General features: G+C 38.7%; 1 protein-coding gene, 1 long non-coding RNA gene and 1 pseudogene across 2 annotated transcripts; 2 read left to right on the forward strand and 1 right to left on the reverse strand.

Moving 5' to 3' along the window:
• The first annotated feature begins 1,324 nt into the window (after positions 1–1,324).
• Positions 1,325–1,703, forward strand: LOC150064172 (ragulator complex protein LAMTOR3-like; annotated as a pseudogene).
• Positions 1,704–7,165: 5,462 nt separating this feature from the next.
• On the reverse strand, positions 7,166–34,097 carry Rgmb (repulsive guidance molecule BMP co-receptor b). The gene is made up of 4 exons (XM_090331586.1): positions 34,040–34,097; positions 30,678–30,946; positions 24,603–25,111; positions 7,166–10,389 (listed from the first exon to the last, which is right to left on the reverse strand). The coding sequence occupies exons 1-4, from the start codon at positions 34,042–34,044 to the stop codon at positions 9,721–9,723; spliced, it is 1,452 nt and encodes a 483-aa protein (XP_090187712.1). The 5' UTR covers positions 34,045–34,097; the 3' UTR covers positions 7,166–9,720.
• LOC150064174 (uncharacterized) lies at positions 33,758–92,004 on the forward strand. Its single transcript, XR_016535245.1, has 3 exons — positions 33,758–33,969; positions 90,692–90,812; positions 91,916–92,004. It is a non-coding gene; the product is annotated as an uncharacterized LOC150064174 (long non-coding RNA).
• Positions 92,005–144,179: the final 52,175 nt, after the last annotated feature.

Consider the following 144,179-nt stretch of genomic DNA (forward strand, 5'->3'; position numbering starts at 1 on the left):
GTGTGTTACTTTTCTTTATTCTTGGTGAGGGGATTCCTCAAATTGGGCCATGTTTGTGTTGCCTATTGGCTTGTTAGACTTTAAGGTCCTGCAAAAATGGCATGATCTCTGTGATAAATAAATTGCTTAGTTGAGGTCAGAAACAGCCCAGGGGATGACCTTGTTCAGACACAGCCCAGGGAATGATCTTGTTCACTGAGCCACCTGAGTCCACCCTGGAACTCACTTACCCACACACCCGACGCATGAACACAGTCCATTCATGCTGTCTCCAGTGAACCAGCCTCCTGCTATTTTCTTTGTAATCTCATCATCCAGGGATCTGGAGAGCCATTGGCCGCATCCATGCTGATAAATGGCAGCAGGCCTGACAAGGGGACAAGAGGAAGAAAAGGGGAAAGCAACTTCGCTTACAGAAAACATCAGATCTGGATGCCTGAACAGTAAGGGTAATAGATGTGGGCTGCCAGCACTCAGCTTGCATGCTATTTTATATCCAAAAATACTTAATGGGTATCATATAAATGGATATGATAGATTTTGGTAGATTACTGGCTTTTTTTTTTTTTGTCAGTCATGGGGCTTGAACTTTGGGTCTGGGCGCTGTCCCTGAGCTCTCCAGCTCAAGGCTACCACCCTACCCCTGGGCCTAGGCGTTGCCCCTGAGTTTTTCAGCTCAAGGCTACCACTCTACCATATTGATCCACAGCATCACTGGTGGTTAATTGGAGATAAGAGTTTCATGGACTTTCGTGCCCTGGCTGGCTTTGAACCTTGATCCTCAGATCTCAGCCTCCTGAGTAGTTAGGATTATAGGTGTGAGCCACTGGCACCTGACTGGCTTTTTATTTTACAGAAAGGATGTAACTTCCTAGGGTCAGCATTAGACTTATGATCACTTGGGTTTATTAACTTGATAATGTTTAAGCTTATTAACTTGTCTTGCATATCACTATCTAATTAATATCTTGAATATTAATATATTTCCTTTGTGCTATGAGATGAGTTGGGATATATGTTGTGTACAAGTTGGATCTGAACTAGTACTTGTCTTGCCATTCAGGGAGAGTTCCTTTCTAAGTGACGTATTTCCTTTTCTACCTTAGGAATGTGTCTTCTCGAGGACCCCTTTGCTAGAGACAAGATGATTCGTTGCACCAAAGGTTTTAGTATTAGGCGATACTAATGTGAAAGGAAACCTTGTTTGAAATGATGACTTTTCAGTTTGCCAGAGACTTGTTAGTTGCTCAAGTGCGGTGGGGATATTCTGGTGGCCGGGAAACCCAGGCATGCAAGATTGAGCATCGAGGGAAAGGGATTCGTCATGGCAGATGACCTAAAGCAATTCCTGCATAAGAAGTTACCAAGTGTTGAAGGACTCCATGCTATTGTTGTGTTGGATAGAGATGGAGTACCTGTTATCAAAAAAAAAAAAAAGTGGCCAACTATAATGCTCCTGAGCATGTTTTTTGACCTGGTTTCTTATCTACTTTTGCCCTTGCTAACAGGCCAAGGGAGCTAACTTGGACTTTACAAGAATAAAAGCATCATCTGCATAACACCTACCAGGTGGTTCAATTCAGTCATCTCCCTCTCCTCGGCAGTTTCATAGCCAGTAACAATGCCAACACAGGACTGTCAGCCTAGAAAAGGAACTTGCTCCATTGTTTGAAGAATTGATCAAAGCTGTGGAAATTTCTTAATCTGATGGTGGTTTTGATGTATACCTTACTTTGTTACACAAGTCAAGCTAGCAATCTTTAGACCACAGTAATACTTTTCTGTATATGTATGTAAGACAGGGCTCCCTTTTCCACCTTATACTATGAGTGTAATTTATAGACAGAGCAGGTATGACATTTACTTTGTAAGTCTTTTCTTGACATTTGAGGGTAACGGGGATAATCTGAAATGGTTTCGTCTGTCACAGCTCCCGTGGAGTTAGTGCAGTCACCACATATGGATGGGATCCTATCCAGTGGATCAGAATCAAAATAGTGCATTGATCCACTAAAGCCCTTGAGTGCTCCCTATCATAAAGGACTCCCAGGGGCTTGGTGTTTGGCCTAATACTTGCCTAGCATGCATGAAGACCCGGGTTCAATTCCTCAGTACCACATATATAGAAAAAAGCCAGAAGTGGTGCTAAGGCTCAAATGGTAGAGCTCTAGCCTTGAGAAAGTCCAAGGACAGGGCTCAAGCCCTGAGTTCAAGCTCAGGACTGGCAAAAACAAAACAAAACAACCCCCCCCCCAAAACATTATGGAATCACTCTAGTTCCTGGCCCTCGCCACTCTCCCAGTGATAGTCAACACTGGATTATCATTTGAGTTTGTCGTTTTGCAGGTCAAACGGAATGGAGTCTTCAGATGGCTGCCACCAGAGGAGGTCTCTGTATGAAAGATGCCAAGGAATTGTGTCCAGTGAATCATGAACAATGAGAGAAAGAACTCTAACTCTATTGAAATAGAGATGACTTACACTTGATCTATGAAAACCTACAGCCTATTTGAAAACTTCAAAGTTGAATACAGAAAGTTAACGATAAAATTGCTTTTTTAAATTGACTCTAAAGTTTGTATACGTAAGGAAATATGGCTATTCAACATTGGACACTCAGTTGAAAATGGTGTTTAGACTCACAAGATATGGTAGCTAATGAATGTTTGTTTGATTAATGGTTCTTTCCTTTCCATATTAACCTCAGTCCAGTTTTCCGACTGAATGAAATGTCTATGCAGTTGTATGAGTTATTTTGTACATTGAATTTGTAATCCTAGTTTATGATTGCCAAAGAATGTGTTTCTGGGGAGTGGACAAGTTTCAGCACATACTTATGAAGTGATTAGTAATGCTGAGCCTTATATAAGGCTTTATCAACAGTGCCGGTGCATGTAGGCACACTACAGACATTGACACACAAAACAGACTCACTTTTCCTTAGCTATTAACCTACTGATTCAGAAAAAAAGATGAAAATGTTCATTTTGTAAATAACCAAACTTATTCTTCAAGCTTCTAAAATATTTCCCAAGACACAAAGCAAGTGTCTACTGTCCTTTTGCTGTAATGTCATCTGTGACTAAACAGAGCTACAGAGATTCTCCCTGGGGATGGAGAGTGCTGTAGTTCGTGGAAGCGTTTTTGCTGAGGGGATGGCGTTCCATGCTGAGACCTCAGGCGGCAGAGAAATCAGCCTGAAGTGAGATTGAAGAAAGAACGTGCACAGTGGGCAAGAGAGGTGAGACCAAACGGCTTGCCAGCTTGCTTTCCAGCTTTGTGTACTGTCGGTGTTCTTGTGCTTGGGTTCCATAAGGCACAGCTGCCATCTTACAGTAAGTGTCTCCTTCCAATCTTTCATGCCAGAGACACTTTATACTGGATTTGCTGACAAAACAAGAAATCTTTGCTAACTAACCTCCAGTCCAATGCCTGAGGAGTATATAATAAACTTTAAGAGAAGTATACAGAAGACACCTGCTTCTTCCATGTCACTGCCTTTTTCTGTGAATACCTCAAACCTTGCTGGCAGCATTGCATCTCTAAGTCGGTGTCTCCATTAATTGTGTCCAACTTTTAGGAATCACCTCTGCTTACTCTCTTGTAAATGTTGCCACTTTGAGGCTCCCATTTCTATTTTTTATATTTCCTTCCTTCCTTCCTTCCTTCCTTCTTCTCTCTCTCCCTCCCTCCCTCCCTCCCTCCCTCCCTCTCTCTCTCTCTTTCTTTCTTTCTTCCTTCCTTTCTTTTTCTTTATTGTGTTGGTCATGGGGTTTGAACTCTGGATCAGGACTCTGTCCCTGAGCCCTTCAGCCCAAGGCTAGTGCTCTATCACATTAAGCCACAGCACAACTTCCGGTTTTCTGGTGGTTAATTGGAGATAAAAGTCTCATGGACTTTTCTGCCCAGACTGTCTTTGAACTGTGACCTATGATCCTCAGATCTCAGTCTTCTGATTAGCTAGGTTTACAGGCATGAGCCGCCGGTGCCTGGCTATTTTTTAAAATATTTTTTCAACAACTTTTCATGAACATTTCTCTTCTTTGTTTTCTTATTGTGCACGTGTGTGTGTGTGTGTGTGTGTGTGTGTGTGTGTGTGTGTGTGTGTGTGATTTCTCATAGCTCCTCCTCCTCTTCTTTCTTCTGCCAGTTCTGGGGCTTGAACTTGGGCCTGGGCACTGTCCTTGGGCTTTCTCAAGACTAGCACTCTATCACTTGAGCCACAGCACCACTTCTGGCTTTTTCCTGAGTGTGATACCGAGGAATCAAACCCAGGGCTTTATGCATGTTAGGCAAGTACTCTACCTCTAGGCCATGCTCCTGGTTAGGACATCTTCTTACATCTGAAAAATACCTTAAGATCTGAAAGGAAGAGCTTTGCTCACATTCAAGTACTTAGACTATTTCTCTGTTTTCTATGTCAAGCAGTTCTGAGACACGGAGGACTTTATGTGTACTCTTTGATAAAGTGATGGTTCTGCTGCTGTGTTTTGACACCTTGTATGTGTCACTCCATCTATGAAAAAAAGGGTTTTAGCCAACCAAGACATGGACTTATTAAGTGTACAGACAGGGCCAGCAAACTCAAGCAATTTAACTAGAAGCAGCTTTCTTTGTATTCAATCGTCAGTTTGCTCTTACTCCCTAAAGTTTTATTATCCATGGCCAATGTGTGCTTACACATTGGGCTACTACCTTAGCAAGGGACTGAGATTTGTGGAGTCAGAAGAACCTGTACTGCTTTTGATTTGGTCTGAGGTGCTTTTCTGGTAGAGTTTGTATCCTTCTTGGAGATGTCTTTACTCACTGCAAAACTCATACCTACAAAGGCATAAATGTAAATCTAAATTTAGGAACAGCTCAGAGGGTTGCCAGTTCTTCGAAGTAAACATAACAACTTTCCATTTTAGGTACATTTTTTTTAAAGTAGTATATAGGTCTGTATTTGACATTATGCCAAGAAAGCTAAAGTAACAATTTCTCCTCACAGTGAATATGAATGTGAGTGCTTGACATGTAATGTTCTTGTAGGATTCTCGCCGTGATGATGAGGAAAACTGAAGTCTGAGCATGCCCTGGCATGTCTAAGGATGCAGATAAATAAAGTAGATGGATTAAAACGCAAAGCTGCAGTTCCATAACCTGTAATCTTGACCATGATGGCATGCTACCTTCTCTAATGTAGAATACATAAAAGAAATTCTCGGCCTAGTGGTAGAGTGCTTGCTGAGTATGCATGAAGCCCTGGGTTATATTCCTCAGTACCACATACACAGAGGAAGCAGGAAGTGATACTTTCTCCTTGAGAAAGCTCAAAGACAGGGCCTATGCTTGAATTCAAGCTCCAGGACTTGTTTAAAACAAAAAAGAAGATAATTAATATAAACAAGAAAACCCTTAATAAGGGCCTTGTGGCTCAGAATAAAATGCATTCCATATTTTTCATTTTGATTTGTAAGCTCTTATCTGATGCCACCCTGCCTCCCAGCTTCCCAGATAAATTTTCACATCTTTTCTAAACCCCAAATATCACCCAGATTGCCAATTTCATAGGCTAAGGAGATCATATTTTGTGCCGTCTTATTTCAGTATTCTTTCCTTTTTATCCCCAAGAAGGATAGCGTTTATGAGAATTTTGACTGGAATGCTCTTAGAGCAAGCCAGCCCTCAACGCAGAACACCCTAGCAGGAGCCCCAAGCCATGTGATGAAGACGATGTTATTTATCACTGCAAGACAGGGTATCTAGAAAGTAAATTGTCCCTTTCTCTCCACCATTGCTTTCTATTTGAAGGCTGCAGAGGCCCGCTGTGCTCTTCAGTGGCATCATGTTCCCTTCTTGGTGTTACATTAATGGATAGAATCCTAGTTTTTGAAAAAAACAAGGTTACTACACTTGTACTTGTTAAATTGATCTGTTATGTACTCTTGCATATCCATTCCTGTACCATAAAGCCAACCTTTAAATGTACTTTGGAGTTGGGCCTGGTGCTGATTGATGGTGGCTCATGCCTGTAATCTTACTCAGGAGGCTGAGATCTGAGGATTGCAGTTCAAATTTATTCCAGGTAGGAGAGTCTATGACTCATTTGCAATGAACTACCCAAAAGTGGAAGTGGAGCTGTGGCATATGTGGTAGAGCCTTGAGCAAAAGAGTTCAGGGACAGTGTCTGGGCCAAGTTCAACCCGTAGGTGAACACACACACACACACACAACCCAACCCCGGCCCCAACTTCAAATTAGAATCCTTAGTGAAATTAAAAGTAGATCATAGAAATATCATCCAGGCAGGACACCAATGGCTCTCATGCCTGTGATCGTGGATACTCAGGAGGCTGTAATCTGAGGATCACAGTTCAAAGCCAGTTGGGGCATGGAAGTCCATGAGACTCATCTCCAATTAACCACTAGAAAACTGGAAGTAGAGCTGTGGCTCAAGGGTTAGAGTGGTAGCCTTGAGCTAAAGAGCTCAGGGACAGGACCCAGAGTTCAAGTTCCACCACTGATAAAGACAGACCATGTAGAAAAATGATTAGAAAAGCCTCTTCTGGTATTTTCTTTTCTTTTTTTTGCCAGTTCTGGGCTTGAGCTCAGGGTCTGAGCACTGTCCTTGGACTTTCTCAAGGCTAGAGCTCTACCACTTGAGCTTCAGCACCATTTCTGGCTTTTTTCTATGTATGTGGTACCGATGAATCAAAATCCAGGACTTTATGCATGCTAGGCAAGCACTCTACCACTAGGCCAAACTCCCAGGCTTCTTCTGGTATTTTCATTATGTAGAGGTTTGATTGGGACCTACTTTGGGTCATTCAGCTGACAAGCTTTGTTTAATTAACTGATTTACACAGTATTCTATTCTAATGAGTATGGGCAAAGATTCCAGCTCTGCATAGTGTGTCCTTTTGGCACTGGATGCCCTTTCTGGAAATCGACACACCACTCAGAAGACAAATCTTTGGGACTGTATTCATAGACAAATCTCATATGCTGGTTTATTTGCAACAGCTTGAGGCTTATAAGAAAATGAAACTACAGCAGTAGTAATGAGTTAGTGGGCACATAGTACAAAATGTCAGTGAAGATTGGGATTTTGTCATGTCCCTCTCCCTTCCACATCTGTTTCTCTGCTTCACCAGCAGGTGTCATTATAACCACAGAACAAACATTCCACAGCATGGTAGGTAACTTTATTTTTCTAGTGTAATAATTTAAAGTATGTATACACTGCACACTGTCTTACAGATACTTATTCATATTTCTATGAACCACAGCTAAAGGTTTCTCTGCAAAGACTCAACACACTGGGGGGAAAAGGGTTTCCAAGCACAACAGAGAGGATGAAAATGTAAGTCTTTTAAAGATATCCATGTGGAGCATCTGCAATACCCAGTGTTTCCCCGTGCTTTAAGCTCTCATGGGAGACTGTGAACAGCTACAGCCTATCCATGTGTTGGCATTACCTCAAATTCTGCTGGCAAAGAAGGGCATCGTGGAACAACACATGCATGCAATGTTTTCTCTAGGACCCTACAAAAACCAAACCCTTATCTTGAGCAAAGTTTGTATTTCTAGGACTGAAACGCTTTTACAGAGACACTGGTGGTTAAAAGGGAGACTAAGTCAGCCGATTGCCACTAATACAAGCAACACATGCTCTTTAAGCACTTTCCAGTTAAAGGGTATGGTGATACAACCCAATTTTCTTTTCACAACCATGAGAGGTGGTAGTTTGCTTCATTCTGAAAAGGACAAAAATGTATCTCAGTCATATATACCACAAGAAAGTCTACCACTATTGCTTTAACTTCTACAATGTACACACACAGTGGCTAAAGTTAATTCTCTATATTTTCCCTCCTATTTCACTCTATTATGAGACAAAGTCGCTGGCTCTCAACAGCTTCTGAATTTGGCATGTGGCTCCACAGGTGAACAAAGGCAGCCACGGTTCAGAGCTCATGGTAGGTCAGTCCTAGTCTAGCTTCCATAACAGGTTTTTAAAACTGAATCTTTTAAGATAAGAATCAGAGTGACTTCATCATTTCTCAGCTGCCTGAGATTATTCTAGTATCATCAGAGGCAGAGGTTTGGACCTAGAGATGAACTCACAATTCCACCAGCAAATAGTGTACTGGTGTATGAAAAAGTAGAATGCCAAAAATGACATTTTGCTGCCCACCTGAGCCTCTGTCAGTGCCACTGGTCAACAGGTAAGGCAAAGGGCATGGCTGAACCAAAATGAAAGCATTATATTGGTGCACATTAAGCTAAAACTACGAAAAGCACAAACTGTATCACCTTTCAGGAACTGAACATTTTACATTTAGATGTACCCATATAAACCTATCTATTCTGAGTTAACTGTTGTTCTTGCTTTCTTTTAGTATTTCCCTTTTGCAAAGGGATGTCAGCAATGATTGTGAAAAATCAAGATTATTTTATTTCATAGGGATTTCACTACACAGCATAAGTAACCAATATCCAATTACAGTTAAGAGGGAGAGCTAAGGAGGAAAAACAACTTGGGGTACACAATATTCAGTGAGAACCTCAGGACTAACGCACAGCTAAGTGCTCACTAAGTCAGGCCAAGGAAGATTTTTCTGTCCTAAGTGCTCTACTATGTCATGATGCATAGACACATGCCAAGGGCTGTAGGAAGATTAAGAAGGGACGTGCAAGGAAGAATGCAGGATTCTGTGGTAAGATCTGGGCCTCCATATCAGAGAAAGACTAACACAGTCCAGTCCTCAGTTGAGAAGGGCTCGCTGGGGTGGAGACAGGGAGTGGTGCTTAAGGCCCAAATAGCCAAGAAAAAAACTAAGAACACATGGGCCTCCACAAATTATGGTGACAAAAAACAAGGCATGGTTATTACCAAACATATGATTTCATGTTTTAATGAAGAATATTTAAAAGGGAAAAAAGTTACAATTTAATCAAGGGCACAGAACGAGGAAACAGCTAAGAAGCCTGGTGTTTACCTATGACGCCGCCATCACTAGACCCTCTTATTCCTACAGAAGCAGCAGTTTCAGATGCGTCAACCTGAAATACCACATATGTTCACACAGACAACTAGAATCAAGAGAGGCAAGGATTGCAGTAATATCCTCCTTGCATTCAGAAAAAGGACTCGTTGTGGGGCTTGTATGTGAGAGTCAAAAGCACTTGCAGTGGAGGAGATAACTGTCCTCTGAACCTGAGAGGACACGGGGGTGAGAACACCCTTCAGAGGGAGGGAGGCCGCTCCACTGGGACGCGGCTGGTGACACATCAGTAGCAATGGGAAGAGCAACAGGGAACAGCCAGGACAGCTACAACTGGTCACCTGACAAGGGAATAACGCTGTGTATGGTGTCTTTGTATATGTAGTATATACATAGGAACCAGGTACACACATAAATATTTAATATATAAAAAATAAAGTGCTTTCTAACAGGTCCCTAAGGCAGGGACATTATAAAACATTTCACAAAACTGCAAAACAAAATTGATACAATCAAAGAACACTACATCCAACGTATGTGAAAACAGCCAAACACAGTATGTACAGTCTGGTGGCATCCAGGACAAACAGCCTGTCATATACATGGTATATACATATAAACTCTTTCACTCAATATATTATGACAATATATATTTTAAAACTTTGTTATAGACAAAAACAACAACCACAACAATAAAACCAAAAACGAAATGAAAGACCAGAGACAGACCCTACAAAAACACCAGAAGGACGAAGCACACGAGTCCCAGGCTGACAGGTGGGCTGCTGGCACTGAGAGGGGTCCCGCTGCCACTGCTGGGGAAGATGTGCCAGCGCTCCTTTCTGGGGTGCAGCGCCTCCACGTCCCCCAAGGCACTGTGGGCTGCGGCGGTGAAGTTGGCATCACCAGTGGTGAGCAGGTCGAAGACACAGGACTGGAAATAGATGTCCTTCACAGGCATCTTCTCATGACACTGAGCGCTGGCAGTCTCCAGTGTGTAGCCCGGCCAGGTCTGCGCCAAAGAGGTGTGAGGCAGACTGTGCCCTACGATAGCAGACACCTGGCCCTGCCCATCATCGATGCGCTCGCTCAGGGGGCAACCGTTCACACATAACTGCAGGTCCTGGCTTTCCTCATAGGACATGGCCAGCTCCTCCGGCATTCGGATGGCGAGGGTCAGGTAACGACCCAGCTGTCGGACAAACACTGTGGTGCCTATGTAGCGGGCATGCATCTCCACATACCGCCCGCTCTCCCGCTCTACGATGTGGAGGCTCTTGGCCTCGCCGTCCCCACCGCTGGTGGTGCCATCCACAAAGGCGGCTGGCAGGTCGTCTGTCACAGCTTGGTATACTTTCTGGTCCGTACACTCATGGTGGGCTTTGAAGATGATGGTGATCTGTGGGAGAAATGCGTACAAGTTTAACAGATGGGAAGGAGTTGAAGGCAGCATCTCCAACCTCAATTCAGAAATGCTTGCTTCATAAATGAGTGATAAAAAAAAATGTATCCAGGGAATGCGAGTCAGTAAAAACAAAAACAAAAACAAACCCCCTTTCCTTAGAGAACAGTGCAGTTACTGGTTAAACTGTTCTTTTTCTTTATTTTGAGAATTTCTATGTTGACTTCCCCAAACAGACAAGGCATGGCTTGGCTCTGCCTTTCCTTTCTGAGTTATCAGAAACCTGAAAGGGAACTTGAAGGGCTTAGGGAACAATGTTCTTGCTAGAACGTGGCTTTCTGTAAAGACTCCTCACTGGACTAGCCCTGGATCTAGTGCTGGTGAGTCACCACTATAAGCAGTACCAATATTGAGCAATGAAGGAGACTTGGGAGGAGGGAACAGTCAGCAACAGCTACCAGTCATGTGACTCAGGAAAGATTTCTCTTAAGTCCTTAATCAAACGTTTCACATTACCAGCTAATCCCTGTGACAGGGAAATCATTTGGCAAATACAGCTCCCAAGCACTGGCAGAGACCAAAGACTCCAAACCTAGTTACAGCAAATGTTTTCTCAAACAGCAATCCTTAAACTCCTCTAGCAGTTTCCCCAGCAGCTCTCAATACGTCACAATCCAGGGAGGGAATGAAGAAGTCTTCCTGGTAACCTAAAATCTTCACTCCAGCAAACTCCTTTTGCCCCCTACACAATTCTTTAGCTGGAACCACTATTTGACAAACAAACAAAAACTTCTCCCCCAAACAAACAAACAAACAAACCCAGAACCTTCAGACACCTTTGCATTGAATGTGGTGGAAGGCAGATAATGATGAGGATGGGGCTTTGTGGGAACATGGAGAGGGAAAGTGCCCCAGAGAACAGGGAGACTGCACTTAGTAACTGAGGAAAACAGTTTCTTTTTTCCTTTTTCTACAAAGGGATAAGGTGACTTCAGTAGAGAAGGAAGACAAGACAGATACTGAGAACACCCTTCCAGCTCTGGCTAGAAAACTGATCACAACAAAAGACCCTTGTTAAAATAGGCCAGAAAATGTCCCCACACTCCCAAGTCCTTTCCACCACAGTCAACTTTGTGTCTGAAAGCTTTCCTCAGCTCAGCCAGCACTTGCTCACACTATTTAATTCCACATGTTCCCACTGGTGTTACTTGACTGGAATTTTCCAGCCATTTCATTTTACTTCAGCCAGTTATAGAGCCAGATCTGAACCAGCTGCACTGTAACAACTGGTTAAACTCATATCCGTTGTTTGCAGCTGTAACTAAAAGCCAGACAATGTGCTATGAGAATGCTGGGCTCTCTCTCCTAATTACTCTTAGTCACAACTAGATTTCACTACCAACCTTCTCACATTTCAACCCTGTCTTAACAACGAAATAGAGATTTCAGGAAATTTGTTGTGCATCCAACCATAGGACCTTCCAGAGTGAATGAGGTTTGGGGCTAGATATCTAATGGGACTATAAAATAGATTTATTTGGTGGTTCTAAAATTAGTTCGACAAAATCAGTTTGACAAGTAGTGTGGTTTGCTTTGTTTCCTTCCTTCCTTCCTTCCCTCCCTTCTTTACTTCCTAAGGCACACTGGGACCTGTTGAAGGTGAAAAGATTAAATCAAGTAAGTTCTGACCCTTGAAATATTGAAGGTTAGCAATATAGATGGTAAAAATAGTCATGGACTTTTTATACAGTTATTATCCTCAACCATAATACACTAAAAGGTTGAATAAATTCTTCTATAACAACTAATGGACTTTAACCAACTTTGTATTATTCGCATGAACTAACACTTACTATTCATGTTAGGAAAAGCAAAGACAATTTGCTTTTGTTGGGACAAAGCAGGGATATCCAATTTCAAACAAGTGTCCAAGAAGATAAGCTAGATCAATATTAATATTAACATATTAATATTAAGATCAATATTAAGTTCCATATGTCAAACCAAGCCTGTGTTGTTTTCATTAAGTACACCCACTCCAACACAGAATCAGGAATTTTTTTAAGCATCTCACATTTCTGTTCTCTGCTATGCCTGTGACACCACCTAAAATGCCACACTACTGAGAATAGCACATAAAGATAGTCTTGACTGCTTCTTTAGCATCTGTACTGGTAAAATAATCTACTTCAGACTTTGGTGCCTTTCCAATTTGTTAGGAGCTATTTTTCTCAATGAGAGCATTAAGGCAATACTTTTCTTGGTGCTCCTTTTCTTTTGTCCTGGTGGGTGAGAGAATTCTCACACAAAGCATCTGTATAGATTCATCTGCGGAATCAACAAGCAGAGGTATTGAATTGATCCTAAAGCATGAGCAAGTTTTCCTGAGATCACCTCTGTAGTTTAAATTAAGTATGTATTGAACAAGTATCTGGATATATCATCAATGTAAATGTAAAAAGTCTGGGTAATAGTTTCACATGACTTGAGTTTGGTAATACAATTTCATTCCTCAGAAAAATTACAATACAAGCTCATAAAAGCAACTACTCGTCTGTGAAGAGCAAAAAATTCATTTTCAGACCAGCTTCCTCTTAGAAAGTTAAGATTCATTCACTCTTAAAAATTCTTACTTCAAAAACATTTATAATTTAATCGTATGTTTGGAGGGTTTAGAAATTCCACGCACTTTCTATTTCCAAATGGCAGCACAATATTAAAAAAACAAAAAGCATTCAAAATTGTATTCTAAACCTTTCTTACAACATTTAAAAATTTAAAAACATCAGTTCTGTGGCTTACCCACCCTCCATGAGCTAATCCATATGCTCTAATAACTCAATTTGGCACATCTGTTCTATGCCACACCATTTATTATTGATAGATGGCATTTCTGTGCATTTAAAACATCAATGCCTTTTGTTAAGCCTCCTCCTTCAATCCTTCATCCACTTTTCAGAAACTACTCTAGTTCTTCTCATTCATTTTTAATGGTTCATTCCCTGAGATCTTTGCCACCCACAAGACTATTAGGAGAAAAAAGACAGCAGCTACAAATCAACCTTTCCACACAAGAGAGGCAAAATACCTTAAGAAGGTTTGTCGTGGAATATCAACACGAAGAGCCCCTTGTTTCTCCTTTTCACAAGCAAAAAACAAAAGTACATTATGTGAAAATGAAGAACAACTCCACATCGAGGAAAACCTGAGCACTACATTGCCAAGAAATACAGAGGTCTTGTCCCTCCTCCCAACACTCTTGCAAAATGCTACAAAAGGGTTATTTTGGAGGGGGGGCGCTGAATCCAGGGCCTTGCATTTGAGGCATGTTTACTACTTGAACTACAACTCCAGCCATGTTTTTCTTTAGGTTATTGTCAGATAAGCTCTTGTGTTTTTTGTCCAGTATGGTGGAACACTATTCTCCTCTTTATGCTTCTGAATAGCTAAGCTCACAGATGTGCCACTGCAGATGGCCTATTTGTTGAGATAGAGGTTTCATTAACATTTTCCTCTAAGTTAGCCTTAAGCCATGATCCTCACAGCCTTGGCCTCTCAAGCTCACATTCAAAGTATGAGCCATTGAACCCAGCCTCACAATGTTTGAAAGTACAGAATTCTCTAAATGATTTATACTCAATTAGCATGTATTCTGGATGAAATATTTATGAGTGTTTAATTAGACCAGGTGGCATTGAAAGTACAGGGACATTGGTGTAATCTTCAAATACCGAACTGTGCTTTAGACTAAGGAACTGAAGATCTCTTGGGTTAGGGTTAGGATGGGACTGAAAACTACAGTAGAAACAAATTAGACTGAAATATAGACACAATTCTGATATGCATCTAGTTAAAATTTTGCCTATGTGAAGTTAAACTTTATTTTATATACTTGGGTTATATGTCTATGTCTATTTTGTCATTTCTGAGTGTACTTATACATTAAAAAAACAATAGTAGATTCAGTTGGTGGCTCACACATGTAATCCTAGCTGCTTAGGATGCTGACATCTGACGACTGTGGTTGGAACAGCCCAGGCAAGAATGTGTATGAGACTTTTATCTCAAATAAACCACCAAAAAACTGGACGCAAACTTGTTGTTCAAAATGGTAGAGTGTCCTGGGCAAAACAGTTCAGGACAAAGCTCAGGCCCTGACTTGAAGCCCCAGGAAGATAGACAAACAAAAACCCCAACCAACCCAGCAGATTCTAACTTGTAGTTCGAATAAAAACTGTTCTTGGCCTTTATGTTCATAAGTGTAAGGACAGTCAATTCTCTAAAGAGAATAAAACCATTCTAACAAAAGTACAAATCTCCAAGAAGAAAAGATATGCAAACCTTATCTCCATCCCTAACACAATTTAGTGCCTGGAAAGCTGTAAAGCCCCCAAAGAAGTAGAAGCCCTAGAAAAAACTTTTCTTCCTACTCCCCCGAGGGGACATGTCATGGTGTGGGGTTCCCACCTCCAGGCAGGGAGGCAACTCTCCTTTGGTTATATAAAAAATAGGGAGGAGATGTCTGTCTCTCTTCCTTTTGTGGGGCAGGAAGAAACAAACCAACCACACACATTTATTTAGAATAACTTTCTGTCTGAATAATTCCATGCAAAACCTAGTTGTTGTTGTTTTTTTTTTTTTTAACATGAAGGACATTTAACAAAACAGCAACAAAAAAATTGAGCTGGAAGTATATGTGGTAACTGACAATTTTTTTTTTGAGCAATTAAGGAAGACAATCTGTTAGGAAGCTGTGAATTTGATACATTAGAATATAATTTTACTATTAGCATTCAGCATATATATCAAATATGTGACATATAGAAAGCTTAAAGATTCATAAAGAGTACAAGGTATTAAGTAATTTTACTGGAGAAGATACTAAGAGTACATGTGTTTATCCTAAACTCCTTTTAGGAGACACCAACTAGGTGGGTTTCTCTACCCTAAGTCCCTTTCCAGAGTGATTTCTTCTCAGAGCTTGTAGAGGATCCAGAGAAATGGAATAGATCATACTTAATTCTTTGGTGTTGCCTTAGGTAATAAATACATGCAAGAACAGGGGCTGCCTTGGCTGCTGGAGGGGCACTTGGCAGCAAATGGAGAAAGAAGCCACCAAACCAAAGGGGAAGGACACCCACAGCTAAAGGCTGCTAGGGTGGTCTAATGAAGCATGGAGCTCACTGACTGGAAAGAACACTGATTGAAGAAGAAGGGATGACAGTGAAAGGGACAGACACTTAAAAACAAGAGACAGTTTTGGTAGAGTGCTTGCCTAGTATGCATGAAGACCTGGATTTGATTCCTTGGTACCACATACATAGAAAAAAAGCTGGCTCAAGTGGTAGAGCCCTAGCCTTGAGAAAGTCCAAGGACAGTGCTCAGGCCCTGAGTTCAAGCCCCACCACTGGCAAAAAAACAAAAACAAAAACAAAGAGGCAGGGAAAGGGGCTAGAGTCCTGAACATCAAAGTAACACTGTGTTAGGCATGAGGAGAAGAGGTCTTCAAGTTTCTAAGACTTGGCTACAATAACAACTCCAAACGAATTCTTCCTCAGCTTGTCTGATAAGTTTAGACACTGCACTGTGAGGAGGTGGGAACATGTACAAGCTCATGATGCTTCTACAGGTGAAGGTAAGCACAAGTGAACACTAGTGTAAGCCAAGACTGCCACAGCCTTTCAGACTCCAGGCGAAAAGTATTTCTCAATGGTGAGAGTGTGAGCTGTAGGCAAGAGCTCTCAGCATGTTGGAATCTGCCCCAGCAGGTCCTCGTCTTCAGGTCTCCCTCCTGATGGAAGTAGGGGGCAGGGGCACAGATCTGGAGTTGTGTTGGGACCTTAAGCTAGTGCTCAGCATTGTTATTCTCCAAAGGACTGGAGACTAGGACACCATTACCCTTTACTACTCAGCACAGGAAGTACTTAAGAAAGTAAAAGGGCTGGGCAGCCTCTCAATACACACAGACCACCACCACTACCACCACCACCACCACCACAACAAAGTGTTACAGAAAAGTGGAAGGAACAACAACAAACCCAAGCAACTGCCCAACTACCCACTAGTCACTACCACCACGCAAAACAAAACCGGCTCTTTGAGAACTCAGGAATGAGGTTAAAAGCAGTGACCATGTGTTCAAAAAGCCAGCTCACTGGATTGTTACTCAGTAATATCATTATGTTTCCTTTTCTCTGGGCAGGGAGAAAAGAAGACATCTGTGGCTCATGTGGTATCTGCATGGGCACACTCCTTGAGTGGAAAGATGAAACTATCCTTCCTACTCTCCACAACCACATACACAGGAGATAAAAAGTACTGAACGATGTCTTATCAACTCAATCTACAGTGGACAGACATACTATGTTCCAATATGAAAAAACTCTACCAGAATTAGACAAATGTTCTTTTGGCTCAAAACTCTTGTAATAACCTGTGAAGTAGAGCATAAAGAACTAACTCCCTTCTCTGAGCTGAGGTGATCAAGTGGGAAGTCCTGAGTTCTAGCTCTAGTATCACACACGCACGCACACACACACACCTCCTCCATTATCCACAGAAATAGTTTCATTTGAGTTCTGTCTGGCTTGATCCAGCTGTCTCATTCTTAGCTTGTATTTTAGATGTGTGTTAGCTATTCGTATAACTTATCACTTACAATTTGAACAGTTCCAAAGTCCTTAGGTGACCCTGTGCATGAGAACACAAAATTTAAAACAGTGGAAGAGCAAGTTCTACTACAGTTAAAACAAATAAAGACAAAATGGGTAAGGTAGCAGTTTTCATTGTTCAACACTGCAGGTAACTCCTTTTACATGCCACATTCCACAGAGGCAGAAATTGTTTGGTTAGCATTCACTGAAGCCAACAAAAAGCCCACACCATCCCGTGTTTCCGTCTTACTCCTTTCCCTCAAAATGTTGACTCAAAGAAAACCTAACCGGGCAGAGAGACACATTTGGGCATGTGACAGAAAAACAAGTTCTGACTTTCAGCTGTGTATCAGACTTGGCCTCCTGCCTCTGGTTAAAGCACGGAGGAGTATGGATTTGTTTTAAAGTGGCAAAGGCCCATAGCACCCTTATGGAATCTTATCTGGCCTGGACAGAACATGGGTTAATTTCACTTACAAATGGGGGATTTTGAAGGACTCTTCCTCCTTCCAAACCACATCTGAGAAGAAGCAATGACACAGTCAGGGAGATTATAAAGATGGTAAATGACTTTTTACCTAAAGTATTATTATGTTTTTGATAAGCTGTGGGGATTGAACTCAGGGCCTGGGCGCTGTTCCTGAGCTCTTTTGCTCACGTCTAGTGTTCTATCATTCTGAGGCACAGCACCACTTGTGGTTTTCTGCCAGTTAACTGGAGGTAAGAGTTTCACAGACTTTCTTGCCCTTGAACTTTGATCTTCAGATCTCAGCTTACGAGTAGTAGGATTACAGGTGAGCCACCCATGCCTGGTTTACCTAAAGCATTTTAAGACATGGAAAATGGAAGGGAATGCCTTGGGTGAACAGTGTAGCATGAAGAATAACGAAGGTGGACCAATACATCCTATAAAATGATCTTTCACACTTACAGGTTTACATAGAGCTAATACGTTCTCCTTTCCGTGATTTTTTTTTTCACCACAGTACTTGGAAATCCTTTTACCTCCAGGCACTTTATTGAAACTATATGAAGCAAAGTGGTGTAGTTCCTGACACTAAGATTTTATAATCCAGTACAAACAAAAGCTGTACAGGAAACAGGAAAGGACAAATGAGAACACTGCCTCCGGAAATTATAGCCTAGTTCTATGCTTCTAAAATCTATTCTTTAATATTTCAGAATTGTTTCTATGATACATAAGTTTGAAAAATGCAATAATGTGAATTATGGTTCGATGAGAATTTAAACAATGATGGGACCCTGAAAAATGAATTTAATTAAGAGAGATGATTATTAACATACAGGTAGATGAAGGTGAAGGGCCATCTTGACCATGTGAACTGGGAAAATGACTATGCCAAGTCCCAGGAGTAAACTGTGACTTGGAAAAGAAACTAACATTGGAAGGTGTATGCCCTGGGAAATCATGTGGGTTAACCTATTGCAGCTGATCTCTCTGGACTACTTTCCTTCCTGTTTGTGACACTCATATCAACTTGCTAAATAATCTCCTGGAATCAGCCTGTCACAAAGGCACTCAGTAAACATCTGGGTTATCTATCATACAGATCCACACTTTTCTACTGATTATTACAAATTTACATGCTTAGCCTGAAGCAGAGGATACAGGCACTCCATGTCTCCCTCATAGTGGTTCCTTTAATACGTAGTGCTGTAAATCACGAAATTAATCACACATTTATCAGACATCTGATTACACGGAGGGGAGGGGGCTTCTCACTGGTTCCCAATGTGTCTCAAACAACTATATTAGTATCACTATAAAGTCATGAAGATTATAAGGAGCACCTCTCAAAGAGCAACAATTAACTGCCTAACATACATTTTCTTAAACATAAAAAAGAAATTTGACATTGTTTACAAATGCATTTTTAGGGCTAGGAGTTTGGCCTAGTGGCAGAGTGCTTGTTCAGCATGCACGAAAACCCAGGTTCGATTCCTTGGTACCACATACACAGAAAAAGCTGGAAGTGGTGCTGTGGCTCAAGTGGTAGAGCTCTGGCCTTGAGAAAACCCAAGGACAGTGCTCAGGCCCCTGGGTTCAAGCCCAGGACTGGCAAAACAACAACAACAAAAAACAAGTGTATTTATAAGACAATGTGTTAGGAAGAAAAGTGCTTTCTCTCTCCAAATTTTCAAGGAAATTGTCATTCCTCCCTCACTTCCAAAGTACCATCACATGCAAGAACAGTAATGTCCCTACCTTGCAAACACAATTCTCCCTATGGGAGTAAAGAGCATCTTAGTCCATAAAACTAATAAGAATCACTATTCTGTAACTCACATGGTCTCTGCAGATACTAAAACCTTAATGGGCATTAAAAACTTGGCTCCAAAATCTGTTCTAGGCCCGAGGTCAACAGAGGACAGATTTCCAAACCTTGATCCAGAGATATGCTTAAATGACAGTTGAAAGCCTTTGCAATGCAGGCATGTCTGGCTCTGATTTTGTAACCAACAGAAAATGATCCAGAACACTGATTAACAGGCCCATGTGCTGTTGGAGAAAAATTATCTACATGCTAAGGGTCAATCAGAACAGAAAAGTAGACACACCCCAAGATCTAGGAGCCTATAAAAGGGCCGATGTTTCATTTCAATGGCACACTGTTATACAGACCTTGTGGAAAGCATTAAACTAAAAACAACACTAAATTTCTCTACAGCTCTAGTGAAAGTGGCAGGAACTTCTAAGAAAGTACCTGTACAATTGGAAGTTTAGAGATTATTACAGAAATACACACACACACACACACACACACACACACACACACACACACACACACACTGGTGATGTGTCCATTGGGGCCTCCTCTATCTAGTACTTCTAACTGGCACTGGGTGTTGCTTGCTGCCTCTGGGATTATCAGGAGCTGGTGGATGGTGGCAGGGGCAAGAGCATTCAAAACACCCCAGAGTGTCTACTTACTAGGACAACAGTCATCTGGTTTGATCAAGCACAAAGAGTACACTCACTCTCCAAATGTAAGTTGCCTTAAAGGAAACTCTCCTTTTCTTCTTCTAGGAAAAAGTATAGTAAAATACATTGAAAATCTGGAATAAAGCCATTCATTCCCTCTATTTCTTAACTTTATTTTGATGAAATGGAAATATAGTGGAAAGGATATGACTACATAAAAACTAGAGCAACTAGATGATGTGCATTTTTTTTTTTTTTTTTGGCCAGTCCTGGGCTTGAGCTCAGGGCCTGAGCACTGTCTTTGGACTTTCTCAAGGCTAGAGCTCTACCACTTGAGCCTCAGCACCACTTCCAGCTTTTTTCTGTGTATGTGGTACCGAGGAACTGAACTCGGGTCTTCGTGCATGCAAGGCAAGCACTCTACCACTAGGCCAAACTCCCGGCCTGATGTGCATTTTTAAGCTTTACTTTCTGGTGTTTTATTCATGCTATGCAGATGTTGTACAACTGAGATAAATCCTGGCACTGGTTACTTTAATATATGCTACGAAGAATTCATTTATAAACTACAAAATCCTTCCACAGAGTAAAGAATTTGCTTCCCAACTGCTTTCTGTGATTGTGGCTGATCCTCACTGAGCACCATGTTTATGTAGAGATTCACAGAGATACACAGAATAACGTAGATCTGAGTCTGGAAAGGTAGCAAAGACACCGTGGAAGAGAATGAGAGAAGCCAACCGTCTTCACAGATGATGTAGTTCCTGTGGCATATGCTGAGACACAGGAGATTTGGTCACAGGTGTTTCTGGAGCTGACAGAGTATGGGATACCTTCTCCCGCCAAACAAAAATTACTCTTCCTCCCACTGTAGATAACTAACTCTGCCAGAGCTCAGCTTGTCCCTCTCACTTCAACTCTCCCTCAGTTACCTGCATGCCCGCAGCTGCCTCTCTCAGCCATGGTGGGGCAGATGGCCCAGAGCTGATGTGGATCTCTGCCAATGTGTGTAGGTGTGCCAGAAACCCTAGCAGCCTTGGGGTGGAGAGATGAAAAACCTGCCCTGGCTTCCCCTTCACGAACACATCTACTCAACTGACTAACTGGTGCAGATTCTCCAGAAAGCACGAGAAAAAGCAGGGTAGTGGACGGCATAAACAGAAACAGTGGCCCTGAAAAAGCATACCTGAATATACAAGGACTGCTAGGAAGAGGAGGCCTACCTTCCTAGGGAAGTGGGCAGAGAGCCCAAGGGGACCGATCAAAACCACTGTTTATCACGTGGAAAAGAAGGCTTAGTTTGAAATATAACTTCTTTTCTTTCATTCTGTTGCTTAGATGTGTGTGTCTGTCCGTCTGTCTGTTTCTGATGAAAGAAAGGGTAGTACTTTCAGGGCAGGGAGCCCTCAATAAGTGAAGTTTAAGAAATCAGGCTTCCAGGACTAAGATTTGTTTGTGACTAAACTCAGCAAAATATCTTGGGTCCTGTGCTTCAGTATATAGCTGAAAGCAGTGAAATGAATGGGTATTTAAATAAAATACTTTCACTACTACAGCTGGCCAGCCACCGAGGTGGTCAGATAAAATGCTTGGCCATACAAGGATGCTTCATTATCTACAATGTACCACTTTGGTTATCCAATGCCTCTTTATGCGCTTGTTTCCAGTAAGGCTGTGTCATGCTTAGGGGAATTGTCTTGTCTCATCCCTACAAGCCCACCCCCCACCTCCTAAGAAAACTTAGTTGTTGAAAGGTTACTTCCTGATAATGGATAGAATCACTGAAAGGTGAGTGAATTGTTGAGGGCTCTGGCCTATCACTGTGTGATATGATAGCTTTACTAGGAGGGGATGGAAAGTAGGTAAGACCAAGTTGGAGGAAGTATGTGGGGGAGGAGCACGTGGTAGAAACAGAACCTTGTCCCTTGCCTCTCTGCTTTCTGGCCAACATATTATGAGCAGTCTTTGCCATGTAGTTTTGTTGCCAGGATATTGTTTTGCCTCTGCCTAAAGCAACTGAAACAATCTTTCCTCTTTAAGCTGCTCCTCCAGGTATATATCACTGTGACAAAGGGTCTAACACAGGCTCAGAAAATCCTTTCAAAACACACACACACACACACACACACACTACATAGTACACAAGGAAAAAGATCAGATCTTGTTTAAAACTTATTTTATAAATGCTTTTGTCTCATATGCTTTTTCTCTTTAACATGCTTTAAAAGTTTTGGGGTTTTTTTTGGCTCTGGGTAAGTAAGAGTAGTATTTTAGGCCTTTGCTTGGTTTCACCAACATGTGCCATACTAGCCTTGAGGCAGACCATCAAGAGTAACCTCCCAGATACTCACGGGCCTTTGGAGAGACTAAGAGAAAGAAGGGGGAAGAAAACAATAATGAAAAAAACCTCAACAACTGTGAGAGGTCCGGAAGCCATTCAGCAATTTGCTGCTGATACAACATGGTCACCAGATGTGTCAAAATACTTTCTAATAGTGTAATTAAAGAGCCACACACTCTCTCACTGCCTTCTTGAATTCATGCCAATAGACCAGGTTTTTTTTTTTTCTCTTCCTTTCTGAAATAGGCAAAACCTTTGTTAGTTGCCAAATAAAAGGCTAACGCAAAATTATGCTTTCATTTGCTGAAATGCAATCATTCTAAGTATCTCAGTATACACTGTTGCACTGACACAACTTCGTACAAGGTTACTGGCTGTCTCACAAATATTTTCATCATCATCAGTAAAAAAGTATAGAACTTTAAAAAGTCAAATGACAAAAAGAAGTGACATGTGATTGGACGGAAGGCATGGCTATTTTCAAATGCACCAACACTTATTTGTCTTGTAGTCTTAATCTGAAGGTTATTTTTCCAAGTTCTTAATTATTCAAACAATTGCTGATGACTTTCCCATTCCTAACAGACAGCGTCTTGAATTTGCAATGACTAATGGCAGGGTTTTAGGTGCCCCATCAATCTGCAGCAACAGTGGTTTTTGGCTATGATCTATCGTATTAACCTCACAATGGTGTATTTTCATAATATGATTTGTAGCACATACATGAGATGGAGTAGGAAAAATTATTTGTTTTCATATAAAAATCACAGGGAGAAAAAGTCTGAGTGGTAGAATTTGATAAGGCAAAGGTAAACTTGCGCTTTTATTAGAAGTTAAAGTAAACAGTCTGGAGATCCCCCAAGATGTATGGACCAATGTATTTATCATCTTTGTCCAGAACAATATCTAGTTTTAGATTTTTGACATCTCTGGGAATCTCCAGATATCTCCTAAAGTGTTATAAAATTCCCCTCTACCACAAAATGCCAAATGAAATAATATTTAAATTCATTTAAAACAATATGCCCTGCTTTTTAAGACAGGAAATGGTGACCTGGAATCTAAGACTAGTCAGAAAGATTTCAAAAGCTTGATCCTTCCTTGTCAATAGTATTTCAGTCTAAACCAACTTAAGATATTACATATAAAAGAAAATTAAAGTAAGATGAGATGGTCTATGTGCAATTTTATGGGTGGAGAAGATAGGGGAGAAGGTGGCTTACTTGGGACACTATTTTAATAGAAATCTTGATTTTAGGGCCGGGAGTTTGGCCTAGTGGTTAAAGTGCTTGCCTAGCGTGCATGAAGACCCGGGTTCGATTCCTCGGTACCACATATAGAAAAAAAGCCAGAAGTGGTGCTCAGGCTCAAGTGGTAGAGCTCTAGCCTTGAGAAAGTCCAAGGACAGTGCTCAGGCCCTGAGCTCAAGCCCAGGACTGGCAAAAAAAAAAAAAAAAAAGAAATCTTGATTTTATATAATGATTAAATCAGCATTAATCTATAGCTAGACACCCAGAGGGTAGTTCCTCTTCTCTAACTACCTGTACTAAGACAATGGTGCACTGAAGTCAATTGTCACCCATCTCTGTACATTGTTAGCTTCTTTAATACATGGGCTGTAGACAGTGGGTGACAGTTTGACTTAATTTTGCCAGCTTTTCCATTAGCTTCTGATTTAAAACTGCTAACCTGCAGCCATGAAATTGTATGAGGTGAATATATCATTTTTCTGCAACACTCAAGTCTTTAATGTCCTTGGCCACTAAGAAGTTAGTGACTGAATCTCACCACTGTGGTCAGGTCACTGGACAGGTAAGGTCACCCCCCATTATAATCACTATAACTTTTAAGGCTCCAATAAAGTTATGTTTCTTGATGGTCACTGCCTCAGGCTTAACACACCTACCTTTATCCAGATCATCGGAACATATTTCCTCAAGAGTCACATGCATGTGCACTTGGTATTACTAAAAAAGGGGACACTTTTTTTTTCCCATCAAGTAAGCTTGTCTTTTCTCCCAGGAGAATCCATTTCAATGTTTACCTTTAATTGTTCATATCACTGCCCATTTAAATTTAGACCTACGTTCAAGAACAAATTCCCTGCTAAACAATTCTTATTGAATTTTTTTACTACCTTTGTAATTGCTTTCCAAGAAGACAAAGTTTTCCCTGAACTAGGTCCTTCATGACATATTTCAAAAGTTGTCTGCAGATCTGAACATCTGAAAGTCAGGCGCAGAGAAAAAAAAGAAAAAAAAACCAAACTTACCTTGTTTGTAGCAGTAGCACTGGATCCTGGAACTACGGGCACATTTGTCACTTGAACCGAAAGATAATTATTATCTATGAGTGGCCAGGCACCTTCTACTTTGCAGGTTTGGAAGTGATCCTTGAAAGTTCTAAGGTGAGGATCTCCAAACAAGCCACAGAAAAGGTAGTTGGGAGGGCTCTGTTCCCCTCCCCTGTGTTCTCTGGCTCCTGTGTGGCTATGATAGTTACAAGGATCATGGGTCATTTCTGGGTTGGTAGAAGATGTGGGTCCATCCTTGGAGCAGTTCCTTTGGCTCATGAGGTCACTGATACCTAACACAGCAGAATGGTACACCAGATTGCCACGGCAGGCTTTTGAAGTTCGCTGGGTGCAGCCAGCATAGGCACGTAATGCCTTGCAAAACTCAGAGTCAAAGCCGTCAATGGCAGAGTTCAGGTGTGAAGTCAGGGACACAAAGTCTGTGGTACATTTCTGGATTCGACATTGGGCTGGCTGTTGGCAGTCACCTATGAGAAAGAAGAAAGACCACACACGTGTAAATGCCTCAGAACTTGCCAAGCTACAAGAGTAAGCATTCTCCTCTGGGAACTCTCTGTCCTATTTCATATACTTCTATTGTAAGAGTCCTTCAGAAATAGAGAGGGTCTTATTATCCTCGCCATGTCTCTCAAGTTAAGGTACTATAAGAGAACCTTCATGCAGTGAGTTAGCTTAAAGCTTCAGCGTGGGCCTTTGTACATGAACCTAAGTCAAGTCTGCTGTTCCTAGGTTAAAATTACAAGAGATAGTTAAGTAAAATATTTTATAAATTTTGTTATGTTTATAGAATTTGACAGGTTCTTCTGCGCTAAGGCAATGGTGAATGAATATACACGAACTTTGGTTTGATAAAAAAAAAACAACAACTCTGTGTAATTTGCTTTGGAAAGCATTGTAAGAACAGTACTTTGCACAAAACTATGATTAAAGCCTTTACATTCAGGGAAGGGGTAAAATCCTAAATTACAGTATGGATGTTTAAAAAATTTTTACTTAATTCATATGGTTACAGGATCAGAATATTAGGGGAAAATTGTCAATACTAAGTTATTCTTCCCTTCTTGAGGCATGTTAACAATAGACTACATGGTCACAATTGTCTAGTTTCTAAAAAAAATGTCAATACTGTTCACAAAAAAAACAAGGAGTGATTCATTTGATCTAGATATGTATTACTTTCTTTCTTAGTGTTGTCACCCTAGCATACCAGCCCTCAAGCAGATAAGTACACCATATTAAAAAGTACACAAAATCAACAATGACATCCATAACTTAAAAATTGTAATTAGAGATCTATAAAGCAGAAAATTAGTAGATTATGTATCAACTTTACTTCTTCCTTCAAGCTGGCAATTCACATAAACTCAATAATTTTGGCAATGCTAAAATGAAGTCATGAAACTCAAGTATAACTCCCTATGTTTTGAAGGGAAAAAAAAACAACCTTCCAAATTATCTGTTTTTGTCAGTACTTTATCGAATAAATTTATAAAACACAGGAAAAGAATAAATCACAAGAACTGGGAATACCACATCACTCATATCTATCAATCTACAGTTTAACAACTCTGTTCCATAAAGTTGGAATAGACTTAGTGGACAATAAATACTTTATCATCAATCACAGAATTTATAGAAATGAGCTGTCACATGTATTTGTCTTAGGTTTTTCTCAGGTTGGATTAGGCCTCTCATTTGAGAAATGAGGTGATTCTAAGATGACTTTTGTGACTGCCAGGAATAAAGTGTTTTAGAAAACTTAGGTCAATGGATACTAACAGATCCTCCTGCCTCAGTACCTCAAGAACTTGGCTTACAGGCATGGGTAACTACACCTGGCTAACACCAGTGGTTTGTTTTTAAGTACATAATTATCTGGATGTGGTTCAAATAGTAGAGTACCTGCCTGATGAGGCCTCGAGTTCAATCTCCAGCACCACATCCGTGCATGTTTATATATGCATGTATATGTATTTCAATATGTGGACACAATAAATTTCAGAATATTACCAAGACTTTGGACTTCATCTGGTAAAGACTTATCAAACAATCCTAATATTGTGTTAGAAAGACATTCTAATATTTTTTATTAGCAAACTGCTTTTAAGTTTGAAATAAAAAGCCAGTAATCTATTTCTGGCTTTACTTAGAAGCAAAGTGTGGGAGGGCACAAACTCTGATAATAACTGTGTCATTTAAAAATTTCAAAGATTCAACAAGAAAAATATCATAGCCTAGATTTCACATTCATTTCAACTGCAATAAAAGACAAGAGCAGTTTTTGTTTTAACAATTTTTTTTTTAAGTCAATACTGGGCTTGAACTCTGGGCCTAGGATCTACCCTTGAACTTCTTTTGCTCAGAGCTAGCACTCTACCACTTGAGCCACAACCACACTTTTGGCTTTTCCTGAGTAATGGAGATAAGTCTCATGGACTTTCCTGTCCTAGCAGGCTCCAAACTGTGATTCTCAGATCTCACTCTCCTGAGCTAGGATGACAAGCGTGAGCCACTGGTGACTAGTTGCAAAATTAATTTTTAATAGTTTTGGATCTTATGAAATTTATAACCATTTACAAAAATCATTGTCATATATTTGGCCTGTTTTATACTTTGGTCCAAAACTGACTGAAGTAGCTCTAATCTTTATAGGATTCCTTTCTCCATTACAAGTTTTACTATTTTCAGTAAAAAACAAAGCAAAACAATCAACATTTACTGAAAAGCAAAATGAAAGGATGACAGAAACTCCCAAAAGGCCACATTAGCCATTTTACAGATGGGAAACCAAAGCAAATGTTGCTAAAGGCCCTGTCTTGGTGGGACTGTATACAGCTGCTATGTGCCACCTCTCCTAAAATCTTGTTTACCTTCTACCATAGGTCATATCTTTATTCAATTCCTCAGTAACAACAGTATTCTGGACCGCTCCTTACTTAATAAAAACAATCAGATTCATAGCAAGTAGAAAACATAAACGGGGTCCAGATCACTCAGTAATGAACCGCTCTAAGACTACAGGTGACAGCACACGCAAGAACTTTCCACTAAACTTGAAGGGCCTATTTGTTCGTTTTATGGTCTATAAAATCTATGCTAGCATACGTTTACTTATAATTATTTCAAATAGCCATCAAATATCAAAAGTAAGAACAGCATGGAAACAACTGTGCAGAAGGTAAAGGGAGGCAGAATCTGGCTTCCGAGACCCTTTTTTTCCTTTCTTTGTTCCCCAACCCCCACTCTAAAGCAATTCCCTTTTTTCATAACAAGTCGGTGCTGATGGCTTTGAGAAATCACACACGTAACAGAACTCTAGTTCTTTGGCGTTGGATAAGATTTCTTGCAGCCATTTGAAACAAGGGAAGAGGAGGGAGGGCTAACAAGAGAGAAAATGCTTCGGGGTCAGCATTTTCAACTGCATCTCAGGCTCTGGATAATGACTAATTTGTAGCATACACACAGAAATATCCAGGCTTCATGAATTTATAATGACAACGCACACTTTGCCTGTTACGGGCGGTAAAGTAAGCATCCTGTCAAAATGCCAAGACAATGCAGAGCAGAAACCATCTCAAGAATGTAGCCAAGGAGGCCATGAAGTATATGAGTAAGCAAGTAACTCCCATACTGAATCTCTATTCAGGAACTGCAGAGGTTTGCTTAAAATAAAATTTAAAACATGTACGCATATGTAAATAAGCAAGAGCCATTTTCCAAGGGCGGAATGCAAAAGTTGCACTTTCAAATTTTTCTGTTGAGGGTAGATCATCCATAGTTTCTGTGAGGGTATTTTCATGGGAGATACTGAAAGTGCTAAAGGATTTGTGGCTCCAGAGCTTTCATCATTTTTTAATGAGTCACACATAAAAGGCCTCACCATTTCAAAAGGCAGTTTTCTTAATGCCAGGACTGCATGTGTGAATTTGCAGCACTATTACCAGTTTATAAGAAAAGAAATGAGATATGCTGAAGCTGAACTGAGTGAAGAGGCAGAGCCATATGGGGTGCTAAGGCAAATGATATGGATGCAGACACAAAACATATGCTAGTCCATCTGCAAAGACCACTTGCAAGGCTCTCTGCGCTGGGAAACAACCTCTGCCTCTCAATAGCACCACTCTTCAAAAAGACCTCTCAAAAAGAGCCTTCTTTCTATAACCAGATTAGTTGCTCTGCTCCAACAAGTTGTCCACAGACATCAAGACTCACAGACCCTGTGCTGAACTGAATTGTGACTAGTGTGGACACACTTAGAACAGCCTCATGATCCAAATTTGAAAACTAAGTTGCTTTAATTTTGTAAGCCTTTAAGCAACCAACTCTTTTAGGTCTTTCATGGGTGGCAAAGAAATGTTCAAGAACCATATACCACTCCTGTCACAGGACTATGACAATTAAGGGAAACAATACCCAAGCAGCCAATAGGGTCTGCTAGCTCATAGCCCGATCTAGCCACTTCCATTTCCTAATACACACTTTGGCATTATGGATACACTGTTTTTTCTTCCACAAAGCACATTTACTTATGTATCTGTTGGCACATTAATAATTTTTCCAGAAACTGCATGTGAATTGATACTATTTTCTAAGGCTACTAATTTAAAGCTTTAATGTTTTAAGACTTACTATACTTTTTTTTTTTTTCTCCCAGTCCTGGGGCTTGAACTTAGGGCCCGGATACTGTCCTTGGGACACTTTTTGTTCAAAGCTAGCACTTGAAGAACCACAGCACCACTTCTGGCTTTTTCTGTGTATGTGGTATGGAGGAATCAAACCTATGATTTTGTGCATGTAGGAGAGCACTCTACCACTAAGCCAGACTCCCAGCTACTATACTTTTTTTTTTTTTAAAATTAGGACTTCACTCCATTTCTCCTCATGACAGGGTGAAACTGTAGTTGTAATTTTACATCACAATGCAAAATGACACAACGTAAATTAAGTCCCACATTTAACACCTATTCCCGTACTATTTAAAAAGACCTTCCTGATCTTCAGCAAGGCTGGCGTGACTTAATCAGTAAGAACTGCTCTGCAGTTGGGTGGCACCAAAGTTAAGGACTTTCCACATCTGCTGCCACATATAAACATTGATCAGAAAGGAGAAGAAACGCAGCTAATGATCTGGTTCTCAAACACGGGAGATAATTCCTCCATCAATATTGGCACTCAAGAAAAATTACGTGTTTAGGCCAACTCCTTAAAAAAAAAATACAACCCACACGTAGTGCTTATTTGTCAGGAGGCTCACGAGCAGGTTTATTTCTGGAAGAAAACAGCCCTCCAGTGCAGCGTCTGCGGGAGACGCCGGCCCCCCGAAGGCGGCAGCTGTCAACCCCCCGCGTGGAACCCCCGCCCCCAGACACACACCAGGCTAGGCACCGAGCTCGAGGTGTTCGCTTGTTTGTTTTTCTTTCCCAAAAGAGGCCGAGCAGCGACTTCTAAGCTGCTCGGACAAAAGCGCGAACGTTACGTTTAAGTAACTTGGAGACTAACCACGGAGTTTTCAAACTCGGGGAGGGAAAACGAAAACAACAACAACAACAACAACAAACCCTCCCCGGCTGGTGCCACCGCTCGGCCCGGCCAATCCCCCCCTCCCCCCTACCCACGGCAGCGCGGCCGGCCCGCAGCACAAGGCTCCTTGTCTCCGCTCCGAGGCGGCGGCGGAAACCCGATCCCGGCCTGACTTTCGGTAAACACCAGGGCCGAGAGCAATAAAGCATCCGGAGCCTCGGTCTCGGGGGGCTGCGGGCCTCCCCCCGCCCTCCCGCCTGCTCACTCTGGAGGAGCGGGCCCGGGTATGGAGGAGAGGTGAAGGGTAGGAGGGGGAGGCGACGGCGGGGAGGGGAAGAGAGGCCGGCCCGGGGCGGTCCGTCGGTCCACCGAGTACGCTGCACGGCCGGCCGCAGGTCCCACAGCCCGGAGGTGAGCGTCCGAGGGGGTGCGGGAGGCCTTTCTCGCCGGGCGCCTCCGGGCTGGAGCTGGAGGGGAACAAAGCCCCGGGCCGCCCATCCGCGCGCGTCGTACCTGCGTGGGGCAGCGCGAGGCTCAGCAGCAACAGCAGCAGCAGCGGCAGCGGCGGCGGCGAGCAGAGCCCGGGGCGGCGGCGCGGCTCTGCCCCGGCGGCAGCGGCGGAGGCGGCGGCGGCACAGGAAGGTGCTGCTGCTCTCAAGCCCATGCCCGTCCATGCAGGTCTCGTGGGCTCCGGCGAGGGCGGCGGCGCGGGCGCCGTGGCGGGTCCGGGCCCGTGGCCGCGGCATGGGCCGGGGGGCTCGCCTCGTTTCCTCTTCTTCTTCCTTCAGGCCGAGGTCGGTGATGGGCCGCCGCCACCGCCGCAGCGAACGGCGCGCCACGGGCGGAGCGAGTCGTTGGCGGCAGCAACGGGGCGCGAAGGCATCGCGGCGGCCGGGGAGAGAGGGGAGGGAGAGAAGACACAAAGACCGTGAGCGAAGGCGAAGACCCCAGCCCCGAGCGTACAGGCGCCCCGGCCCCGGGCCAGCGTGGGCTCGGCGGGTGTGGAGCGCCGGAGGAGACCTCACAAGGAGGGGCCGGCGGAGTCGGGGAGCAGCCGCGGACAGCCCCGATATCACTGCAGCCCGGGCCCCCGCGGTCAATCAATCTCAGTCCCACACTGTTGCCCCGCCCCTCCCCGCTCCCACCAATCCTCGTGGTCTCCACCTCCGGCCACACCCCTTCCCCGCTCCCCATTGGCTGAAATCGGGCGTCCGCCCTGCTGGGCCCGCCACTCTGAGAGGTCTCCGAGCTCCTGCACCCGCGCTTCCTCCCGCCCCCTGCCCGCTCCTGGCAACTCAAGTTCCGTGTGCGCTGGCTCCGGGTGGCTTGGCGGCTCCGGGCCCAGCCTTCCTCCCTTCGCCTTTCTCTCCTCCACTCCCTTCCACGATGGACTGTTTCCTTGCACCCAATGGGAAACGGCGACGGCGTGCCGAGGGAACTGATCTTTAACCTTCCCTTGGAATCAAAGTGATCGGGTTCCGTTTCCTCCGAGATTTATTTTTTTGTTATTGTTGTTAGTTTTTGTTTGTTTGTAACCAGCTTCTTTCTTTCCGTGCAGCTCCCCGGCTGCTCCGGCATCTCGCCGAGAGCTCGAGGCAGCAGGTCCGCCGTCTCAGCCAATCGCCGCGGATAGCCGCGGTGGAGCGCAGGCGGCTGGGATGGACAGGAGGGGACCTGGGAGCTCCCGGGGGAATTGGCGGGCCACCACCGGAGGATCCGGGCTTGTTCCTTTGACATTTCCCTACCTCGGAGCGGCGAGGAGGGGGTCTGAGAGTGGGCGAACTTCAACGTGTTCGCCTACGGTGAAATTAGATTAACGGGAGCGGTGAGCATTTTATGCAATGTAATTATGCCACGATTTGTTGTTACTCGGTGGCTTTCCCCAAGATTTCCAGTCTTGTTAGATTCACTCCATGTCAGGTCACTTCCTACTTTTACATCCCCCCACCCCCCACGGGAGGAAAACACTCCCGGTATTCTCCAAGCAAAATGGCTTCTCATTAAGTGGAGATAAAGGAAAGCAGTTGCGAGGTCGATGACAGGCTCCAATTTGTTATCAGTAAGTGTGAAGTGGTATCTCCGCTCAGAAATGGCCTCAAGTCTGGGAAACACTGCTTACTTGCCTGGCCTCTGCCCTGCCCCAAACTGTTCCGCGACTGCCGTTTTAAAATCCACTTACTGCATCCAAATTATAGTTTGCTCCTTTACCCGCTACCTTAACTCAGGATCTCTAATTAGGAATTTCGTATCAACCACAGACACATTAACATTCCAGGTTACAATGTGCTAATCAATGGACCAGGATAATTGGGGGCAAACCTTAGATTTCACCAGCTTACTCATTAGACACACTGTGAATTGCTCAAACCACCAGGTCCCTAACGAAGGATACCTATGTGTTTTTACTGTAATTTTTCATTACTACATACGGTGGTGACTCAACTGGTAAACACACCTTTCACTACCCACGATGTAATCCAAGCCCTGTATCTATCTTTAATATGCTTAATAATAGCTTCAGAGTTGCCTGGAGAAATGACTTTTGGTGGGGGGAGGGGTGGGGCATATCTGACATTTTTATATAACGCTGAGGACTAAATACCATTAGAGCAAAAAATTACTCTCTTGAATTTACTATATATAATCCGTGAACTAAAGTATACGAAGTGCTCGTAAATGTCTTTTCAAAAGCAAGTCATCATGTAACTCACTTTTTGAAAGTGTTTAGCTCACAAAAGCCTAACGGTTAAAGCTATTAGGGTCTTCCCTCCTAAACAGAGATTTAATTCGGTCCCTATAAAAAAAAGCACCCCGCTTTGTTAACAATACTTCCATACATACAATCAAAGCGAAAGATCAGTGGGTTAAATTTGGTCTGGGTCTTTCTAGGGGCGACTTCTTCCTCACTGCCCCATTCTTTTCCTTCTACGAGTGGCGTAGACTTTTCTGATCACTAGAGGGCAACCTCGAGTTGCTCCGAACGCTGGCGCTCCAGAAACAAGAACTGAAGAGTCCGAGGGAAAACTTCCATCTCCGCTAAGGGGCTTTATTACTCCTCGGTTGTAACATTTGACAAGCTTAAGATTTATAAGCCTAACAATTCACTTTTTTTATTGCTGCATAAGTGTTCAGCCGCTATAAGCAAATGCTAATTTTCCCAATTAAACGGCAAGGTGGTTCCTATTTTCAGGACATTGGTGGTGGGGGGCACGCTGGCGAGTTAATCGGGGCTGGTGGCCAGATCAAGAACCGCTCGGAAATCAAGAGCGTGCTGAATGGTTTCTGTTACACCCCAGCCAGGCCACAGGCTCGCGGGCTTCGAAGTGAAGGAAGAGTTTGAGCTCTACAAAGGGGGGTGAAAAACTCCAAAAAACCCAAAAACCTGGGAACGCACACATAGAAAATGACGACTTATCATCAAAGTTTTACATGTTCATTAGGAAGAATCACGAGGTGGCTGGCCACTTGAATAACTCAGCAGATTCAGCCTGCCAGCGGCCCCTGATATTCCTTCTTCCTTCCTCTTTGTTGTCGGGAAGGGAAGATCCGATCGGAGCCGTAATGTTTGGGGGGCTGGGGGGGGCGCGGCCCAGCAAAGCGTATGTGCCAGAGCGGATAGCATTACCACGCATGCCGGGGCCATGGATGGATTCTGAAGAAGATGCGGTTTCATTTCCTGAACCCACACACGTCGATCTGAACTGTTTCCCAGTTACAGCTCCGTTTCCAGAAATCTGAACACGAGGAGGACCCAGAAGCCGGGAACCGGAACCTGGGGCGGCCATGTGTGTCACCCATTCCGGAGGTAAGGGCTCCCTGGCCGCTCCCCGTGGTCGCAGCCCAGCGGCGGGCAGCTGGTGGTGGTTCGTACTTACATCATTCTTTAACCCTTGCGCTCCTGGAAGGCGCTCTGCGGGATCGGGGGGCCCCCGAGCTCGGGAACACGCAGGACCTGGGTGGGAAAGAACCCCAGAACTGCACGTGAGCGCCGAGACCCAGGAGGGCGAGAGGCCTGGGTGCGTGCGAGGGGTTCATCTCCCCACCCACCCCAGCCCCACCGCGCGCGCACCCCGCCACTCCAAGCGGCAGGTGCAGAAAGCACGCGGGAGCCGCGGGCCAGCGGCGGAGGTCCTGCGCTTCCGGCCCGTTTATCTCAGGAAAGCGGCGCGGCCTCCCCTTGCGAAACAAAATTAACCTCTCATTAGCCAACCACTCACTCCCGAGAAGGCCTTAAAAGCTTTCCCAGCTCGCTAATGCATTTAGGCTTTCCTGCCTGGCAAGGGGCGGCCTGCACGGGGACTGACATCAACCCCAGGGGTCCTCCCCGCCACCCCCACTCCTCTCCAGCCTAAAGTCTGAGAAAGTCTGGCTCCATGTCATCCCAGCTTCACTGCAGAAGCCTCCACGAGTTCCCTCGAATTTCCTGGGTGTTCTTCACCTCCGCTCCACTTGGCCTCAAGGAGCGAGGAAAGGCGCTTGGGAGGAAATTCGGGGGTTCAGTGGTCCCCAGATCGTGGACATTGACTGGCTCCCCCTCCCCACTCCTTCCTCCCCGGGAGCCCCAAGGTCGGGGAGGGGGGGGACTTGCGGCCCGGTGCTGGAGGTGGAGGGCGGCATTCGTTAGGATCTAGTCGGTTGCAGGCGTTGAGCATTAAATGGGGTGCGGATGTGCGGATGGGGGAGAGGGGGGGTGGGTTCTCACCCCGGCCCCCCGCCGCCCTCAGGCTGGCAGATTTATACCACACAGGTGGATGGAGACCAAAACAAAACCGTCCGGGGCCGCTGCCGGCCGTGCGCCCCCCACGTCCTCCCGGCCCACCGCAAACTCCAGCAAAATAAACAACTCACCACAGGCATTCCCTTGTCCGCGGCGCGACGCCGGCCAGCTGGGAAAACAAGCCGCGAGCCACGCGGCCGGCGCAGGCGGCGCCCGCCCCTCCCGTCCAGGTGTGGGGGGGCCGGACCCGGGGTGGGAGCGGCGGGCTCCCCTGGCTCCCTGGCGCTCCAGCCAGTGGCGGCAGGGGCGCCCTCGGCCACCTAGGGGGAGAGGCCCAGGAGCCGGATCCCCACATTCCTTCCCCCCATTTCCCCCTCCCAGCTGCCCTCCTCCCCGGCCCCGCGCCCCCGGACGGCGCGCCCCACCCCTGGGGTTCGGGTGCGTTCGGGGAGTGGCAGTGTGAGGGTGTCCCCCACACCAGATCCCTACTTTCAAGTCCCGCCCTCCTTCCCTCCCCCTCCCCGCTCTCGCACAAAGACACCTTTCACTCTGTGGCCGGTGCCACTCTCTGCGCGGCCCCGAGCGCGCACCTCCCGCCTTGCCCACCCGTGGCACCCACCGATTCCAGCGAGGGCGCTCTGGGCCAGGCAGCACTGACCCGTGGTGCAAGTTTTGTCCACTGCGCGCCTGGGCACAGGCGACAGATGGACTCTCCTTATCCCAACGCCTTCCTCTAGGCATGCACTAGGGTCCTGAAAGAAACACCCTCTCCACAAAGGAGTCCCGGGAGGGACTGTGCTCTGTGCACTGGAGGGAGGTGAAAGGAAGGCGCTTCTATACTTCTCTGGAAGAAAAGGAATCCATACACACGCACACACACACACACACACACACACACACACACACACACATTTGTCTGTTCACAGGAAGTAACAATGTGACTTGAACTTACAACTTAAGAAAACCCAGGATGACCCAGGTCAGGAAGGGCATTTTAAGAATCAGGAAAGTCTCCAGGGCAACAGTAGCTTTGATCATCAGCGTGTGTGTGTGTGTGTGTGTGTGTGTGTGTGTGTGTGTGTGTGTACACGTGTGCGTGCTGGGGATCCAGTTTCCAAGGTAAGTAATACGCTTCTCAGATATTCGGTGGTGATTGTTCTAAGGAACAAGCATGTTGCTTCTCTTTTGAAGGTGAGTGTTGAGGCATCTTGACTTGGGTAGTTCAGTGACCCCTCTGGCCTTTCCCCTCTTCTCCCTAGCTTCTTCTTCTTCTTTTTTTTTTTTTTTTTTTTTTGCCAGTCCTGGGCTTGGGCTCAGGGCCTGAGCACTGTCTTTGGACTTTCTCAAGGCTAGAGCTCTACCACTTGAGCCTCAGCACCACTTCCGGCTTTTTTCTATGTATGTGGTACCGAGGAATCGAACCCAGGTCTTCATGCATGCTAGGCAAGCACTTTAACCACTAGGCAAAACTCCCGGCCCTCCCTAGCTTATTCTTTTATTATAGTTCCCACATCTAAACGCTAGAGGCAGCACAGATCAGGAGTGGGTCTCTGACAGGAAGGAGTTGATGATACTGACTTGGTGTAGATCTTCTGCAAGTGATTTCATATCTTTGAGCCTTGAGGTCACTAATCAAGAAAGATCCCTAAAAGGTAACGACTCAGTTCTTTCCAGTTCTGAAATTCGATTACAACAGACTCCTCTTTCCACTGCAGATCCCAATGTTTTGGTGGTTTCCCATCTTGCTTTATCTTTTCCAAATGCCAATCAAACTGGGGGAAAAAAAAGAACGTCTTAAGGTAAATGGAAGATACATTGATATGTGCTGATTTTTGCCACTGAGAATTAAGACTGAAAAAGGAAAAAAGAATCTCAGATCCTGGTCCACAGAACCAGGAATTTTAATGTCCCCACTTGCATCACCTTTGAAAAACCACTTCAGCAATCAGCAAGGCAGAGCTTTGATTTAGAAACTAAAGGCTGGTCTCCTGTGTTTTTCCTTTTCCTTCTGCCAATACAAAGACAAGCTGCAGCATAAAATAATGATGAAAAAGAGTTCAAAGGGAATCCAAAGAAACAGCCCAGAGGATGTTTTCTGAAGCCAGCCCCTTACCACACTCCTCCGCTAGGCTAGCTTTGGACTGTACATAACTATGGATGCAATCGGACAGAATCTCTTCTTCAGTCTGCCCATTTCCTACAAATACTGATCAGAATAACTGGGATGCTAATGTATCATACACAGTCATATGACCACCAAACCATACATTTAACTTTTCCTTTCTCAAGATAATGTATAATATAGAAGATGATAGTTCTAAAAACATTAATAAGGAGATTTTTTCTATTGAATCATTTTATTCAGTTTCTATTATTTTCCAATGTCAATAAATACTATACAAAATGATGGTAAAAATGCCTAATATCTTCTCTTTTTAGTTCTCTTCACCCTGGGATAGACTCTCTGGTAACCTCACTCTGGGACTTTCCAGAAGGTTTGGTCTAGCAAATGAGATTGAATTGACATCTTATTCTTTCTTGACTCATTTGCAAAGAGGTTCTGTTAAATATAGGATCATATCATCTGCAACTAGGAATAATTTGGCATCTTTCTTCCTTATCTGAATCCTTTTTCTTGCTTTAGTCCTCTGACTGGGCATGCCAGTACATAATAAATGAGAATGGTAAGAGTGAACATCCTTGTTTTAATCCTGACATTAGGGGAAATCATTTCAATTTTCCACAATTTAATATGATATGGATACTTTGTCATATATAACTTTTCTTGTCTTTTTTTTTTTTTGCCAGTTGGAGAGCTTGAACTCAGGGCCTGGGCACAGTCTCTGAGCATGCTTTGCTCAAGGCTAGACTCTAACACTTGAGCCATATTCCCACCCCTATCACATATAACTTTTCTTAAGTTCAAGTATATTCCTTTTATTTCTAGTTTCTTTCTTCCTCCTCCTTCTCCTCCCCTTCCTCCTTCTCCTCCCCTTCCTCCTCCTCCTCCTCCTCCTCCTTCTCTTCCTCCTCCTCCTCATGGGATTTGAATTCAGGGCCTGGGTGCTGTCCCTGAGCTCTTCAACTCAAGACTACTGCCCTACCCCTTGAGCCACAGTCCCACTTCTGGTTTTCTGGTGGTTGATTGGAGGTAAGAGTCTCATGGACTTTAGTGCCCAGGCTGGCTTTGAACTGCTATCCTCAGATCTCAGCCTCCTGGATAACTAGGATTACAGGCATGAGCCACCGTACCCGGCTATTTCTAGTTTCTTCAGATTTTTTTTTTGGCCAGTCCTGGGCCTTGAACTCAGATCCTTGGAACTATCCTTGGGCTTTCTCAAGGCTAGTGCTCTACCACTTGAGCCACAGCACCACTTCAAGCACTCTTCCACTAGGCAAAACTCCAGTTCCCTTTTCAGAATTTTTAACATAAAAGGTTGTTGAATTTTGTCAGAGGCTTTTATTTTGCTTCGATTGTGTAAATTTTTTGATACTGTTTATGTGGTGTATTATGTTTATTGACTTCCATATTGCACCATCCTTTCAACTCTGGGATGAAATGAGTTTGACCATGCATTGCTGATTTTGGTTTGCAAAAATTTTATTGGGAATCAAGGTTCATCAAGATGATTGACCTATGCTTCTCTCTCTCTCTCTCTCTCTCTCTCTCTCTCTCTCTCTCTCTCTCTCTCTCTCTCTCTCTCTCTCTCTCTCTCTCTCTCTCTCTCTTTTTCTGGCTCTTTATTTTCATCTCATTGTTTACTATAGATCTGTTTAATTGGAACACACCTACTTTTGGTCTATATGAAAGCTGTAGTTAGGCTTCTTTTTCATCATTCTAAAATATTTCACACTTTTAGCACCATGTAAAATAGAACATAAAACAGCAAAGACTGGCAGTTTCACTGTTGTGTTTGTAGATTACAATCACAGTCTATAAACACATACATACAGCACATCTCTTTTAAATCTTATAAGGTACATCTGAAGAGGTAAATACCGAAGGTAATTATATTTTCACATTTATTTTCCTCTAAGTTTCACATTATATTTTCACTATAAAATGAACTTCAAATGTCAGTAAACAAAAACTTTCTAGAGGCAAATGAGAGTGAAAGTACACATCTGTAAACCAATTTAGACTTAAAATATCTTTACTCATACTTTCCTAAAACCACATGACAAGAAATCCTAAAACCAAGACAAAATGTTATATACTATAATCCTTAAAGTACCATGAAATCTAAGGTAAAGGGGGTTATTTTAATAACCCATACTATCAATTATGGCATTAAATGAAAGGGAAAATGGAGTATATTTTAATATACAGATAAAATATGTTTCTATCTTAGGAATACTTGTATCTTAACAGAACTAGCAAAAATACCATGACATTTATTTTCAGCCAATTTAATATAGTGAAACAAAAATCATTTACAAGTACAAAAATATTTACTACTTTCTTTCTTATTTTTAATCATCCCATCATTTCAAATTGTCTGAGCTACACAGGAGGGTTAGGTAGTATTTGTAACAAAAGCAAGTTTAGACTGAAGCTTGTGAATAAACCCAAGACTAAATATAGTAAATATTCACAAGAAGTTTGCCTGACAGAAATCTGCCTAAATTCAGGACCAGGCTTATTTCAAAAGAGGATACTGCTGGGAACAGGGAGGGACTCTTAGAGGTCTTGGCTGTGGCTAGTGAGTTGTTGAGATGCTGTTCAGCTGTCTCAGTTGGTACTGTCCATCAATGAAGAATGTGAGGAATGCATGATCGCATTGAGCTTCTCTGTAAAAATAGATACATTTCCCTTCCTTCCTACTGGGGAGTAAGGTCTGGCAGAGGAGATGAAGTCCAGGTCTTTACACCTCCTTCTAAGCAATCAACATCATTCGTGTTTGCCACTGGTGAAATAAAGGTTCTGACGCACATTCATGCTTAACTAGGAACCCTTTAATTCTTCATGAAGCAATAGTTTTGGAAATACAGTAGAAAGACAGGTAATCTTCTAAGACCATGGAGATATGACTGTAAATAAGTCGATAAACAATTTAATAATGTTATAAAACACAGAGTGATAAGGTAGACACAATCAGAGTGAAAAGGAGACATTTTATGGAAAGAACAATTTCAGATACTATCCTAAGGCCTGAATGCAACATACTTATATGATAAAATTAGGGAAAGGGCCCAGGAAAAGCTCAGTACCTTTAGTTACGAACAGTTTAAAATATTCAAAGAACAGACAAAAGCTATAGCAGAAAATACTACACTTGGAAGAATTTAGCAATTGAAAGTAAAGTTCTTTAATTGCCAATAGATATTTAAGTGAGGAAGATTTCTTGATCTCAAACTTCAGTGAAATAAAGAAAGGGAGCATTCTTCATTTATTGGTTACTATCAGTCAGTCACTTCATCTGGAGTTTGTGCTTGCCAAATTGTATGTCATCATAACCTCACTCTGAAGCACAGATGACTGTTCTTAATTTGTAGATGAGGAATGTTAGATTTAAAAATGTCCTATATCTGACAAGTAATAATTATGAATATATAATGTAAAATGTTTATGTATAAGTAGAAAAGATATTACAGAGGTATAATGATTAAAATAGTATGGTACTGACTGGAGTTCTGGCTCAAATGGGAGTATGCGAGCCATGACTGAGAAATCCAAGCAATTACCAGGTCTTGAGATCAAACCCTGGTACTGGTATACACAAAAATAATATGATATTGATTTAACAACAGACAAACTAATAAAATGGTATAAGAGCCCCCAAATAAATCTGCAATAAAGTATCAACCAATCTTTGGCAAGAGAGCCAAGAATATATTATAGGAAAGATAGTCTAAAAATGGTGTTGAGAAATGGGATATCTATATATGAAGAATGAAAATGGACTCATGTCACACCACATACAAAAATCAACTCAAAATATATTAAATAAAAGATCTGAAAGTAAAAAAGTAATAAAAGAAGCAGGACATTGACAGCTCACATATGTATCTGAACTATACCGGAGGATAAGACCTTGGAGGATGCAGGTTTGAAGCTAGCCCAAGTGAAAATGTATGTAAGACTCCTCATATTGGGGCTGGGAGTTTGGCCTAGTGGTTAAAGTGCTTGCCTAGCATGCATGAAGACCCGGGTTCGATTCCTCCGTACCACATATAGAAAAAAGCCGGAAGTGGTGCTGAGGCTCAAGTGGTAGAGCTCTAGCCTTGAGAAAGTCCAAGGACAGTGCTCAGGCCCTGAGCCCAAGCCCAGGACTGGCAAAAAAAAAAAGACTCCTCTTATTGACTAACAAAATGCTAGAATGGAGGTATGGTTCAAGTGTTAGAGCACCATCCATGAGCAAGGAATCAAAGCAACAGTGTGAGGCCTGAGTTCAGGCTCTCATACTGGCACACTTTATATTCCCAACCCCCTCTTGCCAGGGACTTGAAAAAAACACAGGGAAAAAATCGTCACAGTGACTTTATATATAGTACATCAAAGCCAAAAGCAACCACTGACAAATGGGATATATCTAACTAAAAATTCATTGCACAATAGTGGAAAATAACAGAGAAAGAAGGTAAGCTAAGAAATTAGAAAACTAATATTTGTAGACCAGATTGTCAACAGATGAATCTCTAAAATATGTAAAGAACTCTTCTGGCTCAACCATAAAAAATAAAATAAAATGAAACAAAGATCTAACACTTCAATTAAAAATGTGTCAAAGAATTGAGAATACATTTCTCCAAAGAAGACACACAAATGGCCAACTGACACTGAATGTCAGTAATCATGAGGGAATTGTAAATTAAAGCCAGAGTATATTAAAACTATAGTAATATATTATCTCAGGGTATTTGTCCTTAACTTTTTGTATTCCCAATTTTAGAGCCCAATTTTCTCATCATTGGATGGTTAGGCATTGTCTACGAACTTGTTGGAAATTTAAATACTAAGACCCAAACAAGACCTACTGAATCACATTCTCTTTTGGTGCTTCTGGTGATGTTTCCGACTATTCAGTAAGATTCTTAAACCAGCTGCAAAGTTATCACTTGTAAGATATAAAGAAACTCAGAATCCTGAGTTGATTCCAAACCTTGGAATAAGAATGTCCACTCCCCAGCCCCACTGCCCAAACCAGGTCCTGGGGCTTGAAGTTCAGGCCTTGGGAATACATCAGGAGATAATTTAGGGAACTCTGAAAGAATACTCTCAGAGATTAGGATTAAATGATTCTAAAATATTGTCTAATTCCTAGAGAGTTTCAGAAAGAATTCTCTAGGTATTTTTGATAAGCTGGCAAAGGTTGAAAAATCACTTCTTAGTTACTATTGTTACTATTGTTCCTAATAAGCTCATTCATTTATTTTTGATCTTAAAATTCCTGCAAGAAATCTTTTTTTTAAATTTTTACATCATTTTTTAAATGACGTGTTTAACAAACAAGTATTCAAGAAGGAAATCTGTATATACAATCACTGGCACTTAGATTTCAGAACATAATTAAAATTAGGCTGAGGGTTTGTAGGTCATAGATACATATTAATCTATGTAATAAAACATTATGTCTATAGAGTCATAACCTACAAGAAGTCTTAATCTTCAGCTACTTTAAGAAGAACACCTAAACAAGAGATAATAGTTACAGCTTACTATGAATGATTAGATCACACTCAAAATGCTATTTTCACTTCTGGTGAAGAATATTGAAACACTAGAGCAGGCTTTTAAGAGCAATCATTTGGTGAGAAATGCCAATAGGAGTTTATAACATTTATTCAGCCAGAATGATTTTTTTTAATGTGCATTAGGTTTTTAACCTCTGTTATGCCTGGCCCTTGGCATTGCATTCAGAAAGAAATGGCCCTTTTGACTGAGGCTTTACACGGTTTGATGCTACTTATACCTCCCATTCCTCTCTGGCCTTTACTCCATCCATTTTTCTGCTCTCCAGACACAATTACATTCCTTAATGCTCCTGGATGATTTTTGAGAGTTTTCTTAACTCAGAGTGAATTTCCTTGCTCTTCTTTTTATCTTCACTTTTTATTATCATGTTTTAATTCTACAGAGTAAGAAGTTCCATTGCGATACTTTAATCAATAGACATAATGTACTTTCATCATGTTCATACTTCTTTGTACTTTCTTTCTCCTGATTTTCTCTTCCCATACTATCTCTATATTCCACTGTAACTTCCATAAAGGAGAAAAAAATGTAGTAATTTGTGAAACTGATTTACTCCACTGAATATAACTTCCAGTTCCATACATTTTTCAGCAAATGATAAAATTTAATTCTTATTGATGACTAAACCTCTTTTGTGTGTATATACCACATTTTCTATATTCATCTATTGAAGGACACCTAGTTTACTATTATGAATAGTGTCATAATAACAATGGATATGCAGGTATCTCTGTAGTAAGCTGACTGATTCTTTTGGTATACACCCATAGTGGTGTGGCTGAATCACACCACTGAGGTGTGAGGTCTGTTTATCCATTGTTCAGGGACCTCCATGTTGATTTCCATAGTGTCTGGACTAATTCACATTCTCATCAAAAGTGATTCAGTACCCTGATCTTTGTCAGTAATTTTTACTTGTTTTCTTGCTGCTATCCATTCTGATTAAGAGAGATGGAACATCAATGTAGTTTTGGTTCGTATTTCCCTGGATAAACAAGATGTTGAACTCTTTTTTTCATGTGTTTATTGGTAATTTGTGCTTCTTCCCTTGAAAAGTGCCTGTTCAGTTTCTGCCTACTGGCCTTCTTTCTCGGCTTTTTCACCTTCAACATTCAGGTATCTGCTGAGTTCAGCAAACTGTCCTATGCAACTTTTGGAAATAAAACCATACATCGGTGGTTTCTTCTTTTTGATTTACATCATATTATTAGTTCTTAACTGTCCTATTTGCTCCTTTAGTGTTTCTAATCCACTTGGTCAGAAGGTAAATCGAATTAAGACACATATTGCTCTTATTTGTTGCTTTATTCCCTATAACTAAAGTAGCACCCAGAACAAAGTAGAGGCATAAGAATGGTTCTGTGAGTGAATGAAAAATGAAGGAAAAAAAGACAACTTTGGATACTGTAATAGATTTTCAGATACTTGAAGAAGAGTGAATTAGAAGGGATTTTTTTTAAATTTCAATGTACAGAGGGGTTACAGTTATATTCATCAGACAGAGGGTGCAATACTTCTCACACATTGATATGCCTTCTTATGTTTTTGTCTCCATTTTCCTACCCCCACCACCTCCCCTCATTTTTCCCCTCCTATTTTAAATGAACAGGTAGACATCTACATACTATACCAGATAACAAAGTGGGAACAGTAGCAATATGAGATTAACCAAAGGGCAACACAAGAGAAGGGAGAAAAAAAACATAATACGTAAAGAGTAACAATCACTTATAATTAAGCTCTTGTTTCCATGTCCTGGAGGTCCATTAATTTGGCCTCATCCTATATGGCCTTATGTATCTAAAGTTTGAGCTATTGTAATCCTCTGCTAGGATTACAGATGAGGGAAACTATTGAGCCTATGTTCCTTTGAGTCTGACTTACTTCACTTAATATGATTTTTTTCTAAGTCTTTCCATTTCCTTACAAATGGGACAATGTCATTGTTTCCGACAGCAGCATAGAATTCCATTGTATATAAATACCACATCTTGTTGATCCACTCATCAACTGAGGGGCATCTGAGTTGGTTCCATATCTTCACTATGGTAAACAGTGCCGCAATGAACATTGTTATGCTAGAGGATGTGGTGTGTCCTTGTTTCTGAACCAATGGGTAAAATTGCTCAGTAGTGGAATTGCTGGGTCATAGGGGAGCTCTATGTTTAATCTTTTAAGGAATTGCCATATTGCTTTCCATAGTGGTTGAACAAGTTTACATTCCCACCAAGAGTATAGTAGTGATCCCTCCTGGCCATATCCCCGCCAGCATCTGTTGTTATTAGATTTCTTGATAATGGCCATTCTAACTGGAGTGAGGTGCAACCTCAGAGTTTTAATTTGCATTCTTGAATGGCCAGAGTTGTCGAGCATTTCTTCATGTGTCTATAGGCCATTCTTATTTCTTCTTCAGAGAAGACTCTCTTTAAGTCTTTGGCCCATCTTTTAATGGGATGGTTGTTTCTTTGGAGATTAGTTTTGGAGTGATTCAATTTTTTGAGCTGTTGATATATTTTAGATATGAGGCCTTTGTCTGTTGTATGGTTAGTGAAGATCTCCCATTCTGTGGGCTTTCTAATTAGCTTGCTAGCTATGTCCTTTGCCATAGAGAAGTTCTGCAATTTAATGCAGACTTTCTCTGATTGTTGTGTTTTTGGGTCTTTATTAAGGAAGTTTCAGCCTGTGCCTAGGAGACCTAGTGTATCTCCTATTCCTTCTGGTAAAGTTTTCAGTGAATCTGCTTTTACCTCCATGTCTTGAATTAATCCTGGTGCAGGGTGACAAAGAAGGATCCAACTTTAGCTTTCTGCAGGTGCTTAACCAGTTCTGCCAGCACCACTTGTTGAAGAGGCTGTCTTTCTTCTATTCTATTTTTTGGCTCCCTTATCAAAGATTAGGTGGCCATAGGTCTGTGGATTAATTTCTGGGTCTTCATTTCTATTCCATTGGTACTCAGGCCTGTTCTTGTGCCAGTACCAAGCTATTTTGGTCACTATAGTTCTGTAATAGAATCTAAGGTTTGCTATTGAAATTTCCTGTGCTGTTCTTTCTGCTAAGAATTGTTTTTGCTATATGGGGTCTTTTATTATTTTTTTTTGGCCAGTCCTGGGCTTGAGCTCAGGGCCTGAGCACTGTCCTTGGGATTTCCTCAAGGCTAGTGTTCTACCCTGAGCCACCACACCATTTCTGGCTTTTTCTATGTATGTGGTACTGAGGAATTGAACCCGGGTCTTCGTGCATGCTAGGCAGGCACTCTACCACGAGACCAAACTCCCAGCCCAAGTCTTTTATTATTCTATATGAAATTTTGGATTGCCTCTTCTATTTCTTTAAAGAATGACATTGGGATATTGATGGGTATTGCGTTGAATTTGTAGATAGCCCTTGGCAAGATTGTCATTTTCATGATGTTGATTCTTCCAATCCAGGAGCATGGGAGGTTTTTCCATTTCCTCAGTTCTGCTTTAATTTCCTAGAAAGGGATTTTTATTTGGCAGCTTGAAATTTTAGCACTGAAATTAAAAGGAATGGATTGTGATATAATAGATATGAAAAAATTACAAAACCTAAAAGAACTGAAATAGGCATCTGAGCTGTCATAAATATGTAAGCACATATTCTCAGCAGGGCTATTAATAAGGTAGTCTAATCATTCAGAAGCTGGGTAGTTTTAATGACCACTGATATCTTATGATTCTGTAAGAAAGGAAAATGGCTAGGTGCAGTGTCAATAGGGAGATAAAAGAGAAGGGAGATTTAGAGCAATGGAGGAAAGCAGAAATATTTCAAGGGTCAGGAAAAAGATAAAAAAATAACAGTGGCTTTTAGTATTTCTTTTGTGTTTGTAAGCAAATAGTGTTACACTTATCAATAGGTTTGAACAGCACCATGCACTGTTGTACAATATCATAATATTTTTAGAGTAACATTTACATTTTCCTCATTTGAAATATGAAATGTTTTTTGTCATTTATCATTTTGTAGTATACTGTATATATTATGTATTTCATTAAAACAGCTATTATTGACTATTTTAATGACTGTTGAATATACACTGCATAAATAATCTATCATTGAGGAAACCACCTCATCTCGTATTATATCCCTTTGGTAAAATATTTGTGAACGATTATGATTGTGCTGGGAAGATCAATGCTTAGAAATGAAAATATTAAGTTAGAGAGTGCTTAAATATTTAAGGCTTTATTCTGTTTTATTTATAGTGATAAACTTGAGTAATCAATATTTCTCACTGAAAAATTAGCTAAGTTATATTGTAAAGAATTGTACCCCAGAGGGTATCAATAAAGTATAAAAGGAAGTAAATCTGATCACAGTAGATTTTACTGCTTATAAGAAAATGTCACAGTGTAATACTTCATTCTCTACAATTAATATATACCAACAAAAACAAATTCCACAGAGGAAATGAAAAAAATGTGGGGGCATATAAAGCTGTGAAGTAGGCCAGGAGTTTGACGTAGGGGTAGAGTGCTTGTCTAGCATGCACAAAGACCTGGGTTTAATTCCTCAGTTCCACATACATAGAAAAAAGCCGGAAGTGGTGCTGAGGCTCAAGTGCTAGAGTTCTAGCCTTGAGAAAAAGTCCAAGGACAGTGCTCAGGCCCTGAGCTCAAGCCCAGGACTGGCAAAAAAATAAAAAAAATAAAGCTGTGAAGTTAACCTTCAAAAAGTCACCAGGACAGAAATATCTATTCATCAAGTTTCATGGCAGAGATACTCCACTTGGTCTAATTTGTATGCAGGGATTATGTTAATTGAATCAAGATATGGTTAATATTGCAGCTAATCTACAAATGACCTCATTGGTTTCTACTGACATTGCCCTTAAAGTCAGAGAAAATGTGCTGTTGCAATAAGTATAACTCTTTTGTCCACTAATGAAAAGAGAATAGTGAGCTAAGGTAATTTCATTTATTCATCTTTAGATAAATACATTAAAAGATATTTGCCTTCCACATCACTTTGATATTTATATTTACTTATGTAGATATTTATCTATCATGGTGTTTCTAGCCAGCAAATCTTACCATAAAAATGTAGTGAAATTTTTGTAGATAGGACCAGGACTTCAAATAAGTAGTCAGAGTATTATGTTAATTAAGTACAAAGGTAACATATCTCATTTTGAGTGTTGAGAAGTTTCTTTGTATATTGTTTCCATATGCTTTGTTATCATCAAATTGATTATTACCAGTGAGCTGTGTGTTTACAATGCCTTGGACAATTGCTTAGTGAAATGGTTGATAGGTTCCCTAACAGAGAAATAAGAGGCTGATTGGTTAAAAGAAGTTAAATTATAATTCACCATTGCTATTGCCAATTTGATACAGTTAGGACTTGGAGAGAATTTTTTTTTTTTTTGCCAGTCCTGGGCTTGGGCTTAGGGCCTGAGCATTGTCCTTGGATTTTCTCAAGGCTAACGCTCTACCACTTGAGCAATAGCACCACTTCTGGCTTTTTTCTATGTATGTGGTACTGAAGAATCGATCCTGAGCCTTTGTGCATGCTAGCTAAGCTCTCTCCCCTTAGGCCAAACTCCTGGGCCCAAGATAAGTTTTTTTTTGATTTTTAATTAATTTTTTTTATTGTCGGGCAATGAATAGATAGGTTACAATTACATTTGCCAGGTAGTAGGTGCATTATTTCTCACACATTGATACCCCTTCTCACTTTTTTGTCCCTATTTCCCTCCCCCAACCAACTCCCAATCATCTTGTTTTCCCTGTCCCTTTCCTATTTCAACACACACACACACACACACACACACACACACGCACACACACACACACACACACACATACAATATATATATCAGGTAACAAGTCAGATACAGTAACAACAGGAGATTAACCAAAGGGCAAAAAAAGAGAAGAGAAATAACACAGTACATTAAAACCAACAATCACACAAGATAAATAAAGCTCTTGTTTCCATATCCTAGAGATCCTTTCATTTAGTCTCATCCTATATGATCTTATATACTTTGATTTTGAGCTATTGTAATCCTCTTCTAGGAGAGTCCTAGATGTGTACTAACTATTACAAATGAGGGAAACCATTGACTCATTCCTTTGGGTCTGTCTTACTTCACTTAATATAGTTTTTTTTTTTTTTTGGATCATGGGGCTTGAACTCAGCCTGGGCACTGTCCCTGAGCTCTTCAGCTCAAGGCTACTGCCCTACCCTTGAAACAACTTCCCATTTCCTGGAAGTTAATTGGAGATAAGAGTCTCAGGTCCTTTTGTGCCCGGGCTGGCTTTCAACCTCGATCCTCATATCTCAGCCTCCTGAATAGCTAGGATTACAGGTGTGAGCCACTGTGCCCAGATAATATGATTTTTTTCCAAGTCTTTTGGAGAGATTTTTTTTGCCAGTCCTGGGGCTTAAACTCAGGGCATGAGCATGGTTTTTGGGCATTCTCAAGGCTAGCACGCTACTACTTGAGCCACAGCACCACACTGGGCTTTTTCTATATGTGTGACACCTAGGAATCGAACCCAGGTCTTCTTGCGTGCTAGGCAAGCACTCTACCACTAGACCATGTTCCTGGCTCCTTGGAGAGAAAATTTTAATCATCAAATAATATAGTCTATGTTCATTTTCCATATCCTAATAGAAATCATCAGTGGTATTCATATATCCTCAAGTCCTCTCTGTTATATTTAGTTTTCTATACTTTTCACAGTATCTAATATGTTTCTAAAATTGGTTATTTTTATATTCACATTATGTACTAAATGTGATGATTTCTGTCATCTGTAACTACATTCATCTGTCATGTTCTCATTTCATTCTTGATTTATCAGTTTATATGATGTTCATGGGGACTGAGTTTGAAAAAGAGTAATAATGATTGGGAACTTTCTGTTATATAGGCATCCTGTAGACATCGCCAGCAAGGTTTCATTTTCATCCCAGTCATGGATGGTATAATATTGTACTTACTTTCCACATGAGAATGTTGAAGTGCTAAGATGTTCTTTAATAAAACAACTGCTAGTTAGAGGCTATGTACATGTGCTTTCTACAACATGTAGTTCTTATAATTACTGGTCGTCTCTGCTGTGCTCCAAAAATTAAATCAAATAGTCTGTAAAGGTATAAACACAGAACAATCTGTTTCCTAGAGAAGCAAATAAGATCAATCTTTACAAGTACGTTGGGAAAGGAGTAGAATTAGCAGACCCAGAAAATAAAGAAGATAGTTGTGATTTACAACAAAAGGAGAAAGTATCGGGGACAGTAAAGATGTGTGAAATAATTTTTTTTCCTTCAATTTGCCTTTCCTATGTTTTGGTGAAAGCTGATTTCAAATAAAATTGACTGTAGGTCATGGTCTGGTTAGGTACAGGGGTTCAACCAGTGTCGCTGGAGGTGGTGGACCGGCTCTTGTCTACATACATCTCACTTCTCTGCTGTCTTGTCTTGTTTAACCCTAACCTGTGGAAGACGTCTCATGGAGGATAGCAGCAGCGGCAGCAGCAGCAGCAGCAGCAACAGCCAGACTTTTGTGGTCTTGTTTTTAAATCTCATGTCAAAGGGAAAGATTCTTTGCCCCCAAGATTCCCAGAAGTGCCTCTTGGTTTCTAAATAGGTCATGTGCCCATGGCTGAATTAATAAATATGGCCCAAGATAATGTGAGATTGGCTGATTGGCTTAGATAGGTGTCACACACTGCACCTCCAAGCTGGGCCCGGGGTTCCCACAGACCTATGTGCTTCTAGGGAGGCCTAGCTGCCTTTGGGACACGAGGAGTGTGAGAGGATGCTGGATGTTGAACTAATCAACCAGAGAGTCTCACTTTCTCACAACACTTCATTTTTTTCATATATTTTTATTGTAATTAATAGAAGGGTTACATTATATTCGCCAGATAGAAGGTGCATTAATTCACATACATTGATACCCTTTCTCATGTCTTGGTCCCTATTTCCCTCCCCCCACCCCCACCCCTCATCTTCTTTTCCCCCCTTCCCTATCCAATTTCAAATAATCAAATACAAATATATCCAATATATCAGATAATAAAGTGAGATACTGTAACAATATGAGATAACCAAGGGACAGCAAAAGGGATGAGAGATAACATAGTACATTAAGGACAACAATTACTCATATGGCTTTTTACAACACCTCATTTTTATAGTGTTTCCTTTTTCACTTTATGTCCATGTATTAAATGGACATAAATATTTGAGTGTGTCTTTGACTGAATTCCATTTAACAACCGAGCACTATTACACAGAGTACAAAAGAACTATTTTATCCGATTTTTCAAATTGGTAGAGTTTCCGTGGGATTTTTCAGATATTTGTGACTTCTTTCTTTTCAGTACTGCTTGAGGGTCCTATACATTATTAAATACAGCATGGGTACCCTTGTTTGGATAGATAGTTTTAGATTTATAAAAACATGTTTGAATATTTAGCACATACTGAATTTGATTAGGAAAGGGTACACTAAAGCCAATTAAAAAAATCAATCGTTTTCTTGTCCTTTTAAGATTAGATGATGTGAATAGAACCATTTAGACGCTGAAACTATTTAACATGATGAATTGAAATTGCTACTTGATGTAATAACAGTGAAGAATATTCACAAAATTCAAATGTTCTTTGCAGAAAAGGCAGTTTGTACATTTGCACATCAAAAATATTCATGTCGGGCTCTCATGAATATACCAGCTGAAAAACAAAGCAAACTGACAAAACAAACTTACTAAACACCTGCCCTTCTGTCTGAAATATTCTCACTAGTAAGGGAAATTAGACATTTAAGATTTCTTCCCTCTGTTCTTTTTAATAAGGTGTCAGGAAAGAATATGGAAATTATTTTCTGAAGAAATTCTCTGCACAACTTGAAGAGTTTTTGTTTTTAATTGCAAATAAGAAAACTAGGAAGATGTTTCAGAAGAAAGAAGTAGTTTTGTATGGATTGTACTTTCTGTACTTCTGTGGACTCACTGAACAGAGCTGCTGCATTTTGTAGCTTCTGGAGACATCATTCCCAAGTCCACAAAAACGCTATCCCATGGAATTGTATGGTAAGGTGTGATGTGCAGTTTGTCCCACGTGGTTGATTGTAGCGGCCCTTCCTTGAATTTATTTTACATTATCTTTAGAATAAACAAGTGGAGAATTGTTCTCATAAGTAGGTGTTGTGTTTTTCTTTTCCATATATTTTATTGTAATAAATAGAAAGGTTTCATTATATTCACCAGATAGAAGGTGCATTATTTCACTTACACTGATACCCTTTCTCATGTCTTGGTTAGATGCTTTTTTTTTTCTTAAAGCAAATTCTGTCTGAAGCATAAACAAGGTATGCAGGAGCTTTCACCAAGGCTCTACTCAGAGACAGCAGGAAGAGTTGTGGGAAAGGCTGATTGTGTTGCAAAAATAATCAAAGGAGGCAAAGGAGGTGTGTGGGCTTGGCAAAAGAAGAAACAATACCATGTGTGCCAAAACAATGATGGCTGCTGTGGCAAGGATTTTGCTATGGACTTGAGTATTTCCAGTTATAGGTGGTGGCTTTCATTCATGGTCAGCCTTACCTCCTCCTCCTCCTCCTCCTGTTTCTCTTCCGCCTCCTCCTCCTCCTCTTTTGTCTCCTCCTCCTCCTCCTCCTCCTTTACCTCCCCTTCTTCCTCCTCTTCCTCCTCCTCTTCCTCCTCCTCCTCTTCCTTTTCCTCCTCCTCCTCTTCCGCCTTTTTGCCAGTCTTAGAGCTTGAACTCAGGACCTGGACACTGTTGCTGAACTCCCCTTTCTTTCTTTTTTTTTTTGGTAGTTAATTGGAGATAAGAGTATCCTTCCCAGACTTTCCTTCCCAGAATGGCTTTGAACTGATATCCTGAAATCTCTTGACTAGCTAGTATTCTGGGCATGAGTCACTGGTGCCCAGGGTTTTGGTCATTTTGATGAGCTCAACAGATATACATCATTGGTTTATTTTCCTATCTACTCTTTAAGTTTAAATAGTTTAAATTGACTTAATTCTGTATTTATGATGATGAATGCATTTCAAATGTGAACTATCAGTCTTATATAAATGGCTTAAATATTTAGTATGATTCCCTGTTTTTCATGTGCTATATATCCAGGACAAGCAGACTTTGGTTCACAAAACTTTTTTTTTTTTTTACCAGTCCTTGGCTTAAGCTCAAGGCCTGTGCACTGTCCTTGGACTTTCTCAAGGCTAGCACTCTACCACTTGAGCCTCAGCACCACTTCTGGCTTTTCCTAAGTATGTGGTACCAAGGGATTGAACCCAAGTCTTTGTGCATGCTAGGCAAGCACTCTACCACTAGGCCAAACTCCCGCTCCTGGTTCACAAAACTTTTGTCTTGTTTTTCTTCTGTGGATCACACTAAACTTCCTTACTTTTTTAGGGCTCTGCTACTGAAATGTGGTAATACTTGTTCTCTTTCTCCATCAGTATACTCTTCCCTCAAAGAACCCCAAGGAGACAGACTGGTAATATACCTTTCATGTTATTGCTAGATTTAGTCACAGTTTTTTTTCCTTTGAAAGTCCTATTGTATAAAGTCTTATTGTATAAAAGATTGTTTATTTTTAGTTGGTAAAACGTGATGTAAGTGACTTTTGTGAGTGTATGGGTGTGTGCTGGTCCAGGGGTTTGAACTCAGGGCCAGAGGCAGTCTCTGATTCTTTGGTTGTTCAGACCTAGTGCTATTCCATTTGAGCCACAACATAACTTCTGGCTTTTTGGTACTTAATTGGAGATCAAGAGTTTCAAGAGACTTTCTTAAAGGGCTGGCCTCAAACATTGATCCTCAAGATCACAGCCTCCTGGGTAACTAGGAATATAGGCGTGACCCATTGTCACCTAGCTCCTACAAGGTTTTGATTTCCTTAAGTTTAAAATATATAAAGGTAAAGCTAAAATATCTTTCTGGAAAACATATCTTTTTTTTTTTTGCCAGTCCTGGGACTTGAACACAGGGACTGGGCACTTTCCTTGGACACTTTTTGCTCAAGGCTAGTGCTCTGTCACTTGAGCCACAGCTCCACCTCTAGATTTTTCTGTGTATGTGGTCCCAGGGAATTGAACCCAGGGCTTTATGTATGCTACGTGGGCACTCTACCACTAGGATATGTTCCCGGCTCAACATAACTTTTCTTGTCTATTTTTCTTTTTGTAAAATAGATGACACACTCTTAACATTTTATTGTTTGAATGAGCATCCATTAGTTGTGGAGGGAGGTTTCACTTTACTATGTTCCTATATGTGTACAATGTACCTCAGTCAGCATCACCACCTTTGTCTCTCTTTCATCTTCTCTCCCATTCCCAAACCAATCTCAGCAACCTCCATTTCTCCATTCTCTGGTTATCAGTGCATCAGATGATCCCTGGCACTACGGGCAGCGCCTCTCCCTTTCCAAAGGTCTTCACTGCTAGGCTTTACTGTTTTCAAGGTTTTGGGTGTTACCTGTTTAGGAATTTTTAGGTGACTCATCCTCGTCTGTTTCATACATTCAGTTTTCTCGTCTTGGTGCTTCAGGACCTAGGCTCTATCCCTGAGCTTTGTTTTTGTGTTGTTTTTGTTTGTTTTCAAGGCTAGTGCTTTACCACTAAAGCCACAGTTCCACTTCCAACATTTTAGTAGTTAATTGGAGATAAAGGTCTCACAGACTTTCCTGTCCAGGCTGGCTTGGAACTATGGTCCTCAGTTCTCAGACTCTTGAGTAGTTAGGATTATAGGCACAAGCCACGGTGCCTGGCTTTTCTCATGCTTTTTTTTTCTGCTAAGACTAATATTTTATTTTTTATTTATTTTTTTGCCAGTCCTGGGCTTGAACTCAGAACCTAAACACTGTCTTTGGACTTTCTCAAGATGAAAGCTCTAACACTTGAGCTTCAGCACCAATCCAGCTTTTTTTTTTTTACTATAATTCTTTTTTTTTTGAGGCTTTAGATTTATTTTATTGTAATTAATAGAAGGGTTACATTATATTCGCCAAATAGAAGGTGTATTAATTCACATACATTGATACCCTTTTTCATATTTTTTGTCTCCATTTCCCCCCATCCCCACCCCTCATCTTGTTTTCTCCCTTCCCCATCCTATTTCAAATAAACAAATACACAAATATATAATATTTCAGATAACCAGGTGAAATACTGTAATAATATGAGATGCCTAAGGGACAGCAAAAAAGATGAGTGATAACATAGTACATTAAGAACAATAATCACACACGATATGGCTCTTGTTTTAAATCCTGGAGGTCCTTTCATTTAGCCTCATCCTATATGGCCTTATGTATCTAGGTTTTGCCCTATTGTAAACCTCTGCTAGGAGAATAAAAGGTTTATATTACTCATGACAAATGAGGGAAACCATTGAGCCTATGTTTCTTTGGGTCTGGCTTACTTCACTTAATATGATTTTTTCTAAGTCTTTTCATTTCCTTACAAATGGGACAATGTCATTCTTTCTGATGGCAGCATAGAATTCCATTGTGTTTAAATACCACATCTTGTTGATCCAAACATTTACTAAAGGGCAGCTGGGTTGGTTCCATATCTTTGCTATGGCAAATAGCAATGAAAATTGTTGTGCTAAAGGATGTAGTGTGTCCTTGTTTCTGAACCAATGGGTAAATGTCCAGTAGTGGAATTGTTGGGTCATAGGGGAGTTCTATGTTTAGTCTTTTGAGGAACTTCCATATTGCTTTCCATAGTGGTGGAATGAGTTTGCACTCCCACCAACAGTGTAGTAGTGATCCCTCCTGGCCACATCCCCGACAACATCTGTTGTCATTAGATTTCTTGATGATGGCCATTCTAACTGGAGTGAGGTTGAATCTCAGAGTTGTTTTCATTTGCATTTCTTTTATGGCCAGAGATGTCAAGCATTTTTCATGTGTCTATGGCCATTTTTTTTTTCTTCTTCAGAGAAGACTCTCTTTAAGTCTCTAGCCCATCTTTTAATGGGATGGTTGTTTCTTTGGAGATTCCTTTTTTTTTTTTTTTTTTGCCAGTCCTAGGCTTAAGCTCAGGGCCTGAGGACTGTCCTTGGATTTTTCTCAAGGTTAGAACTCTACCACTTGAGCCTCAGCACCACTTCTGGCTTTTTCTAAGTATATGGTACCGAGGAATTGAACCCGGGTCTTCGTGCATGCTAGGTAAGGACTCTACCACTAGGCCAAACTCCCGGCCCATGGAGATTACTTTTGGAGTTATTCAATTTTTTGAGCTGTTGATATATTTTAGATATGTGGCCTTTGTCTGTTGTATGGTTAGTGAAGATCTTCTCCCATTCTGTGGGCTTTCTAGTTAGCTTGCTATCTATGTCCTTTGCCATAGAGAAGTTCTGCAGTTTAATGCAGACTTTCTCTGATTGTTGTGTTTTTGGGTCTTTATTAAGGAAGTTTCAGCCTGTGCCTAGGAGACCTAGTGTATCTCCTATTCCTTCTGGTAAAGTTTTCAGTGAATCTGCTTTTACCTCCATGTCTTTGATCCATTTGGAATTAATCCTGGTGCAGGGTGACAAAGAAGGATCCAACTTTAGCTTTCTGCAGGTGCTTAACCAGTTCTGCCAGCACCACTTGTTGAAGAGGCTATCTTTCTTCTATTCTATTTTTTGGCTCCCTTATCAAAGATTAGGTGGCCATAGGTCTGTGGTTTAATATCTAGGTCCTCAGTTCTATTCCATTGGTCCTCAGGCATGTTCTAGTGCCAGTACCAAGCTATTTTGGTCACTATAGATCTGTAATAGAATCTAAGGTTTGGTATTAAAATTCCTCCTGTGCTGTTCTTTCTGCTAAGAATTGTTTTTGGTATACGGGGTCTTTTATTATTCTATATGAAATTTTGTATTCCTTCTTCAATTTCCTTAAAGAATGACATTGGATTATTGATGGGTATTGCATTGAATTTGTAGATAGCCCTTGGCAAGCTTGCCATTTTCATGAGCATGGGAGGTTTTTCCATTTCCTCAATTCTGCTTTAATTTCCTTTTTCAGGATTTTAAAGTTTTCATCATAAAGGTCCTTTACATTCTTAGTTAATGCCTAGGTACTTTATTTTCTTTGACGCTATTGCAAAAGGAGGTGCTTCTCTGATTGCTTCTTCACTCCCCTTGTTTTTGGCATATAGGAAGGCAGTGGATTTTTTTTAATTTTTTTGTTGTCAGGGTAATGTATAGAGGGGTTACAGTTACATTTGCCAGATAGTAGGTGCATTACTTCTCACACATTGATACCTCTTCTAATGTTTTTTCCCCATTTCCCTCCTCCCATCCCTTCCCAATTGTCTTGCTTTCCCCCTTTCCTTTCTTATTTCAAATAAAAAAATAAACATATATCTATCGCGCGCTGACCCTCGCCTGCAAAGATCCAGACACACGATACAGGCTGCAAAGCCTCTTTATTCTTCTCCTTTCCCCTCTCATTTTTCCTCCCCTCCCGTTTTTTCTCCTTCCCTTCCTCTTTTACCCTGGGTATATATCTCCAAAATCCACCAATAGAATTTAGCCACCCTCATACACTCCGCCAATCATCTCTTGCCACACTTAGCGCACGCATGCGGCACTGGCTCGATCACGCAGCAAGATGGAGGCCAGCACGCTTCCGCTCATGCACAGCCCAGGATTCCGCTAAGCAGTAGGGGTGCATGGGCAGCCACGCCTGATTACGTCAGACACCCATTCCAGGAAGTGAAGGTATGGCTGCCAGGTCCGTGTGCCGCTTCCCACATATATCCAATATATCAGGTAACAAAGTCAGATACTTGAACAACATGAGATTAACCATAAGGGCAAAAAAGGAGAAAAGAAATATGTAACATAGAACATTAAGAACAACAATCACATAAGATAAAGCTCTTGTTTCCATATCCTAGAGATCCTTTCATTTAGTCTCATGCTAAATGACCTTACATACCTAGGTTTTGAGCTATTGTAATCCTCTCCTAGATGTGTACTAATTATTACAAATGAGGGAAACCACTGAGCCTATGTTCCTTTGAGTCTGGCTTATTTCACTTAATATGAATTTTTCCAAGTCTTTCCATTTCCTTACAAATGGGACAATGTCATTCTTTCTGATGGTAGCATAGAATTCCATTGTGTATAAGTTCCACAATTTCTTGATCCATTCATCTACTGAGGGGCATCTGGGTTGGTTCCATATTTTGCTATGATAAATACTGCTTCAATGAACATCATTGTACTGGAGGCTTTAGTATGTCCTTGTTTCTGGACATTTGGGTAAATGCCAAGTAGTGGAATTGCTGGATCACAGAGGTGAGCTCTAGGTTTAGTCTTTTGAGGAACAGGCAGTTGATTTTTGAGGGTTAATTTTGTTCCCTGCTACCTTGCCTTAGTTTCGAATCATCTCAAGAAACTTTGGAGTGGAGTCTATAGGGTTATATAAATTTTTGTTTTGTTTTGACACTTGTCAGTTTGATATCTTTTATATGAGGTACTTATCATCAAGGTGAAATTAAGTTGTTTATCATATGCTGAGTATAAAAGCAGCACATCCCCATCCAGTGTAAGCTCAAATGTATGATTTGTTAGAAAAACAACCAGGTCACTTACCTGTTACCAAATAATTTTTTTGTGTGATGAAACTCCCCCAAACACAGTTGTACATAAATAAATGCACTTATATTTTAGAAACTATACATTAAAAAAGTCGTGAACACATTCTAATGTCTCTAATTCCAATATAAACAGAACCTTCATTCTAGGTTTCCATTTTCTCCTGTTGTGTCTTCTTTCCATAACCCCGACAAATTTGGCTTTCATTATCATTGAACATATTAGATCAGTTTACCTTGTGTAAATTTCATCCTCCTTTAGAGCTTCTGGCCTCTCCAATGTATGCATGGTTTGTTTACTTTATGTTGTGACTCACCAGGCTTGTATGTGATGCTGTACTCATCATGTCCAAACCATTGCCAATATCAACGAACAGTGGGTTGCTTAGTAAATAGTTGATCGATGAACGTATATGTTTAGGACTATGGTCGGGGTTTTTCTACGGCAGCACATTGTCAAGAGACCTGAAGCTTCCTGTAAAGCCAATAATTTTAAGCTTTATTTCTGGGTTACAAGGAAATGATGTTGGTGTCAAACTCAAGTGCATTTGTGGCATTGCAAGCAATAGAAATGAAGTATGCAAATGCATTTTTGAAGATGTTTGTTAAGGCCCACGATCAATGAAGAGGAAGGAAAGAATTTGCTGTTGACATTTTTACACTGACTCATTTAATAATTTAATTCTCCTTGGGTTGGTAAAAGAAAAACAAACAAGGTGTTTGAAGATACAATATGAAAGAAGGTGAAAAAACACAAAGAAAAAAGAGAAAACAGATATTAAAAATTCTTTGACATTTCACAGTATTTCTTTAATATAGGTAGAAAAGAAAAAATAGAATTTATTTTAAATTAGTGTGGCAGGTTTCAAGTGTAAGTACATGTTCTTTGCAACAGAAAAAAATTCTAGAAAATTAAGATGTATTCAGGACATGTTACCCCAAATATGGTACACTGGCACTTGTGAAAGCAATAAAAGCCAAAATGGTCACACTGATCTTGCCCTCACCATTCTCCTCTGAATTAGATCATAAAAGAATTTTCTACCCTCTAAAGCAGGTCATAAGACCCTCATGTGAAAGGAAAAAAGATATATCCTTATCTCTAAGACTGAAGGACCAAAAAGAATTTTGACAAACTAGGTTGGCTTACTTTCCCCCATTTGTTACTATTGGTGTTTACTCTACTTTGTCCAACTGTGTCTACACTCACACAATCCACTCTTCTTCATGTCTGAGCATTAAAACACACATGGGCCCTTTTCTTTGTTCATGAAGACTCTGAATGCAATATCAAATTTATAGTCACTGAACTGCCGTTTTTTTTTTCTTGTGAATCTATCTTTTGTTACATATACCTGAAGAAAAGATTAATATTTCTCTTTCCTTGGTACTTCTTCAACAAAATTATGACTTGGGTGATAAGGTTTAACATAGAACGTAATCATGAATAATCATTTCTGCTTCAGGAAACCAGAGCAGCACTGGTCTCTATGTTAATTAGGAGGATGTTAGGAATTTGAGAACTGCAGGATTATGTGTGTTTGTGCGCGCGCGCACATGTATGTGATTTCCTTTTTACTTATTCTTTGCCTTGAACATCTCAGTTTACTTGAGTGGCATTATTAGTAAGGTGCATGTTCTTTAATGCGGACGTGTGTTTTACTTTGGATGATAATGTGCACACAGTCACACTCTATGTTCTACATAAAGAGATAGTGAGAGAAAGCCGGATTGCATCAGCTTTGTTGTTTGTAGCAGTTTGACCTACAGGAAACAGAGTAATTTTTCAGGAAGTCACTCAAAAGTACGTAGATCCAGTCCCTCCTGTATCACACATAAATGCAAATTGGACCAATGAGCTGCATTTTTCACCAGATGTAACTTCTGGGTGGTCTTTAAAGAGGACTCCAATTAGAGTGCATTTCAATGATGCAGGGGAAATTTCACAGACTGCTACCTGAGGGTGGGAGATATGCCGTTTGATCACCATCTTATGGACAGCAGGAGAAAAGCTTTTCTAGATTACAGCTGTTCACTGAAGTATCAGCTATGAGTTACCCACCAAGCATTTTGTTCGGATCATTCTACTGTTTCCCCATACTTTCTAGACAAATTTTAAACATCATGTTATTCAAGGCGGTATTATGGATTAAGGAATGTAATTTAGTACTTTGTCCACAGTCCTCAATGTTGGCAAAATATGCTGTCAGTGCTACCTTTTGTGTAATGAAGGCAGAACACATTGTAATAGGATCTCCTAGTTTCAGTGGTGTGATTTGATACGAATACAGTATGCTTTGGTGCAAAATCATTAGTAATATTATACTTTTGCATTGAGGATTAAGATAGGAATGGGATTTCTGTCTGTCAAGATTAACTGAAAAATTCAAGACTGGGTTGTGAAATCTAACAATAAAGACTACCCAGTCTGATCATATCTACCTGGAAAATTTTTACAAATATAAACCAGAAATACTTGGTTCCAAAACAATATAAAGGCAAAGTGAAATTTTTAAATCAGCTAAGGAAAAGGGAAGTCAAGCATTTAATGAGGTAGTGAAAAGATGGAGAATGTAAAAAAAGTAAGTTCAGAAAGTAGCACAAATAAAAATAAGCCAAAGCTAGAAAGAAAGAAAATGTAGTGGCATAGAGTCTCCAATAATGAATTAGAAAGAAAACTAGAAAGAAATATGAAGCCACTTTGTCAATAAGGTAGAAGTAAAGCAATCTATATTTTCTTATTTACAACAAATTAGCTTTTCAGATATTTGATGGACCTTAAATAAAAACCATTTATGCAAATACTATGTTTCTTAATGCTTTGAGGTATGGAAAAGCAGATGCAATTATCCAGGATTACTTAAAACACAATATACATCACATCTGTAGGGGACAGGGGCATGCCTGCACCTTCTTTTCCTATTAACAGATTGCTCATCTTTCAGATGTCAGGCAGGATGGAGTTTTGACACAAACAGAATGGTTGCATTTGATATCTCTTGATTACATTCTATTGTCTAGGTAATACCTTTTTGCTAACTTTTGAAAAATAACTTGAAACATACATTTATCTATGTCTTAAACCAATAATCTAAGTCAGCATACTCATAGAATGTCACATGGATTCATGGATTCATTTCATGGATTTGAACTTGCTGTAAGTGAATTATTTCCTGAAGTTATATACAAGGAGAAGGAGGTTCCATGGTTACATCCCTTATCCACAGGAACATAGGATTTTAGAGGAGATGTAGAGATTTGCTAGGCCAGAGTATGTGTTTACATAGTATTTATCGTTATTTTAAATAGTCCCTGCATGGATGATTTCCCAAAACTTGAAAAAAATATGAAAGATCCATTGCTTAGCCTATGAAATCCAAACCATTTGTTTCTCCATGTACAATATCAATATTGGAAAAACCTTATTCAATGTATGTATGTATGTATGTATGTATGTATGTATGTATGTATGTATGTGTTTTTGTGCCAGTACTAAGGCTTAAACTCAGGGCCTTGCACTTTCTCTTGGCCTTTATACCCAAAGCTGGTACTCTATTACTTGAGCTCTACCTTCTCCTCCGGCTTTTTGCTGGTTAACTGGAGACAAGAGTCTTTGCTGGGGCTAGCTTTGAATCTTAATTCTCAGATCTCAGTCTCCGGAGTAGCCAGGATTATAGGTGTAAGCCACAGACACTTGGTATAAAATTTATTTTTATCCAAAGCACAGAGTTTTGTTGTACAACTGTATGAAGTTGTTGTGGTAAGCAGTGAATGATTCCAGCTGCCTCTGCAGAGATTATAGGATCAAGAAGCACCACAGGTAACAAATAATTATTAATTTAATTTCCCTCAAATGTTGATAGGCTTAAAAACAACAGCTTCAATAGTTAAATTTCATAGTTATAATGTCAAACTAGTATTTTAAAGAATTTACAGTTAAGCCATTTTTAATATTTTTCTTTTTGCTTAAATTTAAAAACCAAAGCAGCTTGGTATCTATATGTACACATATATTTTAAAGTTATTAATTTATTCTCTTCCATTTTTGACATTTAAGCATGTCAGTGACTAAGAATTGTCTGCAGAAAAATAGAAGGTGCATTAATTCACATACATTGATACCCTTTCACATGTCTTGGTACCCTTTACCCTCCCCCCCCCCCGGCCCCCCCCTCTCCCCCCCTCCCCCCACCCCGGTCTTGGTTTTCCCCCCTTCCCTATCAAATTTCAAATAATCAAATACAAATAAATTCAATATATCAGATAACAAAGTGAGGTACTGTAACAATATGAGATACCCAAGGGACAGCAAAGGAGATGAGCGATAACATAGTACATTAAGGACAACAATCATTTGTTATATGGCTTTTGTTTCAATATCCTGGAGGTCCTTCCTACATCTTTTGACTACTGTTTCTCAAAATGTAATCTCCGCATCCACGTTCATTTGAGTTGTTAAAACTTACTGTCTTGGGGCTGGAATTTGGCCTAGTGGTAGAGTGCTTTCCTGGCATGCATGAAGATCCGGGTTCAATTCCTCGGTACCACATACATAGAAAAAAGCTGAAAGTGGTGCTGTGGCTCAAACGGTAGAGCACTAGCCTTGAGAAAAGTCCAAGGACAGTGCTCAGGCCCTTAGTTCAAGCCCCACGACTGCCAAAAAAATAAAATAAAAGTCACTGTCTTGTGGCCCTTTCAAATTTTGGAGTCATAGCGTTTGGGTTGTGGCAATTCATTTCCAAGTTCTATATGATTTTTAAGCCTTAAAAGTGTTAATATTCTGCTAAGTAGTCTCCTGTTTTACTACCTCTTAGCAGAAAATTGACCTCAATTTTAATCAATTCCTTTCTCTGTTCTTATCAGCACCTTTACACTAAATAAATAAATAAATAAATAAATGGGTCATTCTGTATTGCAGTTGTCCCAGGCTTCCCTTATTCCAGACAAATAATATATGCACTTTGATTGTAAAATGGGAATGAGTAATGGGCTGTAAGAAATCCTGTGGAGTCATTCTCCACTTCCAAAAATAAAATTCAGAAGGCATGTGCAGGCTTGGGTCAGTGATGATTCTTCACAGATAAAAGGACAGCTCATTGATTACTTTCCTAGCTGCTATGAATGGAGCACAAGAGTTTGCAAAGCCACACAGTTCTATTTCCTGTGTCTTTGTAATAGAAGTGGCTTGGACCTCATTTCGGGGGCATTTCTGAAGTCAGCTATAGAAACACTTAGGATAGCAAAGGCAGGGTACAGAATAAGCAATGGACAGACGTAGTGTCCTTCCTGCTGGTCCTTCTCAATAACCTTAATCATACAGCGAGAATCATGAGGGAAGAGAAGTCTTGGCTTCAAGAAGTGTAGTTCTGAGTCCTTTTATCCTGAGAAATCATTTGAAAATCCTCCAGCTGCTTTATTGTGTTCATGGTGAAGATAGGGCAAAAGATTTTGAGAGTAGAAATTTGTAAAAATTCATTGTGTGATAGTGTTGGAAGGCAAGAGAGAAGATAAGTTGCACAGGAAAAAGGAATAGAAGATAGAGAGTTCTAATCATAAAATTCAGCAATTTCATTCAAAATAAGAAAAATGTTTAACAGACAAGTGCACATAGTGTGTATGTATTTTGTATTTCATGTTTTGATGTTTACATATTATGAAGTGGCTACAGCAAGCTATTTAGCATTTTTGTCACTTCATACTTAAGGTAAGGTATGTACAGATTAAATGTTTAGAGAGAAAGAATGCTTAAAATTTACTCTCAGGAGTTTGGCCTAGTGGTAGAGTGCTTGCCTAGCATGCACAAAGACCCGAGTTTGATTCCTTGGTACCACATACGTAGAAAAAAGCCAGAAGTGGTGCTGAGGCTCAAGTGGTAGAGCTCTAGCCTTGAGAAAGTCCAAGGACAGTGCTCAGGCCCTGAGCTCAAGCCCAGGACTGGCAAAAAATCTTTTTACTCTCAGAAAAATTTATATATACAGTGTATTGTTATTAAGCAGATCACTGTTATGTCACTTTGTGTTCTCATTTAGCTGAAAGGTTTTTTTTGTTTTTTGTTTTTTGTTTTTTTTTGGTCGGTTGTAGAGCTTGAACTCTGGGCCTGAGCTGTTTGTTGTCACTGAGCTCTACAGCTCAAGGCTACCACCCTACCTCTTGAGCCAGAGCGCCACTTCTGGTTTTCTAGTGGTTAACTGGAGATAAGAGTCTCATGGATTTTAGTGTTCAGGCCGTCTCTGAACTATGATCCTCAAACCTCAGTCTCCTGAGTAGCTAGGATTACAGGCATGAGCCACTGTGCTTGGCTTTGCCTATTTCTGTGAATTGACTGAGCAGTTTATCCTCATTATGCATTTATATATTAACATCTTATCAGATGTATAATGTACAAACACATCCACCCATTTCACAGTAAAAATTTTTTTTTGGTTAATAGTTTCCTTTGGCTCCTGTTTTGCCTCGTTGCCTTGCTGTGGGAGGACATGCGCAAGATCTTTGTCCAGTTCGTAGAGATTTCCTGTTTTCTTTTTTGTTTTATAGCTTCAGTTCTTAAGTGAGTCACTTCAGTTTGATTTTTGATTCATTTAGGGTTGATTTTTTGATTTCTCATTTGGTGAGGGCTTAATTTCAATCTTAATATCATTCATTTCATTCTTCAGTGACATAATTCCATTTATTGAAGACCCTGTTCATTCTTTGTGTATCATCTGTTTGAAGAGTCGAAGGAGGGGAAAGTAAAGCCATATCATGAGTTTGAGTGTAGACTGGGCAATGTTGTGAGGGACAGTTTCACAAAACCTATTTAAAAAAAAAAAAGACAGAGGAACTGGCTTTTATTGAATAGTTATCTCTCCAACACTCCTTAATATCTATTGACTCAATCTTTACAATAGCACAATAAGGTCAGTCCTATTAGGAAAAACATTGTTACATAAATAAATTGAGGATCAGATATTTAAATATTTTGCATATCAGTCAAGATGACTGTGGTTCACTGGTAATATAGAATAAAGTGTAGAGTGGTCAGGCATTTGCTATCAGGGAAAATTGCTGCTGGTCAAATTGTTGCTATACATCTTAAAGGATAAACAAGTAAAAAAGTTCACTAGAAAAAATGCAAATCTTAGATGAAGGAGGTAAGGGAGAATGCAATCAAGAATCCAATATATACATTGGATTCTTGAAAGTGGGGGAGAACATTGAAGTGGAGGAAATTGTAGATGCACAGTATTCAGTAAGCTGCTTTGTTATATAGCATCTCCTTTGTACAACTACTTACAGATGATAAATTTTTTGTTTTTTTATTGTAATTAATGGAAGGGTTACAGTTATATTCACCAGATAGAAGGAGCATTACTTCACACACATTGATATCCCTTCTCATGTTTTTGTCCTAATTTCCCTGTCCCCACTCCCTCCCCTCATCATTTTCCCCCCTTTCCCTTTCCTATTTCAAATTTCTGTTATACCAGACAACAAAGTAAGATAGTGTAACAATTTGAGAATAACTAAGGAACAACAAAAGAGATGAGAAATAACATAGTACGTTAAGAACAACAAGCACACATTATATGGCTTTTGTTTCCATATCCTGGAGGCCCTTTCATTTAGCCTCATCTTATATGGCCTTATGTATGTAGGTTTTGAGCTATTGTAATCCACAGATAATAATTTTTTTAAGAATAGGAAAAATAAACCTAGGAAAAGGTCTTAAATAGCCATATAAGGAGTGATTGTTGTCTGTAATGTACCATGTTATCTCTCATCTCTTTTGCTGTCCCTTGGTTATCTCATATTGTTACAATAAATCACCTTGTTATTTGATATATTGTGTATATGAATATTTGGTTATTTGAAATTGGATAGGGAAGTGGGGATGGGGGGAGGGAAATAGGGACCAAGACATGAGAAAAGGTATCAATGTATGTAAAGTAATGCACCTTCTACCTGGTGAATATAATTTAACCCTTCATTAATTACAATTAAAAATATATGGAAAAAATGAAAAACTTCAAGAAATGAGTTAAAATAAAGGAGAATTAAATGAAAATTAAAAAAAGAAAAGGTCTTAAAATCCATTCTTTTTTTTTTTTTTTGGTGGGTCACCGGGCTTGAACTAGGCTGGGCACTGTCCCTGAGCTCTTCAGCTTAAGGCTGCCACCCTACCCTTGAACTAAGTCCCACTTCCCATTTTCTAGAGGTTAATTGGAGATAAGAATCTTAGGTCTTTTTGTGCCCAGGCTGGCGTTAATCTTGATCCTTAGATCTCAGCCTCTTGAGTAGCTAGGATTACAGCTGTGAGCTATGGCTCCTGGCTTAAAATCCATTCTTGTAATAAAATAAATGTACCTTTTTTTATATGCAATCAGAATCTTGTTAATGATTATGTTGTTATCCTAAATATCTACTCAAAACAACTTTAACCATTTCGGCAGCACTTACAAATAAACTATGGTTACAAGTAATGCAAACAAATTTGGTTATTGTAATTTGGCCTTACTGCAATAATTATAGTATATATTTACTTTCCTTATTATTTAAAAAACATGTGTTTTTTTCTTTTGCCAGTCCTGGGGCTTGAACTCAGGGCCTGAGCACTGTCCTTGGGCTTTTTCCTCAAGACTACCATTCTGCCTCTTGAGCCACAGCACCACTTCCAGCTTCTTTTTGTCTTTCTATGTATGTGGTACCAAGAAATTGAACCTGGGCCTTGGTGCATGCTAATCAAGCACTCTACTACTAGGCCAAACTCCCTGCCCCAAGTATGTCTTTCTTTACAAAAAGAAAAACATGTCTTCAAAGCTACAGTTCTCTTTTTCTTTTTGGAACCAGGCAAAATAGGCTTCTTTGATGGATTAGGAGCAGCCAGGAACTTGGCATAGGGACTTTGAAAGTCTCAAGGTATCATAGTCTAAGTAAACCTGGCCCAGAGCAGCTGCTGTTTAATTCATTTATGAGGCCTTATAACATAGGAAGCTCTAAGGTGGGTGCCAGTGGCTCATGCCTGTCATCCTAACTACTTTGGGGCTGAGATCTGAGGATTGTGGTTCAAAGCCAGCCTGGGGAACAAAAAGGTTGTGAGATTCTTATCTCCAATTAACCATCAGAAAAATGGAAGTGGCCCTGTGGCTCAAGAAGTAAAGCTCTTCAGCTCAAGGCTAGCGCCCAGGCCCAGAGTTCAAGCCCCAGGATTGACAATAACAGTAATAATAATAATAAGTTCTAAAACAAAAGACAATGAGAGAAACAGTGCAACTTTGAATAGTCTTAATATGGACCCTCCAAAGGAAGTGCTGGTTGTTGTCTAGATGTGTTTCAATTGGAAAAATGCTGTATGTATTTCTATTGAAATATATTATAGAATTAAGGCAGCCTTTTCAAATAGAGGAGTTTGTAGAACTGTGTTATCATGACTCATTGCTGCATACTCATTCTAAGTAGGCAGAGTAGGGATAGAATTCTAAGAGTGGTGACAATTACAAGCTGAAAACCAAATTGTGTAACCATCATCATAAAGAAACAAAGAGTGGAAGAAAACTAGCCTAACCAAGTACCCCGTGGCTAACAAGTGATTCGCATCATTGAAAGGCTTGTGCTACTGCTTAGGAGCTTAGGGGATGATCTGGTTGGTTGAGTCCTAGAAAGTAGACACTGAGTAGAGGCTGTATTTTGCAACACATCTATAGTCAGAAAAGCAAAAGGGTCTTCATTTTTTGCTAGGATTATTAAACTCATTTAAGAAATACATAACTAAAACAATAGTAGAGTGCAGTGGAGACTTGGGGGTAGAAGAACAAGTATGTATTTGTGCTATAAGTATGGTGAGTAATAGGAAACATTAAAAAGAAGACTGGGGCTAAGTTGTCTGGTCACAGATCTTGTACTTAAATGTGAGGGAGAACTGTATTTTTCTTTTTATTAGCACATTGTCAAGATACAAAATTGAGTAATAAAAATAGCACAGTATGTATGAAGTTGTAAAATACACATATATGTTTATATATATGCACAGACATTTTGCCAAAACATTTTTAAATATTAGAGTTAAACAGTTCTCACATTAATCAGTTTTCAAGGTAAAGATAATAAGGTCAATATTTGTCTTTAGTACATGCAGTACTTGGCTTCTTCATTTGTATGGAGTACCCTAGCAATAAAGCCAAATAACAGAAAACCATAAGCCCTTGGTCATGTCTGTGTGACCAATGAAAATACTTTCTGTCACTTTCCGGATTAGTCTGGTGGGCAGCCTTGCTCCTTCAGATGTGGAGAAAACTGTGGATGTATAGGAGTCAAGAAGAGAGCTGAGGAAGAAACTGAGGCCAACAGGGAGCCCAGCGATTGCTGTATGCAAACTACATGAACAATATGCTCTATGTGAAATTATGATTTTGTACTAGCATTTGGAGAATTTGATGCCTAAATTTTATTTTTGTTCATTTTCTTTGAGACTGAATCTCAGTCTCAAAGTCTGGGTGCCCTCAGACTTGCTCAAGCTGCCCTCAATTTTGCTATCAGCCACCCAAGTGCTGGGGTTATAAACATATCCCAACTTACTTGGTACAATATTAACATAAAAAGATTCATAGCTGAAGTTCATTTGATTTTATGGTAAGCTGAAAAGGGTATTGTCCCTTCTCATGTTACCAAGGCAAACTTTCAGGGTAAGAGGAAGGCACAGAAATGGTGGGACAGAGGGTGAACACTCACTAAACACTATGTGGAAAATGAACTATATAACTTGTGGGGAGGGCTGGGAAGGCAAAACTGGGAGAGAGAGGGAGGGGTGACATTGACCAAAAAGAAATGAACACTTTACCTGACTTAGGTAACTGTAACTCCTCTGTGCATCACCTTCACAATAACAATAAACAATTTTTTTTTTAAAAAAAGCATACTGAGAATCCTCTTAAAGAACACTATAGTGACTTGTTTACCCCTCAAATGATGACTAAAGAATCAATCAACTGTAAAATGCAGTATTGCCAAGTAAAGGGGGTTTTAGCTGGTACTTCCTTATCATTATGGCAGTCAGATTGGGCTATTACTGATTTTACAGTTTTGGCCTCCCCCTTGCTGTCTTTTCAATTGCCCACTTCTCACATAATCAAGACGCAGTACACAAACTTCAACCACAGCTGTGCTAGGAAAGACCAAAGCTTCCTTAATCTCCAGGTATGGAACCTTTGTAGTTGGATAAACTGCAATTGTAAAGTTATTTTGAATTTATTTGGCACCTTGGGGATTTTTAGAAGAGTTTACCCTTTTATTTTCCCATTTTCAAAATAACAGAAGCACAGTACAACTTTTAAGATTGAGTCTCAGTCATGGAAGTAAAAGGAAAAAAATCTACATTCCTCTTTCTAAAGACTTCTTTTGTAGGAAAGTGAGAAATCTTTTAGCCAAGTGCTAAGGATCTTTGCCTGCGGGAGGGCTACAGAACAATAGAGGAAAAGCGAGCACAGCAAGCTTTGGCTCAGGGCCTTTTTTAATGCAGGGTGAGCAATTCACAGTTCTTTGCTTCAGAGGTTCCTGGTGGCATGCCCTCAAAAAAGTGTTTTGAGCTTTCTCTTAGGCAATCTTCTAATATCCAGCTACTTCTGTGCCTAGATTACAGCTTTCCTACGTAGAAATGCGTACAAAACCTCCAAGGAACAATTGTGCAGTTTTACTGGCCATTGGAATCTCTCCAGGATGTGAGCAAACAACATTGAGGAAAGACATTTCTCACCTTTCTATTCCTAAGCCTCCAACTTTACACAAAGTCAATATATTGTGTACTTCTTAAGCTTTGGCATGAACAATGAAAGTACCCTGGCACCACCATATCAGCATTTTTCAAAATCCTCGTCTAGGGAAAGTTATCCTTTATCAGAGGAACAAGAGCAAATTTATTTTTGCTTCTGAAAAGAAAAAAAAATCATTCAATTTAGAGGATTAACAGATATTAGAATAATATTTGTGTAAGGTTAAGCCCACAGACTTGCAACCAGTGAGCTTTCTTGTACATTAATAATCTGCAGATAATACATGCTATACTTCAAAGACTTTAAAGAGAGCCTTCTCATAGCATGTGAACTGGTACAGATGATCAAAAAATCATCTCAGTTTTTAGCTGGATAATCAGAGACCAATGTTCAATCACTGAGCTTTCGCTAACAATTTGAAAATCTGTAATCCAGAAACATTCTTTAAAGGAAAACTTCTACATAAATTGTTGAGTGTGAACAAAGAATATTCTGGCTTAAATTTCATGAAAATAAAGAGCTGTTTGATGAGTTACTAGGAGGTATGGGGTCAAATTCATTCTGTAATCATTATGGGTCATACATTGCATTAGGCTATATTTCAAAGTATCTACAATATCATTCTAGAATGTAATGCATGGCAAAAATAATCTATAAAAAATACACAGAGGTTGAGAGCTTGGCCTGGTGGCAAAATGCTTGCCTAGCATACATGATGATACAGGTTTGATTCCTTCGTACGATGTACACAGAAAAAAAGCTGGAAGTGGTGTTATGGCTCAAATGGTAGCTAGCTAGCCTTGAGAAAGCCCAAGAACAATGTTCTGGCCCTGAGATCAAGCCCCAGGACTGGCAAAAAGGAAAAAAAAAAAAGAATGCAGAAAGGAATTGGAGGAAAGGTGGGAATCTCAGCTTAAGTCATCTGAAAGCAGAGTGGGAGAAAAGACTTATTTGTAGGCCTAAAGCAGTAAGAGTGTAAGTTATGAGAATAAAGTAAGGAAAGAGAAAGCCAGTTCATACTGATGTGCTCAATGTTGTGCTCAGCTAACTTCCCTTGTTACTTTCTTCTACACTGAGACAAAATGGCTGCAAATACAGGAAAACTCCGTTTGCGTTTGGCCTTGCACACAGGTTGTGCATGTTTGATAAGAAGGATACCAACAAACAAGCCCTATGGCAGAAACTTAGAAACGTATGGAACAGTTAAGGTGCTCTCAGTTTATGTAAAATCTGCTTTCTGTGGCAACAGTCAGAGTATAAGGTAGCTGAGAAGATGTGGGAAGAGGAACATGTTACCTTCCCCTTTAACTGCACATGTTAGTACTCAAGCTCCCATTGTGACGGGCCACAGTTTTTACAGAGCACTTCCAGCAGGGAACTTAGTGGAATAATCCATGGCCTCCCCTATTTGGTCTTGTGATCGTAAGTCAATTTCAGTGGTTTGTTCCTTCACTATTTATTCCATGTTTTCATCCCCTACAACCAGCACATCATGGTTAGGTTGCCTGTCCACTGGGATCACATGGGTTTTCATCTGAAGGCATTTATTTGTCTTTCCTCTACTGAGCTACAATATTGTAATTTCTCAATACATTTCTTCATCATAAATTACTTCCAGGCAAAATAAGCACTAAATTCTGTCTTGGGAGTTGAGTCTTAGAAGTACTGCAGTTCTTAATGGAATTGGGGTCGGTTTATACAGATGGTGTAGGACCCATGTATTTTCTTCTTTTTTCCATATATTTTTTATTGTATTAATAGAAGGGTTATATTATATTCACCAGATAGAAGATGCATTACTTCACAAACATTAATAGCCTTTCTCATGTCTTGGTGCCCATTTCCCTCCCCTATCCCCCCCCTCATCTTGTTTTCTCCCCTTCCCTATCAGATTTCAAATAACCAGTCAAGCATATATACAATATATCAGATAACAAGGTGAAATACTGTAACAATATGGGATAACAAGGGATAGCAAAAGAGATGAGAGATAACATAGTACATTAAGGACAACAATCACTCATTACATGGCTTTTGTTTCTATATCCTGGAGGTCCTTTCATTTAGCATCATACTATATGGCCTTGTGCATCTAGATTTTGCTCTATTGTAAATCTCTGCTAGGAGAGACCAAGGTTTCTACTGATTATGACAAATGAGGGAAGCCATTGAGCCTATGTTCCTTTGAGTCTGGCTTACGTCACTTAATATAATTTTTTCTAAGTCTTTCTATTCTCTAACAAATGGGGCGATGTCGTTCTTTCTGACAGAAGCATAGAATTCCATTGTGTATAAATACCACATCTTGTTGATCCACTCATCAACTGAGGGACATCTGGGTTGGTTCCATATCTTTGCTACAATGAACTAGTGGATTGTGCTAGTGGATTCAGTATGTCCTTGTTCCTGGATGACTGGGCAAATGCCAAGTAGTGGAATTTCTGGATCATGGGGGAGCTCTGTTTAGTCTTTTGAGGAACTGCCATACTGCTTTCCATAGTGGTTGAACGAGTTTACACTCCCACCAACAGTGTAGTAGTGATCCCTCCTGGCCACATCCCCTCCAGCATCTGTTGTTATTAGATTTCTTGATCCTGGCCATTCTAACTGGGGTGAGGTGGAATCTTAGAGTTGTTTTGATTCGCATTTCTTTTCTGGCCAGAGATGTTGAGCATTTCTTCATGTGTCTATAGGCCATTCTTAATTCTTCTTCAGAGAAGACTCTCTTTAAGTCTTTGGCCCATCTTTTAATGGGATGGTTGTTTCTTTGGAGATTAGTTCAGGAGTGATTCAATTTTTTTTAAAATTTTTTATTGTAATTAATAAAAGGGTTACATGATATTTGCCAGATAGAAGGTGCATTAATTCACATACATTGATACCCTTTCATATGTCTTGGTACCCATTACCCTCCCCCCTCATCCCCCCACCTGTCTTGGTTTTCCCCCCTTCCCTATCAAATTTCAAATAACCAAATACAAACAAATTCAATATATCAGATAACAAAGTGAGATACTGTAACAATATGAGATACCCAAGGGACAGCAAAGGAGATGAGAGACAACATAGTACATTAAGGACAGCAATCCTTCGTTATATGGCTTTTGTTTCAATATCCTGGAGGTCCCTTCAATTAGCTTCATACTATATGGCCTTATGTATCATGATTCAATTTTTTGAGCTGTTGATCTATTTTAGATTTGAGGCCTTTGTCTGTTGTATGGTTGGTGAAGGTCTTCTCCCACTCTGCAGGCTTTTTAGTTAATTTGCTAGCTATGTCCTTTGCCATACAGAAGTTCTGCAGTTTAATGCAGTCCCACTTTTCCAGCCTTTCTCTGATTTGTTGTGTTTCTTGGTCCTTTTTAAGAACAGTTTCGACCTGTGCCCAAAGAGACCTAGTGTATCTTCTATTCCTTCTTGTAAGGTGTTCAGGGTATCTGCTTTCACCTCTATGTCTTTGATCCATTTGGAGTTAATCCTGGTGCAGAGACCCATGTGTTTTCTTCTTTTTGTTTTCCACTGGCACAGACAACACAAATTTACAAGTATCAGTTGTGGCTGAAAACTGGTGAGTTTCTTCCAGTGGAATTATTCCTACAACAAATGTTCTCTTTTTGTGAAATCAAGACCTCTTATTCAGCAAAATCTAAGTTTTAGGAAAGGAGTAGCCTATTTACACAACTGGTTTACACTTTCACTGATGGGTTGAGGGACTCAAACATCATTCTCTTAGTTCCATGTACTAGCATATGTCTATCTGTTATTCAATGCATGTGTTCATTCTGAGGACTTCTCCCACCTCCTAAAGGTTATTGTCCTCAATCTAGTAGCTCTGTGAGTTTGTAGGAGCCCATTATATTGTTGTCTTAGGTTTCCATAGTATGTGATAGGGCAGGTGTGTCTTGTAATTACCTTCCCATATTCTTGTACTTCCCAGTCCCTCTAAAACATTGTAGATTGATCTCAGGCAATACGGTGTGAATTTCCATTCAGATATTTCAGCCATTGTGAAGGTACTTAGCTGCGGGTGCTGATGGTAGTGTGCTTCTCACAGGGAAAGAACACCTATGTGTTCTGTTAAGAATAAAAGCCAGCTGTCTTCAGAATTAAAAAGTCCAAGGTGATTGATCTATTAATCAGTAGGGTACAATGAAGGCTTTTGTTATCTTGTCTTCCTGTTTCCTTCAAATCAGTGTTCACATAATGAAATTGCTAACTTGCCAATCAACATACAAACTTCTTGAGGTTAGAAATGCCATCTGTCTTATATAATGTTATACATTCAGAAATCCTATCACATAGCATTAATTACATAAACATTCCTCTTTGCACACTGAATTACTAGTTGGCAGTGTACTTCCTTGGGTGCCAGTCAGAAAGAAGCTTGGATTTATTGAATTCTTTCCCCATGCGAGACAGTTTATGTACACTATCTGCAATGTTGGTGTTGCAATTCATCCTACTTTATTTGAGAAACTCGCTGGCAGAGAACTTTTCTTAGAGTTACTTAATTACTTATTGGGACTTCTTGCTACAAATCAAGCACCATTACTATATCAGGATGCCTCATAGAATGACACTTTGGCAACAATTTCATGCTTACTCCTTTTGTGATGACATGTCATTTCTAATAATTGTTCCACACATTTCCCATTGAGGTAAACAACATGTCTCCATTCAGCACATTCTGGCAGATAATAAGTTATTGTTAACATCTTCTTTTTCACTTTTTCCCTAATCATTCCTCAACTGCATCTGTTAAAATGTAAGCCATACTCATGTTGTTGCGATGGGATTATTGCATTACGATTTTTGTTATTTGCATAATTTCTCCTTCTGACGGAAATTTCAAATGTCAAACCATCTGCTTCAAAACTGATGGAAACTACTACCCCATTGGGTACTCTCCAAGTCTCATCAATCTTGCTTCCTAAATCAATTTTAATTATATTTTCTTCTTTAACCAATAATTCTCCAAGTTAATCCATGTCCTTGTCAGTTTGTATCTAGCTGCTAAACCAAGATGGATATTTGCTGTTTCTGCCTGCATACCATGTTCCCCTCTTTCTGCTTCTAATATTCCTATCTTCTTTTAGGTAATAGGTGCTTAACTACTCCAGTTTGGGGTTTGCTTGTTACAGTGTTCTGACTCGGTTGGAGGTGAGCAAACAAGCTTGGTTAATTTGTGTGTATCACCTTTGGCCACAATGTGTGGGGAAAGAGCACAGGATCCAGCCAGCATAATTAACATTCTTTCTGGAATTTTCTAACTGAAGGACTAGTGGCATATCTCCTTCCGCCCAAGCTCAGCGACATGAAACAGGGTGCTAAACTTCTTCCCACTGATCAGGACATTCGTCCACATCAAGGTGAGTTAAATATACAGGTGAGTATCAGAGAAAATGAAGTGAGACTGATAACATATAGTAAATCAATCTATCTACATAATCTTGAAAAAAAATCCACTTTATTCCTAGTTTTTCCAGATTCAGTTGGCAAAAGCTATTTTCTTCTTTGATTTATATGAATTGATTTGAGCGTATTGCATCATAAGTGAACTTTTTCTCTTGTTTTCTTCATTGGGCATACCCACAGACTCTGCCTTAAAATAAGTGATTCTGACTTCCATATTGCACGTAGAATAAGCAATCTAAACTGATAAGCTAAGCTGGTCAAGCCATGCTTATTAAATTTCTGTACTTTTAGTTGGAGGTGGTTAGTTCATATTCTTTAATTTTTCACATACAGCTATTTTTCTACTTTCTAACTAGGTGTCCTCAGTTCTAACTAGATGTCCTCTCAATGATAGTTTCACGAATAAACCAACGGCTACATACTTCTGTATGATTGTACAACAGCTACATACTTCTGTATGATTGTATATGTTAATACTATTACCTAGAGAGCTAAATCAAGCCCTTTTCCCTCATCATCTAGATATTTTAATACTTATCCTTCAAGCATCACAGCTCCTAGGCAATCTTTATGAATCGCTGCAATTATATTGATTTGTAATTAGTGTTTTACTTTGACTTTTTTCCCCAGGAGACTCTGAACTTTAGGGAGATACATTCTCTCTGTTTCTGTCTCTGTCTGTTTTCATTGTTCTCTATTTTCCTGCCTCTCTCTGCTTATGATTTTTTTTATAATATATCCTATACGTCTTGTCTTATAATTCCATGTGTCCAGTCAATGTTGGTTGAATTAGTTAAATTACTCAGATATAGAATGTTTTCTGAACTTAGCTTTCTTCTTTAATTTCTCTCCCTCCCTCCCTCCCTCCCTCCCTCTCTCTCTCTCTCCCTTCCTTCCTTCCTTTTCAGAGGAGTCTTTATTAAAAAGACATTGACTGGGGCCGGGAGTTTGGCCTAGTGGTTAAAGTGCTTGCCTAGCATGCATGAAGACCCGGGTTCGATTCCTCGGTACCACATACATAGAAAAAAGCCAGAAGCGGTGCTGAGGCTCAAGTGGTAGACCTCTAGCCCTTGAGAAAGTTCAAGGACAGGACAGTGCTCAGGCCCTGAGCTTAAGCCCAAGACTGGCAAAAAAAAAAAAAAAAGACATTGACTCTAGGCAGATGCATGTTTCCCCAGAAACTTGCAGCCTAGAATTCACTTAACACTGTTAGAGCCATAAGGGTAGTAAAGCAAAGAAAGAGCAGAAAAACAATCCCAACAAGCCAGATCAATTCCAATGGAGAGTCAAAGAATAATGCATCCATTAATTTCGTACTACGTATGTTAATTGTCCATCTTTTATATACATCTAATGATATATCTTGATAACACAGCAGAATCTCAGTTTTAAGCTGTCCTCAGAGACTATATAGGACAGACTTCAAAGTATAAATTTGCTTTGTGTACCACCACCAACACAGCAAAGTAATAAAATATTCTGAAATTGTATTGAAAATTAACCTTGCCAATTGGCAATAAAAATACAGTTTGCTGGTTAGGGAGACATGATTTATGAAAACTTAGCTTTTAACAACATTTTCCTGTTTGGGAAAGGAAATATGAAATGTATTCAAATCAAATTTAATTAAGAGCACTTTAAAAGTTGGAGTGTATTAATTATACAAATGAGGTTCATTGTGACACTTCCATGCATACATATAATGTGCTTTGATAAAATTTATCCCTTTATTATCTTTTTTATCCCCTTCCTCTTTTAAAACAAGATTTATGGGTTTCATTATTCCATTCTCATCCATATATATGTGGTACTTTGTCATATTCTCTCCCTCTCTCTCTCAGAGCGCTTTCATAAAAAGCATTGCATTCCGTTATTTTTATACTCTTACAATAGAGAGATAGCCATTACAATGAGAGCATTGTCTCCAGCAATTAATATCTATTAAGCTCTCATAGTATCTTTTACATGCTCAGTAGTTATACTTAGTAACAATAACAAGAAGAATTACGAGATCTACACTTCTAGCAAGAAGGCACAAAAGATTGATTATCTGATTATCATTTTAGTCTACAGATAGTGTGCCTGTCCATAGAAATTTGGTTACCAAAATTCAAAGATTTGTCAATAATAAAAGTAAAAAGATGTTAAAATGACATTCTTTTTCTCTTTATAATTTTCAGTGTTCATTAGCTTATATATTCCAAATGAATTTGCTCTTCCCAATATTCATATATTCAGACAGATACAAGATAATACAGGAAAATTTTTGCGCAGGAAGCAGCCATATCTCCTATTTGTCTATACTACTGTAATTTCACCATTTCTTTTTTGAATATTGTTATTAACTTTAAGAAGTTGTATAAAAGAGTTGCCACTCACTGAAGCAGTTGATGAATTCAGTGCATATTAATCAGTATTGCTCCTTTTAGCATTCTCACTCATCTTTCCCACTCCACCCCCTGCCTTACTTAAGTTTAAGTTATATATTGAACTTTTGGACATTTAACAAAGCAGTTATTTACAAAGGGTCTTGCCTCACCATAGTTTCTAACTCAAGTCTTTTGGTTGTCAAAAGCTAGGTAAAGGACATTCAAAGGGGAGTAATAATTTTCATAACAAAATTTAATCATACATGTAAAATGCAAGCCAGGTGTTCTAAGTAGATGAACCTTCATTTTGGAAGAGTTAGGGATAGATGAATTCACCTCAGATACATTCTGCCAGCAAAACATGGGACCTTAGGCTACCATGACTTAAGAAAAGATTGAGATTGATTGCTTTGGTTTCTTTTCATTTGCCTGGATCTTAATATTCTAAATGAGTTGTCTGAAAATATTTCCTTTGCAATTGAAAACAAAACGTTTGACACTATGGTTCAGAGTTGCTACTTTGAATATCTCTTACTATTTGGATATGTGTTATATGAGAACAGTGAGAATGGCCTTCAGATTTAAAGTGAAAGTTCACTGTAAGTCAGTACAAATACTAGTTTCAGGGAAGGCATGTTGCATGTGTGACATAGCTTTATTTATTTAGTTATTGAAGAAGCATGCATCTTTCAGGACTACTCTTTCTACATTAGCGTATTGCCTCCTCTCCACCCACATGTCTACATACAGGTACTTAGTTTTAGCTCTCCTGAGTAGTGAAATTTCTGTGTTTAGACATTCTAAATGCCCCCCAACTCTACCCCAGCACAGACATCAAGGAGCCCAAAACCTCAGTGTGCATCCCTACTTATTCCTAAGGGTTTTCTTCACTTTGGTTTCCAGGCTTTACCTTGTCCTTTGAGATGCCTCTCCAGTAAATAAGAGAAATATTTGCATAATAATTCTTCCCTTTGCTCTCTGTTTTATCCATTGGGTTTTCAGTGTGATACAATTGCTCTTACCACCAGTAACAGATTCTTCAGTAAATGCAGCACTTGTATTCCAAAGCAGTTCACAGGGGATTTGGACCTCACACTTGGTGACTTACTTAGTAAAACAAGACAAGACAAAGCATTTGGCTCATTTTCAAAATAAAAAGCAACTAAGGGATAAAACTATGCATGTCTTCAATCTCACCTACAGGAAAGTCATTGGTAAGAACATCATAATCTAGTTTGACCTTAGGAAAAAGCCTGAAATTGTATATGAAAAATAATGAAAGCAAAAATGGACTAAGGTATGCTCAAGTGAAGAGTGTCTGCCTGGCAAGCAAAACAACCTCAATTCAAACAAAAATAAAAGGGGAAATATACTAGGTAGATTTATGTTTTTGAACTATTTTAGAATAAGTTCGGGGCATGATGCTTCAGAAGCATTAAGCTTTTCATTGTTTGATTTTTAATTTTTTTTTCATTTTTGGGGCTTTAACTAAGGGCCTGGGCTCTGTCCCTGAGCAATTTTGCTCAAGATTAGCACTCTACCACTTCCAGCCACAGATACAATTCTGGTTTTTGAGTGGTTAATTGGAGATAAATATTTCACTGGGACCTTTCTGCCATGGTTGGCTTCTAACTATGATCCTCAGATCTCAACTTCCTGAGTAACTAGCATTATAGGTGTGAGCCACTGATGCCTGGTTTAGCTTTTCATTGTGCATTTTTTTTCTTAGTTGAAAAGATACTCTCCTTCTAGCATCACAGGAAAATGACTAGAATCATGAAACAGAGAAGCTCACTATCAAATCTATGGACTGTTCAAATTTTGTTCTATCCCTTTTCTTTACAGGTGCAGGATCTAACTCAAGACTTTAAGTTATGATTAATTGTTACATGTGTCAGCCAGAAATAGCTCCTGATCTTTTATTTACTTTCAAAATCTTTACCTTTTTATAACACACAGGTGAATTGTTTTGTGTAATATCTCTTAATTTAGGTTTGTTCGTCTGGTGGTTCTGTTATAAGAGTTTTAGCAGGATTGTCACAGAAATGAAGTCACAACCCTCTGGGAATCACATCTGAAAGCATATAATGTCACTATGTATCATTAATAGAAAATAATACATATTAATGGGATGAACGGAAGAATAAAGAAAGAATAAAGGGTCAAAACACATTTGATCTGAGACTGTGCAATCTTTAATGTATTTAGTACTTTTAAATATATTTATATCTGTATTTACATTAAATACATTAAAATAAAGATTCTATATTTAAATAACAATTTATTCTTAAAGAATAAGATTAAATTTTGAAGTAGGATTAATACTTCAAATAAAATTATTTGGTATTAATATATATAAAATAACCTACATTGAATAATCTACTGAAGACCCATAATGAATCAAATGTGCAGACAACATCCAAATGTTAAACTGTTACTAGCTTGTTACTAATCTTTGTGTTTTCTTTCATTTTCTTTTAAAACTATTTCAGAGGGTTTTTTTTGCTGAAATTAATAGAAGGGTTACAGTTATATTCGTAGATAGAGGGTGTATTACTTCATACACATTGATACTCCTTCTCATATTTTTGTCCCAATTTCCTTGTCCCCAATCCTTCCCTCATCTTGTTTCCCCCTTCCCTTTCCTATATCAAATAAACAAACATATATACAATATATTAGATAATAAGGTAAGATACTGTAGCAATATGAGAATAACCAAGGAACAACAAAAGAGATGAGAAATAACACAGTACATTAAGAACAACATTATATTGCTCTTGTTTCCATATCCTGGAGGTCTTTTCATTTAGCCTCATCCTATATGGCCTAATGTATCTTAGTTTGAGCTATTGTAATCCTCTGTTAGGAGAGTTCTAGGTGTGTACTAATTCTTACAAATTAAGGAAACCATTGAGCCTATGTTTCTTTGGGTCTGGCTTACTTCACTTAATATGATTTTTTCCAAGTCTTTTCATTTCCTTACAAATGGGACAATGTCATTCTTTCTGATGGTAGCATAGAATTCCATTGTGTTTAAGTACCACATCTTGTTGATCCAAACATCTACTAAAGGGCATCTGGGTTGGTTCCATATCTTTGCCATGCCAAGCAGTGCTGCAATGAACATCATTGTGCTAGTGGCTTTAGTATGTTCTTGTTTCTGGATGACTGGGTAAATGCCAAGGAGTGGGATTTCTGGGTCATAGAGGAGCACTATGTTTATTCTTTTGAGGAACCTCCATACTGCTTTCCATAGTGGTTGAATGAGTTTACACTCCTATCAACAGTGTAGTAGTGATCCCTCCTGGCCACATCCCACCAGCATCTGATTTCTTGATCATGGCCATTTTATCTGGAGTAAGATGGAATCTCAGAGTTGTTTTGATTTGCATTTCTTTTATGGCCAGAGATGTCGAGCATTTCTTCATGTGTCGATAGGCCATTTTTATTTCCTCTTCAGAGAAGTTTCTCTTTAGGTCTTTGACTCATCTTTTAATGGGATGGTTGTTACTTTGGAGATTAATTTTGGAGTGATTGAATTTTTTGAGCTGTTGATATATTTTAGATATGAGGCCTTTGTCTGTTGTATGGTTAGTGAAGATATTCTCCCATTCTGTGGGATTTCTAGTTAGTTTGCTAGCGATGTCCTTTGCCATAGAGAAGCTCTGCAGTTTAATGCAGTCCCATTTGTCCAAACTTTTTTTAACTTGTTGTCTTTCTGGGTCTTTATTAAGAAAGTTTCGACCTGTGCCAAGGAGACCTAGTGTATCTCCTATTCCTTCTTGTATAGTTTTCAGGGTATCTGCTTTTACTTGAGGTCTTTGATCCATTTGGAGTTAATCATGGTGCAGAGTGACATAGAAGGATCCAACTTCAGTGTTCTGCAGGTGTTTAACCATTTCTGCCAGCACCACTAGTTGAAGATGCTGTCTTTCTTTCATTCTATTTTTTTGGCTTCTTTAGCAAAATTAGGTGGCCATAGGTCGATGGGTTGATTTGTGGGAGAACAAGTATACACAATAGTTCCCAACTATTTGTTGAAATATAGCTTGGCGAATTTTGGTAAATTTGGTTTGGCAAAAATTTCTTTTTGTCTGATTGGGCTTTGAGCCATGATCCTCAGAATTGTACCTCTGAAATGGTTTGAATTATAGCCTTGACCTACTGCACCCAACTTGTACAGTGTTTTCTTACTAAACTGTCCAGATTATGATTCTACTGAGTATCAGAGGATTAAGGAATATAGAATACTTGACAAGGGGAAGTGCTTTTATTTTTATGAGACAAGTTATACCCTTAGGGCATGATTTATTTGGCTTCATTTCTTTCAAGCCTCAAGCCCAACTATAATTTGTAAAATTATACTTTGTAAAATCATAATTTGTAAAATTAAACTCCAGGATCCAGGAGTTTCCCATAGGTCATTTTATGGTTACTGCTCCTTATTTTCATACAGAAAATGGAGATAGAAGAAAGGGGAAAATTGTACTACCTACCTGCAGAAGAGCTAAATTGTAAAGGTCTCAATCACCTAAGTCACTATCACATTAAGAAATATCTCTAGGGGCCAGGAGTTTGGCCTAGCGGTAGATTGCTTGCCTAGCATGCACAAAGATTGAGATTCGATTCCTCGGTATCACATACCTAGAAAAAAGTTGGAAGTGGTGCTGTGACTCAAGTTGTAGAACACTAGCCTTGAGACAAAGTCCAAGGACAGTGCTCAGGCCCCGAGTTCAAGCCCCACGACTGGCAAAAAATATTCTCTTTTAGCTGGGCACAGTAGCTCATGCCTGTAATCCTAGCTACTCAGGAGGCTGAGATCTGAGGATTACAGTTCAAGGCCAGTGGTAAACTTGTGTAACTGTATTCATGTGGTCTTCCTTTGTTCTAGTGTGTTCTAAGTTTGGCATAAGAGCCCAATACCAATGCTCAACCTCTATTCATATTGCATGATTCATTAAATAAGTATGAATGGATGAAGAAATGGTCTAGTAGAAAATTTTACCAGTTTATTCATAAGAACAAAGATTGAACATGCTGGCTTGGAGAAAGGCAAGGAGTTTCTCTTCCCCCACCTCCCTCCTGCCCTCCCTCCCTTCCTTCTTTCTTTCCTTCCTTCTTTCTTTTCTTCTCCTCTCTTCTCTCTCTCTCCCTTCCCTTCCCTTCCTTTCCCTTCCCTTCCCTTCCCTTCTCCCTTCCTCCCTTTCTCCCCCCCTCTCTCCTCTCTCTCTCTCTCTCTCTCTCTCTCTCTCTCTCTCTCTCTCTCTCTTTCTCTCTCTCTCTCTTTCTTTCTCTCTTTCTCTCTCTCTTTCTTTCTGTACTGGAGTTTGTTCTCAGGAACTGGAGCTTGATCATGTGTTGTTCTGAATCATACTTTCAATCTTACTTTTTGTAGATGGAATCTGATGGATGTTTTTCTTGGATGTTTTTCTGGATCTTAATTGGGATTGTTAGTGTGAGCAACTAGTGTGCCAGACAGAGTATTTTATGCCCAAGAGTTCATTTAATCACTCTGCTGATGGGAAAGGGAAGACAGGATAACACAAATATCAGTTAAGAAATAAAACTGTTAATTGAGACAATATTCCTATTGAAAGGGGACACATTCAGCTTCTTGGGGTTAAATCATTTCTCTCTCTCTCTCTCTCTCTCTCTCTCTCTCTCTCTCTCTCTGTCTCTCTGTCTCTCTCTCTGTCTCTCTCTCTGTCTCTCTCTCTGTCTCTCTGTCTCTCTGTCTCTCTCTCTCTCTCTCTCTCTCTCTCTCTCTCTGTCTCTCTCTCTCTCTCTCTCTCTCTCTCTCTCTCTCTCTCTCTCTCTCTCTCTCTCTCTCTCCAGTCCTGAGTTCGAGCTCAGGGCCTAAGCACTGTCCTTGGACTTTCTCAAGGTTAGAGGTCTACCACTTGAGCCACAGGACCACTTCTGGCTTTTTTCTACATATATGGTACTGAGGAATCAAACCTGGGTCTTCGTGCATACTAGGCAAGCACTCTACCATTAGGCCAAACTCCTGGCCCCTAGTTAAATTGTTTTTTAGAATGACTCATTGCCCTTCCTTCTATCTCTCAGTGTTCCATATAAATGCAGACAGGAAATAATGCTCATGATAGTATTAAGTGGCTGGAGCTTGCCCAATAAAACCCAATTAGTGCTTAGCTGAATGGAGACTTAGAGAGTAGATGGCAACTTGCTAGCTTTAGGGCTACCAGGCCAATTCTGGGGCTCTTCCACTGATTTGACTGCTACCACCCTGCTGTGTTCTTGCTGTAGGCTGTGCAAAGAAGGGGCTGTAAAGGAAATCATAAACACTTGATTTAATTAAAACCATTACCAATCCCATTTCTCCAAGTGCCAAGGTAGAGATTATATCACAATAATGGCAACACAATGAGTGCACAGGGAGAACACACAATTCTTTTACGGTTTGTAAAAAGCAGGGTAATTAAACATTTTCTGGTAAGCAGCATTCTTTGGAGTAGAGGTTTCCAGGTTTTGAGAATACGGAGTATACTCAAACCATTTCACACCAAACAAGAAAAGAAAAGGAATTTTGAAAATAAAGCAATCCTAGTTTGACCATTTAACCATAAGGAGAGGTAGCTAATGTTACTCCAAAGCCACAAGCCACAGACACTGTGCTATTTTCTGCTCCAGTGGGATGATTTGGCTTTCATGCAGATGTCCACATTAATAAACAAAAGTTCTGTTCTAATCTTGTGCATCCACCGAGCCTGTGTTTAGTGTGTAAAATTCATAATGGTTAGCTATTACTAATACTGGTAATCACTGGTTAGAGTGAGTTTAATTCACTTTTGAGTATTTCTTGTGGTTAAGCATATTGTTGCTGCTGCTGCTGCTGCTGCTCCTCCTCCTCCTCCCTTCTCCTCCGTTCTCGTCTTCCTCCTCCTCCTTCCCCTCCTCCTCCTCTTCTTCTTCTTCTTCTTTTGATCCTTCTCCTCCTCCTCCTCTTCTTCTTTTCTTCCTTCTCCTCTTTCGTCTCCTCTTCCTCTCCCGCCTCCTTCTCATCTTTCTTCTCCCCCTTTTATTTTATTTTATTTTATTTTTTTTGCCAGTCCTGGGCTTGAGCTCAGGGCCTGAGCACTGTCCTTGGACTTTCTCAAGGCTAGAGCTCTACCACTTGAGCCTCAGCACCACTTCCAGCGGTTTTTATGTATGTGGTACCAAGGAATCAAACCCAGGTTTTCACGCATGCTAGGCAAGCACTTTAACCACTACGCCAAACTCTCGGCCCTCCCTCTTTTATTTTTAATGGTAACTAATTTACCCTGGTTTCCCTGCAATTTTTCTGGTTTTAAAACTAAAATTTCTGGCCAGGAGTTTGGCCTAATGGTAGAGTGTTTTGCCCAGCATGCACCAAGACCCAGGTTTGATTCCTCAGTCCCATATACATAGAAAAGCAGGGAGTGGTACTGTGACTCAAGTGGCAGAGTGCTAGCATTGAGGAAAAAGCCCAAGGACAGTGCTCAGGTCCTGAGTTCAAGTCCCAGGACTGGCAAACACACACACACACACACACACACACACACGTACACATACACACCGCAAAACCTTGAAATTTCTTTTTTTTCCATATATTTTTAATTGTAATTAATAGAAGGGTTATGTTATATTCACCAGATAGAAGGTGCATTAATTCACATACATTGATACCCTTTCTCATGTCTTGGTCCCCATTTCTCTCCCTCACCCCCACCCATCATCTTGTTTTCCCCATTTCCTTATCCAATTTCAAATAATCAAATACGAATATATCCAATATATCAGATAACAAAGTGAGATATTGTAACAATATGAGATAACCAAGGGACAGCAAAAGAGATGAGAGATAACATAGTACATTAAGGAAAACAATCACTCATTATATGGCTTTTGTTTCTATATCCTAGAGGTCCTTTCATTTAGCGTCATACTATATAGCCTTATGTATCTAGGTTTTGCTCTATTGCAAATCTCTGCTATGAGAGACCAAGGTTTCTACTGATTATGACAAATGAGGGAAACCATTGAGCCTATGTTCCTTTAAGTCTGGCTTACTTCACTTAATATGATTTTTTTCTAAGTCTTTCCATTTCCTAACAAATGGGGCAATGTCATTCTTTCTGACAGCAGCATAGAATTCCATTGTGTACAAATACCACATCTTGTTGATCCACTCCTCAACTGAGGGGCATCTGTGTTGGTTCCATATCTTTGCTATGGTAAATAGTGCTGCAATGAACATCATTGTGCTAGTGGATTTAGTATGTCCCTGTTTCTGGACAATTGGGTGAATGCCTAGTAGTGGAATTGCTGGGTGATAGGGGAGTTCTATGTTTAGTCTTTTGAGGAACTGCCATACTGTTTTCCATGGTGGTTGAACGAGTTTGCATTCCCACCAACATTGTAGTAGTGATCCCTCTTGGCCACATCCCCTCCAGCATCTGTTATTAGTTTTCTTGATCCTGGCCATTCTAACTGGAGTGAGGTGGAATCTTAGAGTTGTTTTGATTTGCATTTCTTTTATGACCAGAGATGTTGAGCATTTCTTCTGCGTTTATAGGCCATTTTTATTTCTTCTTCAGAGAAGACACTCTTTAAGTCTTTGGCCCATCTTTTAATGGATGGTTGTTTCTTTGGAGATTAGTTCAGGAGTGATTTAATTTTTTGAGTTGTTGATCTAGTTTAGATTTGAGGCCTTTGTCTGTTATATGGTTGGTGAAGATCTTCTCCCACTCTGCAGGCTCTTTAGTTAATTTGCTAGCTATGTCCTTTGCCATAGAGAAGTTCTGCAGTTTAATGCAGTCCCACTTATCTAGCCTTTCTCTGATTTGTTGTGATTCTTGGTCCTTATTAAGAAAGTTTCGACCTGTGCCAAGGAGACCTAGTGTATCTCCTATTCCTTCTTGTAAAGTTTTCAGTGTGTTGGCTTTTACCTCCAGGTCTTTTATCCATTTGGAGTTAATTCTAGTGCAGGGTGACAAAAAGAATCCAACTTTAGTTTTCTGCAGGTGCTTAACCAGTTCTGCCAGTACCACTTGTTGAAGAGGTGTCTTTCTTCCATTCTATTTTTTTTTTGCTCCCTTGTCAAAGATTAGGTGGCCATAGGTCTGTGGTTTAATATCTGGGTCTTCAGTTCTATTCCACTGGTCTTCAGGCCTGTTCTTGTGCCAGTACCAAGCTGTTTTGATAATTATGGTTCTGTAATAGAGTCTAAAGTTTGGTGTTGAAATTCCTCCTGTGCTGTTCTTTCTGCTAAGAAATGTTTTTGCTATATGGGGTCTTTTATTATTCCATATGAAATTTTGGATTGCCTCTTCTATTTCTTTAAAGAATGACATTGGGATATGGATGGGTATTGCGTTGAATTTGTAGATAGCCCTTGGCAAGATTGTCATTTTCACAATGTTGATTCTTCCAATCCAGGAGCATGGGAGGTTTTTTGATTTCCTCAGTTCTGCTTTAATTTCCTTTTTCAGGGTTTTAAAGTTTTTATCAAAAAGGTCCTTTACATTCTCACAGAACCTGGAAATTTCTATACTCTGAGGACTCATTCAGATCAAGCAAATATAGAATTGGCTAGAAACTGTGGTTATGAATGAATGACTTTTTTTCTTCAAATTCCTCTATTTAATTTTTCTCTTTGGGAAAATTCATTTTTTCCCCAAAATACTCTCATGAACAGCTGACATTTGTCAACTACTTTGGTATATACTAACTACTGTCCAAGCTCTTTGAATGAATTTGCCTTTCCTCTTCTCAATCTCAATGAAGAGGGGCCATTTGTTCAAGTTCTCAGTCTGTGTTATGTACAGTGGCCACCACACAGATGAGATGGTCTTTCTGAAAAGGATAAGTACTTGTATTATCCCTATTTTACAGCTACAAATAAAAAAGGCAGAAATCCAGAAGAGCAAGCAAATTGACTATGATCCAGTTACTAGTTGTAACTGGCAGCCTTGTTTGAGGACTCCCATCAGACTATCCTTTTCTTTTTCTTTTTAGTGTGGATCTTAGGGTCTGAACTCAAAGTCTGGGAGTTGTCCCTGAGTTTTGTGCTTACAGTTAGCACTCTACCACTTATACTATAGCTCCATATCCAGCTTTTTGGTGTTCAATTAGACATAAAAGTCTCACTGGATGTTCCTGCTGAGCTGGCTTTGAACCATAAGCCTTAGATTTTAGCTTCCTGTATAGGTGGAATTACAGGCATTAGCTACCTTTGCCTGCTGAGGCTATTCTTCATACCAATTGTAATTGTAGTCATCACTCACATTTGAACAGTATATTTACCTGTATCTTGTCTTTCTGTTGTCTTGTTTCCTAAAAATGTATGAAATTGCTGGATTGTAGTAGTTAATGTTCAAGTACTCATTGTTTAAGCATGCCTCCTTTTTACTTCTACTTTCCTAGCACAGGATTGTGTCTAAAAATATGCATATTTTTCCACATTCTGTGTGAGGCTTTTTTTTTTTTTTTTTTTTTTTTTGGTAGTCCTGGGCTTGAGCTCAGGACCTGAGCTCTGTCCTTGGACTTTCTCAAGCCTCAGCACCACTTTTGGCTTTTTTTTTTCTATGTATGTGGTACTAAGGAATCGAACCCAGGTATCTACCACTAGGCCTTGCTCCCACCCCACATGTGAGTTTTTAGATAACATCATCCAGTACAATTCTTTCTGATGATAGAAATGTTGTACTCTTGCAGTGTTCAACCTAGAAATCACTAACCATGTGAACAATCTTGCCATTTCCTTAATTTCAGGTTAAATTTGAATGCCTGCATGTATCTAGTGGTTAACATAAGGACATTTACTTTAAACTCATAAGAATGTTTCACTGTTTAACATGAGAGTCATTCCAGTGGCTTTATGTTAGAAGGATACCTGTCTACCTATTTGTTTTCTACCACTAGAAGGAAAGAAAGTGAGAGAGAAACAGTGTGAAGGAGAAGGATGTTCTGATCTCTTATGCTTCTCTACCGAATAATAGTTGTAGGGGACAAAAAGGGAAAAATCACAAAGTAGATTACTGTGGGGGCCATCAAACCCATATTTAAGAATGAAGACGCTGAACACAACAGGGACACAAATTTAGTTTTTTTAAGGAAAATGTTGCAAAACTTTTTTTCCAAAATACCAATTAGCATTAGTTTTTGCCAACCTCCTTTCACCATTGCTCTGTATTTATCCACAATTTTGCATAGTTCATATGGAGTATAAATATAATTTTTGGTCTCCTTTAGCACATTTAAAATGCATTTTGTTAACACATTGATTGTGCAGAGATTTTCTTTGTACAATTAATATATGCAAATAATATGCTTTGATCAAGTTTACTCCATCTATTACTCTTTTTGCTTTTCTTTCTTTTTTATTGTAAAGGTGATGTACAGAGGGGTTACAGCTATGTAAGTAAGGTAATGAGTATATTTGTTTTTGAACAGTTTCACCCCCTCCTTCATTTTCTCCAGTATTTTTTCTACTGATGCCCTAGTCTTCCAGTTTTGTTGCATTTTTTGTTTGTATCAAGTAAGAACTTTCATTATTAAATTTTCACACATGTGTTAAAAATACATTGATCACAGTCACCCTCTATATTACTATCACTTATTTTCCTTTTCTTTTCCCTTACAAATACTCATGATCTCCCTCTTACTTTCACCCACTCCCTCCATAATTCCACTTAGGACAGAACACGGGATATATTTATCCTTGGTACACTGACATATATCACTTAGAAAACTTGAAAAGATAAGTACCAGTAAATGACATACTTTGCTTATTTTTATAACCACAACTCTCTCTCTCTCTTTTAGAAAGAGGAACTTTAAGGTAAAACCTAAGCTTTTCTTTTTGTGAAATTTCTTTTAAAAAATTTCCAAAACAAAAATATGCTCCAAGTAATAGTGATTTGATCTTTGACTTTTGACTCCTTTGAATGATTAGGTGGAATTGTCAGAGATACCTAAAGAGAGGTAATAATTAGAACAAGCTGGATAACTAATTTTTCTAGGAAAGGCCTTTGGCTGGCTTTGCCGGACTATTTTTGTCACACACCATTAGTCATGAAAGGAATACCCACAGGGAAGCCACCTTATGGAGGCAGCCACCTTACGGAGACAGCCACAGAGGGCAGGTGTATGTCCTTTATTGAGCAGCCCGAGAATGTCACTGAGGTTTTTGTTGTTGGTTATTGCTGTCCCCAGGCTCAGTCTCTCTCCAGAGCCAGTTGCATTTATGGTGACAGATATGATTCCCCTTGCCTGCATTAAACCATTTTTAAAGGCCTCTGTGTTGGCCACCTCTTGACTTTCAGCTTGTCACCTGAAGCCATGGGACCATCTTCTCTTCTCTGTGATTTCTCTGTTAAACTTCACATTGAGACCATCAGATCTGGTTACCAGAAAAAATACAATAATTTTCAGTTAAATTTGATTTAGGAAAAATAATGTGTTGGTTCCCCCCGCCCCGTAAGTCTGTCTAAAATTTTACATGGCATTGTTATGTCAGAGGCATGCTCTCCATTCTTACCAGTGAGAAAATTGCTGCAGAAGCTTTGTGGGAAGATATCCCAAGTCATTTGAACATGGCATCTTATCTTTCAAAAATATGACATGTGCTTCTTTGTGGAGGGCCTATGACTTTGATGATAAGAACAATCACAGAATTTGGATCCAAGGGTTGATAAAGGAATCGCACCTAGGCTTTGTTAACTAGCACTGGTTGCTTATGCAGCTTTACTGAGTCATTCCAGGACAACAGACGAAGCTGTAAAAGAAGGTCAATGACTAATTCTGAGTGTAGACTGCTTTTTCTGCTGTTAAGAATTTTCTTTTTTTTCTTTTTTTTTTTTCAGTTTGCTTAGGCCAGAGAAGTTCATGCAATAAACTGCAGCTTGTAAAAAGAAAATCATTCTAAATGATTCAAAAATGAACAATGTGGAGCTGAAAAAGGCAAGAGAACGTATCCACTATGTCATAAAAATTTTTTTTTACTAGATGGAGTTTGTAATAAAGACATCCGTGGCATGATTCATCAAACTTCTAAAGGCAGAAAGAATGGCTCAGGAAAGAAATGTGGTTTTGCAGCTCACCTAGCAAACTTCTGTCTCAACCAGAGGTAACTTTAAACTCAGGAAAGCCACAGTGTTCAGTCCCAAACATAGCTCTTTTATAGCTGTCTGAGTTTGTTTCATCTCCTCTTTATTCTTGGATTAGTGGCTTTAAAATGGAAATGTTGGATTCATTTCAGTTATTAGGTCAAGGTAAGCATTGTAATTCTCTCACTTGAATTCTTAAAAATGTGTTGATTATATTCTGGGAATGTTATTATTCTTTTAAAAATACTGAAAGTGCTAGCTCTATTTTTTTCTGATGTAATTGCTTGTATTATTTAATTCCCAGACATATTATATGGGAACTTTTGTAGAGGAATTTGAAGAGACACAAAAGACATTTGTGAATGATAAACTTCCATTTTGTCTTCCAAAGAACAGATAAAAACTTGTTTGTAAGAAAGTAGAGAGGATTAAAAAAAAGAAGATGGAAAGGAAGAAAGCTGCTTTAAAATGCAACTTATTCTATGTCTGAAAATCATGTGTGTGTGTGTGTGTGTGTGTGTGTGTGTGTGTGTGTGCGCGTGCACACATTTAAAGAAATACTCTAGTGACCTAAACAAATGGTGGTGATGTAGTGACACAATAATAATTGGCAGCCCATGGTGTCTAAAGCCATTTGCTTGAATTATTTATGTCTGAAAACTGACAGGAATTTCATAAGAGCAAATAAGGCAAGTCCAGTGGGTGTCATTTATATGGTGCAATCACACATGTGATTGACTGGAAGTCTCATCTGCCAGAGCTGATGTCTTAAAAACCCAGGGGAGGAGTTTATCTCAAGACAGTCCCACACCCATCAGGATTTGATTTGTCTTTCAACAGCCTGATTCTACTCTTTGTCAGAACAAGGTTGGCACAAAGAGACATAATTCCACTAAAGTTGTTTGTTTTAAAATTAGTTCATTTTAAAATTGCTGTTTATGGATATTACTATTGGACTGCCTCCTTAGTCTTTGAAATGATTTTTTTAAACTTTATTAAGCAGGCTCCTTATTTCATAGTAGTATTAGATATGAGTGCTATTGTCTAGCAACTTCTTAGCATAGTTTATCTCTGGGACTCAGATGTTTCTGCCCATTATTAACTCTGTTTTCTCCCACTGTAGTGCCTTCTGGAAAGAGGAGTGGGTTTGAGGACCAGAATCCATATGTATGCCTTTGCAGCTAGAAAATAAAATGAGCAAAATTAAATTGCCTTAAGGTAATTTATATAGCTTTCATTATGTACTTATAAGTGGTTTTCTTCATCTATTTTCATGTAGATTTGGGGAAAATGCTCATGGAGTTGACGATTTTCAGAATTTGAAGAGAGCAATGTATTTATGAAATTTTCATATTTGCATTTATTTTTCCTTCAGCATCACAAGAAGTTTGGGGAGTTACATAAATGAAAACATTCTTTTTATTATCTTGTGTGTTCTACATGCTTTTGTATTTAAAATATCCCGTACATCACAACTCCTAAAAAGAAAGCCATTCAAAGTGTCAAGGCCATGTTTTACAACAAAGTTGCTAAAATCCCTTTCACATCAAGCGTGGTGTTCAAAAATTAGTCAGTTTGCACTACTAGGTAAAATGAATTGGGAGATTTTAGTGTCTTTGATGAATGTAGGCCTTATTCCCAGATAATTTTTGAAAAATACTGTCTTATCCATAGGTTAATGTAAGGAAGCATAGTCAGCTTTCATCTCACTGACAGGAGTTTGGGAATACTGAGTGCTCTATTATTGTTAATAAGAAGCATTAACTTATTAAAGGTCTACTGATTTCTGTTACCCCAATTGCTTTTTGCTAATGTGTAGTATGTTATTTCTTCTTTCTTATGTTAGACAGAAAAATGAGTTTTTAAAGTTATTATTACAAACTGGACATTAAAGTCAGTTGCACTAACCAGAGGGAAAAGTTTCTCCTAGAAGCTAGTTTTTAGCTCTTATTAAGCTGACAATCTTCAATGGTACCTAACTCCCATAGGTCTTCATAAAGTATCCATGTGGCATTTATTTCTCTAGCTTGGAGGAAATTCTTCCATCTTCCACCTTGGACTATGTCTACTTTACATATTTGTGGTGGGGGAAGGGAGCCTCTTCATAAATCATGCTGGCTATAGACACATGAAAAAATGCTGAACATCTCTGGCCATACGAGAATGCAAATCAAAATAACTCTAAGATTCTACCTCACTCCAGTTAGAATGGCCAGGATCAAGAAATCTAATAACAACAGTGCTGGCAGGGATGTGGCCAGGAGGAATCACTACTTCACTGTTGGTAGGAGTGTAAACTTGTTCAATCACTCTGTAAAGCAGTATGGCAGTTCCTCAAAAGACTAAACATAGAGCTCCCCTATGACCCAGCAATTCTACTACTTGGCATTTACCCAGTCATTCAGGAACAAGGACTTACTAAAGCCACTCGCACAACAATGTTCACTGCAGCATTACTTACCATAGTTAAGATATGGAATCAACCCAGATGCCCCTCAGTAGATGAATGGATCAAGAAGATGGGGGTATTTACACACAATGGAATTCTATGCTGCTGCCAAAAAGAATGACATTGCCCATTTGAAGGAAATGGAATGACTTGGAAAAAAATCCATATTAAGTGAAATAAACCAGATCTAAAGGAGCATGGGCTCCACGCCTTCCCCCATTTGTAATAATAAGTACACATCTAGGACTCTCCTAGCAGAGGATCACAATAGCTCAAAACCTATGTACATATGGTCATACAGAATGAACTAAAGGAAATGAACTCTAGGTTATGGGAACAAGAGGTGTATCTTTGTAATTGTTGTTCTTAATGTACTATGTGAAGTTATTTCTTTTCTCTTTGTTTCCACTTATGGTTAATCTCATGTGGTTACTGTATCTGACTTTGTTACCTGGTATATTATATATACATTTATTTGTTTTTTTGAAATAGGGAAGGGAAAGGGGAAAACAAGATGATTGGGAGGGGGCCAGGGGAGGAAAAGGGGGACAAAGACATGAGAAGGGGTATCAATGTGTGAGATGTAATGTACCTACTATCTGATGAAAGTAAATGAATCCCTCTATACATTATCCCGACGATAAAAAAAAAACATTCTTGGATATCCCTGAGTTGCTCAAGTTCCTTTGGTCCAGGTACATGTTAAAAGCAGTTGTAGTCACAAATAAGCGACTTGTATTCATATCCATTTGTGGTGTTTACAAAGATGTTCTGGGGCAGCTGGAAAAGCAGTGAAGCCTCACTCAACACTTGACACTATGTTTAACCTCTGCCTAAGGAAATGAATACTTCAAATCTGCTGAATCTCTCAGTTCTCACACTTCTTTCCGTGGGAGCCTTAGACCACAGGTTTTCAGATACACCCTTTGGCTGCATGTGCTTATGCTTGGAAAAGTTTTATTATTTTTTTCTCATTGCCTGAGTTTTTGAAACTTGAGTCCTTATGCCATAAGATATTTGGAATTTTAAACTTCAGGTCTAATAGATCTCCTCTACTTATTTTCTGTTTCTCATGATCCTCTAAAGGAGTCATTTATCTGTTTTGTCTAGAAAACAGAAAGACATGGCATTCTGTTCACATTCAGATATGAAAAGGCAGGCAGATGAAATGTCAGGGACCTCTTCTAATGAGGCAATGCCAATTTAAAAAAAAAAAACATCAGTTCACTTACAACTTCAGGCACTATTATCTCATTACAATGCTTTTACAAATTGATAGGAAGTTGTGGGGAGGAAAAGTGAGAGAAAAATGAGGGAGTGGGTAACAATGTTTGACAAGAAATGTTTTCATAACCTTATATATATATATATAACTGTAACTGTATATCACCTTGGCAATGAAGTTAAATTAAAATGCTTTTTATAAGAATTTCTAGTTGAACTATATTTAATCAATGATTGCTGGCCTCAGCATCCACGGGCGGTAGAAGTAAAGGGTGAGATCAGATTTGGTTTCTGCATCAGTGAACTTGCAATGTGTGGTCCAATAATAAATAATGGAAGCATGTTTATATGAGAAAATACAATGATGAAGCCAGAAGCATATTCACTGCTGAAAGAGAGTAGATCTTAGTAAGGTACAATTTCCAAGAACAGTTTTAGAGTAAATACTATTCTAAAAGCATGATAAAGCATAAAACTTGCCAGGCACTGGTGTCTCATGCCTGTAATCCTATCAGCACAGAGTGAAAGGAGTTGGCTGAGGTAGAAAATGTCTTCTTATCTTTGGAAGATTTTTACATGCCTTCTGTTCCTGACACACAATTTTTAGCTCCTAACCTCTTTTCTTTAACAAAAATAAAATATAGTTAAGTGGCTATCATAACCATCTGATTAAAGATTACAAGGAAGACATAAATTCTGATGCCCTGAAGGGGCATATACACATGAAATATCAACTTCTTGATATAACTGACCAAGCTGGAGAAAAGACCCTAGTCTTGTAGCCAAATGAGCTTTCTGATCTCCCTTCCTCCCTCCCTCCCTCCCTCCCTCCCTCCCTCCCTCCCTCCCTCCCTCCCTCCCTCCCTCCCTCTCTCTCTCCCTTCCTCTCACTCTCTCTCTGTCTCTTTCTTGCCAGTCCTGGGCTTGAACTCAGGGCTTGAGCACTTTCCTTGGGCTTTCTCTACTACTTAAGTCACAGCACCATTTCTGACTTTTTCTATGTATATGGTACGGAGGAATCGAACAATAGAACCCAGGTCTTCATGCATGCTAGGCAAGCACTCTACCACTAGACCAAACTCCTGGCCCCTGCTATCATTTGCTTTCTATATTCATTTGGCTTTCCTTTTCTTCAAAGCCTTCATTCTACTTGAGCCATGGCTCCAATTCTGACTTTTTTTTTTTTCTGGTTAATTGGAATAAGAGTTTCTTGAGTTTGTCTGCTCAGAATGTTTTTGAACTGTGATCCTTAGAGTTCAGCCTCCTGAGTAGAGCTAAAATTATAGACATGAGCCACCAGCAACCAGCTCTGAATGAAGGTTTTTTTGTTTTTGTTTTTTCTTTTGTGCCTGTCCTAGGGCTTGTTCTTAGGACCTGGAGACTGCCTCTGAGCATTTTTTTGCTCAGGGATAGCACTCTATCACTTAGCTCTATCATCATAGCTCCCCTTTCAGCTTCTTTAGATTTGTTGTTGTTGGTCATGAGCTTGAACTCTGGGCCTAGGCGTGGTCCCTGAGCTCTTCAGCTCAAGGCTATTGCCTGCCCCTTGAACCACAGCACCACTTCCGGGTTTCTGATGATTAATTGAAGATAAGAATCTCAAGGACTTTAGTGCCTGGGCTAGCTTTGAACTGCTGTCCTCAGCTCTCAGCCTCCTGAGTAGCTAGGATTACAAGCGTGAGCCACGGCGCCCGGCTGCTTCTTTAGTTTGAATTGCCCAGCCTGGCTTCAAACCCAGATCATCAGATTTCATCCTCCTGAGTAGTTTAAGATTGCAAATGTGATTGCATTTTTTATATATAACGTGGTCTATGCTTCCCTGACAGTGGTGCTTCATTATTGGTGTGACCCTGGGAATCAAATGTTAAGGGCTGGGAAAAAGGAAAGCCCAAACCAGGGCACGTTATCAGGGAACACAAGAGTTCTCCCTCAACTTCAGAAGATTTTTGTTATTGTTATTTTAATGTAGCCTCGTTTGGTGTGGAACTCATTGTATTGTCCAGTTTCACCTTTAATTCTTGATCTTCCTACCTCAGAAACTGAGCACAGGGCTTAAAACACATGCACAATCACACCCAGTTCCCTGACACTTTTGATGAACCTAATGCAAAGTTTTAGCACTGTCTCATGAGAGAGAAAATGAGGATGCATTTCTTTATTACCTTCTGATTTTCAGTTATTTATCCATAGTCCTTTGGGTTTTATGTCCCTGAAGTTGTATGGGAGAGGACCTTTGACAGCTACTAATGAATAAAGGATTAATATCCAGAATATACAAAACCTTAAACAAACAGCCAGTAAATAAGCGAGTATTCCTTATTTATAAAGGAAGTGCAACTCAAACTACACTGAGATTTCATCTCAGCCCAGTCAGGATTGTACTCATGAAGATAATTAACAACAAATGTTATATATTTTTTAATTTTAAGGTAGTTGAAGTGAGAGTTGTCTAAAGGGGATTAGGAACTGTTTGCTTAAAAGCAAGAGAAGTTACAAAGGGGCTATATATACTCAGCAAGACCATGAAGTATATAAATAGAACTCTGCTCAGTGAAAAATAATTTCCACTTATTTAAATAATTTCCTTATTTAATTATTTAAAATTGAGTAATGAAAAGTAGGCTTTCTAAGATGGGGTAACATTCTTCTACTTGTGAAGGAAAGCAAAGACAAGAATTAGAAAACATCATCTGTTCTTGGGCTACCTTAGTGTTTAGCCAGTGAAAATATGAATCAATGTATTTTACGAGTATAATTTTTTATAATTAAAATAAGAATATGCATTGTTCTTTTTATCACCTAGTTCTCCTTATTTTATTTTTCCCTACACCATATTCTCTGTAAAGTCAAGGTCTATAAGGACAAATTGTAATATATACAATAATAAAAATGTCATAAGCAGGAAAAAATAGGATGAATGTCCATGAAGATCTGTTCATCATTGTAAAGATTCTCTTAGAGATTAAATTGTTCTGACAAGGTGATGATATTCCTTTTGGAAATGAGACTTGCATAATATGAGATATTTTGTGCATTGCTTTTCCTTTTCTTTTTTTTCTCCCTGTAGAAATGGATGCATTTGTTCCAGCTGGAAATCAGATGTGAATAGCCTGTATTATAGCTGTGAGAACATTCTGCATAGCTGGCCAGCAACCTATTATGATTCTTGCATTTTTTCCCTTTCCAATTCTAATTGTTACATTTTTTATTCCCAGTTAGAAGAAACCCCAAACAGTATTCATGATTTTCATGAATACTCTAAAACTGATGAATTCTCTAAAACTGATGTTTAGAATTGCTAAGTGTCTCTAACCTTGTCTTAGTAGAAAATATTTGTGCTACAAATTGTCAGAGCCTAAAATAAGAGATAATGGCATTTAATGGCACGGGAGGAAGAAAGAGCATTTACCCTAGGAGAATGGAAAACCATTATCTGGCTACTTCAGGCAAAAGAATACCTTCTTTTGTTAATATGTAGCTAATTTGACATTTTTGTTTTTTATTTTTAAGGTTGGAAAATCATTTCTTCATTTTATGTGTATGAATATAACTGTCTTAATCATGTTAGCGTAAGTAGACAAAAGTCATTTTACATGATTAAATCTCCTTTTAAGAAACATGCACTTTAACACATAATTTGTTAAAGGTGAATTTCTTAAAATAATTATCCACTATAAAATAATAATATGTAATAACAATGATTTTCTGAGTTAGGACAACAGAACTGTTAATACTGCAAGTTGAACTTTCTATCACTAAATCTGCTGCAAATATTCTCACTGTACTGTTAATATGCATTCCCCACAGGGAAGTTGAAAAGACAGCTTTAGGCGAAGCGTTGTGATATATCCTTGTCATTCCAGTGGCTAGGGAGGTGGATGTAAGAGATGTCTGAATCCAACCCAGAGAAAACTGATGAGACCTTGCCTAAGAAAACAAGACTGTGAACAAAAATCTGGGGTGTGGTGGGGGAGGCTGGGTTCAAATATGAATTCTCTTGCCTAGAATTGGCACAGTCTTCAGTTCAAACCCCTACAATAACGAAAAAAAGTAATAAAAAATGTCAGGGTAGTTCTTCCTTTCCCCCTCCTTTATTCTCATTTCTTTGTCTTAATACAAATTAGAGCTATTAGGTAGGGCAAGACAAAGCAGATATCTGAGGAGGATCTTCATCTATTGTGTCAGATGTTGATTTCTGCTTGCCATTCTCTGCTGATAAAAAGGGCTGATTCCACTGCAGGAGATGGCAAATGGCAAAATGTCACTGGAATATCTTGTCCCATCAATATGGAAGTGTGGGAGAATGGTAGGCCATCACAAATACCTAGCTGGAAGTAGTTGCTGCTGAACATGTCTGATTGATATAACTTGAACAGCAATATGTCTAAAGATAATAAGGGACTTCAAATCATGGAGTAAAATTGGAAAGCATGGATATTTGCTGATGTAAGTGATAAAGGAATAAACTGAAAATAGGATGAGAAATGAGACATTTACCTAGCTGAAAAGAATGATCTCAAACATTTATTTACCAATTACAAAGGGAGAGAGAGAGCTATAGCATTCTTTCTATGATATCCCTGCAAAAATGCATAATCTAAACCTCATGATAAGGCAAAAAAAACTTAGGAAAAAATCCCAGTAGAGGGCCTTGAAAAGTAACTTTCTGAGGCTTTGGGAAGGGAAAAATTCAGAGAAAACAAAGGAAGAGGTGATCCTGTTAAAAAAGAAATGTATTCATTACTTGCCTGAGCAATTGTAACCCCTCTAGATATCACCTTTACAATAAAAATAAATTAAACTTTCCTTTATGTTTTGAAAATGTAAAGATCATGCAAGGCAAATATTATAATGCACGATTCTTGTAATGTCTTAGGAACTGAAGAGACTATTCAAAACCATGACAAAAGGGCAAAGATGAGATGACAGAAAATGACATGTTATTTTGCCAATTTTGGTGGTGATTTGTGATTCTCTAGTGGATTGTACAGTCAGAGTATGACTGCTGGCTTTTACTCAAAGGTGGCTGGGTATCGGGACAGCATCTTAATGTTTAAAGGTTCTGGAAAAAAATATTTCTTTTCCATGAGTTTGAGGAATATTTCAGGATAAATATCTTTTAAAAATGTAGCTCTAGGGTCAGGAGTTTGGCCTAGTGGTAGAGTGCTTGCCTAGCATGCACAAAGACCCAGGTTCAATTCCTAGGTGGCATATATATAGAAAAAAGCTGGAATTAGTACTATAACTCAAGTGGCAAAGATCTAGCCTTGAGAAAGCCAAAGGATAGTGTTCAGACTCTAAGTTCCAGGACTGGCAAAAAAAGTAGCTGTAATCACAGTTATTACAGTTTATAGGCATGCCTAATTACCTTAAAAATGTAAGAAGATAACTAGCTTTCTAACATTTACTGTTTCTGGTCTTTTCCACTTGAAATATGACTCAGTTTTATAGTCTTTGCAAGACTGTTTTGATGCTTTATTAGTGATTAATATTACCCCCAAATTATTACCAAGTAGCTGAAATACTTCAAATGTTAAACCAGAACAAACCCTTCAAGAAAACTTGTGAAGGTCACATGGACATTTAATTTTCAAGCTTTTGCTTATTGGAGCAGAAAAGAAAACTTTCTTTGAGGCCCTAGGCATCATGTAATTTTAAGAAGTCTTCTTCTAACTCTCAACTAATCCTTTAAGAAGCTTTGTAACATCTCAGAATGCCTGAACTGAAGCTAATTACTGTCAGTCATCTATTTGGTGTGGAAACCAAGCAAACATTTGTTAACATCTGTACCTCTTGGACTTTATTTTTCCTAAAAGTTTGATAGTGATACCTTAAATTGATGAATTTTGAAGTTCATGTTACTTAAAAATATTCAGAGTGAAAATTCTCAAGAAGAATAAGATAATCTGGAAAGACTGATATCTTTAATTAGTGATAATCCCTTGGATGATGATAAATGGGGTCACTTGAGACCCTTGGTTAGGAGACAGTACTCTCTCATCTAAAGGATATGGAATCAGAGAATTTTAGAACCAAGGAGTTCTGGACAAGTGCTCAAGACATATGTGCAATGTCTGTTTATGTATGAGGTTGGTAGAACAAGAGAAAAAGGAAAAGTTGTCCTTATAATAAGGTGAAACACAGAATTTTCAACACAGTCTAAACTGCTGTTAACCTGCTGATAACATTCTTATGATAGAAGTAAACATTCATCCTTTTCTTCAGTCCACACTGCCAGGCAGGGTGGAGGGGTCTGAGATATGGTGCTTCCCAAATCAGATCAGGCATGATTTGAAGAGATAATCATTTGCGAACAAGCTGAGGAAGGGATGGTGGAAGTTCAGAGAACCCTGCTATGGTACAGGTTGGTGCTCTAAACAGGTAGAATTGCTTGGGTTCACAGGAAAAAAAGGAGTATGTACAGGAGTGTATGATAGGAGCAAAATAAATTTTAACTTCTTTATACTTTGATAAAGTTGTAGAAAACTCTTTGGTGGGGTGGATCTTATTCTACTTAAATACATAAACTAGTTTCTGGTTCTTAAAATTCTCCAAGATTGTTTCTTCAGTAAGGCTTCTGACTATCCCTTCTTTTCTCCCCCTTTTTCCCCTCTTTTTCATAGATTTTTAATTGTAATAGAAGGGTAACATTATATTCACCAGATAGAAGGTGCATTAATTCACAAACATAGGTACAGTTTCTCATACCTTGGTCCCCATTCCCCTCACCCCCACCCCTCATCCTGTTTTCTCCCTTTCCCTATCCAATTTCAAATAACCAAATATGCATATATCCAATATATCAGACAACAAGTTGAAATCCTGTAACAATATGAGATAACCAAGGGAAAGCAAAAAAGATGAGAGATAACATAGTACATTATGTTACTATATCCTGGAGGTCCTTTCATTTATCTTCATCCTGTAAAGCCTTATGTACCTAGGTTTTGTTCTATTGTAAACCTCTGCTAGGAAAGCCCAAGGTTTCTACTGATTATGACAAATGAGGGAAACCATTGAGCCTATGTTCCTTTGAGTCTGGCTTACTTCATTTAATATAATTTTTTCTAAGTCTTTCCATTTCCTAATAAATGGGGCGATGTCATTCTTTCTGACAGCAGCATAGAATTCCACTGTGTATAAATACCACATCTTGTTGATCCACTCATCAACTGAGGGGCATCTGGGTTTAGTTCCATATCTTTGCTATGGTAAATAGTGCTGCAATGAACATCACTGTGCTAGTGGATTTTGTATGTCCTTGTTTCTGGATGAGTGGGTAAATGCCAAGAATTGCTGGGTCATAGGGGAGCGCTATGTTTAGTCTTTTGAGGAATCGCCATACTGCTTTCATAGTGGTTGAACGAGTTTGCACTCCCACCAACAGTGTAGTACTGATACCTCCTAGCCTAGTGTATCTCCTATTCCTTCTGGTAAAGTTTTCAGTGTATCTGAAAATCTTTTTCTTTGATGTCTTTGATCCATTTGGAGTTAATCCTGGTGTAGGGTGACAAAGAAGAATCCAACTTTAGTTTTCTGCAGGTGCTTAACCAGTTCTGCTAGCACCACTTGTTGAAGAGGCTGTCTTTCTTCTATTCTATTTTTTGGCTCCTTTATCAAAGATTATGTGGCCATAGGTCTGTGGGTTAATATCTTGGTCCTCAATTCTATTCCATTGGTCTTCAGACCTATTCTTGTGCCAGTACCAGGCTGTTTTGATAATTATGATAATAAGTTTGGTATTGAAATTCCTCCTGTGCTGTTCTTTCTGCTAAGAAGTGTTTTTGCTATACGGGGGTCTTTCATTATTCCATATGAAATTTTGGATTGCCTCTTCTATTTCTTTAAAGAATGACATTGGGATATTGATGGGCATTGCATTGAATTTGTAGATAGCCCTTGGCAAGATTGCCATTTTCACTGTTAATTCTTCCAATCCAGGAGCATGGGAGGTTTTTTTGATTTCCTCAGTTCTGCTTTAATTTCCTTTTTCAGGGTTTTAAAGTTTTCATCAAAAAGGTCTTTTACATTCTTAGTTAAGTTAATTCCTAGGTACTTTATATTCTTTGAGACTATTGCAAAAGGAGTTGCTTTCCTGATTGTTTCCTCATTGTTGGCATATAGGAAGGCAGTTGATTTTTGAGGGTTAATTTTATACCTGGCTATCTTGCCAAAGTTTTGAATCAGTTCAAGCAGCTTGGGAGTGGAGTCTATAGGGTTCTTTAAACACAGAATCATGTCATCTACAAAGAGGGAAGGTTTCCCTATTGGGATCCCCTTTATGCTTGCTTCTTGTCTTGTTGCACTGGCTAGGAATTCTAATGCTATGTTAAAGAGGAGTGGAGAGAATGGGCATTCTTGTCTCATCCCTGATTTTTGAGGAAATGACTTTAATTTTTCACCAGTTAGCATAATTCTAGCTGTAGATTTGCCATACAGAACCTTTATTATATTGAGGAATATTCCATGGATTCCTAGTTTCTCCAGAGCTTTTAGCATAAATGGGGTGTTGGATCTTGTCAAATACTTTTTCTGCATGTATCGAGACAATTATGTGTGATTCTTGTCCTTGCACCTGCTGATGTGTTGAATTATATTACTTGATTTGCATATGTTGAACCAGCTTTACATCCCTGTGATGAATCCTGTTAGATCATAGTGTATACTTTTTTTTGATGAGTTGCTGAAGACAGTTACCAGTATTTTGTTGAGAACTATAGTTCTCTTTCTTTGATGAATCTCTGTCTGGTTTGGGGATGAGGGTTATACTGGCTTCATAGAATGAGTTTGGTAAAGAGCCTTCATTTTCAATTTCATTGAGGAACTTGAGGAGTATTGGTGTGAGCTCTGCTTTGAAGACCTTATAGAATTCAGCTGTGAATCCATCTGGCCCTGGGCTTTTCTTAGGTGGAAGTTCTCTTATTGCCATTTCTATTTCACTGCTTGAAATAGGCCTGTTTAGTTGGGTTAGTTCTTCTTGGTTCAGTGTGGGTATGTTAATATTGGCTAGAACTTCATCCCTTTCTTCTAGATTATCAAATTTGTTGGCGCAAAGGTTTGAGAAGTATTCCCTCATGATACTCTGGATCTTGGTAATTTCTGTCATGATATTATCATTCTCATCTGTGATTTTGTTTATTTTGGTATGCTCCCTTCTTTTTTGGGAAGATTTGCTAAGACCCTGTCAATTTTGTTAATTTTTTCAAAGAACCAAGTCCTTGTTTTGTTGATACTTTCTATAGTTTTTTTGGACTCCAATTCATTTAATTCTGTTTTGATCTTAATAATTTGCTTCCTTCTACTGGGATTAGGGTTGGTTTGTTGCTCTTTTTCCAGGAGCTTAAGGTGACACATTAAATTGTTGGTTTGCAATTTTTCCAATTTGTTATTGTAGGCACTCAGAGCTATATATTTTCCTCTGAATAATGCCTTTGCCATGTCCGACTGGTATTTTGTGTGCTCCTTTTTGTTAAATTTCATAAACTGTTGGATTTCTGTTCTGATGTCTTCGATGACCCATTGGTGATTCAACAATGTGTTGTTCAATCTCCCTGAGTTATGGGGTTTTCGTTGATGGAGATGGGTGTTCAGTTCCAATTTGATGCCCTTGTGGTCTGAGAGAGTGCAGGGAATAATTTCAGTGTTTCTTTATCTGCCCATATTTGTTTTATGCCCTAAAATGTGGTCTATTTTGGAAAATGTTCCATGTGCTGCTGAAAAAAACATATATTGTGATGTTGCTGGGTGAAATGTCTGTTAGATATAGTTGGTCTATACAGTTGTTCAATTCTATGGTTTCTCTATTGAGTTTATGCCTGGTTGATCTGTCCGTAGGTGAGAGTGGTGTGTTAAAGACACCAACAATCACTGTGTTTCGATCTATGTACGGTTTCAGGGAAAGTAAAGTTTTCTTGATGAGGTTCAGAGCTCCGGGATTGGGTGTGTAGATATTTAGGATCGTTATGTCCTCCTGGAGGAGAGATCCCTTTAGTAGTATGTAGTAACCTTCTTTGTCTTTTCTCACTAATTTTAGTTTGAAGTCTATTTTATCTGATATGAGGATGGCAACTCCAGCCTGTTTATGGGGGCTGTTAGCTTGATAAAGTTTATTCCAACCTCTCACTTTCAAAAAATGTTTGTTTTTTGGGGTAAGATGTGTCTCTTGAAGACAGCAGAATGATGGATCTTGATTTTTGATCCAACTAGATAGTCTATGTCGTTTAATTGGAGAGTTAAGTCCATTGATATTGAGAGTCAGGACTGAGAAATATTTATTAGTTCCTGCCATTTTTACAAGCTTTCATTAGGGCCTGTGTCTGGATAGTTCTTGTGGTACTTAGCTGGTATGATTTTTAGGTGCCTTTTCTTTATCAGTATCATGTTTGTGTTCGGTTTCAATGTGTAGAACATCTTTGAGAATTTTCTGTAATGTTTGTTTGGTTGCTACATAATGTTGCAGTATTTCCCTGAAATGGAATGTTTTTATTGTTCCCTCAGTTATGAATGAGAGCTTAGCTGGGTACAGTATTCTTGGTTGGTAGTTATTTGACTTCAGGGCATGACATATATCCTTCCAATCTCTTCCTGCTTGCATGGTCTCTGCTGAGAAATCTGGGGTTATTCTGATTGTTTTGCCTTTATAGGTGATTGTTCTCTTCTACCTGGCTGCTTTTAGGATCTTATCTTTGGTCTCTATTGATCCACTTCGGATTATAATGTGGTGGTGGGATGTCCTTTTCTGGTCAGGTCCGTTTGGGGTTCTACAAGCTTCTTGATCTGGATGAGCCTGCCCTTCTGGATATTTGGGAAATTCTCTGAGATGATTCCCTGAAGTATGTTTCCATTACCATTGACCTCTTTCTCCAGACCCTCCTCAAATACCAATTAGCCTTAAATTAGGCTTCCTAATTGTTTCTTGGATCTCCTGTAGCGTTTTCTCATATTTCCTAGATTTGAATTGACTCATTTTCTGTTCTTTCTCTATAACAAATAAATTATCTTCAACCCTGGAAATTCCCTCTTCTGCATTGTCTAACCTGCTTTGAAAGCTTTCTACTTTATTCTTCATCTCCCTTGCTTCTAATTGCTCATTTTTGATGCCTTACATCTCTTGTTTTAGATCCTGTATGGATTCTTTAGCTCCTTGATTTCCATTTGAGTGGTTAGGTCAGCAGCTTTATTCTCTTTCGACATTTGTTGGAGTTTGGTCTCCTTTTTGTTTGTGGATTCTATGAATTCGTCTGAACCTTTATTATGGCCTCCTTTATGGCTTCCCCTTTTTCACATATCACCTTGTTTATGGTTTCCTCTTGTTTAGCTATGGCTTCCTCCCTTATCTCTTTCTTTATGTTTTTACACTTTTCATTAATGATGCTTATCAATTGCGTTTGTATAGCACTTGGAAGACTCTCCTAGATTTCCCACTGAGTGCTCTATTGCCTGTTTATTTTTGGTGGGAGATGCTATTCCTTGATTTGACGTTTTTCATGAGTTTCTTGTTCTGCCCATTTGAAAATGGGAGCAAGATTAATACTAAACAAGATTATAATTTTTCAGATATAACCAACCTAGACCTTTTTAGTTGGCTGACAATAGATGTTAGTTCTTTTAGATTGGTAATATCACTCTCTCTTTCTTTTTGTGCACTTACATACAAATCTAATACAACCAGAGATGACTGATTTATGGCCAAACCAATAAGCCCCCCAATCCAATCTGTATTGTATTAAGTCCCTCTGGACCTAGAGTATAATTGAACACCTAGATACACAGCATTGCTCAACCACCATCAAATGTAGATCCATGCATTATAAGAGTTGAAGGATGAACAGAGGACCAGAGATAGAAGAATAATATAAAAGACGACATGGGAGGTAGGAAAAATACTGCAGAAGTGTAGGATTGTTATAGTAATGAAGAACAGGTATCGTGTAAGGATAACTGACCTAAGGTGACAGACAGGTAGAATATTTGAGTAGAAAGTTTAGATGAACTTAGATAAAACTTATGAAAAAAAAGAAGAGTAATAAGAATATATAGAGAAAAGAGAGAGGTAGATATAGGAGATTTCAATGATACAAATTTTAAAAAGAAAAAAGAAACAACACAACAACAAAAGAAAAGAAAACAGAACACACACACACACACACACACACACACACCAAAGAACAAATACCAAAAACAAACCAACAACAAAAAAGAAAAGGTGCGGGGAGATTCCTTATTACTGTGAGTTCTTATCCAAGAGATACTAGGGTTGAGAACCAGGAGTTTACAAAGCAGGTGACTGTATCAATATGGATATCATTTTTATTCAGAGTGTACCCAGAGCTGTCAGTGTTTCTAGGAATGACCACAGTGACAGAAGGGATGCGGGGAAAGAGAGGAGAAAAAAAAATGAATTATAACATTAGAAAAAATGGTGTAGGTAAAATGGCAAAGATAAAAATAAGAACACCTAAAAATGCATATGAAAAGGGGTAGAAGAACAAACAAAAAAAGAAAAGAAAAGAAAAAGGGTATTCTTCAGTTTTTTTTGGGGGGGGGCAGGATAGGGAACTTGTGTCCCCACTAAATTCAGGATCCAAACACTTCACAAAGTCTTTTTCTCTTATGATTTGGCTTTGTGGTTTTTCGGATCAGATTGCTTGATTGGTAAAACAAAACTGAAAGATCCTCGGGTGGCTTTGTTTACCAGGTCTGTGGTGGGCACAGTGGATGGACTTCAGCAGTTCTGGGGCCGGATTTCTGGTTAAGGGATCTCTGGGAAATCCTTTGCCAGTTAGAAAGATGGCGTTTCCAGCATCACCTCTCAGGCTGCAATTGCTTTGGCCGGGTCCTTGCCAGCAGTCAAGATGGCACTGTTCTCAGTTTGTGGGGGAGGAAGTGGAAACTTCTCCTCGGAGCTACTCACAAATTTCTGGATTCTCTGCTTCTGTGAAGCTGGTAGGTCCGTGCATGGTTGGGTGTCAGCTTTGGGCTCGCGCATGCTCTGTGTGGCTCTGTCTGCAGCCAGCGGGTCCGAGCCGCCTGACGCGCTGTCTGCTCTGTGGTTGGCGAGGCTCCATGCTGTCTTTTCGCGCCGGTATTCTGCCTTTTTCTTCTCTGACTAAGATCTCTGTGGTGCTAAAGCTTACTTAGGATTAATTTCTGGTAAAGAACTGTCCCCTATGCTGCCAGAACTTGAATCTTGGAGGGAGCTCAGAACGTCTCACACTGAGCCGCCACCATCTTCCACCTCTCTCCTCTATAGTTTTTTTGGGCTCCAATTAATTTAGTTCTGCTTTGATTTTTAATAATTTGCTTCCTTCTACTGGGATTAGGATTGGTTTGTTGCTCTTTTTTGAAGATCTTAAGGTGCGACATTAAATTGTTGGTTTATGATTTTTCCAATTTGTTAATGTAAGGACTCAGAGATATAAAATTTCCTCAGAGTACTGCCATTGCCGTATCCCAAAGGAGCTGGTATTTTGTGTGCTCCTTTTTGTTAAATTTCATAAACTGTTGAATTTCTGTTCTGATCTCTCAATGACCCATTGGTGATTCAACAATGTGTTGAATCCATGAGTTACAGGGTTTTTGTTGGTGGAGATGGGTGTTCAGTTCCTATTTGATGCCCTTGTGGTCTGAGAGAATGCAGAGAATAATTTCAGTCTTTTTGAATCTGCACAGGTTTGTTTTATGCCCTAAAATGTGGTCTATTTTGGAAAATGTTCCATGTGCTTCTGAAAAAAGCATATATTGTGATGTTGCTGGGTGAAATGTCTGTTAGATCTAGTTGGTCTATAGAGTTGTTCAATTCTGAGGTTTCTCTGTTGAGCTTTTGCCTGGTTGATCTGTCCATAGGTGAGAGTGGTGTGTTAAAGTCACCAACAATCACTGTGTTTTTATCTATGTGAGGTTTTAGTGAAAGTAAAGTTTGCTTGACAGGGTTTGGTGCTCTGTGAGTAGGTGTGTAGATATTTAGGATGGTTTTGTCCTCCTGGAGGAGAGATCCCTTTATTAATATGTAATAACCTTCTTTTTCTTTTCTCCCTAATTTTAGTTTGAAGTCTATTTTATCTGATATGAGGATGGCAACTCCAGCCTGTTTATTGGGGCCGTTAGCTTGATAGAGTTTATTCCAACCTCTCACTTTCAAAAAATGTTTGTTTCCATCTCTTCTTCCTTTGTCTGTCTTTTACTTTCTTCTTTTCAGTAATATTAAGCCTTGGAGACTTCTTGAGTGATGCCAAGTTCCTTCCCTCTGCAGGCTTTTCTTCCATCACACCACTGGTTTTTCATTCTATAGGTTTCCAAATGATATGGGCACCTTCCCTAATCATGCCAAGCCAAGGAGAACATCCCCTTCTCTTAGCCAGCTTCGTTTTCTGTTGCAGCCTCTTGTCTATTCCACAATACCTTTTGTATTTTGTGGTTACTTTGTTTTCTGCATAGTCTTTATTCTTTGTTCATCCCACAGAACATAGTGTTTGTAAAGCTGTTTACTTCATGAGGAAATGTGCATCAGCAGAGAAGAGGTCAAAGAACAAAAGCAGATAGAAGCCAGTTCAATCACAGTTTAAGAAATACCCCAGTAATTGCCATGGTGGAAACTTAACATGAAGTATCATATATACAAAAAACTGATATGATCAGAATCAAATGCATCACTTATTTCTACAGTGTAAAAACTTTGAGTCATATTTTGACAAGCTTCAAATAATTCCCAGGTATTTTCATCTGAGCAGGAATTTCACTGTGTGGGTACACTAGTTAGACTACTTTTATAAACATTTCTGTTTGTTCACCTGAGAGCTTTTGGTCTAATGGGAAAAATGAGTTTGATAGCAAGAAAATAAAACAGTCATCAGTGGGAATTCTAAAAATTTTTCAGAGGAGGATCTAGGCATATTACATAGAGCACATACTTAGATAACTCAAAACCACATGGTGACAGGGCCACTACAGTCAAATTTCTTTTATTGTCAGTATTGCAGTATCACCACAAGAAAACCAAATTAAGACAAGTTGTTTATGTCATTTTCTTTCTTTGTGTTTGTGCTTGTTTTTATGATACTTTTTTTGTAATAAATACATAGCATTTTTTATTAGAGTATCTGGTCTAATGTTATTTACTATAAACAATTCTACTGGTGAGTTTGCCTCTCTTTGAATTGCATCTGAAGTAACACTCTTTGAAATATATTGATATTCTATATCTGGTTGGATGTTGAAGAAAAAATAAGTGTCTGTGTGTAGAGGAAATAGCTGCTTTTTAAAAGAAATATTGTAATTTTACTGTTATTATTATGGTGTTTTACAGAGTAGTTACAATTCCACAAGTCAGGTAATGAGTACAATTTTTCTTGGAGAGTATCACCCCTTCTTCACTCCCCTTCCTGTCTAAGCATAGAAGTTGCATAGTTAATTTTTTTACATAGTGTGTTGTGTATTGCATACCATGACTGCATTTGTTCATCCTTCTTGTCTCTATTTTGTGTGCACCTCTAAAAAGGCAAAAATAATCAAAATCTATACCAACAACTAACACCAACAATAATGCCACCACCAACAAAAGAGGTCCCCAAACAAAACGTGTTTCCATTTCTTGGAAATTGCTTTGCTACATTATATTTTAGATGCTCATAAGAGTGCTGTCTTTGGGTTACTTCACTAAGAGTATTCTCCTTTAGTCTGATTGAGTGTGTGTGATGCCAGTTGTATTTTACACCTAGATTTCACAAATGTGAGAACACATGTGCCATTTGTTTCTCTGAGCTTGTCTTACCTCACTTAACATGATTCGTTTATCTAGACATGACTACTTTTTAAAAAGTTTGTGGCCAGTATAAAAACAGGAGGATATTCTAAAATTTTATTTTTATTTCTATCCTTTTGCTCTATAGTTTATTTTATTTTTTTCTTTGTCAGTCCCAGTACCAGAACTCAGGGCATGAGGACTCTCCTTAGGCTTTCTCAAGGCTAGAGCCCTATCACTTGAGCCACAGCACCAGTTCTGGCTTTTTTCAGTGCATGTGGTACCAAGGAATTGAACCTGGGTCTTCATGCATGCTAGGCAAGCACTGTACCACAAGGCCAAAGTTTTTGCCCCTCTATAGTTTAGTATTGTAAGTAATTTTCTCTCTCTCTCTCTCTCTCTACACACACACACACACACACACACACACACACACACACACACACACATATTTGTGGGCTTTGGTTGAACTCTAGGCCTGGACATTGTCCCTGAGCTCTTCAGCTCAAGACTACCGCTCTACCCCTTGAGCCTTAGCCCCACTTCCTATTTTAGTGGTTAATTGGAGATAAGAGTCTCATGGACTTTAGTGCCCAGGCTGGCTTTGAATGGAGATCCTCAGCTCTTAGCCTCCTGAAAAGCTAGGATTTCAGGCATGAGCCACCATACACAGCTAATAATTATAATTTTTAATCATATAATTTTCTGTAGGAAAATTCAGTTTCAATTTAGTGAAATCAATAGTCAGTCTCATCAAAATTCTTAAGTGCCAGTCAAATCATGTCTAATATATTCAAATGAAATGTGACCTCTTAAAAATAATGTCCATGTTACATAAGATATATTTGCTTATGGTCCTAGAAAATAAAGTATATGTATATGTGTGAACGAAAAGTTGTTTATAGGCTTAAGTAGTTTTTTTAAAAGAATAATTGTAAGACTCTTTAATTTCATTCAAATGATAGATGCTTCTGGCAGAGTTAATATAGTTATACCAGAGACTTCAATAAGCCTTTAATGCTGTCCTCATAAGTGTGTGGAGAGGACACATGGGCTCTCACAGTTCATGGGGTATTGGTAGTTTGCATGTGTCCATCTCCAAACTGCAGGATCAGATTGAATAGTTTGATGGTCAGGTTGCATAACATGTTCATTCCAGGCACCTCTGAAGCCAGTGACCTATAGGCATGTATGTCAGCAGTTACTTTTTAGAAAAAGAAAATGAGGTTTTTAAAGTATTGGAAGTTCTTGCAATTGGGTGCAGGTTAATGAAAAAGAAAACTGTTTACAGATAATTCTCTGGTGCTTACTGTGGTGCTGTTTTCAGATAACCTATCTCCAAGATGTCTCTAGAACAAAAGCCAAACTGCATTTGCTCTGAGTTGTCAGGGCCTTTGGAGGTGCTCATTGAAGACCCTAAATTTGAAGCTCAAACTGTAAAAACCCTATAAACTCTCTTATCAATAATTTTTCACATGCTGTAAAACATATGAATGCAAAACCTGAAATAATTTCTTGGAAGGCAGCTAGATTCACTACCGTGTAATCAACAAACCCCTGAGTCCATGAAAGATAATAGGACTGAACAAAAGAAAGATCATGAGTAAATTGATCAGGCAGAAATGTTTGTTTTCTTTCTCTCTTTTTGCCCGTGTACCTTAAAATCCACTTACTTGGCTAACAAGTTAGTCTGTCTCTGTCCTGACCATCCTGCTAACATTTTGGCAGCTCAATTTGGCATGCAGAGAAGGAGTTGCATCTATACTCATGAAGGAACAGAGAGGGAACGTGGGGAAGAGGATCACAGGGTAGTGCTGCTTAGGCTTGTTGGAGTTCAGGTTGGGATGGATCCAAGATGAAGACAGTCTGGGACTTCAAGCTTCCTGTTTGCCTCACATTCACCAGGGAATCAAATAATAAAAATGAATGAGAAACTTTAGCTTAGGTTTTTAAGACTAGAAGCTGGCTGAGAACAATGAAAACTGTGGGAGCAGAAGAATGCTATTGGCAGAAAGAACGGGTTATGATTGTTTCATTTCTATCTGACACTTTTCAGATGAAAGAGAAACCACAAGTCCTAAATAATGACTTGACTCACTGTTTCATGTTTAAATTTCAATGGAATTTTTTTTAATTCCTTAAGTGCAAAGGCATATATTCACAATTCTTTTTACAATTTTTGAATCTGAGCAGTGCTAAATGAAGTGTAGAAACTGTAAGGAACATAGGCTTTTTTATTTTTTAATTTTTTATTGTAATTAATAAAAGGGTTACATGATATTTGCCAGATAGAAGGCACATTAATTCACATACATTGATACCCTTTCACATGTCTTGGTACCCATTACCCCCCCCACCCGTCTTGGTGGAACATAGGCTTTTTAATTCTTATTTAAACTTACGCCATTTAAGAAGTGCAGACTTGTTTCTACATTCACTGCAACATAAAGAGCAGAAATGAACTGTTTGATTTGCCTGGAAGTATTGTCTAGGAAGTTGGAGTGCAAAAGAAACGAAGCAATAGACTTTCTATTTCACTGAAGTTTTATTGCCACATTACTGCCACATTAGTGTTTCCTCTTTCTTTTTAAGCACAAAGAAACAGGATTTAACGGCATTATAAGCCATTTTATCAACATATCCATGAATAACAGACATACAGGTACTTTGTTTCCTTCTTGCTATAATGTGTCTGAGAGTCAACTGAAATTAAAGGAAAAGAAAAGGAGTAGGAGAAAGAAGGAGCCAATATTCTCTAGGGAAACAGAGAGAATCATAAACAGGATCAAGGCTTTCTCTCCCGTGGCCTGTTCTCAGGGAGAGGAACCTGTTACAGAAATGAGATCGCTGTTTGTTGGAATCTTCAGGAGGCTCTGAAAGGATAAGTGGAGAACTGGGTACTAATGCTTCACTGCCTCAGTCTAAATCCAGAGTCTTAGGGGAAAATGGAAGAAAATCTTCCAGACGGACAAGAATTTGGAGCCGGACTCTGGTGTAAACATTGGGCTTAAAGAGGAGAAACTGAAGCCTGTGTCTCTTTCACAGTTACTTCAGGAAAGCTCCAGGACAAATGTTCAATGTTTCAGTTACCTCCTGGCTCCCCCCAAGGACATCTCTTTGGAGAGCTGGGATGGTTTTTTACTGCTTCAGGACAAATATGCCCCATTCTTTCTATACACCATTTTGCCAGTCAAGGTATTGGTAGCTTTTAGTTAGCAAGCTTTTAGAGTCTTATGAAGGATACCATAAGAGAAACTTTCTTCTCTACTTAACACACAAAACCACATCTCTTTTCTTCCTAGTTCTTCTTTGACCTGAAGTCATATCCTGGTTGACAGTTCAACTTTGTTGGCAAGAAACGTCTGTGATCAGAACCATTTTGATTATACCACCTAGTTTCTGTGTTCCTTATTCTGATAATAATATGGACATAACTCAGCTGACAATTCTTCATGTATATTCAAAGACACTGTGCTTTGGCACTGGAGCTGGCCACTTAGTGCATAATATTGAGCAATTGACATTGAAGGACAGAGTTGTGCCTGATTAGAATGACCACTGGTAAGGTAGTCATGTTTCCCCATCAGTCTTGGCTAAGCCTGGATAAAGGGCTGGAACACTGACAGTCTGACTGCACATGGGGAGAGGCTGGTTCAGCTGGGTGGGATACATCTGTATGTTGATGGCATAGTTTGAACTACATGATAGGTACCTTCTGGAGCTGGTTCTAGGAGATTTAATAGAAAAAAACTCAGAGGCTTCTTTTTCTTCAAGTGAGTTTGGCTGGGTTTTCTGCTGACTGACAAAAGAATGAACTCTAACTGATAGGACTTCTAATTCCCGCTCAGTCACTTTCTTTGTACTTTATCATTTTCAACAGAGTTATCTTATTTTAATAGTGTTCTTATCACTTGAAAAAAATACCTGTACTAAAACTACTTACTTGATAATTGCTTTTGGAAGGTTAAATTAGGCTTAACCTACTTGTCAAATGCTTTAACTAAAAATGCTTAGACACTCTACAAATATTAGCTTTTGTTTCCCCCCAAAAGATAGATTGTACCATGCCTCTAATATCCAGGACAAATATAACTTCAAAGAGCTTTGAGATGTGAGTCGAGTTCTCTTTGTCAATGTCACACAATTACTTGCAATGCTGAGGTGTCATTCTATTTAATTCTCTCCTTTTGTATTTGATGAGAAGTCTTATGTCTCTTAGGCTTAGTAAGGACAACTTCATCAATTCCTACAATGGCTCATTTGATGTGATACTGAACTTCAAGGAAGTGGATGATAACCAAGAAATAAACTAATAGAGATGATGCTGGGAAATTATGAGAACTTTTTTCAAAATAAAAATACTAGAGGTAGAATAACACAAAAATGGAAGTGATAATAAAGATCAAATTCATTGATTATGACAAGTTCAGAGAAAACCTTTTTGAAGGTTTCTCTCTCTCAAGAGGGTTCTCCTAGCAGGATTTACAATAGAACCAAATCTAGAGACATAAGGCCAAATAGTATGACACTAAATGTAAGGTCCTTAATGTACTATGTTATCTCTCATGTCTTTTGCTATCCCTTGGTTATCTCATATTGTTACAATATTTCACCTTGTTTTCTGATATATTTTATATGTGCTTAATTGGTTATTTGAAATTGGATAGGGAAGGGGGGAAATCAAGATGAGCGGGGGGGGGGGGGGGGGGGGGAATGGGGACCATGTCATGAGAAAGAGTATCAATGTTTGTGAAGTTATGCACCTTCTGTCTGGTGAATATAATGTAACCCTTCTATTAATTACAATAAAAAAAAGAAGTACGTGTCTAGAAAATGCAACCACTGATCATGTCTTGTTGTAAAATTTTTTGTTCTTATCATTTTTTCTAAGTAGTTACATTCAGATATGCACAGATTGCAGCATATGATGTAGTTAATAATTTCCTCTCTATTGCAATAAGTATGGTAAAAAGTAGCAAGTTAATGGAATCTTGACTTTGTTCAAGATGTCAGTCATTTCAAAAACCTTGTATGTCCAACCTAACGCTGGGCACAAGCATCATATTGATGCTGTAGATCAAAATGCTGCCCTGACCATTTACTAGCTCTGTAATTCTTGTGGGGAGGTCGTGGGGCTTGAACTCAGCCTGGGCACTGTCCCTGAGCTCTTCAGGATACCACCTTAGCTCTGGGTCTGGACAATGTCCCTGAGCTCTGCAGCTCAAGGCTACCACCACCCTACCACTTCCCATTTTCTAGAGGTTAATTGTAGATAAGAGTCTCAGGTCCTTTTGTACCTGGGCTGGCTTTGAACCTTGATTCTCAGATCTCAGCTTCCTGAGAAGCTAGGATTGCAGGAGAGTAGTTCTGTAATTCTGATTAAGGCCATCAGATTTGGAAGCCAGTTTCTTTGATCTACCCAGGGTCATGAAGCCTGTAGGCTTCATAGATCATTGGTTTATAGCAGCTAGCCTGTATGATTAGTACAGCACCCTATTCCTGTAGCTTCTCTGTTGTCCTGTCCCATTCATAGTCGCTTCTGCTTCACATAGCATTTCTCTGTCACTGTCTCCAGGCTCTTGTTTCCTTTTCTATTGCTGTCCTTTCCTCACACCAATATTTCTTTGTCTCTGTCTCTAACCTTTATCATTGTTGTCTGCACAGCATCCTATCCTTAGCTGAAATAAAGTAAAGCATGCTACATTACTGAGAACAATGCCTGGAAATATTAAAACTCTGTATATTATATTTTATGAATTCATTTGCTTCTTTTGAGTTACATTCAACAACCATTAACTTGTACCTTCTGGGTAGAATATTTTCCCTTTCCTAAAAATAATTCTACCAATGTGTATGGGGTTACCAATAAATCATGTTCAAGTAGAAATGACTCCACTAGTGGTTACTAGAGTGCAGGTAAGCACTGCTTTGGATCATTATAAGTTGGAGAAGCCATTTCCTTATTCAATAATATTGAGGAAATAGATAGAGATTTTTAATGTATAAATTGCATAGAGGACCTAAATGCATAGTAAGAATAGAAAAAATATCTGTATTCATATATACCTTTAAGAGATGAAATACAGTTTGTTTCTAAAACTGTTGAGGAATTTATATAGAGTAGAACTAGAGCTGCTTTCCATTAGGCTTAGGCAGGAATTCATTGTTTTGCTCAATTTTCTGTTAGTTCTGTGACTTATCACCCTCTGAGCTCACTCATTGTTTATCTAATTAGCTGAACTAATATAGGCAAAGAAAAAAAATCTCACCTTTTTAATCTCTTTGTTCATATGAAATACACAGAGACAAGATTTTGTGTTAACATTATTTGGAATCTGGAATAATTTTCCTATGGAAATACTCTGAATTTATTATCAGCTAGCATGAGATGTGAGAAAATATGAGATTTCAGAGCCAAAGTGGGTATGGAGCATGATTAAGGTAGTGATTAAGAGCTCAGAGACCTGTCAATCAGACCAGTTTTCTGTCATTTATTCAGAGGTTAGCTCCCTCAATAACAAAATTCAAACACTAATAGATCTTACTTGATAAAGCTGTTGTAAGAATGATATGAGAAGATAGAGCCAGGGCAGAGCTTAGCTAATTAAGGTTAGCTATTGCTGTTATTAAGACCTGAATATAGGCATCATATAGTCAACTTCCTGTAAAGAAGGCCTAAATTGAAATTGTGCAGGATAATTATAGTAAATACATTCCTAATATTATAGTAGATATATTCTGAATGTAATGAATATATTCTGAATTAATATTGCAGACAGTCTGTGAATTTTGAATTATATTAATAACAAAAATACTTAATTTTTCTGATTTTTTTCTATAGTGGACTAAAATGTTTTTCTATGTAAATCTGTAGAGTATTACTTAATAGTAGCATTTCTGATTCCAAAGAATAATGACTTTTCTGACAATAGAATATTCTTTATAATTTTATTGAAAGTGATTATTGAAAGGGGTACTAAAGTTAAACACTAAATTTATAGACTTCAAAGAATGTGGGGAAACCCCTTGTGAAAAAAGTTTTGAAACAGTAGTGTTGAATGAGAAAAGCAATGAGATTAGGTCTGGGAAGAAATGACTCCTCAGACCAGGATAACAGCATTGTGCCGCACAGGACAAATCAACAAGGGTTCAGAGAGTGGTGTGGAAATATAAATGCATTCATAGTGACCAGCCCCACTAACTTACCTCCCTCTCTCCCTCTCTTCCTTCCTTCCTTCCTCCTTTTTTTTCTTTGAGATATGATATTGTTTCACTGGCTATTCTCAAACTTATGGCTCAAATGATCTTCCTGCCTCAGTTTCTCTAGTGGCTGTGACTATATAGATCCCACATATAATAAGAACTTTTGAAGAAATTATCTAACCAAGTTTTAGGAGCTCTATACCTGGATAGGCTCAATTGCTTTATTTCAGAATTTAGAAACAGTTTGTTTACTATTAATCAAATTTAGAAGCAAAAATAGTAAGTAAGAAACGTTACAATTAAGAAGCACAATTAAAGAATAAGTGCTTGAGGTTTACTTCATCACAATGAAAAGCAACTCTCAGCAAAAGACAGTGGTAGGATCTGTGGTTGATTCTATCTTTGGATTCATGGAAGTGATTCCAAAACATTTCTCTAGAAAATGCACCATCGTAAGAGACAAATTCAGGACCAGACAAACAAACTGCCATTCACGAGACTGGAGAATGTAGCAGTGGAATTGCATTCTCAGTGAAGGTCTGTGCACAGCACTGAAGACAAATGAATGAATGAATTGCTTCATCTCTTTGACTCTGAAGGTATAGATTCTGACTGGTTCCTGGGTGTCCATGAGAGGACTTATGGAAGATTGTGATTTTTCTTTGTCTGGGTTTTAAAAGAAACCAGGTATGTTGGTCTCTAGTATTTCTCATAAGTTGAATACAGCCCCTCTAATGATCACAGCTACAACTGATGCTACGACAATTTGGAGGATAAATAAATGTAACTTTCAAAAATTGCAAGATGTTTTGAAAACTCCATAAAACAAACTTAGATCAGTATCATCATAGAAATCAGTGTTTCACATTGCCCTAAAATAATGACACATCACTTTTTTTTTTATAATGGAAGCCTGCTCATGTCCTCTGATGTTAAAAGGGTTCAGTTTTCTGAATATTCTAACACCAACAATCCTTGAACTCCATAGTTCTTTTTTAACTTAAAACAATTTATTTTTATTATAAAGATGCCATACAGAGGGGTTACAGTTATATGTCAGGTAAAGGGTATATTTCTTTTGGGACAATGACACTCTCTCACTAATCTTTGAATTAAATACTACTATTGTATTTTTTAGAGGTAAGGAAATAAACTAAGTACATGATTGCAGAACATATTGCTCTCTATTAGTCTTTGATATGTTTATAATTAATACATTAGTGGGATTCATTGTGATATGCCCATATATACATATTTAATTGTAAAAAGTTAGATAACCAAGTTTGTTCCTTTTTATATAAAGAAGTATTATCTCAAATGTTTTTTTGCTATTTTACTTTATTGTAATTAATAGAAGGGTTACCTTATATTTGCCAGATAGAAGGTGCATTACTTCACAAACATTGATATCCCTTCTCCTGTTTTTGTCCCCATTTCCCTCCCCCACCCCTCATCTTGTTTTCTCCCCTACCCTATCCTATTTCAAATAAACAAATAAACATATATACAATATATCAGACTTCATAGTTTAAGCTGTGTTTTACTGACAGGAGGAAACAACCTCATTTTCTATTGTTTGGTAGTTTCATTATTTTTTTTTTCCTGAAAGTTTAAAACCACGGTTGAGGCAAGTGCGTATACTTTTTAGAGGCCATGATTTAGGATTACAAATATGTAAACTCCCCAAAATTTTAGGATCAGTATTCTTTCACTGTGAATTCAAAGACTTGAGTTACAAAAGCTAAATGTTTCCCTGCCCCCAGGAAATAAATAAATGCAACCAGTGTGAGCAAATACCAGCCTGTAATTTGTTTGATAATAAATTTCGAGTGTTTGAAAGCTCCTTATGCTTACACACACAAGTTAACACTTTTGTTCAAGCATTTTAAGGAGGGAATTAAGGTGGTAAAATTTATTCATAATCTACAGTCACTGTACTGACTTAAGTATGCTTAACTTTCCAATACTGCTAATGAACTTCACTTGATGACTTAGTGTGGGCAAACGTTTCCCTGAGGTTGGAAATGACTTCTGAGGTTAGAATCCCCCCGAGAATTTTATATAGTGACATTTTCCTCTCATTTTTCCCAAGCTTTTTGTTTTGAAAAAAAATTCAGGCCTGCAGAAATGTTCAAAGAATACCACATTTAACATAGATTACCAATTGTTTATAATATTCACGTAGATAACAAATGTTTATACTTTATAAAATTTTCTATCTAGCTTTCTAGCTCATCGACTTAGTAAAGAGTCTCATGAATTTCTCTCTTTTTTTCTTCTTGAGTCTTTGGAAAGTAAACTGTAATATCTTGTCACCATGCTTCATTTTTCCTAAACCTAAGGGAAGACATCCTCTTCTAGTGCCTGCACACCATTTTCACTGCTAAGCACTAAATAAGTGATGTCGCCATGAGTTGTGTATACTTGGGATTTTGATCTGGAGGTCAGTCTGTGATATACAGGGAGACTCTTTTAAAAACAACAAAAACACAACCCTCCCCCAAAGATGAAGCAATGCAATAACATCTAATGCAGAGAGCATATTAAAACTTTGAATTGTTTCTCAAATGTTCTCCAAATTATATTTTCCCAAATTAATGTTTTTTAAAGTTAATAGCCTTACATATATTTTATTGTATTTTTTTGGTCTGGGTAACATATGGAGAGGCTACAGTTATATTCGTCAGGTACTGGGTACATTACTTTTTGAACACTGATACCCTTCCCATGTTTTTCTCCCACTTTCCTTCTCCCCACCCTCTCCCAATCATCCTACTTTTTCCCTTCCCTTCCCTACCCTATTTCAAATGAACAAATACCAGATAACAAAGTCAGATACAGTAATAACATGAGATAAACCACAAGGGGGAAAAAGAGAAAAGAAATGACTTCATATAGTACATTACGAACAACAATCACAAAGATAAACCTCTTGTTTCCCTATCTTAGAGTTCATTTTGCTTAGTCTCATTCTACATGGCCATATGTACTCAGCTTTTGAGGTATTATGATCCTCTGCTAGGAGAATCCTAGATGTGTACTAATGATTACAAATGAGGGAATCCGTGGAGCCTATGTTCCTTTGGGTCTGGCTTACTTCACTTAATATGATTTTCTCCAAGTCTTTCCATTTCCTTATGAATGAGGTGAAGTCATTCTTTCTGATGGCAGCATAGAATTCCATTGTGTATAAATACCACATCTTCATCCAGTCATCCACTGATGGGCATTTGGGTTGGTTCCATATGGTAATCTTATATTATATTTAGCTGTCATACCTTTTTAGTCTTTAATTTAGAACCACTTTTATTTTGTCTTTTATAGCAGAAGTATGTTAAAGAATTTGTTTTGCAGACGTACATTATTTGGGTAGAGGAATCAAGGAGAAGGTGTCAAATGCAGAGATGTGGGAGTGAAGAAGTCACCAAACTTATGTCTAGGTAGAAATGAAAGTAACAGATAACAAGCTTTCTCCTCCATGCCACTCTGTTGCAGAACTCCACGCTACATGCTGAGGGAGTTAAAGGAATTTTGGCTATTTTACTTACATAGATTAAAAGAGAACATTTTCTACATATTTCTTAACATAACATATTTACATTAGAGCCTCAATTTAAAGGTTTTTCACTCCAGGAACCATTGCTTCACATTGGTAAGATTTTTGTGTAGTGTAATTTTTAGCACATAGTAATGTTTTTGCTTTTCCTTACTTCTTAAGGCATGGAGGAAGTCCACTGATCTTACTGAATGCAGCAAACATGTAGGTAAAATCCTACGATGTTATAAAAGCCACCTACTTAGTAAAGTTCTCCCACAATAGCAATCCTTACAGGAATATTCTGTATTATAAATACTCTGCTGTGGGATGGTTAGAATTGGGAGCACTTATTGTGCAGGCCAGAGCTATAGGGGCTGCCATGAGGTGAGTGCCTGAGATGATGCCAACACCCACTGACAGGGAAGGGTTCTTGCTCACTGAGATGTTCCAGTTGGAAACATTGCCCCTCTGGCCAACCTTCTTCGGGTCTGCAGATACATTATTGAACATTATAGCTTAGCCTTGTCAGTCTAAATTACATTACGTGTATGAGGAGATGCACTGTAAGAAGAAAACAGGATTTGGCAATTTAATTTCAGGGAGACTTGAAAGGTCAGAGATGGAAGACTAAGGTGGAAAAAAAAGATTTGAGCATCTGCAGTGAGAAACAGCAATGCAGAGCAAGCATGGCAGTTATGGAAGCTTAGGTGTCAGGTGTTTGTTAGGAAGCATCAACCATGATAGAGCTCTGCTTGTCTATTCCAGGAGCTGGGGAAATGAAATACATGGAATTATCCAAAAGGAATGCTGGTTTGTTGATTTCGCTTTCCTTATATGCTTTTTAGTTAAAATAGTGTTCTTGGAGTATGAAAACCATTTTCCTTATTTAGCAAAAATAAAAAGCTATTTCGGTTTCCCATTAGTGCTTCTTATTACTGTTGACTTTTATTCCACTGCCTTTAAAAATAGTGATGAACCTTTTTTAAAGTCTTCCTCTAAGCAGTTGGCAATCATGTAAGAATTTGATGAAGTTAATTCACTTATTTGCATTTCTAGTATACTTTTCTATATTATCACATTTAAAAAACTGCTAGATTTATGTCATTTTTCCAGCTGTTTGTAGATGTAAGTTCTGAACCAGCAGTAGCTCTGAATAAATAAATATGTAAGCATGAAATCAGACAACATATTCTTGCTAAATTGTCATGATAGCTATGGTATCTGACTATACATGGGTTACTATACATCTCTCAGCCAAAATTTTCTTATCTATAAAATGAAAGGCTTCCTACTGATACGGGATCTTGTGAGGAATGGCTGGAAAAATAAATATAAATGTTAAGCATGCACTCAATGTGCAGTAAATGCTCAAGAAGCAGAGTTTATTTAAAAAAATTATAGAGCGAATGTGAGGGATAGTTCACCAGGCATTGTTCTCCTGATATGTTTCCATGATTGTGCAGGAAGATTGTAAATATGTTACCATTACCACATTAAATGTTCAATTAAATATTTCCAACTAATCGAACATGAGCAATGGATTTTTACTTTATACATCATTTCGTAGCAATGCCTGGGTGGAATAATCCCAGGCATTAAGGAATGGCTGAATGGGAGAAGTAGCTAAAAATGAAAATTTAGAAAAGAATTGAGCAAGTACACAGCATCTAAGCTCTCTCGGTGGCAATGTTATCCACAAGAAATGATTGCTTTTGAGATCATTTATTGTGCTTATGAAGCAAAACAACAACCATAACAAAACCCTCAAACAAGAAAAAACAACTTCCACTGAAAGTTATAGCCAATACAGTAGTAAACTGTTAAGGCATAGAAAAGCAATTCATTTTTTAATTTATTAGCAATTCTAATTTTTCATAGCAAGAAGGGGCTATTAAAAAGACTACCTGAGTATCAATGTACGAGATGTATCTACTACCTGATAAATATAACTGTAACTCTTCTTTACATCACCCTGGCAATAAAATACAACTCTCAGCTGGGCACTGGTGACTAAGGCCTGTAATTCAGGCTGCTCAGGAGGCTGAGATCTGAGGACAAAGCCAGCCCTGGCAGGAAATTTGTGAGACTCTTATCTCCTATTACCACCAATAAACTGGAAGTGGAGCCACAGCTCAAGTAGTAGAGTACCAGCCTTGTGTAAAATAGCTCAGGGACAGTGCAGGCCCTGAGTTCAAGACCCAGGACTAGAGAAAAATGGGGACAAAAACATGAGAAGGGGTAGCAATGATTATTAAGAAATGTACCTTCTATCTGGAGAATATAATGTAACCCTTCTATTAATTACAATAAAAAAAAGAGGAGGAAGTTACAGACAAGGATTCAATTCACAAGAGTGAGGGAAAGGGAGGGAAAGGGAGGAGGAGGTGAGAATGTTGAAAAGGGTGGCATTGCACAAGATATATTGCATTTTCAAGTTGCTTTGTTAAATGACAACTCTTTAGTATGAGCACTTAAATATACTAAGAAAAATTAAAATAAAATATTTGAGAGAACTAATCAGCAATCCAAACAAAAACGAAATTGTATACACTGAATTCCTTTGGGAGAAGCAATACTCTCAGTATTCCATCCACTTGCCGTTAAATAACTTCTAACTTCTTGACAGAATTAATGCTAGGATTTGCTTTCTAGAACTTTCTATAGGTCGCCAGGTCTATCGACACAACATCCTTGCTGAGGAAGAAGGCACACATTTAAAGATACTTTAAAAATATTAGATGGGCCAGGAGTTTGGGCTAGTGGTTAAAGTGCTTGCCTAGCATGCATGAAGACCCGGGTTCGATTCCTCAGTACCACATACATAGAAAAAAGCCGGAAGTGGTGCTGAGGCTCAAGTGGTAGAGCTCTAGCCTTGAGCAAGTGCAAGGACAGTGCTCAGGCCCTGAGCTCAAGCCCAGGACTGGCAAAAAAAAATTAGATGAATCCTTTGAGTCATTCCACTTGAAATGGACTGTGGAGAAAACAAGTCCAATTCCATGTAATTAGAACTTGTATCACATGAACCTGTGTTTCATGTCCTCCTTCTATGTTGTGTTGAAAAACCGAATGGCAAATTACTTTTACCCCTCCCCCTGCCAACTAACTGGCAAATTAGCACTTTGCCATTTAGCTTGGCAATTTTTTTCACACTGATTACAGAATATAATTTCAGAAATAAAGATGGTAATAGTGTCATAAAAGCAGAACCATGAATGTACACTTAAAGTGAAGTTAATGTTCCATCATGACAAATTATCAATCCGTGAAAGGCTGAGTGCTGCAGGCTGAAGGTCTTCATGGGCATGTGTTACTAGCATTTTGATTTGGTTCATAAAACCTAACATTTTCCAAAATGTAAAACCTGCATGCAAAGCACACAGAACCCCAACAAAAATTGGTGCTTAAAATATCTGTTAACTGTTTAAAAAATTAATCTGGAGAAGATTCTGTTTTCATAACTGCTGAGTGATCTTGCTTTCACAGGAGGACTGGGTTTTCTCTCTCAGGCAGGTGATTGATAATCCTAGACTGTTGGCTGTCTTTGAATATGGGCATCACACCTTTCAGACTGGGCTGAAGAGACAATAACAACGGAACAGATGCTGCTCAGTTACTATCTTGATAAAAGTGTTGGTATGCTTACTTAGTAAATATCTGTATTCTGGTGAGTAGACCTAAATATTAAGGTTTAGTAAGTGAATAGTCTATAAAAGGTAAGTTTTCTTCTGTTTGCTTAGTTGATAGCTATCTAGTAGTAAGCAGCCAGCTTGAAGAGCTGAAAAAAATGCAAGAAATAGCATTTTGGTTTCTTTGGCTACTTGTTCTTTTCTGTATTTTTTTCTTTTGCTCACATTGAGAAAGAAGGGTATATACCATAGCTTCTTCTCTATATATTTGTAGTGTTCTTGAGCAATAGTCATACAACACATAGCAAGGAGTTTTCTTGCAATGAGCTTTGTGATGTCATAAAACACAAAGCAGGGGAAGACCGGAGCCCAGAAATTCTGTTCTGTCTATTCAGCAACAAAGTTAATATGACACTTTTTAAAAACTCAGATAGAGGGTCGATCTGAGCATATTCCTCAGCTCATGGCTCATTATCATTTCTGGTCCCAGAAATCCCCTCTTTTACCACTCAGTTATTTCTCTTTCCCATGCCTATTTCCTCCTTTCCTTTAAAGTATAATCTAATATGTTTAGTGTCTATGTTTGTGTTCTTGCATATGTCCTTATAATTACTATTTTGTGTAGTTGCATTTGTAATTTTTACAAATGGGGTGAGGTAATATACACATATATATATGTATATACATATGTATATAAATGTTCATGTGTATATAAATGTACATATGTATACAAGTATACATATGCATATAAATATACACATTTACATATTTGTATATATAGACATGTATATTTATATACATATTTATATATAGGTATATATATAGGTAGTGTATCTATACATAGGTACATCTATATATCTGTAGGTGTATCTATATCGATCTATACAGATATATCTCTATAGGTATATATCTCTGTGTAGGTATATATAGATATGCATACACATACTGCTTATGTAGCTACATGTATTTCTGTCTCAGCTTCTCCACCACTCACCATTGCTTAGAATTGGGATAGCTATCACACTCAGTTTTAAGCTCACAATTGTCAATTTAGCTGCCTATCCTTTGTATTTATTATCAACTTATTTATTGTCTATCCTCATCTTTCTCACATTAATATACATCTTGTTAGTAAATCTTAACATACTAGATGGAGGATTGGCAGTGGCTTCCAATAACATTTGCTGGTGATGCTCTCAAATGACACAGGAATATCATAACTTGCTCACAAAGATTTCCTGTTTTAGATGATAATTATTCAAACTGTCTCACACTTGTGATTCCCACGGCCCAAGAGATGCGATGAGGATAATTTTCACAAGGCTTATTTAAACTGAAACATAGATGCTGCTTGTACAGATGTTTGGACATTAGATAGATGATGAAATACATATGCATTAAAAATAACATAAAGCAAGATAGCCTTGGAGTAAGATCTACTTTGGCAGCAGCTTGCACAATCAACATGCATGGTCATAAAACATTATCATAATAACCAGGATTTTAGGCATAATAACCAGGATACTTCGAGCTTCTTGAGGTAAAGTGATTGCAACTACTAAGGAGGACCACTGCCTATTCTCTCTCAAGACCTTCAGGTCCAAAAGAGGAATGTGATCCAGCCTACTAAGAGCAACAGTCAGTCACCCCATCCTTTAGTTCTGTGCCAGCAGGCTGGGTGCCTAATCTGCTCAGAAACCATGCCATTTAGTCTGTCACAGAAGTCTGAACACACTCCAGGAATTAGGCACTAATTAATGTCAACACACACTACAAATGAATAAAAAAGGGAAATTGCTTGGACTCATTGCTGAGGAAATCTCAGAAATTTGCTTCATTAAAGTTAATGTGTACCGCAGGGCAGCACTAAGCAATTCATAAAATGCTGCTCGTGCAGTTGGGTGACCTGGAGCTGACCCTGTTGAGCCTTTTGACCAGTATTTGTTTCTATATCATCTTTATGTTGTTAGGACCTTGCCTGCAACCTTGCATTATCTGATGGGAGACATTCGACAGTCTCAAAATCCAAACCGTAGCTTTATTAGTTTATCTTTGTAGAGTACTGATGTACAATTCCAGGAAGAATCTTTTAGAATGTCACTTTCTTGGGTTTTGTTCTTGGTTTTCTGCTTCATGGACTAGTTTTTCTAACAATGGAACAAATAGATTGGTTTACATGGAACTTTGGAAGTCATTATAATCAGAAGCAAATTCTTATCATATTTTTATGTCTGTAAAAGTAGAAACCGGATATCAAAATCCAAGAAATCATTTTGGATACCCATGATAAAAATGTGTACTAATGTATTGGGTTTGATTTAATGTATGAGATTGAGTGCAATATGCTCATACCAACATGAAGTGAGCCCACAGTCAGAAGTTGGAAATATGCTGCAGAATAAAACCAATGCCTTGCAGTAAAATAAAAGGATACTCGAATTTGTATTCATTATCCTTTTATATTTCTGTCCCCCTTTAAAGATACTCTTATTGTATATTTTCCTAGCATTTTGACTTAGTAGGAATGTCTGGGGTTAGATAGAATGAACAAACTGCTGGCTCTGTTCAGCTTTGTAAATCACTTACCACAGTATCTGAAACATAAGATGGGCAATCATTGTGAATAAATGAGAGTTACAGAGTTATATATATATATATATACTATATAATATACAAATATATAATTTATGAACATATGTAACTATATATAAATATATGTAGTATATAACCATACATACATACATACATACATACATACATACAGCTAAAAGAATCCAGGCACTGGTTGTTCATGCTTGTAATTTCAACTACTCAGGAAGCTAAGAGCTTTGCAAGAGGCTAGGATCTAAGGAACATGGCAGAAGCCAGTTTGGACAGGAAAGGCTGTGAGACTCATCTCCAATTAAGCACCCAAAAAAATCTGTGGCTTAAGTGGTAGAGTATCAGCTTTAAGTGAAAAGGCTCAAGAAAAGACCCTGATCTCTGAGTTAAAAGCCCTAAAACTGTTCTCTCTCTCTCTCTCTCTCTCTCTCTCTCTCTCTCTCTCTCTCTCTCTCTCTCTCTCTCTCTCTCTCTCTTCTCTAAACAAAAGTGCAGGTTCTAAGAAATTTTAATTTTTATTATTATTACCTTAATTATTCTTTGGATAATTTGTTGCCTATAAAATCTTAGGTTGACTAGAATGAAAATATTCAGAACATGCATTTTTCTCCTAGCACATGTTACATGTAAAACCTTTGTGTGTGCTCCATTACCAATACTATGTAGGAAATAGAAAATAAAGAATATGCTAATAAAGAAGACACGAGAAATATGGCTTTATTAAGAAAATCCTGTTTTAAAACTTCTTAGCTCCATCTATGCACACACATTTCAGGAAATAATTGATATGAGTTTTATTGGGTTTTGGTGAAGTCCTAGAAGATGAAAGAGCTGGAAGAGAAATGGAGCAAAAGGTCAAGGAAAAAGTAGATCAGGAGGACTAGGAAGTTGTAGTTCTAATAGTGACAGTATTGAAAGAAGAAGATGGTTTATGGTTTTTAAACTTAGGAAACAGGTCACAAGATGAACTCTTTTTATTACTTCAAGGTAATAGATACTTTTGTTCTTTGGAAATTAAACAGGATGGTGACTATGGTTAGCAAATGTATTATATGATGTCCTTACAAATGAAAGATATAAGTTAAACACACAAGAATGGTATCTATGAGGAAAAGGTAAAATGGGGCCAGGAATAAATGCATAAATGAAAGAAGCCTTGTCAAGATTGTTACTGATTGTGATCTCTGAATGGATATGACTAATTTGACTTTCTGTGCCAGAGGCCAACAGAAACCAAACAGTACCTCCATGTAAACAACAGCAAAGTCAAAATGTACAGGGAATGTGAAGCTCTTCTGTTTTTGTTAGAGCTCTTTTATTTCACATATTGAGGAATGGTGCTTCAGGCTATGATGTGATTAAGATTCCCAGGTGCTGGTGTGTGTGTGGGGGGTATGGGGCTGGGTGTGCATGAGAGCATGTGTGTACGTGTATGTATAGATACAAAGACTTACCTTCTGAATTCATGATAACTGTACATAAATTATAGATACATGACTGTGGGGAATACCTCCCCCAACAATGTATATTTTGCTGAAATATAGTTATCTGTGCAGTTGTTGCAGACTTGGAAAATCTGACTCTTACTACTAGGGTGACTAATAAGAAGAAAATGATTAGGAAACTGAATGATGTACAAGAAAAAAATGAAGTAAAATACCCTTTTGCCAAATCAGTGTAAATGGCGGTTAATGAAAGTGATCAAAAAGCAGTATGGGTTCTCGGTTTAGAAATCACAAAAGTTTCTCAATAAAGACCCCAAAACAGAACAAATCAAAGACAGTTTGGATAAGTGGAACTGCATTAAACTGCAGAGCTTCTCCATGGCAAAGGACATAGCTATCAAACTAAATAGAAAGCCCACAGAATGGGAGAAGATCTTTACTAACTATACAACAAAGGCCTCATATCTAAAATATAACAACAGATAAAAAAATTGAATCACTACAAAACAAATCTCCAAAGAAACAACAATTCCATTTAAAGATAGGCCAAAGACTTAGTCTACTCTGAATAAGAATTAAGAATGGCCTATAGACACATGAAGAAATGCTCAACATCTCTGGCCATAAAAGAAATGCAAATCAAAACAACTCTGACATTCCACTTAACACCAATTAGAATGGCCATGATCAAGAAATCCAGTAACAACAGATGCTGGTGGGGATATGACCAGGAGGGATCACTACTACACTGTTGATGGGAGTGTAAATTCTTTCAACCACTATGAAAGCAGTATGGCAGTTCCTCAAAAGACTAAACATAGAGCTCCCCTATGACCCAACAATTCCACTACTTGGTATTTACCCAATTGTCCGGAAACAAGGACATACTAAATCCACTAGCACAATGATGCTCATTGCAGCACTATTTATCATAGTAAAGATATTGAACCAACCCAGATGCCCCTCACTTGATGAGTGGATCAACAAGATGTGGTATTTATACACAATGGAATTCTATGCTGCCATCAGAAAGAATGAGATTGCCCCATTTGTTAGGAAATGGAAAGACTTAGAAAAAATCATATTAAGTGAAGTAAGCCAGACTCAAAGGAACATAGGCTCAATGGTTTCCCTCATTTGTCATAATTAGTAGAAACCTTGGACTTTTCTAGCAGAGGTTTACAATAAGGCAAATCCTAGATACATAAGGCTATATATGATGAGGCTAAATGAAAAACCAAGATATAGAAACAAAAGCCATATAATTAGTGATTATTGTCCTTAATGTACTATATTATCTCTCATCTCTTTTGTTGTCTCATCTCTTTGGTTATCTCATATTGTTACATTATCTTATCTTGTTATCTGATATATTGTATATGTGTTTATTTGTTTATTTGGAATGGGATAGGGAAGGAAGAAAAGCAAGATAAGGGAGGGGGGTCGGGGAAGTTAAATGGGGACAAAAACATGAGAAGGGGTAGCAGTGATTGTTAAGTAATGCACCTTCTATCTGGTGAATATAATTTAACCCTTCTATTAATTACAATAAAAAATAAAAAAAAGAAATTACAGAAGTTAAGTAATATCAGTCTGGGTTTCTCTTATCTGAAAGAGCAGGAGCAAGTGTAGTATTTATTCTAATGGGGGAATACGATCAGGTTTATAAAACTATTTAAAGTGTTCACTGCACACTATTTACTCTGTTCTTTTGTATATGTAAATAGCTTTAATATTATAATGTATCATTAAATTCCAAGTGTTTTTTTTCCCCTATTAAATAGCTTCATGGAGTAGGAGTTAAGGAATCAAGGAAGAGCATGCATTTAGCTAACTACCAGGAGTTTCCATTGCTGATGGCTAAAGCTGGCTGCATAGCAGAGTTCACAGCAGCCTCTGGAGGGAATGAGAGTTGGGGTGAACTGGTCTTTCTGATGATGTTCTTGGGTGATTCTGATGAGCTCCTAGTTTTGGCCCTTCATTTTCAGACATGGATTTGGCAAGTCACTGTCACTAAATGGCATATCCTTCTTTAAAATAGGTCCTGGTTCTTCAGCTGTACTCTCTTTCTGGCTCTTACTCTACATTCTCCCTACCATGTACTAGTTTCCTTCCCTTCCTTTCCCTTTATTTTCTCTTTTTTACCCTTTACTTTGTTGTTGTTGATGGTGGTTATGGGGCTTGAACTCTCTTGGGTGTTGTCCCTGAGCTCTTCAGCTAGCATTCTACAACTTGTTTACTCTGTACTTTAATTTTTTTTTTTTACTTATTTTATGTTCTTTACTCTTGATGACTTAGTCATCTACCAGGTGATTTCACATTCAATTGATTTAAGATTGTAGTGAGATGCATCTGTTTTGATGACACACTCAGGTTCCCTGAAGCATCTTCCTACCAGCCTTCACTCTCTGACTCTGTCTGTTCACTTGATAAGAGCTTAAAATGCCTAGAAGCAGAAACATCACAAAGTGATTGTGCCAAAGGCTGTGATCTAAGCTCATAAGTAAAACAAGGCTAGGCCTATCTAGGCTTTTTTTTTGCCACCAGGCATCATATATTTGTCATCTACCTCTACTTGGCTGCTTTCTATTTTTATTCCTCTTTTGACCTTTTCTTCATAAAGAGACAGAGTACAGATAAAGAGGAAGGGAGGGGGGAGGAGAGAGACAGAAACAGAGATAGAGACACAAAGAGAGAAAGATAGAGACAAAGAGAAAGACAGAGAGAGACAGAGTAAGGGCACCATGCTATGAAGTCTATAACCAGCTCCTATCAGCTAAACCTATGGACATGTGGTAGGAGAAGCAACTCCGTTCTCAAAATCAAAACTTAGGAGTTGGCTTCACTTCCATGGATACAACATTGTGCCATGTAAGCATTGTACAGTTCATCAAATTGGCTCCATTTGTCCCCATTTTACTGGCATAGAGAGCTCTCGATACATAATCTTCCACCGAGAACCTGGCACAGCAGCAAGGAAACCTTTACAAACTCAGGAAATGTGTTTGTGTGTCTAAGCTTTTTTATCCCATCTCTTTCTACACAGAGAGTAAAAAATCAAGATGAAAGGAATAAGTATATTATGACACTGTCACTTCAAGAGACCCCTTACTCTATATGAGTATACATGATGTTGCTCTTTTAACTTTTATTGTTTATATTTATAATATGTGGCTATACATTCAACAAGCAGAAGCAGGAAGATGGTGAATTTGAAGTTAGCCATGCAAAAAATAGAGGCCTCATCTTAAAAAACACCAAGGAAAATAGGCTAGAGATGTAGCTCTAGAGTGCTTTCTTTCTAGCATGTTCCAGGTCCTTGACTCAATCCCTAGTACTGTAAATATATTTAATATATAATATATTCATACATATATTAGAATATACCCACTTTAACTAAAAGGAAGGAATAGGAATCTGTCTAAAATGCATAATATGTATTATACATATTGCCTAGGGAGTATAAACTTGTCCTTAATATACTCTTTGAAGGACAAAATAAGAGCAGTCATTAAGAACCATAAAAATTTTGTGTGTCTGTGATTCCACCTCTTAGAAGACTAAAGCAAGAGAATCTGGTGTTTGTAGTTATACAGTGAGATTTTGACGCAAAAACTAAAATAAATAAATAAATGAATAAAGTGATTTATTGAATTTTTTCTTGCCATGGGCATAAGATCAAGAAAATGTGATATTTATACCCAATGGAATTCTCTGCAGCCATCAGAAAGAATGACATTGCCCCATTTGTCAAGAAATGGAAAGACTTGGAAAAAATCATATTAAGTGAAGTAAGCCAAACAAACGTAGCCTCCATGGTTTTCCTCATTTGTAATAATTAATATATACCTAGGATTTTCCTAGCAGAGGATCGCAATAATTCAAAAGGTATGTGCATACGGGCACATAGGATGAGGCTAAGCAAAATGATCTCCAGGATGGGAAACAAGAGGTTTATCTTTTTGGTTGTTTTCAATGTAATATGTGAAGTTATTTGTTTTCTCTTTTTTCCCCCTTATGATTTATCTGTTGTTATTACTGAGTTTGGTACCTGGTGTATTTGTATATATGTTTTTGCTTATTTTAAATAGTGAAGAGAAGGAGAAAAAAAACAAGATGATGAGACAAAGGACAAAGGATGAACCAATGTTACAGCAATATTCAGGAGACAATATACTGGAAATGAATTCTACAACTGGGGGGTGGGGAGGAAAAATGGGAGTAAACCATGGGAAGGGTATCAGTGTTCAAGAAGTAAAATTCCTTGATGAATGTAACTGTAATCCCTATGTACATCATCCTAACAAAAATAAAATTTAAAAGAAACTTAGGGATAGTAAAACATAGCATTACCTATAGTAGAAAATGCTTAAGAAAATAATATTCCTATCCATGCAACCAAATGAAACCATGTTGTAAGATGATTGTTGTGGTGAAATAAGGATCATAAAATATGATACTGAAGAATTATCCTGTACAACATCTTGAAAATACATGTCAGTAGAAACACATAGAAAGTAGAAACATAGCTATATGCATCTCATATAAAATAATATTTACTAAAGTGAACTTCTGGAAATGGAAACAAGATTGTTTTCTTTGTTGCTTTTTTTTTCCTCCCCATTTTGTCTCATTTGTTAATCTATCTTTGGGAGGGCAAAGGGGTGTGTAGAAATAGAGGCACAAAAAGTGAACATATGACACAGCGATATTCAGTAGATACTGTATTGTATGTCATATACAACTTGTGGGTAGAGAAGGGATGGAAAATCTAGGAGTGAGGGAAGGGGTGACATTGTTCCAAAAGAAATGTACTCTGAGCAAGGTAGTAGTTGCTCATTCCTGTAATCTTAGCTTCTCAGGAGGCTGAGATCTGAGGGCTGATATTTCAAGCCAGCCTGGGATGGAAAGTCCGAGAGACGCTTGACTCCAATGAATCACCAGTGAGGGCTGGAGGGGAAGCCAGAAGTGGAGCTGTGGCTCAAATGGTAGAGTGCTAGCCTTGAGCAAAAGGAGCTCAAGAGGGCTGTATCAGGCTCAGAGTTCCAGCCCCAGGACTGGCCAAATGGCAGAAGGAAGGAAAGGAGAAGAAGAAAGAAAGAAAGGAAGGAAGGAAGGGAGGGAGAGAAGGAGGGAGGGAGGGAGGGAGGGAGGGAGGGAGGGAAGGAAGGGAGGGAGGGAGGAATAAAGAAAGAAAGACACTCTTTATCTGAGTTATATAATTGTAACCCTTCTGTACATCACCTTTACAATAATAAAAAATTTAAAAAAATGTAGAAGGCTTGGGATTTAAATTCAGCAAAATGGAAAATATGCTTTTGTATTCTCTAAGGTTTTGGAGGGATAATTTATATGCTATTAGAAATAATCATAAATGTTGTACTAAAACATATTAATTAATATGCAAAAGACTTTCTATAAGCCCAGTGTTTTGGTAAAAGTCAGACATTGTGCTATGCTGAGAGTACAGGACTAGGGGCATTTCCCAGCTGTCCCAGGCCCGCACTACTTGGAGATTATACATGTAAGAATGTAATATAATAGAATGTACAGTGACACTTAGAATTTGGATTCTTTTCTGCCATCCATTGCCATGCGCTCATGGATAACATCAACGGTCACAAACAATGAATTCATGAAATGAAAGGCACTATTGTATTGCTGATAACCACGAGAAGGGTCCGAGTTTAATTTGGCAATCCTAACCCTGTATTTCCTGATTCAGATGCAATTGAAACTTCAACTTTCTTATATTACTATGGTGTACATAATATATTTATAGATATGTTCAGAATTGTATGATAAAGCAATGTTTTATAGTTGGAGTAAGTTAGCAGCTGGATACCACTTTGTTTGATTTGAACAGAAGAATGGAAGTTCAAACATAAACTGAAATGACTACCCCTTTGTTTAGCTATCATACACAGTTCCTTTATCACAATCACATGGAATCCATTGGAAAGGACAAAGGCAATAACAAGCCCAGTACCAAATCCCTGTATAAGTATTGTAGCAATGGATAATCCCTTATCTCTTTAGTGTTTCCTATGGTTTCTTTTTGGTTTTCTTTGTTTATTTTTTACACATGGATTATCTAAGGCGGTTTCAAGGTCTGTATTCAACGCATCACTCAAAGACCAAAAGCTTCCTTAGCACCATACCATCACTATGTGGATGAACAGGAAAAGATAGGGTACTCTTTACTTTTTATTATGCAGTTATTAAAAATAGAGTTTATACATGACTTGCATTCCTTGCATGTCAGTTTATACTTGCCAAGATCAACTAAGTTGAGTTGAATTCAATTAATAGAAACTTCACAAAGCAATTTTGATTTTGGATTCAGCTATCACAATTTCTAACATAAAAAATGAAATATGTTTTTACCAAATGATTTATATTCTATATTGGTATTTGGGAAAACTCATTTGCTATGTGTCATCAAACCTTTTCCACCTTGTGAAAACAGCCATTCATAATACAACACTTCCTATAAAAATACTGAATGAAGAAAGAGTCCCAATGAGACAGTAGAAAATGTTAAGACTCAAAACTTCTCACTTTGTCTCTGATTTCATCTTTGAAAAAGCCTGACTTTGCTCTAGTTAAATATCTTAACATTTATTGCAAAATATCAGAGGATGGCTGCTAATGTGAGGTGTTATCAGATTACAAATAACTTCCACTGTTTACTTGATTGGCAGTTTTATAAACAATGTACAGATACATATTTTGGTTAGCAAGGAATGTCAAGGAGAAGAAAACTTTCTGATTATGCTGGAGTACTGAAAACAGGTGCAAGGGATACGCAAAATATTTTACTTTGAAAGGAAGACAAAAATGACCTTTGAATAGGCAGCTTAAAAGGAAAGCATGCTACTCAATAATAAAGGCAACAAAAATGATCAATTTCTAAATGTAGCATGGAATTTTCACAAAAATACTTACCTTTAGTCAACAGATTTAGTTAGCAGAACTTTTTCCCCCTCCCTCATCCCCCTCTCTTTCTTTTCTTTCTCTTTTTCTTCCTTTCTCTTTCTTCCTTTCTCTTTCTTTCTTTCCTCTTTCTTTCTTTCTTTCTTTCTTTCTTTCTTTCTTTCTTTCTTTCTTTCTTTCTTTCTTTCTTTCTTTCTTTGTTTCTCTCTCTTTCACCTTCCTTCCTTCCTTCCTTCCTTCCTTCCTTCCTTCCTTCCTTCCTTCCTTCCTTCCTTCCTTCCTTCCTTCCTTCCTTCCTTCCTCTCATGGGTCCTGAGATTGAATCAGGGCCCAGGCATGGTTGAGGTAGTATTGTACTGGTGGAACCACAGCTTCACTTCTGGCTTTTTGATTGTTAGTTGGAGATAAAAAAAAATCTCATGTACTTCCCTGTATGGAATGCAGTTCTCAGCCCACTGAGTATACGCTGCTTGCTTATACCTATAAACTTTAAGAACAAATGCTAAAACAAAAATATTATAGTTAACCATTGTAGTGCAATGCCTCTGTATTAATTGTGGATATCAATTGTGTACAATCTTTTGAAATACCCACTCAAAAACTGTAGCAATGACTTGAGGAAAATGAAAAGGCAGTTATCATTGTGAATTTTGTAGCAACCATATTTTAGATCTTATGGAAGCTCTTTCTGATGAATAAACAAGAAATGGTCATATTCTTCAAGTAACTCAGGACTGTAACCTCTAAATTGTACTTGAAACCTGGCAGGATGAGTTTCAAGGTCAGGCAGAGAGGAGCACATTTCTGTGGTTCCTCCTAAGAAATCAGTGTGTTCTTCTACATTTAGTCCAAATGCACTTTCTTATGTCTCATTTGCATGTTTCTCCTTTTACTTTACATTGATTCTGGCAGCAATAGACTTTAATGTGAATAGTTTTCTAGTTATTTAAATTAGATTACAATCTGGTATTGAAACACAAAATCATATTTTGTTTAGAAATACTGGAAAGTATCTTTCATTATTTAAACAACTGGGAAAGTATCAAATAATGATATTCCAAGCTGTTTATAACCAGGGAATAAAAATAATGGCAATTTTGAGAGGCTTTTCCTCTCATTAGCTTCTATCTTAACATTAAAAAAACCCTCTGTCAAAATTATTCAATTTTGATTCAAATGCACCTATCAAGCTGATACAGAAACTCTGAAAGAATAATTCAGTTAGTGGCCTCTGGCTTCATTATTTTTCTAGGTAACCTAAGAGGAACAATTGCTCCTTCTTCTTTCTAGACTATTCTTTTTGCCCAGTGAGAGCAAACTGGCCTCTCAACCTCTTCCCCAAGCTCCCTCTTTCAACGCCCCCCCTCCCAAGTTGAGTGTGATGAACACAAAGGGGACTGATGGGCCTGGGGTCTCTCTTCTTCCACTTGCTGATGCCCAGCTGGGGAGAAGGCAGAAAACTCTCCTCACAGACTCCACAAGTCTTCCCCATCAGGTTGCAGCTGTGACAAGCCAGCATTCCTCCCCTGACATCTAAGGCACACTTTAACACAGTCTAAGAATAGAAGTGCTTTCACAGAGGAAGAATGGAAGAAGCTGGGAGTTACCGCTGAATGGCTCTGCTCAGATGCATAAAAATGTCAAGAGATCTGGTTTTAATTGAACAAATGCTCACCAGGTGGTATTGTCCATAAAAGCCATTTTACCTTATGTGGTCAATAGTATATGTTTTGGTGATATCAGAAACAAACAAACCAAAAAACAAAGACACAGTGACTATACAGTGACTATAGTTACAGCAATCACTTATTAAAACTATAGAAAAGAATAATAGCCATTACATAATTATGGATTATAGATGGTGAATATGGGTAAAAATATGATATTTTTATTTTTGATAGTTATTCGGACTTGACATGTTAGTTAAAAATATTGGGTGATTATTCACTTACAGTGAGGTGGTGAATTTCTTAGCAATTGGCATAATAGCTGATATATATCTTGGTGTCTTTGATTTCTCATTTGGCATTGAGATCACTTTGAGAAAGTCTGAGTGGTAAGCAAAACCACCGAAATACTTGCATTATCAGAAAGTAAACACTGAGCATTGATCACCCTTCAGCTGATGAGAAAGATCAGATATGATCCATAGCAAAATTTTATTTTTAGTGAAGGATTGTCTGGAGACTAGGATGTCAGGTCAATCCTAGTATATGATCTATTTAATCTATTTCTTCCTTTCAAAGTTTAAAACATAAAACTCTCATTGATAATTTACCTAGAATATTGGCTTAGAACAAAGCTAAGTCCCAGCAGGCATACTAATTATTTTAACATCTAACACATTGTTTCCTTTCGCCCTTCCTTTTCTGTTTTCTTCCTCCTTCCCTCTTTCCTTCCATCTCTTCTCCTTTCCCTTCTCTTCCTTTCCCTTCCCTTCCTTTCCCTTCCCTTCCTTCTTTATTCTCTATTTTCTTCCTCCCTCCCTTCCTTTTGGTAGTACTGAAGTCTGAACTCATCTTGCTGGACAAGCATTCTATCATTTGATCCGCAATCCTAGTCACTCCCTGCCTTATTTTTCCAGGTAGGATCTTGCACTTTTAGCTTTAGACTACAACCCTCCTGCATCCAACTGCTGAACAGCCAGGGTTATAGGCTTGAATCACCACGTCCAGACTATTTTCTCACAAAATATTTGCTTGGGCTTGCATTTAATCATAGTTCTCCAATCTCTACCTGTTGTGTAAATTAGGTTTTATTATTGGTAAAGACAGAAGATGGTCTTGGATATAGATGGTATGACTTCACCTCAACAAAAAGGGATTTAGCATTGATGCAGTATCCATTCCTACCTTTCATGGGTCAGATCTCACTTTGCTTTGGCTACCTACTCTGCCTTGACACAAAACAGGTTATATATACAGAGAAGGTGCTAGATACGATATATGACTATCTTACCTATCTACACATAGTTAAGTAATTGCGTTGTGGGATCAGTGTGATATAAATCAGGATAAACTGGATCCTCAGCTTCTGGTATGAGAAGTTCTAGGTCACACTAGATGTGGGTGCTTCTCTGAGAAGCTTCCTGTTGGTTCAGCAGAATCCAGAGCACTTTCAGGAACCTCCAAGGGGACATTATCACTATCCATTGTTGAGTATGGAGGGTGCTAGATCTATGGTTCCTATCGGCTACATACGCTGCCTCCAAACTACTCTTTTCATCTGAGAGTTTAACATTTTAAAATTAAACACAAGTGATATGCTTAAAATAACATAAAATACAAGAAGAGTAGATTATTCAAAATGATGGCAAAATAAATTAGTATATACATATGTATTAAAATTAAAAGTAAAAATTTCTGATCTACACGGACTAATGCATATTACTTATACAGTAAGCTCTTTTCTTTTGCTTTGAGTCCAATTTAATTGATTTAATTTTTAGTATTTGGAATTGAATGTAGGACTTTGTGCCTGGCAAGTATGTGACGTACTGCTATGCTCTCCCTTTAAACTCTTAATTGTTTTCTTTAATTTTCTTTCTTTATTTTTCACATTGGTCGTGGGGCTTGGACTCTGGGCCTGGGTGCTGTTCCTGAGTTCTTCAGCTAGAGGCTAGTGCCCTACCCCTGGAGCCACAGGGCCACTTCTGGTTTTCTGCTGGTTAATTGGAGATAAGGGTCTCATGATTTTAGTGCCCAGCTGGCTTTGAACCGCAGTCCTCAGACTTCAGCCTCCTGAGTAGCTAGGATTACAGGTGTGAGCCACTGTGCCCAACCAAGCACTTAATTCTTTTTTTTTCATATATTTTTATTGTAATTAATAGAAGGGTTACATTATATTCACCAGATGGAGGGTGCATTAATTCACATACATTGATACCCTTTCTCATGTCTTAGTCCCCATTTCCCTCCCCACCACCCCCACCCCTCATCTTCTTTTCCCCCCTTCCCTATCCACTTTCAAATAACCAAATACAAATATATCCAATATACCAGATAACAAAGTGAGATACTGTAACAATATGAGATGACCAAGGGAAAGCAAAAAAGATGAGAGATAACATAGTACATTAAGGATAAAAATCACTCATTATATGGTTTTTGTTTCTATATCCTAGAGGTCCTTTAATTTAGCATCATACTATATGGCCTTATGTATCTAGGTTTTACTCTATTGCAAATCTCTGCTATGAGAGCCCAAGGTTTCTACTGATTATGACAAATGAGGGAAACCATTGAGCCTAAGTTCCTTTGAGTCTGGCTTACTTCACTTAATATGATTTTTTCTAAGTCTTTCCATTTCCTAACAAATGGGGCAATGTCATTCTTTCTGACAGCAGCATAGAATTCCATTGTGTATAAATACCACATCTTGTTGATCCACTCATCAACTGAGGGACATCTGGGTTGGTTCCATATCTTTGCTATGGTAAATAGTGCTGTAATGAACATCGTTGTGCTGGTGGATTTAGTATGTTCTTGTTTCTGGATGATTGGGTAAATGCCTAGTAGTGGAATTCCAAGCACTTAATTCTTAAAAAATGTTCAAGGAGATAAATTTTTTTCTAGTCCTGGTGCTTGAATTCAAAAGGTGCTGTTCCTGAGATTCTCGATCAAGGATAATGCTCTATATCTTGAGCTGCACCTCCACTTCTGGATTTTTTTGGAGTTTATTGAAGATAAGAGGCCTGTGGACTTTACTTTTCTGCTTGGGCTGGTTTTGATTCACAATCCTGAGATCTCGGCTTCCTGAGCAGCTAGGATTATAGGTATGAACCAGCACTTGGCAAGGGAGGTAAAGGTTTAATCAACCTAGTTTGGTATTATATGGTATATGAATTATCACATTTTATCCTGTAACTATGAACAAAGAAGTATACGAAATACATATATGGATTATAAGATACACTAGGAGCTCCATAGATTATAGGGAGCCTTATAGCATCACAGTTCATTTCTATCTATTTTGCCTAACTATATATTAAGAGTTGAACAAAGAGCTTGCAACATCATGAGGGTGGGAAACAATCTGAACTCTCATTTTTGCATACTTTTTGGGTTACCATTAAAGTACTGCAGAAAGGGATATTGAAAGGTTACTGCTGGTTAGTTCTCACCTGTCAAATGGGGTTAATAACAAGTCTTGCCTCAGAGACTTCTTGTGAGGACACAATGATATATAAGTATATAATATACTCATCACCAAAAACAAATTTAGAAATTCCACAATACCTTGGTTGAGAGGTTGACAAATACAAATATCACAGTGACAGTAAGAGAAATACTAGCTCCCCAATGTGTGTTTATTTGTTCTTTAGCCTGGGATAGCTCTCTCCTAAATTTTCCTGAGGGCTAAGTATAGAATTAAATCTACTGCCATGTAACCCTTCTATTAATTACAATAAAAATATATGACCTAAAAAAATTTCAAAAAAATATATGAAAAAAAAGAATTCAACAAATAAAAGATAACAGCCAAGAAAAAAAAAGAATTAAATACACTGCCATCTCTTCTTGATTTTAAAAGTGTCTTAACATTTAATCAACAAGAATTGAATAGAGAAGAGTCACTGCAGGTTTTCTTAGTTTGAGAGTAAGTGGGACATAGTCCTGAGTTGGTTCTTCCCGTGATAAACAACAAAACAAAATTGGTTCACTTACTTCTCACATCGACTTTATCCGTGGCTTTTACAGACCTCAACTTTAGCCCTGATCCTTTCCTCCGGGATTTCCTGTCTTTGGATATGTTGCTTTTCTCTGCTTTTGTGTCCAGTCGTTCCCTCTTCTGTCTCCAGTGGTATCAGCAGCTCCGAATGTCTGTCTGCATAGCGCAGCTCCGCGGTTCTGACGTTCAGTTCTCTACCACCGAGGTTCTCCAAGGGAGAACATGGAGAGCAGGCCCTGGCTCCCAGACCGCATCCAGAGTAATATACACTCAGAAGATACGGCCTAGCACTCTGTTTTAGTGAGCCCTCCAGGGGTGTTCTTCATCCTTTACTGGTGTGAATTTGAGGTACAGATCTCTTTGAACGACTTCTTATATCCAAACCCTGCTTTCTAATCTTGTTCTTTTTTTATTTTCCCCTGTCCTGGGCTTAGGCTCAGAGCCTGAGCACTGTCCTTGGGCTTTCTCAAGGCTCTACCACTTGAGCCTCAGCACCACTTCTAGTTTCTCTTCTATATATGTGGTACCAAGGAATTGAACCCTGGTCTTCGTGCATGCTAGGCAAGCACTCTATTCCTGGCCCTGATGTTGCTCTCTGACACATACCAAAACCTCTCTGTGCTTCATAGTTCTTATCCATGAAATAATGTTAATAAAAGGCCTTGCCTCAAAGGCATCGTGTACAATGTTACATGATAAGTGTGTAATGTACTCACAACAGAAAGGAAAGAAATAAGCCCACCAGAAATACTAAAAAAAAAAATCTTAGCACTGTTCTTTTTTCCTTTAAACAATTTAATTTTAAATTGCACATATATTTCACTATATATATTCCATAGCAGGTTAAATCAAGCTAATTAATATATGCATTAGTACACATACCTTGTACAATACATCATTTTAATTGTACATTTCATGATAGATCTTTTAAACATTTTCCTCTGTCTACCAAAACTTTATACCTTTTGACCAGCATCTTCTCACCTCAAGATCTTGATAGCAAACCTCTCTTGTTTTCTCTACTTTTATGAGAACAACTTTAAAAGAATATTAGCTTTGGACTCAAAAGATGTGAGTCACCTTTCATTCATAGCATACTCTTATGAAACTGGTAAACAAATATTCATCAATATGCTATGCTGCTTAGCAATCTAAATTGTACTTCTTGCGATATTGCCCTGATGTTATCAATTTGTACAAAATCCATCTTGTTTGCATTTAAAATAGAGGTGTGAATATTTCACTTGAATATTTCATCAATAAAGATAGCGCAATACAAATGTGGCTTAGAGGAAACCATTTTATTGCTACATACATAAGTAACCTCAAAAATAAGTCTGCAAGTTTGTTCTTGCAGCAGCTGACACCCTTGAATGAATACTTGTATACATGTGTGTTGTTAATAATAAAGCACCCTGCTCTGTTTCTGGTCTAGGACAACTGGAAATGCTTGTGCAAGATGTTACTATAGAAAATTAAACTAAATTAACAGAAAGAACTCTATAAGCAACTCTTGAAACCTGAATTCCTGACCTTTTATTGCTGGCATATGGTATTTCATATTAATTGGCATGACCAAATATGTGTTCACAAGTGCTCTTATACTTGTAATTATCATAAAGAAATGAGCACATAGTATTTCAATATAAAATGATCATATGAGATTATATGAACACACACAAGTATGGAAAACATGTGAACACACAGATACATATAAACACATGCATACACACGAACATACCTATGTACTTATATAATATGCATATATGTACATATACATATGTGTATAATATACACACACATAAATATATGTATTTTTTACCAGTCCTGGGCTTGAGCTCAGGGCCTGAGCACTGTTCTTGGAATTTCTCAAGACTAGAGCTCTACCATTTGAGCCTCAGCAAAACTTGTGGCTTTTTTTTTTCTGTGTATGTGGTACCGAGACATTGAACCCAGGTCTTTGTGCATGCTAGGAAAGCACTCTAACACTAGGCCAAACTCCCGGCCCCAACATATATTTTTTTTCATATATTTTTATTGTAATTAATAGAAAGGTTATATGATATTTGCCAGATAGGAGGTACATTAATTCACATACATTGATACCCTTTCACATGTTTTGATCCCCATTTCCCTCCCCCGCATCCCCACCCTTCATCTTCTTTCCCCCCCTTCCCTATCCACTTTCAAATAACCAAATACAAATATATCCGATATATCAGGTAAAAAAGTGGGATACTGTAACAATATGAGATAATCAAGGGACAGCAAAAGAGATGAGAGATAACATAGTACATTAAGGACAACAATCATTCATTATATGGCTTTTGTTTCTATACCCTAGAGGTCCTTTCATTTAGCGTCATACTATATAGCCTTATGTATCTAGGTTTTGCTCCATTGCAAATCTCTGCTAGGAGAGCCAAGGTTTCTACTGATTATGACAAATGAGGGAAACCATTGAGCCTAAGTTCCTTTGAGTCTGGCTTACGTCACTTAATATGATTTTTTCTAAGTCTTTCCATTTCCTAACAAATGGGGCGATGTCGTTCTTTCTGACCGCAGCATAGAATTCCATTGTGTACAAATACCACATCTTGTTGATCCATTCATCAACTGAGGGACATCTAGCCCAACATTTATATTTAAAAGTATACAGTGGTAGAATTCCTTTGCAAGTCTCTTCCCAGATGGTCTCCATATCCCATTTTAAGACTTGGTTTTTTAAAATTTTATACAGTTTTTATTTATTTTTTATTTATATATTTTTATTGTAATTAATAAAAGGGTTACATGATATTTGTCAGATAGAAGGTGCATTAATTCACATACATTGATACCCTTTCACATGTCTTGGTACCCATTACCCTCCCCCCACCCACCATCCACTCCCCGTATTGGATTTCCCCCCTTCCCTATCAAGTTTCAGATAACCAAATACAAATAAATTCAATAT

This window comes from Megascapheus bottae, chromosome 4 (genome assembly GCF_031878675.1).
Source record: "Megascapheus bottae isolate mThoBot1 chromosome 4, mThoBot2.hap1, whole genome shotgun sequence".
NCBI lineage: Eukaryota > Metazoa > Chordata > Mammalia > Rodentia > Geomyidae > Megascapheus > Megascapheus bottae.

What these genes read in the sequence shown, in the direction of transcription:
- Rgmb (XM_090331586.1), bottom strand. An exon ending in CCTCGCGCTGCCCCACGCAG is followed by an intron (nt 25,112 to 30,677) that starts GTACGACGCGCG and finishes TCTTTCTCATAG; the next exon opens with GTGACTGCCAACAGCCAGCC. An exon ending in GTGCTACTGCTACAAACAAG is followed by an intron (nt 10,390 to 24,602) that starts GTAAGTTTGGTT and finishes TTTCTCCCACAG; the next exon opens with ATCACCATCATCTTCAAAGC.